The sequence below is a fragment of the Cygnus atratus genome, chromosome Z, assembly GCF_013377495.2.
Source record: "Cygnus atratus isolate AKBS03 ecotype Queensland, Australia chromosome Z, CAtr_DNAZoo_HiC_assembly, whole genome shotgun sequence".
Classification (NCBI taxonomy): domain Eukaryota; kingdom Metazoa; phylum Chordata; class Aves; order Anseriformes; family Anatidae; genus Cygnus; species Cygnus atratus.
In genome coordinates this window covers 47,282,897-47,427,075 of record NC_066396.1, presented here as the reverse complement: position 1 = coordinate 47,427,075, position 144,179 = coordinate 47,282,897, and the positions used below count along the sequence as shown (strand labels likewise).

Genomic DNA, 144,179 nt, shown 5'->3' with positions numbered 1-144,179 from the left:
TTTCTTTTCTTTTCTTTTCTTTTCTTTTCTTTTCTTTTCTTTTCTTTTCTTTTCTTTTCTTTTCTTTCAGCAAAATCTGTTTCTGTTATGCCTTTTTTTTCCATATACATTAATTACTATGTGAAATCAACCACTGAAAATGATAAACATTTTTTTCTATTTTGCTTTGAGACTTTATGATATCTATTACACCACTATTTTGTCAGGGGCATTCAAAGTTCCCTAGCAGATGAGTGCATGTGTGCGTCTTGCTCTCGGATATGAAGAGAGCTGTTTACACAGCTACGACCAGGTCCATTGTGTTCACAGCAAACTCTGTGAAGTTCCTTTCAGCTACATGTCACTTTCAGTTTATGTTATCTGAAGTTTTAACAGTGATAGATGGTACTAAGCCCTTTTCAAAAGTCTTGTTCAAGCAAGAGCTGATACCCAAACCTGGCTGCACATCATGTTTTAAGTGTGATGACTATTTCAATAAGTGTGAAATAGATTTGATGAGCACATTCAGACATTTATTGGACATTCAGAGTTTTTTAATCTACACTGTGTATTTGTCAGTACCTGCGGGGGTGGAGGGGGAGAGGGGGAGGCGAGGAAGATAATTAACTAGACTAATCTTCTGAATGAAGAAAACACAAATAAGAGTCGCTCAGTGCTTTGCTTACAGGAAATAATATTGTGCAGTTTCACATCATTGTCAACTTCAATTTCAGCTCCACTACTTTTTCCAAAAGCAGTTTCTTTACCAGAGAAGCTGGTCTAACAGTTCTACAATAACTCCCCCATGACGGCATTCCATTTTACTCTATAATTATTACTTTATTTTAAAAAATAAATAAATAAATAAAAGGGAAAATTATCTTGAACACTAGTCTTTCTTTCAAGCAGAGTAGGTGCAAACACATTTGTTTTTCTGGCAAATCTGCAACATACAGAAATCTTTATCTTCATTACTTTGCCTGTGTCAATAAAATTTAGAGCACGTCATCTACGCCAGTCCAAGTCTTAGCATGGACAGACTGTTTTGATTTCCCATAGACTAAGAAGGATGGTTCCAGTTAGATCAGAATGAGCTGAAATGTCCTTACTGGTAAAAGAAGGCCAAGTAATCTTCTCTTCTGATTTAGTTTGTTGAGTCTGACTGCACTGGAAGCTCATGTTCACCATCTTAACTTCACCTCAGTTTGTTTACTGAATTTAGGCAACGCCTGTCTGCCATCAAGGGCTTTGATTAAGCATAATCAGACTCATCTTTGAAGTACTGGTTAGAACTGACAGCAATCCCTTGTTAGTGCTGTCAACATTTCTTATACCTATGGAGATGAATGCAAACAATTTGGAGGGCACATATGGCCTGGAAGCTTAGCAGGATTAAAGACCCACCAAATTTTATATGGCTGTCACAGCTATGAAATTTCATATCAAAAGTCTACTGGTATTAATTAATAGGTTCTAAGAAGCCTAATTACACTAATTTTGTTTACCTCCCTGCTTTTTAACTACAGATAAAATTATAATCTAATTATCTGATGAACTTTGTGAAAATAAATAGTGATTTTTCTCTTCACTTTAGCAAAGTCAAAAATCTACATCACTACTTTAACTGTCAGATTACCAAAGTATGAAAAACTGTGTCTTGTTTCTGTTGACAGTAGATTGTATCACATGAGCATCCCACACAGGCCATTACCTATTGAATCTAAGTCAGTACAAAGAAGGAAAGGGATTCTCCATTTGGCTTCCCACTTTGAGCTGGTTGATTGAGCAATGGGCTACAAGTAGACAGAAAGGAGATCATTTTCAGGCTTAGTAAACAGCAATTTTTCACCCAGAAATCTCCCTAGTGGTAGCTGTTTGACCTACAGGGTCTTTTAGTCTTGTAGGGACCTACAAGTTTGACCTACTTGTTCTTTGCCTAATAGTGAAGAAAACTGTGAAATGGTTGTTCCTGGATTATTTTCTTTTCCTTAAGCTTACTTCATCTGGAAGCTAAGGTACCAAAGTACCACAGTAAAGGAAGTTTCTATCCTCTTTTCAAATGGACCAATCTCAAATCCAGTTTTGTAGGCCTGCACTTAGTCAAAGTACCCTAGAGGCTGATACTGGGTCCAGCCCTGTTTAACATCGTCATTAATGATTTGGCCAATCAGGCAGAATGCACCCTCAGACCAAACCAAACTTGTTTTGGTATTACCTAGTGACTGATGTTTAGCAAGTTAAATGCTGTGAATAATATTAACATTATGCTGTGAATAATATTGACCATATCTACATTTTCCTTATAGGCCCCCTTTCTCACAGCTCACATAAACAGCTGGAAATTGTTCAATGTATACCAACACAGGTATATCTTATTTGGTAAGCAAGAGTGTACTGATCTGGTGGGAGGACAGCTACAGAATTCCTTATCTTGTTGCCCTAGCTGAGGATTAATATGTGACTACCAGATAATCCTGTATTATACATCAGATTAGTCACCCTAGTGCTAACAAAAAACTCTAACAATTGTTTTGAAAGGCCTGTACATAGTCAAGCATCTGATGACATTTTTTTGAGTAGCTGGATTTTGATGTTCTAGGCCTGAAAGTCTAATGCTGCCATCTGTCTTGACAGGTGTTCCAAGCTTATAAAGTACACTACAATTTATATTTCTTCTTAAATGCAAAGACACCAACCAAAAACAGATCACAGAAACTGATACATCATCTGTAATGGGTTATTGTCCCCGTTGACAAGTCACAGACATCCTATTTCTTCAGAAAGTCTCACAGAAAATGTTACCAGTACTGTCCAACGTTATTATTAAGTTATTTTGTTTATGGTTTTTGTTTTGTTTTTTTTTTTTTTACATTTCCCCCACTCGCTTCATATAAAATCAGAATAGTATTGATTGTCATTTCTTAGTTATTTCCAAGGGATAAATAATCACACACATATAGTATACGTCAGGCTCAAATAAAGCTTTAGGGTTCCCTAGTCTGATATTGAGCAAGCTGTCTGTTGCTTGCTAATGAACTCAAGTGTCAAATAAGGCTTGTAGAGTTTATAATAATTTCAAGCTGGTAAATCATGTTCTAGGTTAGAAATAATGTCAGAAAAATATTTATTAAAATTATGCCAAAATCAAGTGTAACAAAAATAACTCTACTCCTACTTTCAGATACTTTTATACTTCAGTTACAATGATTCTGCCATGTCTACTTAGAAAAGATCTGATTACATTTTCTGAATATGTAAAGAGTTTATTTCTTTACTTTTCAAATCCACTTCTCTGCTGGGTCTTGTTTTAACCTGAAAGAAATAAATAAATTTCCTCGGCATCCCTATAGTCATCTCTTTGGAAGAATTCTAACAGCAGTCTCTCATGTGTCAATATCCAGCAGTCTTCAGTTTAATTGATTAAAGTGTTGTTGTGCTAGGAGAAAAGCAGAATCTCTCACTTTATTCTAGACGTTAATGGGTAGATGACAATCTAAACTTCTTCTACGGCCAATGGAGACTGACAAGAACCTTCAGAAGTCAATTACTCATCTAGCCTAGTCCTTTATTGTGGATAAGATAAACTGTGTTTCCAGGATAGCTGTCCCTCACAACAGAGAAAAAGACTGATATCTAACTTTCAGACTGCTTATGCTAATATGACAAAAAACACTTCCAAGATGGAATTTATTTATAGAAGTTTGCATTGGTTTATGAAATAATCTGAAAACAATTCAAAACTGATTTTAATCACTTACAATTACATTTCATTAATAATAACACTTTCTGTCAACATTGTGAAACACTAGTGGAAAAGCAAATCTGTTTTTCCATACGTGTTGGTATATTTCCTCTAAATACCACATTGATTTAATAAGAGAAATCGTAAGCTATGTGTAACATGATCCTACATTTTTAACGGCCTTGGCAGTGTTGTGAGAACATTATTTTTTTAAGCTAAGAAGTGTAGCAGAGACCATATATTATACGTACATTTTTTGCTTTTCCTCTCTGACCATGCCATTAAGATGTTTGAAACATTTGTTTTCATTGCTGGAAGCCTCTTGGATTCCCAGAATCTTTGCTCTCAACTTTCTGTTTTCCTGAAATAGCAGTCTGGATTTTATTAAAACATATAAATAACTGTGAAGATTATGGTATTTTAATGAATTTCAGAGTGTGGGATTTTAGGTACTTTCAGAAATAGTAAGAAAGGAAGTCAATCACTTATATTAAAGCTTCTAACAGATAAAATAGGCATGTTCAACATCTGATGGAGATATGTACACATCAGAGATATGTACATGACATTTTGTCCCCTTCTGTCTAAGTACAGTAACATTATGCTACAAGACCTTATTTACTTTTTGGTTCCAAGACTGAGCTCTTGGCAACACAACATTCCAGTGTCATCTGTAAGTATGGTTGGTGTACAGTCTGCTAAGCACAGCATTCATTTTCTTAAGTATTGAAAAAGATGCATGTAAATCCCTGTGACTGGGGAGATTTTGCAATCTAGGTGTCCTGCTGCTGAATGAATGTTCCTGCCATGAGGTTAGTGAATACAAGGTAAGAGTTACAAGCTCCATCTATGTTCCATTTAAAACCCCTCAGGTGCCTTTCCATCTGCTGCATTTCATTTCTTCTCTGCAGCTGACACATTTTTCATAATGTATTAACAATATGGAAACCTCTATTTTCCTTTTTTAAAATATACATTTTAATGTCTGGTGGCTGATACTACAGTTTTTCATAGTCTCCAAAATGTGCATAGGTGACACAGGTTTTTAAAATCACTATCTCTTTGTGAATTTCCAGGCTGCTAATCTCTTCTTCCTACACACTTACCTATATTCCTCAGAGACTGTAAATCACAGTCATTGTTAAGCTGTGTTAATAAAAACATTGCTTTTTGTTGTTGTGTTGTTTTCTTTTTGAACAATGGTGTGACTCACCTTTTTCTTTGGCATAAAAAATATTATATGGGTTACATAAAATAATTTTTTCTATCCTCATTAAAATGGTTTATTTTGTTCTTAGGACTAAATTCTAAAGACTGAACAACGTTGGATAGTTATACCTGCAAGAAAAAGACCTAACTGGCCAATTTTCCAAAGAGCTAATATCACTTCATAGTGACTTCCCCACTTTCAGATATGAAAGTCCAAGTGCTAATTTAAAAATTTAGTTTTTTATTTTTCAAATGCTTAGAATAAATACTATTTAAGTAATCTCAGTCAAATATCAGTGCAGAAAGCATTCTTATTTGCTTTCTCCAAGTCAAACTGTATAGCCATTATTCTTTTAAGTCTTGTCAGGCATCATACAAGAGCTGGCTGGTCTACTTCAAGTGTGATGGAGTTAAGACCTCTTGGGCCAAAAAAGTCTGTTACCAGTCTTACACTACAGGAAAACAGAGAGCAGTGGTGCAGCCCCAAGATACTCCGTGCTGAGCTACAAAGTCAGTGCCTACCATTGGATGGGCAGACTTAAAAAGATGCAGTCAACAGCTCAAAGTCCAGGTGGAGATCAGGGATGAGTGGTGTTCCTCAGGGACTGGTATTGGGACTGGTGTTGTTTTGCATCTTTGTCGGTGACATGGACAGTAAGGTTGAGTGCACCCTCAGCATGTTTGTCAATGACGCTAAGCTGTGTGGTGCAGTCAACACACAGAAGGGAAGGGATGCCATCCAGTTGGACCTGGACAGGCCTGAGAGGTGGGCCTGTGCGAACCTCATGCGGTAAAACAAGGCCAAGTGCAAGGTCCTGCATCTGGGCCGGGGCAATCCCAAGTGGTTGGGTGGAAAAGGGATCAGGAGCAACCCTGATGAAAAGGACCTGGGGGTGTTGATGAGAAGCACACCATGAGCCATAAATGTGTGCTTGCAGCCCAGAAAGCCAGCTGTATCCTGGGCTGCATTAAAAGAAGCATGACCAGCTGGTTGAGAAGGGGGATTCTCCACCTCTGTTCTGCTCCTATGAGACCCCACCTAGAGTACTGGAGCCCCCAGCACAAGAAGGAAACAGACATAATACAGAACAAGTCCAGAGGAGGGCCACAAAGATGGTCAAAGGGCTGGAGCACCTCTCCTATGAAGACAGGCTGAGGGAGTTGGGGTTGTTCAGCCTGGAGAAGAGAAGGCTTCGGGCAGACCTTATAGTGGCCTGCCAGTATCTAAAAGGGACCTATAGAAAAACTGGGGAGAGACTCTTTATCAGGGAATGCAGTGATAGGACATGGCTTGAAACTAAACATGTTTATGATGTGTGTTTAGATTAGATATAAGGAAGGAATTCTTTACTCAGAGGGTGGTGAGGCATTGGCACAGGTTGCCCAGAGAACCTGTTGATGCCCCATTCCTGCAAGTGTTCAAGGCCAGGCTGGATGGGGCCTTGGGCAACCTGATCTAGTGGGAGGTGTCCCTGCCCATAGCAAGGGGGTTGGAATGAGATGATCTTCAAAGTCCCTTCCAACCCAAACCATTCTAGGATTCTATGATCACGTTCTGGATAGCACCAGCATTTACAGTAATAACCTTCATGTTTACAATATTAACTTCTGAAACAAATAATTTTGAGAAATGCTTCATCTTTGACCTAGATGTTTTAGACAAAAGAACTCATAGGGAACTTACAGGGGAAGAAGTGATCTTTCTGATGGGATTAGAGATGTCTACACTGAAGATGTCTACATCTGATGTCTAGACCAGAGGTCCTCACTGCATGGAGTAGTACTGAAAAGTCATGCTCTGATTTCCTCCGACTGGCATGACTTCATATATTTCTGTATGGAGAATGTTTAAATTCGGGTGAGATGAAATCTAGCATCTGACCATGCAGATAAACCCTATGGGACTGTTCCACTGGCCACTGAAGTCCATGTGTAACTGTTTGTTGACCCCTCTGTATCAGAAATCATTCCTTTCTTAATGAAAGATACACTAATAAAGAATAAATGTTGGGTTTCTTAAGCTTAGCTGCCAATGCTTTCTCAATTATGGCACAGCTATGGGAATACATTAACAACATTAAAAAAAAATTGTCCCACATTAATTCTTGGATGTAAGTTTGGGTACTGGCCATTTTGCTTTCAACTGTTGATTTAGTAACAGAAGACCAATTAAATCAATACTTTTTATTTAGCAAGGAAAAACACTAAAACATTTTATTTATTTATTTATTTTAATACGTGGAAACTTTTGAAAAATTCCAGAAAAGACTGGACTGAAGTCAACTATGTACTGATTACCCCTCCAAAGTATGGGCTGGGAAGGGATGTGCCACTCAGACTTCTTGGAAAGTACGTATCAACCCATTAAAAAAAAAAAAAAAGCCTCACTCTTGTTATCAAGAGTGTTACAAACTACTTTCTGTAAGCAATGGCCATATGGTTGTTGGGTCACACAGTGCGCACAAGGTCAAGATTTTCATGGAGAGCAACAAATGTTCTCTATCCCCAAGAGAGTCCTCAGAACCTGGCTAAGTTAGGATTTCATGGAGGGGTAAAGCTAGTGCATGCAAGTACCAGCCAAAAGGAAATGATTTTTTCTTTTCCGAAACACCAAGTATTTTGGATAGTCAGATGCTCTTGCCATGAGGTGAGTTGTTTAGGGTTTCCACATGTCTACTGTAGAGTGTTGTAACAACTGCAAGAAATATTACGTAATTCCAGGCTGTTGGGGAAAAATGAATAAAGTAGGCCAAATCAAACATCCAGCTGCTGTTTCAGTGTTTAATTACCAAATCATCTGGATCTGGAGAAGTGAGAGAAAGTTTTTTATATAGAAATAAAATCATGTTCCATCTTGATATGCTACATCCTTCTGGGACTCTGACATTACATCATTAAAGAGGCTCTTCTACTGTTGCATGCAGAATTATTTTGTACCCAAGCCACAGATGACATTGCACTAATATTGCCTGGAAGAGATCCCTAAGGCCTTTAAAATGAGGTACAATGTATTCTGGGAAAGAACTCTGTTTTATTTTGTTAATTGAAGATCATATGTGACAGAAAAGCTATTAATAGCTATTAATCATTAAAAACAACAATAATAATTTTGCAATTCTCCATACTTGGTCATAGACTTCATCAAATGTGTTTCAATATTGTTACAACCAATATTTAGTAATGAAATTCTGTCTTTATTTTACTAATTATTGCTTATTACTGAATATCAAAGGTCAAATTTTCAGTTGCATGACTAGGAATTTTTAAGCACATGCTTGAATTTCAGTAAAAAATGATGGAAGCTACATATAAGTTCTGTTTGTCATGAAATGTTTTTATTAGCTAATGTTTTTGCAGTGTTGAAAGAATTTTAATGTGGAATGATATGACAAATGTCTCAAATTAGCTACAAATACAGACTAATGAGTCAAAATGTCTTAGCTGTGGGATCACTAACATAATAGGATCTTAATACAAAAAACAAATCTTACACAGTGAAAAAAAAAAAAAAAGTAATAATAGAAAACAAATTAGAAAATATTCCTACCAGGAATACTCTGTCATTGGTTGGGGTACATATGTAGCTTATAAGTTAAAACAAGTTAAATATTTCAGAGTAGTATGCTTTGTTTGCTTTGCTGTTTGAGAAAGACAGGGCCTACAAAATATAAGGTGTGAGATGAGCCTCTCATCTGAAAATCTTTTGACTTTCATGCAAAAATATTGACCTGGATACAAAGTCAACTTTAAAAAAAAAAAAAAAAAAAAAAAAAAGTGAGTTTTCCAAATAAACATAACTTTTGTAAAATTATAAGATTATAACCCAAGTTAGACCCTATGGCAACCAATTATGGTGTATTAAGCACTGTAATCACAATTAGACAAATAGTTTTACGTTATTTTTCCATCAGATTTCTTTTTCTGGACCATAAAAATTGTTTTGAAGCTCCCTTAAATACCTAATAAGGGTGTGATTTTACTATGTCAGCACAGTCTAACCGCAACCAGGCTAAACAGTAAGAAAGATAAGTTTACAGTGCCAAAGAAATGGTGTCAGAAAATGACAGTGACTGAATTTTAAAATACTGTTTTTACAAGTCCTTCAAAATAACAAAGGCTGAAAAGAACTAAAGCGCAAATAATAACTAGCGCTGCCCCTTTGGAGTGAGGCAAATTAGTTAAAATTTAGTATCTTGTGAATTTTTGGGGGTAGGAATGGAAAATAAGTATCTTAGATGAAAATCTGTCTGTATGGAAGAATGCACAAAATCTTATTTACCTGAGCACAGGAGACAGCAAAGCATCACAGACAGTTTCTCAGTTGCCTCCCCAGACCTCTCCCAGTTAACACTGAGCTCCAGAGGTAAAAATCCCAGCTGTATCAAGACCAACAGCAAAATGAAGAGCTGACTCCAGCACAACTGGGGTTTCACCTGAGGAAAATAGCCAGAGCGGTGCCAATACATTAGCCTCTCAATGGTTTTGATGGCTCAGAATCATTCCCTCTTCATTTATAAGTAAAAGAGAGTGAAGTGTACTTTGTAAAAAATCCATTAAAAGGAGGCAACAGATGGCCATTATCTCCCTAATAATGTTTAATTATTCATGCAAAATATGCCATCGGCATTATTTTAGTCACAGAAGGCCATGGTTTAAACAAGCAAGTGCAAGTTTGGAGAGCCTCCATTTCTGTGTGCACAGCCTGAGAAAAAGCACAGGACCTTGCTTTCACAGGTAACATGCTTGATCCTTTCTGGAACACTTGCGTAATGAAAAGCTCAGCTGCTGCTTCTCCCAGATGGGTTTTCTCTCCGTGAACAACAGTTTTGGCTGTGCCGGTCAGTAATGCCATCACTTCCAGAGAATCTGTTCTGGCGGTCTAGTCTCTCCACAGAAAATAAGCTTACTGCGGTGATGTGTTGAGCAGTATTCTTTAGCTTGTAATCTTTCCAGGCTGATTGTTTTTTTGTCTGGTAAGAAGAAAGAATGAAACTCACAATTTAACATTGTTTCGCCTTGTGAATTTATATTAGAAACACTGGAGAGCACTGGGAACCCCCATATAACACTTCTTGACATCCTGTTTGAATTTCTGTAGGTATTATTCTTCGTGAAACATGAACCTCCTAGGACAGTTACGGCCTTTTTTGGTCTCATACCAATAATGTCTCCAGCTGAGGCACAGGAAATCCAAATTGCTCTTTAAATTAAATCAGGGGAAACCTTGATTCCTTGCCCACCTCAGGAAGAGTTAATGGGAAACAGATGCACACTCCCATGAAAACATTACATTTTATATTTATCTACTCTTTGCTCATCTTTTGGCCTACTGGATTAAAATGTTAATATTCAGATTTTTTTCTTCTTTAATTAGTGTTGTGTTTGGTTTTACAAAATACTGATGATTTCATCAAAACTGAAATTCATGTCCTCTGGGAAAAACAGTAGCAAAAGTACCATTCGTGATCCAAACTTACACAAAAAAATGAAACACCTAATTGTCTTCTGTAATAAAATAGTCGATCTAGGCTCAAATAAAATACTTTTTTTTGACTCAACCCAACAACTGTCTGCTGAAGTAAATCTCCCCTTAACAGAAAATTAAGATCTATCTTAGTTTTTACACCCCACTCCCTTCTCTATGAAACTATGAAATCTATTCACTAGAAGCATACCTTCGGTGGTGACAAAAGTGGCTTCCAGGTATCCTTCATCAAAACTCCACAGATAACATTTTAAGATCATCAGTTAGGTAATTACATGCCAGAAAACAAGTGAGCAGTTGTCAGTGACAGAATCAGAAAAAAAAATTACCATTCCTGAGCTGGTTTAAATCCACGTGTACATTGATTCTTTTTCTTTGATGTATTTCTCAGGAGTATGAATGAACAAGGTTAGCATCCTTCTCCTCCCTCTGACTTGGGAAGTACACAAATATTCTTGAAAAGTAGAAGGCATTTTGTAAGAGTTTTTTTGATGACTGTGCTGCCTAGTATATACTAGTCAGCAATAGTGAGTCATATGTTGTAAAAATAATGCAAAAGGGAAAAAAATATTTCTTTGTGGAAAAAAAAAAAAAACTTTTAAAGTCCTTTTCAAAGCCTTTGTGTGGTTCAGAAATGTGGATAAAAATTGCTTTTAGCTGAAAATTGAGGAATCTGGCTGTCCAGGGTAACACTACATTTTATAAATACAGAATAAATAATTCGTGTCTCAACACCTGACACTATATGGCTAATGTTCTGAATTTGGTGACATTGCCCTCACCTGCAAGCAAGTAACTGAAAGGTTAATCAGGCTTATCCATATTTCATAAAAGCAAAGTCAGGAGCTCTTCATAACACTGAATGTCACAATCTCAGTCTGAAATTTACTTTCACTGTGACACGAAAAGCCAGTATTTAACATCTGTCATTTTTATAACCTGACACGTTCACCCAGCTGCATCAGCACACAACATTGTTAGTTGATGTTTCTCTCCACTTTGCTTTCCCATGTCCCTTGAACACTGGGAGTAGGCAAGTCCTCAATTTACTTGTCATTGACTGCTGAAAATCCCTTGCTTCAAAAGTTACTGATGAGGCCTCTTATCAAATGACCAACTCCATCTTCCAGCTTTGAAAGGGATATACCCTCTCTCTGGCCCCCACTGTTTTTCCAAAAATATATGACATCTTTGAAAAAAGGGGCTGGTCCAGAATAAATGTGCCCAGCTAAGTGGAGCCCAGACCCCAGTCACACTGATATAAAATCAGAAGGTCTCTTGTGTTTTAACAGAGGTTGAGTAACCTCATATTCATTTCCCTTCTTTTCGTTTCTTGAAAGCACTAGTTTTATCACCTCTGGAGAGTTTGCTCTTTGCATGGCGACAGGAGGATATTGGCTAAAGGAGCTGTGGCTCCCTTGCAAGCGTAGAATTTTCTCCACCTTCTGGTTTCTTTATCAGCATCTCAGTGAGGAAAGAATGCAAACAAAGCACAAGGCAAGTAATGCTTCTGCAGCGCTGCCTCCCACCCCTGCTGCTGACCCACATGTGCAGGCTCCCCAGGAAGACCTCTGTGTGGCTCCGCGGGCTCCCCAAGCTTGTTCTTTCCTCATGCTGCACCAGGGACCTCCAGGCAGTGTCAGATGTGCACACAGAGCATATTGCTGCGTTGTCTTTTATTTTGTTCTCACCCAGTCTTTTTACAGAAAGTATTTTTATAGTCTTCCATTGTAATAGACTGGCCTGACAAAAAAAGTGTTGGGTTTGTTTGTTGGTTTTGTTTGTTTGGCTGGTTTTGTTTGGTTGGTTTTGTTTGTTTTTAGTTTGTTTGCTTTGGTTTGTTTGTTTTGGGTGGGGGGGGGATTGGTGTTGTTTTTTGGGTTTGCTTTTTTTTTTTTTTTGGTTGGTTGGTTGGTTGTTGTTGTTATTTTTTTGTTTGTTGCTTTCAGACAGAAAAAGCAATTTTGTGCATAAGATAAGAAAGTAGAAGCTGCTAAGCTTTATGTGTTCATTGCCTCACTGGCAATAGGTCTAACCTAGCAAGCAAAATACATGTTATTAGGAAATGCCATGATGGAGGTTTTAGATAACCATTTAAAAATAATGTTGCTGGAGGTGGGAAGTGCACAGGAAAGGGCTGCAGTAGTCACCGTAATAAATGGGAGAGAAATAGCTACATAACAGCAGAGACGGTCTACCATCATTAAAATGCAGTAGTTCAAACCATGCAGGAAAGGAAGGTTGAAGGAGTTGATAGAGAGGCAGATGAGGTGGGCAAGGTGATTGCAAGAAATGGCAGAGGTCGTGACTTGACAAGGAGTCGAAGTGGTAGAGATGCACTGTGCTCAGGAGGGGAGTCTGAAGCTGTGGTAGAAAACTGAATATTACTTGTTTGAGGCGCAGGAGGAAGAGTGATGGTAGGTCTGATTTTATTTGAGTTCATGTCCTGTGCAGAACACCTGCAAATGCCTTAGGCTGATGGATGAGTTGTTTTTTTGTTTTGTTTTGTTTGCTTTTAATGGACATAGCTTGCCATAGGAATGTATCCAATACAACAAAGCAGACCAGGCTTGGGACTTTCCATGTAGTATGAAGTCATTCACAGGATGGCCTAATTTTCACTTGGACATGTTTTCTCAAGTATTTGAACATTTTGTAGGGGCAAATCTCTGGATTTTGGTCATTCTCCTTGCTGTGGCATCTGGGCATGTCATTCATTGATCACAAAGAAGAGAGGTAAAATAAGGAAATCCTGTTATCCTGTGAGGCATGGGCAGATGTGGCTTGCCCAGAGAGGGTCTGCCATGACCAGCTCCCAAGCAAGCATGCCAGCTACTGGCCTGTTGTGCTCTTGACTGCATCTCCCTTGCTGTTTCCCGCCACCACATAAAGCTGAGATCTGCACTGATAGACACCAAAAGAGGCAACCTCATGGTTAATTTATATTTGCTTAAACAACTGCTGCCCAATTTCGTTTAGCACCTGTAAGTCTGTGCATGGTAAGCTGAAGTGCTTCCTGTGCAGTCTTGCCCTGTGCTCATGAGTGGCATTTTGCAGTCTGTGGCTTGGGTCCAGGTCCTGCTCTCAGGTGCAGCTGGATAAGTCGGTTCTACCCAAAGACTTGTCAGGCTTTTCCTCCCTTAACTCAGCCTTAGTTACTTGCTCAGATGCTTATTTATTTTGTATGCTCTGTACAGTTTATCCTCTTTGTTTTACTTCAGAATTTACAAAATTATGTGTTTTTTCTTGTTGGTTGGTTGGTTTTGTTTGTTTGCTTGTTGGGGGGGGGGGGGGGCTTGTTTGCTTGTTTGTTTTAATAATATGTGTGTGTGTGTTAACCCTACCTGGATTTCTTCTTGACAACTTCTTGATGACATCAAGTTCAAAATAAATCTTTTCAAGTAGTGCATGTGTTACACACTGAGGCAAGTTTATGTATTTTTCATACTACAACAGTCTTTTAATATCTGGTACAAATGACTCATTGTAGGTTCAGCTGGTTGTTGTCTTCTTGTAAGAGTAGTAAACTCAGTCTCTTCCTCAGTTGCTGTGTTGTACTTTGCATTTCTGGTTATGTCCCATTAAGCATAGAAGAATGAAGGGAGCAATGCTCACTGCAGCAGGAGCGCTCTCAGTCGTATCAGCATCTCTCTCCTTTTTTGGTAATGTTTGGGTTAGGTTCTGGACCTGCAGCAGTCTGCCAGGCAGAAAAGCACCTCAGTGTTTGTAAGGGTGGAAAATTCGAACCTCCTCGTTGGTTTATTTACTATGTTTTACAGGGGACTAACTGCAGGTTTAAATGCTGTGACTGCTTTTAACAATCTCTGTCAGAAGCAGTCGTGGTGCTTGGAAGTGAGTGAATTTTTAGGGTGCTTAAAGAGCTGGCTGACATCATCGCTGGACCTCTCTCTATTGTTTTTCAATGATCTTGGGACTCTGGAAAGGTCCCAGTAGACTGGAAGCTGGCAAATGTTGTGCCAATTTTCAAGAAGGGTAAGAAAGAAGACCCTAGCAATTACAGGCCTGTCAGTCTCACATCAGTGCCTGGTAAAATTGTGGAGAAGATGATCCTTGAAGTTATTGAAGCACACCTGGGGGACAATGCAGTCACTGGTCTCAGACAATATAGGTTCATGAGGAGTAGGTCCTGCCTAACAAATTTGATTTCCTTTTATGATAAGATCACCCATCTAGTCGATCAAGGGAAACCAGCTGATGTGATCTTTTTGGACTTCAGCAAAGCTTTTGACACGGTTTCCCATAGGATCCTACTGGACAAAATGTCCAGCATACAACTTAGCAAAAACATCATGCGATGGGTGAGCAATTGGCTGACGGGCAGGGCTCAAAGGGTTGTGGTAAATGGGGCCACATCTGGCTGGCGGACGGTCACTAGTGGGGTCCCTCAAGGCTCCATTTTAGGGCCAGTCCTCTTCAATGTTTTTATAAATGATTTGGATGTGGGACTAGAAGGTGTTTTGAGCAAATTTGCTGACGACACCAAACTTGGAGGAGTTGTGGACTCGGATGAGGGTAGAAAGACCTTGCAGAGAGATCTGGACAGATTGGAGAGCTGGGCAATCACCAACCGCATGACGTTTAACAAGAGCAAGTGCCGGGTCCTGCACCTGGGAAGGGGCAACCCTGGCTATACATACAGACAGGGCGACGAGACGCTGGAGAGCAGCCCTGCAGAGAGGGATCTGGGGGCTGTGGTTGACAGCAAGTTGAATATGAGCCAGCAGTGTGCCCTAGCAGCCAGAAGGGCCAACCGTATCAATGCATCAAGCACGGCATCGCTGGTCGGTCGAGGGAAGTGATTGTCCCGCTCTACTCTGCACTGGTGTGGCCTCACCTCAAGTACTGTGTGCAGTTCTTGGCACCACAGTACAAGAAGGACATTAAACTGTTGGAGAGTGTCCAGAGGAGGGCGGCGAAGATGGTGAAGGGCCTAGAGGGGAAGACGTATGAGGAGCGGCTGAGGTCACTGGGTCTGTTCAGCCTGGAGAAGAGGAGGCTGAGGGGGGACCTCATCGCAGTCTACAACTTCCTCGTGAGGGGGAGTGGAGAGGCAGGTGACCTATTCTCCATTATCACCAGAGATAGGACCCGCGGGAATGGTGTTAAGCTGAGGTAGGGGAAGTTTAGGCTGGACATCAGGAAGAGGTTCTTCACCAAGAGGGTGGTCGCACACTGGAACAGGCTCCCCAGTGAAGTAGTCACTGCACCAAGCATGTCTGAATTTAAGAAGTGATTGGACTGTGCACTGAGTCACATGGTCTAAACTTTTGGGCAGACCTGTGCGGTGCCAGGAGTTGGACTTGATGATCCTTATGGGTCCCTTCCAGCTTGGGATATTCTATGATTCTATGATTCTATGATAATTTTCAGGGGTGTCAGCAGCCTACTGGGGCAGGACTGGGGGCGGGTAAGGAGGAGTGGTTTGGGACTGTGGGGTGGGCTTGGCTGGGTGGTGGTGCTGTGACCCCTCTGCGTGCTGGGCTCACCCCTTGTCCTGCCTAGGAGTGCACAAGAGGAACTGGAGAGGGGCTGATGTGCAGACAGGGAATTGGGAGCTCCTGATGGCAGAGATGCACTCTTAGTCTGAGCTGCCATGCTTGCTGACTGAAAGAAACTACAGTACAAGTAATAGGGGCAGAAGTTAAGGCTTTTCTTCTTATTTTTGCAGCAAGATTATCTGGAGCTGCATTATGCCTGGGGGAGCATACAGTGAAGTCAGTGCCATCCTGCCTTAGCTGCTCTGAACACAAGCTGGATGGATTCAAAATGCTCGCACATGGTGCAACTAGTCCTCCCACTCACAGTAGGGCATGCCCTGTATCCCTTTATTTTCCTTCCAGAGTATTGCTTCATTATTATGCTAAATTGCAGAAACATCACAAATGTTTCTTCACCATTCTTAATAGCTGATTAAGTAGTTTTACCCTTACGTACTCCACCAAGCCCTGTTTAGCAAGGCTATTTGTGTTAACTAATTCTGATGCACCCTCTTGGATTTGACTTCTCTAATGAGAGTGCAGCAAGTCTGTTGTATCTAGATAGTGAAGCACTTCAGAGGTTCCAGCAGAAGATTAGAAGATCCACCTACACTCTTGGCCTGTACCTGCCATGCACCCTTCGACTGCTGTGCAATCAGTTTTTGTCCAGCACTGAACTACTGGAAGCCTCATGGTAAAATACAAAATTGATCGTAGAGTTTACATTCCACAAATTATTCAAACAATTTAAAATGAACTTGAGTGGACTTTTTGACCTTTCTACCAAGTTATGCACACTGCTTTTACTGGCAGGAGGCTTTATGGTTGGGGTAAAAAAGTGAAACAAAGAGTCAATCATCTTATCTTAGCTGAGTCACCAACTCACTGTGTGAACGGTGCAAAGCCCTTAGTCTCTCCTGCCTTACTAACTAGTTTATTTTTCTAATTTATGAGTAAGCTGGGAGTCAAATACACCACTTGAAAGATTATTTTCTTGTTAAATCTATGTCTTCTTTTCGAAGGATTATCCAAGCATGGAACATATTGCACAATGCTGAGAAACAACACAGACATGCTGGGAATACCCTGACGATTTCTCTATTGTGAGTCTTCCAAAACATGAACTGGGCTGTTAGTACACACATACATCATACTTAGTACTGCCAGCAGTTCTTGAAAGTCCACTACAGCTTGCATGAGTTTGGTCATGAGTTTTGTTTTTCTCAGAATTCACACATTTCTCAAGGAGGGGAGACTTTCAGGTAATGATCTTATCTTTTCCTCAGGGTTGAATCATAACATTTTAGAGCATGCAAGTGGAACATGTAGCAAAGGCACTTTTGGCCCAGTGATGTCACTGGACTAGTCAGAACTTAAAACCAGATTCTGCACATAATTCTATTCATTATGGATCAATTCTGTAGCTATCCTGGCTCTTGCATTTCTGTCATTCCTGAGAGATCTCTGTCTCAAGAATCGTGGTATGAAGAATTGTGCCCTATATGGTTGAGTCAGTGATACTGACACGAAACTAAATATTTAACAAATTTATACTTCTGAAGACATCTACTCACTTCTGGGATTCCCCAGCTCTGATTATGATCATTCTACCACAATGAATAATCAGTCCATAATATTGAAGATACAGAAATATACTTGATTTTAGTTTACAGAACTCTATGACATTTTGTATGTTACTTTATGGCCAAAGTATAACTATTTACTGCTTTAACTATTGTGTTCTTTGTAATACATCATTATTTATTGCTTATCCTTAGATGGATATTGAGGTAATATCCATCCAAAATGAAAAGACTGTATTTAAGTCTCCTGACCCTGATTTTGACAAAAGCCTTGAACATTCCCACAGACTGTGGCTTGACTTATATGCAATATTCCTTTTAGTAAGAGTAACTTCTTTGTGAGCATGGCCCACATATTGCCAGCTGGCTGTGGAAAAGAGGCATGCTACAAAAAATATTAGCATTTGATTAAAAATGCTCTGACAAGAATAGAATGGTTGCAATATCAAGCATCACAATTGAAGTTATTATTTATCTCTTCCTTAATAAATAAATAAATAAAGGCAAGAAATAACATCTTACCCACTTTTGACCTCTTTGTTCATGTCAGCAGCACTTGGCGTCCAGTGGAGGTACGGAGATGGGCTGAAATCACACCCTTCAGTCAGGATGCTGCCTTTCCACATCAGGGACTTTGGAGGACAGACCGTCTGCATGTCCACAGCTCCACACTGTCTCCCACAGCACAGAGCAGGCTGCCTTGCCAGGGAGGGACTGGCTGGGGGAAGCCTGAGGGGGACATGGGAAAGGGAGGTGACAGCCTTGAAGGGAATTAGCTGCTCACACAGTCTTCAAGCAAGGGAAGACACCACTGTGTCCTTTGGTCAAGTAGAGAGAGAAAAAGAAATGTGTACATGCAGATTCCACACTTAATTTAGATGATAATTGGTGTACTCTCTTACCTTTGTTGAGATTCAGAAATGAACGAGCAAATAGTGTTGAATAAAAGTTATGTAAATAGCAGTGAAGACGTTGGCTCGGTGAATGTGCAGGGTGTCCTGCTGAACTGGTGAATAGACACAAGCCAGTTGGGCCCTAACCACGACCGAGGTATCTGTACAATCTTCCGTTACCCAGAGAAACCAGGCTCTTCTGTGCTGGTGTCCATTTAGTCCTTCAGTGTGAGCAGAACTGATTATCTGACTCTACTTTTTACTTTACATTAGCTGCCTCTATAGAATTTTACATGAGTTTGTGTGTTTAAGGGCCGTTAAAATGGTATGCCATGGGTCTATTTGGTGATTTTTATTTTTTTTCTGAAAAGCATTGATGCTAGAATTTTTTGTGAAAATGATAACTGAATAAATGTGGGAATCATTGTGGGAGTGGGGGCTGAGGGTGGAAAGAGAGTGGGTGGCAGAGGAGGAAAAGAAAAACACTGCGTTCAGATTTCAACAAGACAGGAAATACAGAGACAATAGGAATGCTGAAAGATATAGTTGCCATGTGTTCTCTATTTTGAAATTATCATGTCTTTGCATACTTATTCATTATGTATTTTACACCTTTTTGCAGATCATCCCTTTATCTCAAAGGTTACAACAACAAATACTAGCTACTGTCTGAAGCCTGGGAAATGTGTTTTTTTACTTAGCAGACTTGAAAAAGAGATGTTACACTAACAATTTTACTGCTGGGTATAGGAAAATAACTTATTTGTTTTGCATCTTTTAAAACTAAATATACGTTTACATGTGTGCTGTAATGCACTGGTGTAGGTATAAAAAATATTTGACAGTGTCATCTCTAGTTATAACAAACACTTTCCTGAAAGAGTGCCAAGTCCCAGGCAGCACTGCAGCCTTCCTTTCTCAGAGCCAGGCAGCATGTCCTTGTAGGACGGGTGGTCCCACAGCTGCCTCCCACAGGGTCCCTGTGATTTCTGGAGTCAGCACGGGGAGCATCACGCTAGATTGGATCAAAATCAGGAGTGACACCACTTGACGTGCCCTGTCTCCCTGTGGGGAGCACTGTGATGGGTGGCTCACCGAACTTTCCAGTCACAAAATGGGGTAAGAGCAATACAAGCTTTGTCATGGCTACCCAATGGACACTTCAGCCTGCTAGCAAACTCTGGGGACTTCAATTTACTTATCTCTACTGAGTCTGAGCATCTGGCAGATCATAAGACATCATGAGATCTACTGGGAATCTTTCCCATGGGATACTTCACAGACCCTTAAGAGCAGCTTTTGAAGTTTCAGATCTGCTGCAGGAGAAGGTCAGATCCCTTGTCACTTCTCTATGGAACAGATAAATCACTGGCTGGAGGAAGCTCTTCTTGCTGTGACCTGGGCCCACTGAAGTGGATGCCAAAAGAGGGTGTAACCCACCTCTTCGTCTGCACAGATGGGAGGAGAGGTGCCAGTGTCGCTCCTGCCATGAACCACCACCAGCACCATCCAGGGCTGTACCCCCTGTGGAAACCAAGGAACAGGAGGAGAGCTCAGACAGAGCCCTTTGTAATGGAGATGTCCCTTTTTACAAGGGTTGTTGCCACTGAGGGTGGTGGCAGCTGACAGGAGAATACTGCCCCAAGAAGTGCAGTTGCAGCACATCCAGGCCTCTCTGAGGAGTCTCACAGGAGCTTGCCTGCAGCCCAGAGTCCTTTCCTCCGTTATCACATGAGCTGGTGTTGCGGCCCTGCTGCAGCCACTGGTGGTACCAGCGTGTGCATTTGGAAAATGGTGACAGCGTAGGTTTTTCTGTAGATTTGCTGCTTTTTTAGGTGTGATGCTATGCAACTGTGATGACAGAAGATTCAAAAGGAGGTCTGAGGGATGAGAGGAAAAAAAAAAAAAAAAGGATCAAAATCTAGGAAACAAAAGGAAGAGAAGTCCTCAGAGAACTACAAAGTGTTACTAGCAATAAAACAAGGGAAAAGTGAAGGCCTATTTCTGCTGTAACCTTCCTGGGTACAACAGGTCACTTTTGATTTCTAAGACAAATTCTACAGTTTCTAGTGTCCTCTGATTTCAAAGCATTTTTTCAAGGTGGAAAAACATCATCCACATTTAATTCATGGGAAACAGCAGCTGGGAGATCTGCACAAGGTCACACAGCAAGTGAATTTCAGAAGCTGGAAAGAAAATAAACCAGTGTGATTTTCAGTATCTTTCCCTGATCACTGGCTCTCTCAGCTTTCCCCTGGGAGACTTCTGCTCTCATTGCCTCTTCAGTCACAGGACAGGCTCTTCCTACCTCTGCATTTAATGGGGGATGGAAACAGTCTCCTGTCTGCATCCCACTTCAATCACCGCTTTTAAGCCTGCACCAGCTCTTCCCAAGACTAATAGTGCTTTCCTGAGAGTGCCACTTGGTCTGAAGAATGCACAATAGGATGAGCCCGTTGTTTTCTGTAAAAACTCTTAGAGAAAGAAGGACTGCAGCTTATTGCTATAATAAAGGTCATAACACTGTTTTCTTATATTCACACTGTGTTTTTAGAAAGATCACGCATTCCTGATCACAAAAATAATAAATCTCCATGAGAATGTTGAGACTTCATCCTGCAAGCAGTTTACATTTTTAAGCTGTTCTCAGTCACACTAAGATTTCACAGTCTTAATCAACTCTTGATTTTAATTAGTAAGTATAATTCGTCTACTACAAAGTCCACAGGCTAATAATGAAATTAGGATGGTCCTTTTTATTGCATTGGCTGCTACAAGCTGTAAGCAGAGAGCTGGTCCTCAGCACACAAAACAAGCAATTAAAAAACATCTTCTCTTAGATACCAGCACTGCTCAAGAATCGTTCAACACCTTGCAGGATGGGGGACTCCAGGTGCACACTTGTGTGCTAATTCTTCTGCTTTATCTGTTAGAATGGGTCCAGAGGAGGTCCACAAATATGATCAGAGGGCTGAAGCACCTCTCCTATGAAGAAGGCTGAGAGAGCTGGGGCTGTTCAGCCTAAAGAAGACAAGGCTCTGAGGTGACCTCATTGCAAATTTTCAGGACTTAAAGGGGGCTTATAAAAAAAGATGGAGAGCAACTTTTTGATTGGGCAGACAATGATTGGACAAGGGGAATGGTTTTAAACTAAAAGAGGGGAAATTTAGATTAGAAGTTAAGAGGAAATTTTTCACTCAGAGGGTGGTTAGAGGGTTGTCCAGAGAAGCTGTGGATGCCCCATCCTTGGAGGTGTTCAAGACCAGGTTGGATGAGGCTCTGTGCAACCTGGTCTAGTGGGAGATATCCCTGCCTATGGCAGGGGGGTTAGTATTAGTTGATCTTTAAGGTCCCTTCTAACCCAAGCCATTGTATGATTCTGTGATTATAACAAAGATCCATGTCCTCACCAAAGCACCCCTGAAGCCCGAAGCTCCTTTACCACAGCTGGTGCTGCTGCGCCTTCCTTTCTCCAGAACACAGTCCCAGGGAACTGCTGCCTGCTGTCACCCATGGCTCTTCCAGGTCTGATGTCTCTACTCTGCTGCACTTTGCCAGGAGGAGATTTCACAAGGCAGGGAGCAAAAGAGGGACTGCCTGTGTCTGTGATACAGGCAAGCCTCCAGAAAATAGAAGAAACTGACAGAGACCAAGTCCCCAGAATGGAATATCTGCCGGCAAGTAGCAGAAGACAATACCTGGGGTGACGAAACAACTCCTTGTTACTGACAGTAGAACAAGTCCTTGGAAATTACTTTTTAATTTAGACTCATAGGCATTGTCTGTTGTGCTTAACCTACTTTTGTCTGGTAGTAGTGTCTGAGCATTAGAGGATCACAGCTTCCCCCCCTTCCATCTCGAACACCCAGAAGAGAAGGAATATTCTGACCCACACAGTCCCAACTCTAAGGTAAGTTGGAGCCCATTGCCATGACACTGCACATCTTCCACATCACTCCAGAAAAAGCATGCTGACCATGTGATCTAGTTGGTCAACGTTGACTGGTAGTAATGAGGGGAAATGGGTGGTGGGTGAGAAAAATGGGAACGTCAGCAGTGCTCTAGGAGCTGCATCAGGAAACAGGCAGGACTGGGAGCTAGCAGGGAACATACTTGTTTCTCTTACAAGTCATTATTTTTCTGTTTTTCATAATAGGAAGAAAATGAATAGAGCACTAGAATAAGGCTTTAATCCTTTAGTATGTTGGGTTTGGCCAATAACGCATGGCAGCATTTGCAGGGATCTCCACACCAGTAACAACAACCATCACGTTATCACTGCAGGTTGAATGATCTACTGTACAGACTTTTTGTCTTTTATTTTCTTTTAATTGCAAAGATGTTTAAGAAATAAAAACTCTACCATGCATAGGATTCTTCCTATGCATAGGATTTCTGTTCTATACCCTCAGACAAATACTGATGTAATTAAAAGACGTAGAAATAAGATTCTAAGGCATTGGGAACATGGAACCATAACAATAGTACTGCATTTGCAGATCTCTGTCAAATTCGTTTGACTTTTTGATGGGAAACCACTTGCTATTTTTATATATATACATTTTCCAATCTTTAATTTCAAGCCAGATATTTCCTTGGCCAGTATTGTGTTACATTCAAACAACAGAAAAGTATATGCGTTTGAACTCCTCTGCTGAAAGCCATGAAAGACAAAATGAAAATGTCAGCTCACAAAAGCTGAGCGCAAATAAGAGAGACTAAAACATTTATCTAGATTTCCTTCCTAGCTACAGAGAAGGTAATCATTACAGGATCCAATGGAAAACTAACAAACAAACAAAACAAAACAAACAAACAAAACTGTGATTTCAAACTCAATTATTTTCCAAAGTACTTTTTATTTATTTATTTATTTATTTATTTTAAAGAGTTTTGTTTAAGAACAGATCTGGGTAGTCTGCAATGATGATAGAGGCTTAAAAAATGTTCAGCAAAGAACAGTGTTTCTATTTGGAATAGTCAGAGGTCTTATTTAAATATTTTTACAATAGTGTGTCTTGTCAAATCTATCAGAGAGGTTTTCATATTTGTATGGCTCATGCTCTACAATATTGTGCCTGGCAATGCAATCTAGCATTTTGAAAACAAATCCTCTTAGAAGCAAAAGAAAATGTGTTCTTGACATCTCACACATCTCACATCTCTAAGCCAGGGTCCCAAAAACTACAGTACAAGCTCTAGAAAAACAATATCTTTCCATCCGCAGACGTGTTTTAAAGTTGAAGATCCCAGAATGTGAGGGAAAGTCAGATAAGCCATGTAAGAGACATGGTTTGTTTTAGCAGGACAGATAAAACTTGAAATAAACTTCCTATTCTTTCCCATCAAGCTTAGTTCATGTGCAAGAAAAGACCAGTGTATGTATGATGGTAACTCTCCAACAGGTAGCCTACCACTGCAAAGCCATGTGTAGGGCTTCCCCGGTCAGCCTACTTGTCAGATTATCTCGTTTCAAATTGGATGTAGTCTGTAAGTGCAGACAAGGTGCTAAGAGAATATTTTATCTCACATTTAGCTTCTTTAGTTGGAACAAGGCTCTTCATTGAACTGACAGGTGTTTTTTTTTTTTTTTTTTTTTTTTTTAAGGCTGTGTCTAGACAAGATATGAAGCTGACAAGCAACTAAGAGCTGCACTTTAAGTGTCTACACTTAACTGACTTTTGTGTATTTTAATAAGCACAACTATCCAACAAAAAGAAAAGAAGAAAAAAAAATCAAAAAAAAAAAAAGCTGAAGAACAAAAATTTTAAAATCGCAAGAAAAAGTGAGATTGGAGCTACAAAGCAATTGTAATTTGAAATGTATGGATGTTTATGGTCTGCATGTTTATGATTTGATCCTTATGCATCATTCGGGTAGCAGAAGAAGCTTTGGGTAGATGCTAAATGGCCTTTCAGGCAGTCAAAACCACAAAGCAGCCAAGAGAGACCACAGTGTATTGTTCACAGTAAGGCAACAAAGTTCCTTTCAGAGATCATCACTACCAGAACACATGAATAATCACACCATCCACTGAATTAATATTATCTACAATGGCAAACGGCTTCAAGGAATGCAGACAAAGGCATCTGCTGGGAACATTTTCAAATGTTGGGAAAGAAAACATCAGCAATTTGAACTTTGCTGGTTTTCAAATATTTGCATTACAAAATTCCAGAAAAATCTCAGAGAAATATAACTTATTCCAGTTTCAATATTCTTGTTTGTTTCAGGAAGCTTTTTGGATATTAAAAAAATAAATAAAAATAGAATAATTAGAATCCTGAACTCAAATAGGAATTATACATTTTTATTTTTTTTTCTCCTTGATGTTAGGGTTTTAAAATATGCAGCATGTCTGTTCCGAGTTAAGCAAACTGTTGTGGGAGCTTCACCAATTGTAAGACTAAATACTCCCCCCCAGAATGTGCCTACAGTTTGCTTTCCAAACAGCTGTGTCAAAACAAAAGGCCTGGAGCCAGGAAGCCCTGATGCCTAACCCTGGAGGTGACACAGACTGTCTTGGGTAAGCTGTGTAGGCTCGATCCTGGAAGATATTAAATGCCTCCTGTAAGACAGAGAGATGTGTGCCTGGCATGGATTTCTGCTGAGGCGTCTCTTCTGGAACACCCTTTATCTTCGCTGCTGCTGTGGTGAGGAGAGAATCATGAAGAGGAGCTGGATGTTGCAATACTGCGGTGATGTGCTGAAGTGTGAGGTGGCAAAATAAAATGGTAGCCCTGGCATGGATTCTGTTAGCTTGTCCTCTCTGCACGTAGAATCCTAGAATCACAGAATGGCTCTGGTTGGAAAGGATCTTAAAGACCATCTCATTCCAACCCCCCTGCCATGGGCAGGGGCACCTCCCACTAGGACCAGGTTGCTCAAAGCCCCATCCAGCCTGGACTGGAACAGGCTAAGAGTGAAATATAAGCTTATAATATAAGAGTGAAATAAAGGCTAAGAGAAGAAAAACTACCTGTAAAAACTTTAAAGAGGTGGGTATACATCATGGAAGGACTAGGCACTGGCTAACACGTCTTGGGATCAACTAGGCAAATACAGATTGCTAACTGTTAGGTGGGAAGATCTCTTATAGATTAAATAACCCAAGGTTAGTGTAAAGGGTAGCTTATGTAAGTGTGCATCAGTGCACTGATGCATGTTACCAGAACACTGAACAGTAATTATCACCTTCCCCTCCTCACCCTCTCCCACCCCACACTCTCCACCACTCACAGATACTCACAGAGATCATGTTCCTTTAACATGTTTGATAGTTATGTTACTTAAGGATAGCAGGCCAGCACTAGAGTCTGAAGATGCCTACCTGCCGAATATAAATTCAGAAAACACCTTACAAGATTCCAGGAGAGCACACGTTTGAGACTCAAGTAACAAAAAAGAACTTTGGGGTTTACATGACCCATTACCAGTGAATGGTCCCCTGGTTATTAATGTTTCAGCACCTTTGCCAACAAATAGCCTTCTGGTTATTGATGATTCTTAAGCATACTGTTAAGTAGATCTACTTAGGTAAGAGCAGCTCTGTGAACGGCGTATGATGATATCAGTGAAAGGGGTAACGTGCCGGATGGCAAGCACTGGAAGTTTTCTGCTACTCAGGAATTGAATGTAAGGATGACATTGCCCTCTCGTGGGTAATCGCTGAAATGGAAAACGGCAAGCTCCAGTCCTAATGCTGGCCTGGTCGAATTAATACTGGAAGTCTCACTACAGCCTCCGGAAAGCACATTTCATGTGCTCCGGTCATTGAGTTGAGAAATCCTCATGTGCTGCAGGATCAGGACTTGGTCGTGGCTAGAAAACTCAGTGTGCTGTCTAGGAGTAAACCTGTGAGGCTATGATCCAGGAACCAGATACCTGTAAGTGCCAGATACTTGAGCTCAAGACTCTCTTTGCTGGAGGAAGACAGGGAAAAACATCACGTTTTAGTGTTTTAGCCTAGGAACTAAGACACAGAACTAGGCCTGTGAGAGCCAAATCTGACTAGGACTGTTGTGCTTTCAGATCACCCTTTCTTTTCTTTTAACAAGTGTTTAGACTAAGTAGTTCAGATCACGTCTCCTGAGAGAGAAGTTCCCACAGTATAGTGTGGAGAGATGCAGGAGAGATGGGATTCATTTGAGATGTAAATTTTTCACAGACTGTACTGAAAGTCCATTGTATAGAGGTAGAGATTGGCCCACCATGGCTGCCATATTACTTATTAATATTATTAATTTAAAGTATTACTATATTATTCTCTTCTCAACTCAAGAATATTCCCAGCGCTGTTAACCACCGTGACAGCAGCAGTAAACCACCACAGCAAAAATACATAGGAATACACTAAACCAGCAATGTTTTGGTTTTAAAATTATTTATCTCCCATTCTGCTTTGATGTATATGTGTGTGTATTTATGTGTATTTATATATATGTGTGTGTGTGTATGTGTATATATAAATGAATGATGTATATATGAATGTTGGTAGGAACTGCAGCCACTAAGTAAAACCTTTACCTATGAAGTCCTTACTCAGACTGTCTCAATTTCAATGTACTTGGAATGGAGGCAAAATAGAGAATGAGCAAGCAATGTCTTGCTCAGAGAACAAGCGGTGCTTTGAAGATCCAGCTGGCTGCTGGAAAGGTAGATGGGAGATAAAAGGACTATCTAACAGACCAATGCACACAAAAAGAAGCCATGTTCATATAGCAAGTCTTTCAGACTAATACAATTGAGGAGACAGCAACCACTTCCAAATAATAGCTACTTTTATTGTGTTGGATATTGTGCCTCCCACTGGAGCTGTGCGTCCTTGGCCCCCTCGCTGCAGCATGGCACCGCAGGGCTTGTGGAGGCAGCCTGGCCTCATCCCCATCACTTCTGGGCCCTCCTGTAACACACAGCCCCCTGCCTCTTCAGCTCTGATCCCTTGTCCTGACACCAGTGGTGCATCCCAGATCAGAACCATATGGTTGCAAGACCAAAACTCAGTTTCTCCCATCGTGGATCATCTCATCCCTTTGTAGTGTCTCCCTAAGTTCTTCATCCTGAGCAGCCAGCCTTACGCTCTTTGCCCATCTCTCCCCAAGCCCTCTGTTCAGCAGCCAGGCCCCAGATGCTTGGTTCTTCCTGCTCTGCTGGATTTGCTCCTGCTGCTCCTGCTTCCACACAGCAGTGCTGGCTCCTGCTTTCACAGAGATAAAAACCACAGGCACGAGCTGCTTCTACCAAAAGTCTGCCTGGGCAAGACTGAGAGTATGCATCCTGGAAAAAAATGTGTGCCTGTCTCTTTGAAACAAAGTTAGAAGGTACCTGTGGGGTCTCTGCATCTTTCCTCCATTAACTCTGGTGTCATGTGTGTGCTTGGAACTGTATCAGTTTTCTTAGAGTAAATATTCTCTCCTTCCTCACTTTTTTTTTTTTTTCCCCTAAGGTAAGCATACCTTTGGTGCTGTGGGTTCATTTAAACGACATGTCTTGCTATCATGTTTTTTGTTCATACTTTTCACAAGAGAAAGACACAGATTCATGAAGACACAAACTTGTTTAGCAATTGCAGCTACAGGCATTTTGACTATGTTATATTTTTTCTTATCCACAGCAAAATGTGGTGTTTTCCAAATATTTTAACCCAGGAGAGCATAACTTTTCACACTCCCTTACTAACAACTTTGTAATGGAAAGCTTTATCAAAGCAATACAGTTTTGTGGATCACCTATAGATTATTTACCATAATTCTGCAGTGAGTCCACAGGCATAGTTTGGTAACTACTGGCTTAGGAAGTAAATCCCACCACAGTTTGTGTTCAGGTCCTGACATTGCCACAGATTTCATGGGGAACCTTTCCAGACAGTTTTATTATACTTTATTTTCCCCATCAGTAAAATGAATACAGATTGTATCAGCTGCTTCCCAGGACTGTTTGGATGACTGGTGTTTTGATGATGGTGAAATCTGGATGGATGTGACTAGACATGCACAAAATGTTGGCGCCATTTTACCATCAAATGAGACCTGTAGTTTAGGGTTAGTGTTTAGCAGACTTCAAGAAAAAGCAGATTTAGAAATAAAAATAGCCAAAGACTAAATGTCAAAAATCATTCATAATTTCTTGTTGAATTATGTGTTTGAGAAAACAAAGATCAAGGTTAACAGTCACAGAAAATAGGCAGATTTATCTACAAAAGAAGACAATGAAAACAAATTGAAAGAGCCACGCAGAAAAAAAATACAAATCAGCAGCCTTCGGCTGCTGCCTTGCATTCATTGGATCTGGCTAATGGAACAATTTGGCACAATGTTTAAAAAAAATAATGCTTTAGCCACTAAATAATGTTCATTATTTTGTTGCTAAGAACAACTTTTAAGCCATTATTTCCCTGGTTAGTTTACAGCTTTGCAGCTTCTAGTGTTTGGATGGAAAGATTTCTCTACTAAACAAAGCTAAAAAAAAAAAAAAAGTTGCATTTTTTCTCATGAAAAGATCTTTTTTTTCTTAGAGAACAAATCATGTTTAACTGAAGGCTAAGAACAGAACTGTAAAAATCTGCCCCAGAATCTGCTATTTTTCTTGTGCTTACTAGTTTCCATTTGTGAATCCATTTGCTAGTTTCATAGTTAGAACAATCCTCTACTATCCACTTCGCTATTACGAGTCCTAAGAGAAAAAAAAAAACATTCTGCTTTTCATCAATGTTCCTTCCATCGATTTGCTTTTGCTATTATTATGGTCTATAGCAGCCCAGCTGAATTTCCACTTAGTGCAAGTAATGCAAGAGCACACTGCTGGTCCACATTCAGAATATACAAGGACAGTAATCATTATTTCTGAGCATGCTGATAAAAATGCTTGAACTTGGACACTTTAAGTGGAGAATAATAGTTACTTTGTTATATAATGGGAGCTGCTACACATTTTATTTTTCTCTAAAATTATGGTTAATGTTTATGTAAATTCTGGAGATATTCATTGGGGGTAAAGAGAGAAAACAGTGTCACCACAAATCAGTGTCATAACTGTGGTGATGTCAGCGCAAGGAGGGAAAGATAAATATCATTGTTATGCTGAAGATAATCCTTACATTGTTTTAAACCCACTTAAATCTGCTTTTCAGCATTAAATTTAAGTTAAGGAGGCAATCGACTCTGCTCTTGCATACAGGAGAATTTCTCTTCAAGAATCTGGCTGGTTTCGCATGTGTGCCTTCCAAATAGTTGATGAATCTATCATTTAGCTGTTATTTTTATCGTAGTATACCTCAATACTCTCACCTAGCTGAGACAGCATGGTGCTGAGTTAACTTCCTCAGTGCTGTGAATAGTGCCAGACATGCACGCAACTAATAAGGTAATATCTCACTATCTGAACTAGGGAGAAAGAAGGTGAGAAAAAAAAAAAAAAAAAAGATTAACTGCTAAATTCATTTTAAATGGAAGCACTGTTTCACAGTTGCTTTTATTTTACACACAGCAACAGAGCTCCTGCTGTGATAAACTAGAAGGCTGAGAAGCCACTGGAAGTATTCTCCCATGGATCAGACCTTGGAGGGCATCTCAGTTCAGAAACTCTTAACTGTTATTCAGAGAAAGAAAGAAAGAATGACAACCAATTTTATTGGAGCAATTTGAAATCAGATTTAAGAGAATCAAAGAAATTTTGACCTTTATGCAATCACTCACAGAAAAATGTAAAACATTTCTTTCAATAAGTGATATTTTATCCTGGGCAATTTCTCATGAGTGAAAAAGGTTTTATGTTTCAAAGCTGTTAAAAATCCAGTGGTATAGTTTTATTGCCTTTTTAAAATCTCAGAAGGCCATAATGAGGTGCAAGTTTGATGAGTCCATATTCTCCATGACCTACAGTGACACTGTTTGTGATGATAGCCTTACCTTCTCAGGATCATTCTGCTTCAGAGGGCAGACTGAGGTTCATGTCTTAGAAAATTTTTGATGTGTCTTTTCAGTGCAATAGACTATCAAGAAACAGTTTAATTTTTCCAGACAAACAAGAAGATAGAGGGCTTTTTAATGTGGTGAAAGTTAGGAGTAAAAACCAGTAGTGATTAATTACTGATAAAAAAAAAAAAGTGTGAACATGAATATATCACTAAATCAGCATGACTGGCTGCTCATGTCTTGGACAGGCACATGCTTTGTTGGGTTAAAGGCTGGCTGGGTGGTGGGGCCCAAAGTGTTGTGGTGAATGGAGATAAATCCAGCTGGAGGCTGGTCACTAGTGGTATCCCCCAGGGCTCAGTGTTGGGGCCAGTTCTCTTCAATATCTTCATCAATTACCCGGACAAGTGGACTGTGTGCACCAAGAGTAAGTTTGCAGATGATACCAAGGTAGTTGCAAACATTGATCTGCTTGAGGGTAGGAGGGCTCTAGATAGGCTGAGGCCAACTGTCTGAGGTTCAGCAAGGCTCAGCGCTGGGTCCTGCACTTGGGACACAACAACCCCATGCAGCGCTACAGGCTGGGGGAAGAGTGGCTGGAGAGCTGTCCAGTGGAAAAGGACCTGGGGGTATTGGTGGACAGACGTTTGAATGTGATCCAGCAGTGTGCTCAGGTGGCCAAGGCCAACAGCACCCTGGCTTGTATCAGAAACAGCGTGGCCAGCAGGGCCAGGGAAGTGATTTTCCCCCTGTACTCAGCTCTGGTGAGGCCGCACCTCGAGTACTGTGTTCAGTTTTGGGCCTCTCATTACAAGAAGGACATTGAGGTGCTGGAGCCTGTCCAAAGAAGGGCAAGAAAACTGGTGAGGGATCTGGAGCACAAGTCTGATGAGGAGTGGCTGAGGGAGCTGGGGTTGTTTAGCCTGGAGAAAAGAAGGCTCAGGAGAGACTTTCATGTACTTTACACTTACCTTAAAGGAGGTTGTAGTGAGATGAGGCTCTTCTCCGAAGCACCAAGTGACAAGACGAGTAAATGGCCTTAAGTTGTGCCATGGGAGGTTTAAGTTGGATATTAGGAAAAAATTCTTCACTGAAAGGGTTGTGAAGAATTGGAACAGGATGCCCAGAAGTAGTTGAGTCACCATTACATTCTGTGATGTATTTTTTGGTGTTGTTGTAATTAAATGGTTTGTTACATACCCTCCTACTTTGGGTAACTAATACAAATGAGAAATGCCTTCTTGTCTGATTAAGAGTTCTCTGTAGTTTGCCCAGATAGGTGTCCAGATGGGTCTTGAATATCTCCAGACTCCACAACCTCCCTGGGCAGCCTGTTACAGTGTTCCGTCACCCTCACTGTGAAGAAGAAAATATATCAAATTATATATAAAAAGATATCAAATTATATAAACCACAATTCTGCATGCATAAAGCAGACACACACACATAGACCATCAATTTCAAATTTATTTTTCTGGCTTAAATTTCTGACCAACTCAAAACAAACAAACAAACTAAAAAATAACTGTTTTATTTATAACAAACGTGGTAAAATACACCTAATTTAAACAAAACAAGCAAGCCTGTTAGGTTTTCTATTACTAATGTATAGAAATGTGGGAGCTGGTGTAATTTAGTGTAAATGATAAATAGAAGAGTGATAAAAATGGATAATGAGAACTGGAGAAATACATGGAAAAGTGAAGGTTATGTGCTGAAAACCAGCAGGTAACCACTGTTCCAGGGATAACACCTGCATTAAGCTGAACTCTCCTTGTATTTAGTGTAGTGTGACACCTGGTGAGATTGAAATATCCATTCTCACAAGTCCTCAGGAACTGTGAATCTCTTTTTGAAGTAAACCATTAAGGATTTAGAAGCAGTCTGAACTCTGAAAGCAGGTCAAGAGATAGGACTTCACAACGTGGGCACAGAACAGGGCAGGGAGAGAAGGTTATAATGCAGTTTGCCACCTTTTCCTTCTCTCACCTTGCAAAGCAAAGGACCAAGCTTGTCTCCTGCTGTTGGATCTCCACATTGGTGACTGAAATTACTTGCTGACTACATTTTGTCAATGAGTACAGCTGGGATTATCCAGACTGCACACAATTGTCCCATCAAGTTCTTTCCTTTAAGCTCTAGCAGATCAAATACTTTCAACATAGCACCTAGTGCCCTCAGAGCTTCTGCTGCATTTTGTTTTGGCATGCAACAATTACATAAGAACATTCTAGGGTGGGATTGAAAACAAATAACTCAAACCCATTGTCTTCTTTCAAAGGATAAGTGTGCCAACTCTTTTCAAACAAATCTGTTAAACAAATTATAAAGGGTGGCTTGTTTGATGAGAAAGAAGCATCCTACCTGGATTTCCAGGCTGCAATTCTCTGGTTTTTCCAAAGGTGAACAGAGCAGACAATTGAAGAACAGAACACAAATTGTTAAGAAGTTAATTGTTAAGTCTAAGCTCTTATACTTTTGTGCATCACTACACAAAATAGGCTGTGAACAGTCTACTTTGCAGGTCCATGTCAGGCAGAAGCGGGTCTTTTCTTCAGCTGTACTAGAGAACAGAGAGCAACAGATTTTCAGCCCTCCATGAATACTAAGCAGTACTAGGGTTTATATAAATTTATAGCAGACAAAAACTGCTCTGCAAAGGGGCCTGACATGGCAGAGCAGCATCTGTGTGGAAAGAAACTTAGGTCCAGTTGGTGTACTGGTTCCACCCCAATAGCTCAGTTCCCACAGCCATACAACCTCCACCTACCTCCATGCAGCTCCTTCCAGCTCTTGCTCACAATGCTGCTGTGCCCTTGACCCAGTTTAAAGCATGTAGAGGCCTGCTCCCATGCCAGAAAATTGTTTGGTTTGGGGCATTTGCTAGGAGATGCAGTTTCTTTCATAACTGTAGTTAGAACTACTTGTACATCAAACAGTTCTTCTTTCTGTACGTGGGATGCTTGTGCCTTGGTCTCTGCATGTGCTCTCTCCTCCTTCTGCACCACACACAGTAAAATCCTCCACATATATTCAAATTCTTGTGTGAGCTTAAATGTGCAATTGTTTACACTTTAAAACAGTTACCACTTGGAAAAGGCAATGTCTGCTCTTCTAGATGAGTGTGACAATGTGTCAACTTCAAATCTAAACTGAGACACTATTAACATGAACACTAAGCAGGTGATAGTTGTTAATTAAGGGTTTTAGCAAAAGCAGTGCTCTTCATAAGCACAGACTAGCTGCATCGCTGAATAACTGAGTATGGAACCAGGGTTACAGAGGATGTGTGTGTTAGCATAGATAAGCAAACAAGGACTGGGACACCAGGATACAATCAAGAACTCAAATCATTCTCTTTGCCTGCCCTTCCAGTCTTTGTTCTGTTCACCATATAGGACTACATGTCATAGCTACCTTAGGAAGCCATAGGAAAAATACACCTAATTTTATATCATGGAATTCTGCTTTGGTGTAACTGACAATGATGCAGCTGCGCACCTTCAACGTACACATACTACACTGAGTCACAAAATGCACTGGCATTGTATCAACTTACCTGGAGTTCCACAGCAGCCTTCAAACATCTCAGTCTCTAGAGACAGCATTCATTGTTTTATTATATGTTATTCCAGGAGAAACTGTGAGCAGAGAGGCCTTGTTACTTGCACAACAGATTTAGAACCCCAAGTTACCTTTTGAGGCTCAGAAAATTGTTTTCAATCTCAAAATGAGAAATAAACATAATGAGTAGATGGCTGCAAAAATGAAATTTGACTCAAAATATTCTCTTTTATGTCCAGGCAGACAAGCTTATCTGTTAAATGAAAGACAGAACCTCAACCAGTCCTGCTAGTAACTTGGGTGCATTTCAAACCAAAATTCCCAAAGTACAGAACCTCACTAAACAGCCTCATTCAGATCCATTTATTTTTTTAAAATCACTTATTTTAATACCATTTTGATCCTAGAATAGTAATACTGGTAAATTCTATATTTACACAGGAATTGCACATTCACATTGTATGGATAAAAGTGTGAAAATTGTTTTCTTTGATGCCCTATACTTACATCTCAGATTATTAGTATGAGAAGATTAGCTACTGACTATGCAAAAAAATCCTTTATCAACCTATAGGATCTATTTACTTATCAACATCTTACAAATCTACGAAGGCACAATTGCAGTGTCAGCATGGCACAGATATTTTCAGGACAATACTTGTGTCTTGCTCACCACCTGCCTGTAGTACTTTATCTATTTGAATTGCCAGGACTCTTGTCTGGGACCCAGTGTTGCAGGAGTCTGAGAGCACTTTTGTGCTGAATTATTTCAACGTGTGGTTGAAGTATTTCTTTGGGATTGTACCACTGTGATTAATCATTATAACCACTGTTATTTGATAGAAACAGCATCTTCCATAGGAACTTCTTCAATGTACAGTGACAGACCTCAGAGAGTCATGAACTGTATTTAACTTGATTCAGGGAATGTTCAACGAAATTGATGAGGTAGAAGGCTTAAATACATCTCTGTTTGGGTTCGCTTATTTCTATGTCCATCTTCATAGAGCCTGACAGAACAAAATTTAGGGTTGCTCATTTATTACTATTACCAACACAAAGAACATGGAACTGCTAGAGCTGACTCTTATCAGCATCTGATCTTAATAAGCAAAATGAAAACATATATTAAAAAAGTATGTTTAATCTCTTAATATGTTCAAGAAATCATTGAAGTATTTGAAGAAATTCCCAAGGGGGCAGTAACTACTTTAAAATCATTATTCTTCAGCCCAAATTTCAAAATCCTGAAGATGTGACAAAAAACGTGTTAATTTCATTTTTCCTATTCCTAGAGAAAATGAAGGAGTTTTGATAACCATTACTATTTTCTTCCTAGGTATTTATCACGGTCCCATTGCATTCTGGCATAAGACTTGCAGTAGTTTTTGTTTTGTTTTTGCTTTTTTTAACCAGAGCTCCCAGAGGAACCATCTAGATAGGAGACCCAAAGGCTAAAATATGCAAGCCTGAATATTCCTTTCATTGCAAGTCATCCAAAAATTACAATCACATGAAAGAGTAAATGCATTTAAAACATGAAACGTACACATACACATATATTTCAGTGTGTTCCTTGGACACTGTCACTTTCACAGACCCTATCAGCATTATGTGAGGCAGCCTCCTACAAGCTGACAGAAGAGGGCAGAAAACTTTCTGCTGGCCTTGTCTTTGGAACTATCAGTGTGTTCTGTGTTCTATTGAACTATGCAAATTGTAAAAGTGACTAAGCTGTTCTATACTGTTTAATGTATCTTATTACAACTGTGCTCAGTAATAACAGTAGCCACAATATATGTTCTACCCAAGAGACAAAAACTAGAAGTGGGACATTGAATTTAGTACCATGTATCTGACTTCATGTGTATCAAAGACCTTTACTTTTGATTCCAAAACATAATTCCAGACCAATAAGAGATTGTTGGTGGACAAAGAATTTCAGAAGTCATTTGGAAGGAAGCACAACTGTCAGCCACAGGAAATCTCTCTACTAGGCAAAAATTGGCATACTGGTTATTTGGCAGACACACTGCAACCCTAGGTAAAGCACCATCAGCCAGAGCCAAAAAAATCCACTTCCTACTTAGTCAAAAACATGTGAACCTTGTTTTGGACATAAAATGTGAAAGAAAAATGCCAGGCTTCGTCCAAGTATTTTGTCAAAGTAATGTAAAATTAATGCACCCTTTGTAATGGTTACTTTGCTCTTATTCTTTTCCTAACAAAATATGCATTCAGGCTACTCCAGCTTTTAGCAGCTAGATCCAATGACAGACTATCAGAATTGCATTAACAGCTAAATAATATAGTATTTTAGCACAATTTAGAATGACCTGAATTTCTATAACTAGATAAATGAACTGCTTTTTGCTCTGTAATGCACAGAAAAATATTCTTGGCATTTTCTTCTTGGTTCAGTGTTCACTATTTTAACCACAAACTGATAGTGACTAGCTGTTGGAACTTAAGCGGACCATACTGCAATTAAATTTATTTAGTAATCATGAAGACAGAATTGAGTTATAACCTTCAGGTATGCCTGTGACACAGTTTTGAACTGAGAATAGATGTTAGACAAATGTGGTAGTTCTGTCTGGTTTCTATTCTTCCACAAGCCAGTTAGCAGCAGTAGTAGGGCAGGAGAGGTACTGCCAAACAGCATTCAAATGATAATACACTGTCAATGGCAACTATTTATTTTTTTAAAAAAGTTAGTGCCCTTTTCTGCAAACCACACAGACACATGGCTAAATTCCAGTGACCATTGCAGTGAGATGAATGCAGACTTAAATTGACCTAAAATCCCTTCATTAACTATTTCAGTTGCTGTTTTGAGGGTCCCTATGAAAGCTTAGGAAACTGTCCACAGACAGCATGATTTTGTGGTGTTTTTATTTTTTTTTTTTTTAACATCAGATGCTGATTTGATATTTTAACCGATAGTATTTACAGTTCAGGTTAATGTTGATACATTTAGTTCCAAATTGTCACATATCCAAAGTATTAGCAAACCTTTACTGTTATCCCACTGAGATCTGCCCCTCTAATTTCACATGGTGCTGCTAATAAGCAAGTATCCTCCACTACCCTATATTTTAATGTATATTTTTCTCAAATATACATTAATTTAGCACAAGGGAAAAAAATAATTCTGAGATTCCGAACACTGATGTGCAAACCCAGCCCTCAATGGGTGTCAAAACAGATATTTCATAATATATATTCTCACTTCATCATAAATTTCCTAGATGAATTTTAACTTATGTTACCGAATCAATGTGTCATAATTTAATGTGTCTTAATTATTCAAAGGACGTAATTCCATCTGAGCCTTAAAATCCTGCATTTTTCCATTTACATACATGCAGACAAACAATGAATTAATCTACCTTGGCCTAAGTGATGCCTTATATCTGTCAATAAGTTACAGTGGATGCTTTTGCCATGATTTTCCACATTCAGGCAACATTTGTAAAAGCTTTCAGAAATACTTTTACTATTCTTTTCTCAACTTTTGTTTGAAATGCATTTGCCATTAGCTAGTCCCAGAAGATCAGGTAGAGCCTGCATATTACTTTCACGGAAAATTCACTAGAGAGCTTGGCATTCATTAGAAGAGAACCTGAGAATTGTTTATACAGTTACACAGTGAAAATTAGAAGTTGCCTGCAGTATCCCCACAGTTGTCATTTAAAGAACAGTTATGAGATGCTCTGACTCACAACTCTCAAACATTTGCCACATCTAACATTTTTTATTTTAATAACTTCGTTTTTCTGGAGTACTTGCTTTTTGACTTCAGAGTACATGACCTCTTTTACATACATTTCCTTCCACACTGACACTCATCAGGGGAGAAATATTTTTCCTACATTGAAGGAAGATGACACAGTTACAGTAAAATCATCCACACAGCAATTTCAGGCCATCCTTGCTGAGATTCCTCATGGTCAGGCAAAAATTTCTCAGAAAAATAAAGAAACTTTATATATAAAATATATATATATATAAAAATCTATAAAAATAAAAAGAAACTGTATGAAACAGGCAAGCCACGGGCCTGGGCAATGGGAACAGAGAACATTGCAACAACAGAGAACATTGCAACAACACAGAGATGAAGTGGGAACACTTTAGGCATAGGCATGTAAAGAAGGAAGTATGCACAGAACACCTTTATGGGGAAAGGTATCAACCCCATTCTGGGGAATCAATAAATAGGTACATCTCTACTAATACATGCAGCATGGGAAACAAACAGGGCAAGTCAGAAGTCTGTGACGACATAGAGCTCTGACCTCCTTGGGATCGCAGGCGTGGTGGGACAGCTCACACAACTGGAGTGCTGCAATCAATGGATGCAGACTCTGGGAAGTGCAGGCTAGGACAGTGAGGAGGGGATACTGCACTTTGTGTGACAGCAGCTGGAGTTCACGGAGCTCTGCCTTGGTACTGTTCAGGAGCTAGTCAAGAGCTTACGGACCAAGACGAACAGGCAGACCAAAACAGGCACTCTAACAGTATATATCTGCTACACACCACCTGATCAGGAAGATGACGTTAACTTGAGAGATAACTTACCTTCCAGTGCCAAATTCAGAAATCCAGGGGTAAAGAGAACCCAGCAAGACTTATACAAATGCCCCCAAAAATAAAACCAGAGAAAGTATTTCATCAATACTGACAATTAACATGTCATTTTCAGATTAGGTTGTTAACAAAGATAAGGAGAACTTTAGATTTGTATACTTCACAAATGTTTATTAAAGCAAACAATTTAATTTGATTTTCTTGACAAAATGTGTTAATCCCCAGAAAAGATCACCAAGAAAAATAGGTTTGTGAATATAAGATTTTTACTGTACAGATTTTGCAAAATAAGTTATTTGCATAGATATTATAGTGCTTCTTTATTACTATCTAAATTACTATCTAAAATAGGCTATTCTCTTTAAGTTCTTCTGTATTATCAGGAATGCTTTGGTTCATACTGAATACAGTAGATAAAACAATACAAGTAATTGTAAAATAGGAATTGCGTTTTATAACTTAATGGAATAGCTAATCTTCAAGTTGAAAACAAATTTTGTTTTCAAACAAAGATAAATAATGCAGCCTCACCCTTCTTGTTCTGAAGATGACAATCATTTGAGAGCTCTACAAAGTTTTCCATGATTTCTTGCCTTGATTTCATCTCTCAACTTATATTTAGCTAGAAAAATTCTGAAAGATATCTGCACCCTCAAGCCAGTTCCGAAAACAGGATAGCCCTTTGTCTCTGATCTGTTTTCTTCCCTTGTCAGTAATGACTTCTCCGGTTTGTTTCACAATCACCAGTTTAGGAATTGCTGTTATGTTGTATTTCTTCTTCAGATCACTGAGAGAAAAAAAAGTTAAAAATAAAAGACATCATTAGGAGTCATTTTAGGAAAACTAGTCTCTCATGAAGGCTACTTGAGTTGGTACACATGGGAAAGCAGAAGGAACGAGAGTCTGGACTTTCTCAGAGCTTGAGGCACAGCACGGGGTAGTATGGAGAGGTGGACAAGGCTGCAATATCATTTACCCATCCAGAACTGTGAGTTTACATTGTGAGACTTAGCTGAGGGAGTTGCAGCAACCTTCCCATTACTGCTCTTCACTGCTGTTCATAGCCTCCAGAGGAGCAGAGACTGCCCCTCAGGGACCATAAAGAGGTCCAGGAAAGTGTGACATACCTTTCCACCTTGTTTTTGTTAGTCAGAATCAGGTGTCTTCCAGTCTCCTTTTGATGGATGGGAGGAAATACAAGAGAACAATCTCACTTAAATTAGAATTAGCTATTAGTCCAGTACAGATATGTTGAAGTGGGCCAACTCCATAAAGGTATTTCCTAAAGCCTTCATTAAAGCATGGTTTGTAATTTTTCACTGTAAAAAGAGATTATAGAAGTGTCTTAAATTCCTTCAGTGAAACAGGACTTCCATATAATGAAATATAAACAAAAGAAAAATTGGAAGAAGCGCACACAGAAGTTGTTCAAGAAAAAATAATTTCAACTCTTCCTCTCTCCATCACACAGACATTACTGATAGTGGCCATTTCTCAAAGTCAGGAGACAGAGAAATCCAGGTAAATTACAAGTAACTGCATTAAACAATTGTTTTCTAACAAAACAGTTAAAATACAGGTAAAAAGTTGAAAAGCCTAACAAATAGCAGTGTTCCATGGAAGAAATCAGGATCTATTCAAACAGTTGATGAGTAGGGAACCCAAGAAAAATCTGTGAGAAAAGACTTCTGAAGGATGGAAATTCAACAGGACAAAATTCAATACCGGAAGTAAAATAATACTTGGGAGGAAAAAGACAGAACACAAGACATCCGAAAAAAAAATACTTATGTCAGCAAGAATGACTATTAATCACACACCAGAGATGAAAATGCAGAAATAGCAGGCTATCAGCCACACGTCGTAAAACAGAATTCACTGACTGTTTATGTAGATGAGTTGAAAGAGATGAATAAGATGCAAACAAGAGGAACATGCAACAATAAGGGAGAATCGAGGAATACTACCTACTAAACCATTTCAGTTGATCATGACATATGTAACTGAAATGACAAGATGAAAGATTTTCAAGGAAAACAGTTTAACAGCAATGACAGCTTTTGTTTACTTCCCACAGGACAAAATAATGAGCAGAAAGAGAAAGACAATCTCTTCTACACAAGAAATTCACCTTAATGATGTTAATGGGATATGGAAGGAATGAATTTTGTCTACTTGTAAATTACTAGTTTCAGTAATAACAAAGGAAAATTTAGGACACAAGCCAGAAATAAAACAATATCGAGACTACAACTTAAAAAAAAAACACCACTAGCACTAATAATTTGTTGGCATTACTTTTATTTATTCATAACACAGCGAACTGAAAGAGGTTTGTGTTTATTGGCATCACAGGACAGAGCTCATGTTCTGTTTCACTGGACAACAAAAAAATCAGTTTGTTGTTGAGCGTGCTGCTGAAAGTAGGAGCCGTGAATGTTTTAAGGAACTCCAGAACCCATTCACAGCCCTGACTCCAAATCAGACAGAAAAGCAGAGATAGCATATTTGAAGTTTCTTCCCTTGCTTATGACAACACCGCAAAAACAAGTTATTTCCAAATACACAACACAGAAGAAACTACTACTTTCACACAGTGTCAAAATAAAAGGAAACTATTTGTTGGATACAAACAAACAGGCAGGGAAACATGTTCACACTGAAGGTCCTAAAGTCTGAACCACACCAGGGTGTTTTCCCATTGTTTTCAAATTAAGTGAGACAGTTTGAAGATTACCTGCTTCCTACCATAGCACACTCTCAACATGTGTATCCAGACGTTCAGATCAGAGACCCAGGAGTCAAACTATATAGATGCCATTGAATTTTTATTGTTCATTTTGGAAGGCACAAGTTCAAAAAAATGCCTTCCAGCACAACACCCTGAGAAGTGATATTTCACACTATTAGTGGTATGAATGCAAGAAAACATTTGTAGGCATTGTTAGAAATACTAGATGTTATGCATACAGACATTCTCTACATTTTCACTGAAACGAGGAGGAGTCTTAAAAATACAAAAAGCAAATCCTCAGTGAAATACAGGCCCAGACAAAACATTCCTGAAACACACATTTCCATCTTTATTTTTTCCAAGAGAAGGAAAATCCCCAGCAGGTGAAGGATACTGCTCTGCCAATAAGTTGGCAGAGCAATAATGCAAGAAATATTAAAGAAGAAACAATACTGTGGTCTAACAACAGGTTTGCTTGCTCAGACAGTTCTGAAATACAAGCAAACTACCAAGAATAACCACAGACTGTTCTGAAGTCTGCTAAAATGGGAGGAATAAACCAGTCTCAAGCAAGCTCATGTAGAAAGAATGTAAAAGGTCATCACCCCATACCACTGGTATGAGTAACAAGATGGAAGATGTGTCTTGTTGGTTCAGCAGACAATCAAATAGCTTGAGATGCCTAACATAATTGTAGCAGAGACAGAACAGTAGGAAACTGATGTTAATTTCCCATGGAGACTGGATGTAACTAATTATTTGCTTTGCTAATGGAATCAAATGCATATCCAGCTTACCCACCCCAGCACAGCCTCTTGTTTACACAGCTCTGGACTGAAGGCTGCTTGCATCAAACCAGACTGAAGCATGCACACAGATTTTGCTTATGTTTGTGCGCAGCTAGTTATAGGAATGGACCTGAAGAAGACCGAGGAACACATCTGCAGATAATACTTCTTCATCACCGTTAATATGGGTAGAGGTGTTTATGAAAGCTTCTTAAAACCTATTAAGATGACCCTCTCTCTCCTGTGGGGATCTCAGATGTTGTGACTCATCTGCACAGAGAACCATATGGGACATCCATGGGCTAACTCCAAAGACAATTTATGAAATCACTACCCGCAAGCAGAAACATCACGCACCAAAGGGAAACTCAATTTTCTTGCAGTAAAATAAAGCAATAATAACAACGTTTTCAAAGATCAGCTGCCAAGACATTCCCAGGTAAGCATAAAGGTATATACGGTGTATTTACTGACTAGGGAAACAAAACGACAATTCAGAGGAGGAAGCTATAAAAAAAGATAGCTAAGGAAGACTGAATGAGCAACCTTTGCTTAGTCACAGAGAATCTTTCAGTCAAATCCTTGAAAATGGCCCTGGCCACACAAGAGAGCAACCTTCATCTGCATATGAAATACAAGAAATGAGGACATGAAGATTATTCAGGCAAACTGGAAGCCACTTCAGTTGTTAGGCCTCTGATTCTTAGGAGAAGTGCCTACTGCTGGGCAGTGCTCACGTGGTCAAGGTCTTGTGTTTCTCACACTGCCCTGCCACTAAGGAGGCTGGTGGTGGGCAAGAGCATGGAAAAGGACACAGCTGACCCCAAATGACCGGACGGATGTCCTGTAGCATCATACTCAGCAATAACAGCTGGGAAAAAGAAGGAGGGACATTCAGATTTACAACATTTGTCATCTTCTTGGGTAAACGTTGTGTGTGATGGAGCCCTGCTTCCCTGGACATGGCTCAATATCCACCACAGGGAGTACTAAACGAATTCCTTATTATGAATTCCTTTGCTTGTGTATGTAGATGTGCTTCATCTTAAATTGCCTTTGTCCAAAACCACAAGTTTCCTCCACTCCCATTCTTTCTCCCAGCACACTGGGCTGAGTGACAAGGAGTGAGATTGAACATGCTGCCAGGAGTGAGACTGAACATGCTGCAACGTGATGCTTTGCTGATACCAAGCGTAACACAACATAGGTGAAATAATTTTATGTGACTGTTTAAGATCTACACATGAGGGTTTCTGAGAGATAGACAACATGGGGCAAAGTCATTATCAGGCTGTGAATATTAATAGTGTGTTCATACACTAGGGTAATGTGACATTTTGGCAACGTTTGAATTTTAACAGCTTTCACCTGGAACTGCTTTTGCTCAAAAGCGGTAGACATCTTGCTAATCTGCTTCTACAGTATACGCTGTAACCCACAGCTGTGTGTGTTCTCTTAGCAGCAAACTTTCTGCATTAAGTGCGATGTCACTGTTAAGTGACTAATAAGCATGCACATTGTAAGGATGTGATTCAGTTTTAGTGTCTGAAGAGATTTGGGATGACAGTCTGAATAGATAGATCAGGAAAAGGCTACAGCTCAGCTCCTCACAGATAGTTTCACCATCCTCAGCTACCTGCACAGCTGCCAATCCACACTCTCATCTAAAGCTTCTTAATATAAAACGTAAGCATACTTTTTCTTTTTTTTTTTTCTCCTGGAATCTTTCAGGATTCTAGTTTTCACTGAGGTATACAGCACCCATGTACCCAGTTAAATACCAGTCTACCTGACAGCCTGCAGATCTACCGGCATGCCACAGACACCTACCTACAGAGTATGACTGATTTCATAGCAGAGCTCAGTATAAACCCAGCAGTTTCCTCACATACCATCATGTAAACAGCAGTCCTCATTTACTAACATTAGTTGTTAACAAATGCTTCCTCCTTTTCCTCTTGCTCTCTACTGTTCCCATTCTCCTCCTATTGCTCATTTCTTTCAGATCATCTTTGTCCCCACTTCTGCAAGGATCAAAAGCTTGTGCCTGCAGCACCAGAAACAACATTAAAGCCACAAGCAGTCAAGACACCAAGAGCAGTATTTCCTGTTAGTCATGGCACAGATGATATGCAGCAGCAAAGATGCAGTCCCCACATCAGGGAAACTGGGGAAATTGTCAGAGCTGACAGCACAGGAGAGTCCTGAGATCCTGCTCTGAATTCAAATTTTTGCTTCTCTGCAGGTACATACACTTCATACACCACCTCACACTTCTAAGTAGGTATACACTTCATACACCACCTACTTCTAAGTAGGACAAAATTCATCCCCCATAAACTCCATGCCTCCAGGTATGAAATGTGTTTTAACCAAACTCAGGTTGGCTCTTTTGTCCCTACAAAGGACTTCAGTCTATGCTGCAGATGTATATCTTAAACACTGAAGTCACCAGCTAAACTATTTTAACTAATATACAAAGTGTTAAAATATCAAATTGTTACTAAGTTTAGAGTTGTGTTCTTAGAACCAAAGCATTTAGTCAGAATTGAAGTTTAACAAATATGCATCCATCTTGCCTAATGTCTGCAATGGTTCACTCTGCAGCCAGACTACCAACTAATTCAGACTAAGCTTCTTAAGCACCTCCATGTAGATCCGTATAGTAAAACACAATAAATCACTTCAAAATCATTGCTTTCTCATATCCCTCTATACTTTGTTCTTCCATGAGCCACTTCAAACACTATGATCGTGCGGCTGCCCTAACAGCACAAGCCACATTTCTGTAGATTAGTTTGGAGGTCATTACAGATTTCCACAGAAAAGCCGATTAGGTTACCACCATACCTGTGTTCCATGTGACCTGGGCAAGTCACAGCAGAGTCTGGAACAAAACCCTGATCCACAGAGCCTGAAGCTGTAATTGCATTCCCATGGCCTATGCCAAACAGCTCGCTGCATGCAACACTACAATGCCTTCAGGAAGTTTGCCTGAATTCTATTAGTATTAGTAGTTGCTAAATACAATTACTGCCTGGGGAGCATTTGGAGAACTATGAAAAAAAAGCTCTTTTTTAAAGTCTGTTTTTGAGTCAATGGAAATTGTCATTAAAAACAAAGACCTAGCACTAACTGGCTGCTGACATCCAGGAATGAGCCAAGGAAGGATGAAATAATTCCTGGCTTCAGGTTGTTTGCACTTGAGGTTCTCAAAGTGCACTGACCAAACAGTGTTAGTAAACTCACACCGATCTGAATGAGAAGCTAGGGAATATGATAGCTCTGTCCTGGGTAGCACGCAGATATGGGTCTGATGTTAAATGAACTCTTAGTTTACTGGAAGCACTAGAATTGTGTTCTTCATCAACTTTAACTACGTCTTCTAATTTTTTTTAATGCTTTAACAACCTAGTCCATGTTTAAAAGTGACCCTAACACCTTGACTTTGATGACAGCTGTAACAATGACTTCCACAGTCTACTCATACACTATTTAAAGGGGAAACATCCTTCAGCAGTATGGAATTCACTATTTCCTGATTTCACTGAAGAACACCTTGCTGTTCTTACATGACAAGATATGGACCACTTGTACCTTCTACTTCTATTACTCAATACATTCTTACAAACATAAAGCTATGATACATGGTTACACAAAAGCTACTGCTTTATATAGCCCAAAGCTAAAAACATGTATATTTTCAGCCTCCAATTACAGGCATTTCAGTGTCCCCAGATACCTTATCTGTGTCCCCACAGTGTGTCACAATCAATAAATACTTACTGAGAGGAACAAAATCGTATTTCTGACAAGAGTCGAAATGTATCTGTACCCTTGACTTTTATGATCAATTGGGCAATTCTTGGTGTTGTCCTCCACCCTGCTGCTCTAGCCCCTTCTCACCTCCACGTCCCAGGACCTCTCCACAGCATACTGCGCCCTCCCAGCTACGAGTTTTGTTTTTTTTTTAAGCTGGGTGGCTTTCCCAGCCGGCCACCGCCGGCTCTCCAGCTGGTTTCCGTTACCTACCACACGCCCGAGGCGGGCGGCGCCGCGGTACTCACTGCCTGTAGGGGTCGTGGAAGGGCAGCGCCAGCCAGTCGCCGTGCATGGCGCGCATGTAGCCCGCCATCTCCTCGGCGCTGTGGTCGGAGGAGACGAAGACGACCTCGAAGGGCGCAGGCGGCTGGCTCTCCTCCAGCAGCTCGGTGTAGAAGTCGCAGAGCACGGGGGTGAAGTCGCGGCAGGGCGCGCACCAGCCGGCCGAGAAGTACAAGCCCACCACCTTGTTCTGCAGCGCCTCCTCGGGGTCCACGCTGCGCCCGTCCCTGCCGACCAGCAGCCGCCCCGCGAACACGTCCACCATCTTAGACGACCCCCCAACCCCGCGGCCGCACCGCGCCGGGGAGCGGACCCCCTGCCGCCCCGCCGCTTTTATAGCTGCCCGCCGCTGACTGACAGAGAAGCTGGCCAATGGCCGCGCCGGGATGGGCGAAGCACCGCCCCGCCCCCCGCCGCGAGCCGCTGTTCGGGCGGTAACGGTCGGCGGGGCGGTGGGTGGCGCTGAGGTGGCGGAGGGTAGGTCACCGTGAGGGGCCCCAGGGCGAGGAGTTTGAACGAGGGCTGGCTTTTCACGTCTTTCTGTAAAGGCCAGGGCTTACAATTTACTGAAAATAATAAGTGTAAGCAATAATCCCTCCCGCACCAACGTCAGGGCTCATCAGCTTGCCCTGGGTTTCACTCTCTCTCCTGGGAAGGTCTCACCGGAAGGCTTTGGCAGCTTTTGTTGGATGTTTGACACTGGATTTTTCTCTAGCATGGAAAACGTTCTGAATTTTGCTTATGTAAGGAAGGGGCTGTCTGTTCTCTGTTCAAGCCGAGTAGAAAGTCACATTCTATTCCAGTGCATTTGACTTGTGTTTGGCTTGAATACTGCTTATCCACCAGATACTGTGATAGAAATTAATAAAAATAGCATTATATTGCAAGTGTGCAATCTCTCGTTTGCCTAAAGAAACTTGTAGGGAAAAAAAAAAAAAAGGTAATTAAGTCTTGGCTGTAGAAGACTTCTGAAGTTTAAAGGGATGTGACAGGGTGATATGATAAACACCTGGTATATTGTCTCATTTTCATTAATTACACATCTGATTAAAAGAGAGTATAACTTAAACTAGAAGTATAAATATTCCTCAAACCTCGTGCTGCTATTTACAATGGATACTTCAAGTATCTAAATATGGAGCCATCATATAAAATATTTCACGTTAAAACTGTGTATGTAAATGCTTTCTAGGCTGGTTGTTGCTCCTATTTTTCAGCTGCAGACCCTCAAAAATCTGTTGATTTTACTTTGGAAAAAGAGAGTTGTGACAGAAGTGTATTGTGATTTGAATACTGAATACTAGAATGGAACTAATGTTAATCATAACAAGTGTGTGGTTAGGTATATTGCAACTAAGTCCATGGTGAAACAATATCCCACTTCCACAGAAGTCTCCTGATCATCTACCATCTACTTACCGTATAGGATGCACTGTAAGAAGTGAAATACTGGAAGTCAAAATTCAAATCTAATTACAGGAATAAGCTGAGCACAGGTCCTCCCTGCCCCTTTTTTCCTGGATTTTCATGAAGTTTTGACTTCATCCGCCTTTTTGGTTAGCTACTCCCTCTTTCTGTCCTGAGTGAAAGAAACCAAGTATCTCTTTAAAAATTTGAGTTTGTCAGAGAAATCCTAAAGAAGCATCACAAAAATAACACAGCAATCTTATTTAAGGAGGCTTTATCAAAAGTCACTGCGTGGTTGGATCAATATGATTTAAGAGATGCATCCATCTGTCCTTTCTCTCACCTCTTTTTTATTAAAGGAGTCAAGGGTAATACCAATAAACTGCTAATGAAAAGGCTGCTTGCTTCTTATGCAAAAAAGTTCATGCATCTCTAAAAAGGCATAATCAGGAGTTTAGTTATTATTATTCTTTTACAAGAGACTTAAGTATATGCAAATTACTCCTTAGAATCAGGGCCTTTTAACTTATGACATAGTATCTGACTAATTTGTAGTCACTATTCTGGTATTTCACTGAAAAAAAAAAAAAGAATTGTGTGGGCATTTGGAAGGTGTTTTTGATTCATGTACAATATTTATCCATGTTCATGGATGGCTGAGTTATGCTGTTTTGTTTGGATTTGAAAACATATCCAAGTTTTGTTTTCAAAACAGAAGTGACATGTGAAACAAAGTAATCGTTGCACTTCTCCTATCTCCTATTGATTGTTTCTCCAAGTTTTGAACGCTGTTTTGTCCTGTTCTCCCTCAGACTTCCACCTGATGTCCAAAGTAGAAGAAAAAAGCCATTTTAAAAATTTGCCTCTGTTTTAAATAGCACAGAAGGGAAGTTCAGCTAACACAATCCTTCAGATTGCTCTACGGTCTGCCTTTGTGAGACTACCCATGAAAAAGGACGGAGTCAGAGCCTCTGGAGCCTGGAGAGTCACAGGAAAAACAAGTTCAGGCTTCCGTAGGTTTGTTGTTGGTATTCCTTCCAGTTTCTCCTTCAATCAGTGAGAACATTTTTCCTCAGTTAATTATGAACTGAAGCAATGACCCAAGGAACTTGCGACCATTCCACCTCCGCATGTTAGAAAGCCATTTAGCCAGAAACTGCACTGTTCCATGAGAAAAAGACTTATCAAGATTGCCTTCTAGGCCTCTGGGCAAGCAGGGAAAAGTTCCCAGGTACCTACAGTGCCATGGGAGAAAAAGCTGTATGCACAAGGCTTGAGCTGACAGCTGTCTGTACTGGGGTTTGTGACAGATGTAACAAGCAGACAAGGTAATCCAGGCTGACAGGGAATACAGCTATAAATAATATAGTGCTTTGCGGCTCCCTCTATTTGTAACTCGCTGAAAGGCTGCCTGCAAGCAAATCAGCCACCACTTATTTCCCTCTGGTTATTCTTCCAGCTGGTAAAAACAATGATCTTGTATATGAGAAGAAAATTGCACTGCCTTCTAAAATCACTTTAGACTGTTTCCCCATTCCATAAGCATAAAAGCAACAGAGGACAGGAAAAAATAAAAAAATAAAACTTGTGTGGAAGGCTGTATGGATAGAGCACCCTGTCTATACAGAAGATAGTCACATGCACTCATATTAGCATTTAAGGAGAATTATAAATTATTAGCTGATGTGCTCTAGGTTATAAGCCTCAATGACAGTCATAATAAAGTTCTTGAAACTATATAGTGAATAGCTGCAGAACATTTGAGAAACCAAATACCTTCACCAAGAAGCTTAGTGTGATCATCTTTGTCAGGATATCACAGGACATTCACAAAAAAAACACAGCATGATATCACAGAAAGTCTTATTTTGCACCTGCTTTTGATCTGACTGTAAAGAATCTGACTGAAAGATCTGAAAGATCTGACTGTAAAGTCAGATCTGTAATACCAGCATGGACCAATATAAAAAGTTTCACATTGTGATATATCCCAAGCAGAATAGAACCTGTTTTGGCTACTAATGTTTTCTGCTACTATTCTCATTAGAGGTGCTAAAGCTATTGTGATTATTTTACTCCCTGGTTTCCATCTCCTGATAATAATGGAGCTCTTTATTTGGAACATGCGAGCCTTTCTCAGGGGAACTGGTATTGGCTAAGAGATGACACTATCAGGAAGGTTGTAAACAATACTCGTCCAGAGGAAGCCTCCTGGTAAGTCCCAGGGTAAAATAACTGAGATGAAAATTCCCCACCACAGAATATTGCATTTCTGATTTTGCTAGAATACAAGCTTTTATATATTGTGTTCACTATATTAATGTGGCATTATTTAGTTCTGTCTTTTAATTTAAAAGCAAGACTTTTGGTTTATTTGTACTCATATTGCAGAGATGATCCTACTTTCCATGTGTGTTTTGCTTCAATTAACTTTGAAGTTAATTACAATCCCGTATTTTGACAAGCTCACGAGAATTAATAAGCATATCAAGAAAAAATCGCATCAATCAAATTATGTTTTCAATGGTAGAGGGCACCATTCCAAGAAAGAGACATTGAAGAAAAGAAATGCAAGCAAAAATACGTGTATATATATATACATATACATATATATATATATATATATACACACACACACACACACACACTCAAGCCAGTGTAATTCCATACCCCTCTGGCTGCAGAACCAATGCCTCTATAAACTACATGCAAGTTAAAACATGAAAAGGTTCTGAAAGCCTGTCCAGGTATCTTCTGAATACACCCTTCACCCTCTCCTTCCACCTCTTCCACAGCTGGCAATGCTCTGAGTAGTAAAGGATTTGATCCAATAAGCATTTCCAGTAAGTAGTCTCTTAAAAGTCCAGTTATCGCTTGCAGTATATATTGTTATATACTAGCATATACTGAAAAGGTGTTAAATTTCAGTTGGGTCATAATTCTTAAGCAGTCTGTAGGGAACGTGTACCTGTGTAACACAACTGGACAAGCCATATACACATAGAGTGAAGCCGTAAGGCAAGAGCTGACTAAATGTACCCAAATGGCAGTGTCAAGTGGGTGAGGGCTTGTTGGACTTGTGTTCAGTTTAATCATTAGCATACAGTATACACAATACATCTACTTAATTATACCCTAATTTAAAAACAGAAGTGACAGACCTAATCAAGGTGAACTCTGTTTTGGCAAAATTAAATGTAATCCCTGAAAAGTCAGATTAGAAACTGACCCTTGGGCATACCACTGTGTTTAAACTGCTAGTCAGAAAGGCAGACCACTAAGGAGACACTGACAGAAGGAATACACAGACTGAAGAAAAATGCAAGTGGATTAATTAATTGCATAAATAACAACAATTGATGCAACTACGTGAAGTAGTTATTTTTTAATTCACAGCCACAGCATGGACACTGAGGAGGTCCTTTATGTACTTCACAGTACATAGTAATAAGTTTTAGAGAAGAGAGTTGTTATAATTGAGTTATTGATGAGAAAACAGTTAAAATTACTCTCCAGGGTGTACACAGTGTCTTCCAAAAGAGAAGGAAGGAAACCATCTAGATTTCAACCCAATACATTAACCAGTGACCTGTATGACGAGACCAGTGCACAAATAAAATACTGAGCCAAAAAGATTCTGTTTTGTCAGGTACGGTCTGTCAGCTAAAATAGTTATAGGGTATTCATAGCACTCCTTACATTTGACACATTTGGTACACTGTTTTCTCAGCTGGGATCAGGAGACCCAAATACATGGGTCATTATTATATAATGCAGTAATATAAATACTTCGCGAATGTTCCTTCATTAATATTCTTGGATCTACTTCTCCCTATACAAATAGAAAAATTAACCAAATCAATAACATACAGGTTCTTTAAGTTAAAATTTTGTATAATCATAGAATCACAAAATGCTTTGGGATGGAAGGGACCTTAAAGACCACCCAGTTCCAACCTCCCCTGCCATGGGCAGGGACACCTCCCACCAGACCAGGTTGCTCAAAGCCCCATCCAGCCTGGCCCTGAACACTTCCAGGGATGGGGCATCCACAGCTTCTCTGTGAAACCTGTGCCAGTGCCTCACCACCCTCTTAGCAAGTATTTTTTTCTTAATGTCTAATCTAAATCAACTCTCTTTCAGTTCAAAACCATCAGTCCCTGTCTTATTACTATTATTCAAACTGTCATGTGCCTAATAACATACTGCAGCCATCAAAAGGTGCCTGGGTTCAAAACTAACATAGCTGAGCATCGATAATTTAGCAAAGATTTACTGATTTCTTCTCGCAATCTGAAAATCCTGATTCAATCATCCTTTGTATCTAACTTCATCCTGTGTATCAACCTGGCAAACAGCATTAGGCTGTCCCAGTCCGTGCTGCAGCACACCTGACTTCCAGACAGGTTCAGTGGGGGAGCAATTCAGGGGGATGTAACGCAGCAGCAGCACAGCAATAAGTGACAGCATTTGTGCCTGCAGCAATGGAAAAATACTGAAATGAAAATCTGATCATGTTCATTTGAATTTAAACACTTCCCTCTTCATTCTTTTGCTTTTTTATTTAGTGTAATTAGACATTTCTTCGTGATGAGACCTCTGACTGGTCCATCCCTTCTAGGGTCAGAATCATCCAGCATTAATTAGATCCTGTATTTTTGTGCTTTACTGGGTATGCAGGGCAGTTCGAGACTTCCTGCAGAATCCAGTTTAGTCCCCTAATGACGCTAGCAGCTACCATCTAATCCTATTTGTTCCCAGAGCCTTTGATGGAGAAAGGCAGCCTGGCTCTCACAAAGACTTGGGTGGGAGGGACTCCAGTGTTTTGCTGGTAGCTTCAGTTGCTTTGTTTCAGTAATTTGCTAAGCACATATAAAAGTAAATGGCATCACTCTATATAAACACAACTGCTTCTGGCAAAATTCAGATAACATGCTTAAGTCATGGAAAGGACAGCCAGCATCTACTTCTGTCAACCTTGTTAGCAGCCTCTCTCCAGGCTGACTTTGAATAATTTAATTAACACAAGGATTTCAGGTGACCATTCACAGTATTGTTTCTGATTAGTTGAAAGAGTTTAGGTAACAAAGAGCTTAGACCTCGAAAACAAATGACAGATTTTTAGAACGGGAGAGGAGTCCCTGGTACCACAGAGGCAGAGCCTTCCTTCCCTCTTGTGAACCATCTTGCAAAGAGAGCACTACAGCATGGGACAGGACCAGCCTTGACCTGGCCCAATGATTAAAGGAATATTGCTTCAGAACTGGGTATGTATCTCCTTACAGCTATGGCAAAGAGCCAGTAAAAAGCTGATTCAGTTACCATTGTATCTTGCTGGAGCCTGCTGTCTCACTGCCATCCCAATGTGAGGTTCAGAATTTCAGTCAGTTGGCCCGGTGACCTCTTCACTCCACAGCACCCTTTTCTCTAGCAGACATTTCTGCACCTTTACATTGCCACGCAGCCATTTAAAATTAATGATTGATCCAAGCATAAACTTAAAAAAAAAAAATCTCAAAATCGTATTAGTTATTTCTGAGGTGCTTGCCACCGATATAATCAGATAATTTATTGAAAAACAGAGATATGTCTGAAGGCAGAATCTACAGGATTCAAATCTCTCTCTTCAGCAGTACGGTGCATTCTTTCCCTTGCTCTTTCTTGACTCAAGTGGAAAAAGTCATCAGCATCACTTATCTCTGCAATTTACATCCTGTATTGAATGCTAAAAAGGTTTTTACTTCACAGAGGAGCATCTCAACACAAAGCAGTAAGTAAAACATGGCTTTGAGGGAGATGACTGCATGCATCACATTTTCAAAAGTGAGATTTTTTACACTCACCATGCATTTCCCTACCTTCCACAACCTACTGTAGTCTGTAAGTCTCAAGCAATTTAGATTTTCCTTTTCATACTTTCAGGTTATGTCCAAGTGTATTTGTTAGCAATAATGAGCAGTAATTTAAGTTAGATGTACTTTTGTAATATGAATGTTATTGGTTGAGTTGTAAAAACTCAGCATTAGGAGCACATATGACGTTAATTTAGGCCATTTGCCTAAGCAATTTGATTATGTTTTACATATGAGAATTTCCCCGTGTTAAATTAATTCTGTGGAAGCCAAAATGATTTGAATATTCCCTCATGTACATTCTTAGACTTTTAATATAAAGACCAGCTGAATTATATTTGGATTTACACCATTAGAGAACATTGCCCATCCCAGGCTATAGTCTTTTTTCTTTTCAGCAAAATTTAAAATATTGTTTATTATATATTTTCAGCATCTTTTTGGTTAGCCATACTTTCATGCTCCTGGAACGAGCTCTTATTTTTAGTTTGTGATTCAATAGATATATGGATCCATAGATTATATTTTTTTCCTTGCTGTCAGAAATTCACTGACTCAATAAGACTAGGTTTACTTTTTTGATTTTGAGAAAAAAAACACACACACAAAAAAGAAAAACACAAAACCCCTGTCCCATAATCCTATTTTTTCATTTTATCCCTTCTTTCTGCCAGTTTCTCAGTAAATAGCACTAGAAAAGAACTTTGAAAGGCAGAACAAATATTATTTGAAGGCAGGAAACAGAATGAGTGAACAAAACATGAGATTCACAACAAATTAGTTTCATCCTTTCACAAATGAAGTGTGGGGTAAACTAGGAAAAATGTTTTCTTATAGTGCTGTTGCTATCCTTTTTACACCTCTGAGCACAGGCTCTGATTTATATTATAGATTTCTTTTACATTACTTCTACTATTGATTTTTTTTTCCTTAAAGCTTAAAAGAAACATAGAATCATGGAAAAGCCTGGGTTCTAAAGGACCACCAAAGATCTTGAGGTCCTACCTCTCATTGGGGAAAGGGAGCCTGCATGAGGTTGTCTAGCACCCTGTCCAATTGAATCTTGAAAATCTCCAGTGATGGGGATTGGGTTCTACCACATCCCTGGGGAGGATGTTACAGTGATTGATTATATCATGATAAAACCCCTCCTGATGCAGTGTGTCCCCTTGTCTTCTCCATGTGGCTCGTTATGACATGAGAGCCTCTGTCCTAGTTGTAGCCACCCTTTAATTACTGGATTGCTCTAAGGTGCCCCCCCGCCTCTTCATGGTGACTTCATGGTGAAAGACCAAAATCCTTCATACTTTCCACAGGGCAGGCTCTCCAACCTCTTTGATCATCTTTGTGGCCCTCTCCTTTGGACCCTCTCCAGTCTGTTCACACCTTTATCGAATGGTGGGGACCAGAACTGGACACAGTACTCCATGTACGGCCTGAAAAGTGTTGAGTAGAATGGGATGATCACATCTCTTAATTCCACTAGTAGCATCCCCCCTGCAGATGCAGCGCAGGATCCAATTTCCCTTCATTGCTGCAGCAGCCCACTGCTGACTTATGTTCAGCTGGTTGCCCACCAGGACCCCAGGTCCCTTTCAGCAAGGCTGCCCCCCCGCTACAGAGGTCCAAAAAGGTTGCTTTGTTTTCTAATTCATCACATTCGTGAGTGTTCAATGGACATCTGCTTTTGTAAGTTAAAAATGTCTAGGAGTTACTGAACAGTGTTTTAAAACCCATTTATTTAGAACTTTTACAGAAAGCACAACAACCAGTATTCCCAGGGCATCTGACTCCAGTGGAAGACCAAAGTCTTCATGAAGATAGTTTAAGTCGTTGTCCAACAATCAAGCTCAAGGGTATGTAGCGCAGTTCTGCTACAGTTTAGTCCAACTAGTTAGTGCAGCAAGACTAAAAACAGCAAACCAAAACCTGGCTCCAGTGTGGCAAAAGGATATTACTTTTCCTTCCTTGTATTTAAAGGACTAAAAACTCTGTCACTGAGCCATCATCCACACAAACAGTGTAAGGGAGGAGGGAAAAAAAACACAACAAAAAAAACCTCTCTCCCCTCTCAACATAGTAGCTAGTTACATGAAACAGCATCAATTTAACTTGAATTTGCACTTAAAAGTAGCATCAAGTGTGCTTTAAGTTGTGGTGACTATTTCAAGGATAATTACAGAAGAGTATATTAGAATATAACATACATGGAAAAAATACATAATGAACCATGCAGGAATATAGATGTGATATTGTGGAAGCTGCTATTCCACGCTGAAAACAATTCTCTCAGCCTGATATAATTTAAATGCAGCATGGATGCTATACATTGGATAACGATGTATGGGGACATGGAACCCTGGGCAACCTGGTCTAGTGGAAAGTGTCCCTGCCCATGGCAGGGCCAGTGGAATGAGAAGGTCTTTTAGGTCCCTTCCAACCATTCTGTGATTCTGTGACAGTTTTATTATCAGAAACAAGACTCTTAAATGTCAAGTCAAGGTGGCAAATTCTTAAGAAAAAACAAAAGAAGCCTGCTCAAATCAGATGGAAAAAGTGCATCTAAGAAGCGTGCAAGAAGTTAAAATCTTTATTATCCAGCGCTTAAGGATGAAACAACATACCTACCATTTTCTCAACCCTGTTCTTATTTCTCCTTTGAGACCTTCATTATCATAAATTGCATCAGCCCAAGCTCCTCCAAAATACCCTTACTAAAGCTTATCGTTTCCTATAAGCAATGGAATCTGCTGAAGTCATCAGTGGATCAACTGCATACAGCATGAACACTGAAAAAAAAATTTTAGATTTCAAAGTAAATATCTCACTGAGCAAAGAGGAAAAAACTTTCTTTCTGAAAACAGCGTATTCAAGGAGGAACCTGGCAGATGCGTAAATGGAGCACAGTAGTATTGAAGATGTAGCTCCAGCTAGGACTCCCACCCCCAAATCAAAAGTCTGCTGGCATTACTGTCTTCAAGACATAGATATTTAAACTGCTTGTAAATGGTCTCTTAAGCAACCAGCTTTCAAGGGCACTTTCACATTACTACAGTAATAGAGAACTAAAATATCTTTGTTTTCATGATTACTTCTTTTAAGAAAAGATAAAAAATACTATAAAACTGATGTTTCAACAGTTGTAATACAGAATAGGTTCGGGCATTAGTTAAAATGCCTGTGTATCTATTTTTAACCTTAATTTAATGTAGGCAACTCATACAGATTAACATCTGTTTTTTGATGATGCTTTTGCTCAGCCAAGTCTTAGATTCTCCCTAACTGGCAGATATACACAATATGCACAGGGACCAGTCTCTCAGGCAACATGATACAATAAAAAGGACACTGAACTAAGGGAACTGAAGAAGCTTGCGTATTCATCCCAACTGCATACTGATATTTTTCATGATGTCAGCATACATCTAATGAGCTTTCTAAACTTGGTGCCAAAATATGTATTTTAGGGTATCTATACAATACTTTCCACTGTGCTATAAAGGAAGAGGGCAGAATAAAGAAAATCTCTTCAATATTGAAAGTCTGCATTGGTAATTTACGAACATAAAAGAACAAAGTCTTCACATGATAGTCTGAAAAACCTCCATGGCTTAAGAAAACTTGCAGCATGGTGATGTTAATTCTATTCATGACTCATCACCTCTAATTTGGATCTACTTTTTAATGGAAAAAGAATTAAGCACATTAATTCAAAGCAAACAAATGTATCACTTAAACATTGCCAAATGCTTCTATTGTTCACCACCACTGAAACACTTCTTGTGTGCTCTGGAAATAGATGCTCCCTCACAGAATAGTGTAATCCCTCAAACAGCAATTTTTCTGTTTGGTAAAATACAATTTAAGCAGTATGCTTTACCATAGTGAAATTCCATCTCATCAGCATTTATACTCACTTGGAAAAAAAGACAAAGATTTAGCTTTACAACCAACCTCATTTCATAGGGTATTATACCAGCATACATGGCTAAGCATTAGAATAATAAATCTTTTTTAATTAGAAAACTGAAGAAACTGATTCTTCACAATCTGAAATCACATCACTACATTCTGCTCATGAGAACAAAGTTTACAGTCGTAAGTTGCACATAAAGGGTTTATTTTAAATGTTTTAAGGATAGAGTTACATCATAATTATAAAAATTACTTACAGAATTAAGTAACAGATTTAAAGTGTTTATACTTCTAAATGCAGAGAACAGGGAACTGTCTACATTGTTCAAAATAAAATAAAAATAATGAAACCAAGCTCTAAAGATGAAGTCATTACCTAATTTTAAAATGTGAACACGAAGACCTTTGAACTATACACATACCAAGAACCATCCAAATTGCACTAATGATGTAAAATACAAAAAGCACAGCATTTTCAAGGAACCAGAAACTGTTTTTAATGTAATTCTTTCCCCAGAAGCAACTTATCAATTCTATCTGAAGATAACACCTCCATTTTAAAATGATTTATTTAATGAAGGCATCCACCTGTTGCAATAAAAAGGGGTATCCCCAAAGTCTATTCCTACCTAGTTTAGGGTTTGGCACTCAAAAGAAAAATAAAAAATGTAGTGTTTTACTGATCAGTTGTGGTCTTATTTGTTCTTTAACAGATTATGTGGTCCCTTCAAATGCTGTATGACACATACAACTGGAAAATTACCTTCCGTTGGCACTATGCTCGTCTCACCGGTGCATTTAATCCTACTAACAACCATTAAAACAGCACAATAAGCAAATTCACAAAAAACTGAACACAAAATAAAAACAGAACAAAACCAAAACCTAAACATTTTTAACATGCAACTTTAGTTTGTTACATTGAACGTTCTAACCCTCTAAGCATGCAAAAAAGGATGGTCTGCATTTAACTTTTTTTTTCCTTTTAAAAAGTTTTACATGGCAGCCTGACATCACGCACACGCACACACACAATATACAACAATACTACAGCAGGTAAATGTGAAAGGCCAATAACTTTTATACAAAGAACCATGGCCTGTGCCATCACAAGCCCTATGTAATTTTGGAAAGTAATGTTGAACCCCTAGAACAAGGAACCAACATTTAGTTACCAGGGTAACGCAAGCACTGCATGCAGATCTGAAACATGAGCCTAAAACAAAGCCCAAAGCAGATGGGCAGGGAGTGGAATTAGTCTCAAGCCTCAAAAAGGTGGTTTAAGCTAACAAAAACAAAAAAAAAAAAGAAAGGAAAAAAGATGAAAAGAAATACCTACACAACAGACAATGGGGACATCTAAAAACAACCATAAAATTTACAGTTTATAGATTATACTCTAATTGGCATAATATGTGGTGTATTAAAGCGGCTTGCAGAAAACCCACAAATGCAAGCCTAATGCTAAAAATGTTCCAGTAGACCTAAACGTCAGACATTTCAAACCAAACCTCATATTCCTCAGATGTATAGCCCCAAATTCAGTGTACTAGGTTATTTGTGTGTCTTGTGTATAATCAATACGCTCACTCATTCTTGTGCCACAAATATCAACTTGGGCTCATGGAGCCAGGCTCAGCTTTGAGATTTACATGCAGGACTCTTAAGAGTCAATAGAAAACACATAACAGATCTGCAGGATGAAAACACTGTATTGCAAATCTGCTCACTTTGTTCAAAACACAAGGAACATTTACGACTTGGGTACTTAGAATTAAGGACTGCATTGAGAAGCTATTCACTGAAATACAATAGCCTGCCTTTGGTTGCCCATGATGAAATACTGGACATAATGCAATATCGTAGCAATGGACAAAGAATTAAGGTATCATATTTATATGGTGAGTATTTATTACCATTCAACAGCATAATGAGGCACAAGCCTTAAGGCTAAAATATGAAATCAGGCAAAAAAATGGACAGAAAGGGGCTTAAACCACTGAGTCTTCGGTATCAAGAATACCCACAGTTGAGGTCATACAGACCTATGTTCTCTGATTAACAGCACCTCTCCTGCATCCTTCCACTAATGGCATAAGGGTGGATATCAGTGTATTCGTTCCTTCCATCAGCAGTGCTGATCTTCACAAACTGCATTTCTGTGAAGCAGTTCTTTGAAACTTGCAGAGCTCTGCCTTAATGTAACATGACAATTTTGTTGCTGTGCTGATCGTTGTTACCATTCTGATACTTTCAAAAGCTGCCACACTTAAACAAAAGAAACAAAACAAACAAACAAACAAAAACACACACACAAAAACCAACCTTAATCTTCATTTACAACTATCTTGCAAGATTAAAACCGTGAAAGGATTTTGCTGTTGTGGGCTGCTATTTACATCCACAATCTAATGCAGATGACTGAACCACTGAGACTGCCTATAGCTTCCATTAGATAGTACACCACTGGCATGCAGAACTCTAGTGTTCATAGAATGAAATTCACGTTAACAGCATACCTCAAAGCAAGTACAATGTACACCACAAAAGGCAACAGGTTTAAGCTGTAGATTTGTCCGGACACTCCTTATGTGGGAAAGCCAGAAAAAGAATAAGTTGGGAAGATGCCTTCTTAAAATAAAATGGTTAGAAACAAACAAAAAAAGAAATCAAACAAATGACAACCAAAAAAGGAATGCAACAGATTGAGCAGAAGGCAACAAATGCCTCTCCTTCTCTAAAGTTGTCTTCAACTAAAAAAAAATTACTCCCGCCTCCCCCCTTTGAGATTGTATTTACCATGTAAAATATTAGCTACTGTTAGGCATCTAAGTCCACACACAAACATTCAGGTTGCTAGGTTTTGATATTAAATGAGACTACTGATTGCCAATGAGTAGTCTGGAGTCTTCTGAAGTAGCATATATACTGCTAAACTTGTGGCACCAAGCACTTGGGTTTTGCTAAGAAGTGTATATAACAAACAAATACAGAAATACAACATTTAGGATTGAAGGCAGCCTTGTTGCATGTATTTTACTGGTTCCTACAACTTGTAAATATGGGCCATTAACCTGCATTGTCTAATTAACTGGTTATACAGATTAAATATACTTTTATACTTTAAAGACTTTTCACTGAAAGGTGCATAAGTCAAACACTTGATATCCTACTGCCCTGTGACTACTGAAAATGCACAAGTATTTCCACGTACTGCAATTCTTAAAAAGCTGAATTTGAAATAAAGTGTAGAAACACAGCAGATTGGTGTTACTTGGGTTAGGCACTCCTTAACGCTGCACAAACTGTTCAAACTCTTCAGAAAAGTCAACTCTGTCCCAACCCTGAAAACAAGGACTGCCAGAAGCCAAGAAATTAAATTTAATGTTACAAAAGAAGGCATATCAAAATATCAAACTACACTTGCATGTGGCAGTTGAACAGGTGAGTGCAAGGTTGAAGAAAGTTAAAATCTATGAAAAATTTAGATTAATGATTACAATACTAGATCAACTTTACACAGCTTGAATTTGCAGCTGTTCTTTGCTTTTAACTCCCTCCTGCCCAGATATATTGACTTCCTTCAAGAAAAGGAGTTCTCTTACACAAAATGTGTCACGTTCACATATTTTTTTTTGTATTATTCAGAACAAAACAGTTTTGCTGGCAGAGATTGTGGGTTCGCAGGGACATTTAAGCTTTCATTTAAACTGGAAAGCAGTCAAGTCTTTGTGTCTACAAATTTTACATTTAATAGTTCCACAAATTTGGCATAAGTTCACAATGATGTCTAGGATGTCTTCACCAAATCGTAGACATAAATATGGAAATCATCATCAAACTTGATGAAATAGACTGATGGTTTGGCTTCAACTTGATGAATGACCATGCCAGTCCTTTTTGAGCCATCTTCTTTGGCATATTCCACTTGTTTGCCTACCAGGCTGTCCACAACTTCACCTGGTTCCCGTTCTGCAGGAGGTGAATCATCTGTAACACAAAAATAGTGTAAGTTGGCAGGGACTGATGGTATTTCAGTATGGAAAACAATTGCAGAATCTTCTGCAAAACTGGTAAGAAACAATCAGAAGGCTTAAATACAGAGAATGCTGAAAATAAGCTTTGTTCAGACAAGCACTTAACTGTTAGGCTTCTGGAAACCATAGCGTTCCCCCTCCCCCCTTTCAATTTTATGAAGTCAAAAACAGCACTTTGATTAAAGGGGTAAATCTATCGACATGAAGATTTACACAGAAGTTACAGAAAATTTCTGTGGATGACTGAATTTAAGCCACCAGCAGAAGGCAACATGATATCTATCTCATTAGCTGCCATACTAAACCTCCCTTCTCATTATTCAAAATTTGAATATATGCATGCCATTGCAACAAAAACACCTCTAAGATGTCTAGTAAATATAACCTCCTTATTAAAAAGGGCTTTTGATCCCATGTTGGAATAGATGCCACTAGTAAAGTGTAACCATATTATTTGTCTAGCAAAACCTTCCCAGAAATATCGTTATATTTTCAGCAATGCCTATGCCAAATGTGGATGCAAAAAGGCATGAGTTATTATATGCCAACAGGGGTTTGGTTACAAGGCAATTACAGAACAAACATGATAAGCAGTAAAAGCACCATACTTGAGAATCGGAAGCTAACCACATCACAACACACTTATTTCTCAGTTTGTCTTTTTTTTTGAATACACTTAGAATACACTTAGCTCAACTTGTGTTTTGTGTTCCAGTGAGGAATTTTCTTAGTAATGGTCCAACCTGCTGTGGCTTTTATTCTGGAAATCCTAAGCCTCTAAAATAATCTTTGTTCGTGCTTGAGTTGAGAACCCCTTACAGATTTTATCTGTTTTCTTTTCAATTCTGTGAGTTGTGAAAGAACTCCCAAATGAGTGAATGGATTGGCTTGCTGCAGTTACACTTAGATTCTTCCCCAAACTTATGAAGTTTCTCTGCAAGTTTTTATTTCAGATTCTCTATAAATGCATCATCATACATAGTTATCATCCTCTTAATATCAGCTTTATGTAAAGAGTCTTTGTCAGCCTAAGTTCAAGCTTAACACATTTTAATTTAGAAGGAATTATGCAATTTTGATCAAGTTTTAGTGTAAGATCCAGAAATGCATTTTCCCCCCCAAAAAAAGTCTTGAAATGAATTACGCTGGAGGGGAAAAAAAAAATCCCCTGGAAGTTTTAGTTACAGTACTATGGAAAGTTCTACCAAACTAACATAAGTACTTCCAGGTAGATTAAAATCTGATTTGAAAAATACTACTGGTAATATTCAATCATTGATGTAAGGACACAAATCGATCTATCTGGAAAACATCCAGATTCACAGAAGGTAGCATATATTTGAAGGGTTTTGGAAAGAGTCAAGCAGTAGACAGGTGCTTGCCTTATTTATTTAGGAACAGGAAGGTCACTTTTTTCATTAATATATGTGGCTTACGCTTTACAAGCGGCAGATATATTGCTTTTGTTAGGGCTGGGGAACAACATCTAAATAAAAGATTACTACAGACAACGAACAAATAAATGCCACTTGTTTATTTAGTCAGCAGACTGCAAGTTATCAGTAGTATGTACATCTGAAGGATTCACCAGATCAGTTTTAACTAATACTTATATAGAGCACTATATAGCCTTCCACTAGTTCACAATTATTAATTTACTTTGAAACCCAAAATCATTTGTCAGGGAATTGTTTTAAGTACATGGGAGAAATAAGTCTCTTCTCGTTTTTATACTGGCTATCCAAATCTTTTGAACAATATTCATTCTGTGAAAATCCTTCTACATAACTAGGAAAAAAAAATTCACTTCAAAATACAAGGAAAAAATATCCCTCTAATCTACTGAACTACTTTTCTTGCTAGTGTATAGCAATGTGTTAGACAAAACAAGTTTTCAAAAGGTTAGTGCTTCTTTCTTTACTGAAAGTTTTCCCACACTGAAGACACCTATCACAACTAAATTAATCTGATTATACTGACAGGCCCCAAAATATTACTCCTATAAGAACTAGTTCAGAAATGCAAATCAAGAGCCATCTCTACGATCTGTGATACTTCTTACTATACAACAGTGAAAAGCTTCTTGCTTGCCAGTTTCTATCAAAAAATCCAGAGTAGATATTTTCAGCAGAATTAGGAATACATATGTAAATGGCTTTCTTTTACTACTACTTCTGCTGATTAAAGTAAAATATGCCAACAACTAACACAGATGATCTTGGTTATGCTGTTATCTTGGTTAGCTCTCATATTATATTTTTTTTTAAAAGGGATGAACAAACAAGATCGTGTCCAAAAACAAACTCTCATGTCCATAAATAAATCATAGCCAAACATTAATATAAAAAGGTGTCACTTTCTAATAGAAAAAATGTACGTAGCCTACTCACTGGAATCAGGCATAATACGAAGGTCACCTTCTTTATAATCATCTAAAAGTTGGTACATGTACAAGACAGGATCTTTCTCATAGGTAATATAAAACCACGTGTTCATAATAGGAGCTCGAGCCAAGACCATCCCCCTCCATTCATCTTTTGAGCCATCCTCTGTCTCAAACATATGTTCGACAGCTTTGCCAATCATTGTGTCTGCCAGGTGGGCATCACTAATTCGAGATGAAGCTGAAATGACAGCATTTCGTAAGTACACTTCAAAAAACAGTTTTTCAAGATTCATGAACAAGTTTGATTGGAAGCTATTCAATTCATATATAAAAAAATACTGTCCATTCCAGAGAGTTTACTATTGAAGAAATGCAGAAGAATGTACGGTTGTTAAAATAATAAAAACATTGTATTGCCCAAGAACAAGTAATTACAATAAAAGGTAAAGGAAGAACAACTGAGGATGCAGCAATCAAGACTCTTTGTATTTTAACTAGGTACTTGACAGGGAGAAGGGCAGCCAGCCGAGAAGAGTACGAAAGACCAAACAGAGCAGTTCTATTAAGTTTTTAATGAAAGTTTTGGGACTGGTTCTCCTCTAACACCACTCTAGAGACAACTTGCTTTGCAGTCCTAAGAAACATCAGCTTAGTCCTTTCATGGGTTAGGAATTAACTAGGTTAAATACTGAACTCTTTTGATTTTGTTTGAAAAAACTTGCAGTTTAATAATCCAATACTAACTGTGAAATTTAATAAGTAATGTTATTAATCAAGTTATTTTATTCTGAAAACGCTTCCTCCCATTATTAGAAATACTTAGGGGAAGTACATTAGAAAAAATATCACTATCATACACAGAGCAGACAATATAACCAAAATGTCTTACATTTCAAATTTTAACAGAAATACCGAAGTTAACTTTTCATGAACTTGCTAAGTGTAAGACTCTAAACAAAAACTATAGAATGTACTACATATTATTTAAAGACAAAAGATACCACTGTACTCGCTGGTATCATCAAATCTTTGTGAAACCAAGAAAATTTAAATAGAACATTTAGATTACCTGCCATGTGACAAAAATGCATTTGACTAATGTAATTTAAATAGTCAGATGTTATCTTGGAGATGTCATGAAAGATTAGTAGAAAACATTTAATAGTAAATGTCCATTTATATGTATCTAGGAAAAAAAATAACACTTACCAACTCTGTCTGGAAGGACTTCAAGTGCTGAAACTCTTTCATCCTTGTGCAGTTCTAGTCCATACACACAATCAAATCCATCATACTTTATAAGATAAAGAGAGGGATTTACAGGAACTTGATCGAGAACTGTGCCCTTCCATTGTGTTACAGGTCCACTCCCTTCTTTCCATCCATGCTGTATTCTGCAGCCTACAATGTTTCTTCGTGGCTGAGAAATAGGTTTGCTTGGTCCCACATTGTTTCTATGCTTTCTGTACACAGATACAAACATAATATTAAACAAGTACATATCCAAAATTCTATTCCAGACAACAAGTGTATACTTTGTTTTAGGAAGATATAAAGCATATCATACTATTGGAAAAAAATTGAAAAGTAGTGGAACACTTTTGACACGCTTTAGAAGGTCAGTTTCATAAGCGTCCTTTCTAAAACTAGTTTGCTTAAGAACTAAGTTGCAACACTGAATGTAAAACTCACCTGAACAGGTCTCAAAGCACAAAGTTACCTGACAGTATTACGACTTTACTAACTCGTTGCTTTCTCTGTGGAATAGTATTCCCTTATACTAGGGGAAGAAATTGGTGGAAATATAACTGCTGGTTGACTAAAATTCTTTCATGGCTTTTTCTTTCCTCCCATCACTTGTGGTTTCAATTTAGGTTCCTTTTGCACTTAAATATATTTTTAACTCCAAGACATGTCAGAAACAACATTCCTCTAGCACTCCTTTTTATTGTAACACAAGAAAAATGATATGAAATAGTAATAGCAATAGAGGCGATACTCTTTAACATAGCAGAATGATTCAATATATTTTTCTGTTTTTCCTTTGTATTTTCATGGAATTTGCATGGCAATTTCTTCTGTTGAGTATCACTTGTTCTGATCAGTGGGCATGTAAGCTGGCTTGAAATTTCAAATCACGGAAAGCTTTATACAAAGCTTTATTCTATACTGTTATTAAAAACATTAACTGACAGTTTGGAAAACAAATAGGAGAAGCATCTGAACAATGTAACGGCATACAGGTGATAAAAAAATAGTATTATTTCTATTTTAGCATGTTACAATACAGACTTTAATTCCTAAAATGATTATTTAGAGGGTTGCCTGATCAAAATTCTTGTGAATGTCAACTAGTTCTAAAACAAATTTTTGGATTAGTTACTACTAGTACAACACTTCATTTAAATGGCAGTCAAATATGCACACCACCAGCATTCTTAAAAGCAAATGTAAAGAATGAAAACCAATTGTGAAAAAAAAAATTAAAAAAATATTATTTCCTAGATTAGAGACAGTAACCAAACATAAAAGTCTCTGGAAATGACAAAAGCTCACAGAGCATCACACGTATGATATAAATCCAAAAAAGACCAGAAACAGTCATAACAGTGAAGTCTCACAGTCTCACAGAGTAACGCACTCACTATATGAAATTAGAATGCATATTTAGAATGCATAGAAATCATAACTTTATCAAAAACAAGACGTATCTTTTTTTTTTTTATCAGCTTGTCCCACCTCCAGATGAAGTTCTTAGCAGGAAGTTCCATAGTATTTGTCAAAAATTCCTCTTTGTGATAATTTGATTTTTTCAGCAGGATAACCGTGCTGTGTTTGTACTCCTGACTTTGAGAGCACAAATTATTATAAACCTCTGCCAGTTAACTGACAACTTTCCATGAAGTTGGTTATAATTTTACGCAGAAAGTAGAACACATTTTCAATTTTTTTTTGTGTCAGTAATACTTTACTATGACCAAACGAGAGAACTAGTTCTCGTCATAATAGAAATGAGTTTGTTTTACACGCAGCTAATTTACTTAGTTCTAATGAATCAGAGTTCTATTTTAAGACAGAATAAAACAAACTAAAGGTTAAAGAAACAGCTCATTGAAAACTGACAATAATGTCAGTTTTTGACAGTCTGTCTATGTTGCCAATTATCTGATTATTGAAAAGGGTAAATATACTGTTCAGGTTTGACCTCACAGTTGATTTTACTTTCTGCCTGTAAAGCGTAACCCTCTTTAATGCTTAAACTGTAACAATTAAATGAGAGGCTTCACAGACATTTTAAATAATATGATATAAAAACGCTACAGAAGTGAGTTCAAGCTGGTAACTACCTTTTAAAATACATCAGAGAGCAAAAAGCATGATGAACACGATTGCTAGTCAAGCACCAGCCAGGTATACCTGCAGTTCAAGTTGTTTTTGAGCGCTGTCCTACTAACTGAACAGCCATTCTCCTTCATTTGCAGTGGTTTTTAGTCTAACAAATGAGATCTTTAAACCAGTAAATTGACAAGGAAAATCTACTTTTTCTTGCATCTAAACATGTGGTAAGAAAGAGAGTATAGCTTCCTAACTGACAGTAAGTAAAAGTTACCAATGTATTTTCATACAAGAAAACAGTAGTCAACCCAAAACTTCTCAAGAGTACACTGTCTTGTTGATACACCAAGTAATACAAATGTGCTTAACCTTCTGAAATGCTATACCTGGAAGACCCAAAATGTTTTACTTCAATTTTATTAGAATTATCTTTAAAAATTCCACAAAGATTTCCTCAAAGTTTGAGATAACAGTTTTCCTAGATATGTGAAACCAGAAAACAGCAAGTCCTGGAAATAGCTCTTGACACATCAAATATGTCCTCATCGTAAATGGCCCTTCAATCCCCAAGGGTTTCAGATCCTCTTCCTTATCTTGAAGGCATTATGATGGTAAACAAAACCTAGTTATGTGAAAAGGTTTCATTATCAAAACCAGATAGTTTATAAAGTTACTAGAGACTGACTACACAGGTAGAAAGAAACCTTCATAGCTTTTGAAGCTGTGTTTAGATGGTCCTTATACAAACTTATTTGGCAGCTGCCACCAAGAAACCAATGTAGTGCAGAATTACTTAGGACTGGTAGCAGAAAATTATTACTCCAGGGTTGTACTTAGAAGACAAATAGGCATTTACAAAGGCAGCATGGCAATTCCCACTAATCTGAAGTTGTCCATTTAGGTATTTTATTTATTTATTTTTGTTGATGTTCATCTCAGAGAAACACCACAGGGTAGAACTAAGGAAAAAAACAGCAAAGGATGAAAGAAAGCCATAACTCAGAGTTTGCAAAAAAGGCACAACTGAAAAAAAAACTGGGAAGAAAACGCTAAAATAGTGTTGGAACAGCACAATAACAACAGTCAGCAAAATTTAAGTCTTTCATGGTGTAAAGTAGAAAAGCTATTAAAAATAGGACACAGACTTATTACAATTGTGACCTTACTACAGACTACCACCAAAAGCAGAATGGCAAGAACCGTTATTATTTACTTCTCACAATATTCAGACTATGAGGCACATAACTGAGGCAGAAGCCTTAAAGTATTTTCCACACTCCTTCAAAAGCCATAATTCAGTTGCAAAATTCATCTTCTGATGCTGCGGGAGCCATGACTGCAAGTTAAAGTGGGCTCAGAAATTCAAAAGGCTAGGTTCATCGCTAATTAAACAGTAGGTACAACCTGTGCATCGAGGTCCTTGAATTGTCAACTACAAGAAATCTGGGCAGCATACGAATAAAGGATTGTTTTTATATGTACTCTGGTACTCTTTCCTTACACAACAAAGGTGGAAAGATAAGATCTGAGAGACTACTGACTGATCTGACACCAATGAGGTCAGCTTCGCATTCAGAGATCATCACTACTCACTGACAGAACATTTGGAAGAACTGTCCTTTTGTAACTGACCTATAGCCATGGGAACCCTTTCCAGAAGGCTCAACAGTTAACTACCACTTAAGAGTTTGGAAGACTAACCTGTGCTGCTCATTTTATCACTTCCTTGATTACAGAATCATGCCCTCTTCCGTGCTCTCGGCTCCTCCCTCTGCCACAAACCTTCAGAAGCCTGTTAAAATCCGCCCCCCCCAAGGCCTTCAAGTGCCAGTAGGCTTGCTCCTCTTATTCTTTAAGTGAGGAATGTGAAAGTCACCTTAACTAAATCAACAACAAAGCATGCATTACTAACTCATGGTCTGCTCTAACAGCTCAGAGTAGTATCAACATACATTTTTACAGTCTTTTGTATCCCACTAGCTTAAGGTAAACTACACATACAAACAATTCTCTACTTGTCTCTCATTCTCGGAGGAATCAGTGAGCAGCACGTATCTCGGTTTGTTACACAAAACCTTTACTAAATGATCCACAAACAATAGAACTAGGCTAAATTAACAAAGCTAAACTGGATGGTTAAGTTAAATGCCTCAAGATCATGTCATATAGCCTTCACGCTAAGAAATATATAGCCTATTTAGGTATTTAAATAAGTGTATATCAACACAACAGTAAAGACAAATCTAGCCACCCTCAAGTACAAAAGGCAACCCACCTCTGATAGTCTTCCCATCATACACTCCTTTCTCTGAGCGGTTGAAAAAGAACAAGAGAAATTAAGTTTTAACCAACTCTACCTGCCTCTAGACAAATAAATGTTTCTGTTTGCCTTCTATGAAGATAGACAAGAATGGATAATGATGAGTTGGTGGAAGGGATTAGAGTAGTATTACATCAGGTGTTGTCTCTGGGAAACAATTAACAATCAATTAAGTTAATCATAGAAAATGCACCTGCCAGGCAAATCGATTTGGATTGATGCATGTTCTATACCATCATTATAAGACTTTACACTTCAAATGTAACCAGTAACATTTTAATAAAGTTTTTAATAAGTTTTACGCTTAACCAGCCCAGATTTCTCCCACCAGAGATGCAGCCAGATACACCTCACTGTTAAACACTAAGATCAGTCATGTCTAGAGTACTACCTCTGTTTTCTCACAGCTACACACCAACATTCAGCTGCTGCTGCTATTTAAAAATGTTGTACAGGAAAGAATGCATGCCGTGAACGTATAGTATAAGCAGGTATCCTTCACACACAAATAGCAGCCTTCTCACAGAATTACTTCAGTATGTTCTTTATTTTATAAAAGTGAAAAATGCCCAGTTTCTGGTTTGCAACTGCTTCTGATTTCCAAAGTAATTGTAAAATTCTATTCAAAAGACAATTTCAGAGTAACATTGAAAATGTTGTTTAGAGCTCCATTAGTGGATTATTCTTTCCTATGGCCCTAAACACACATACAGGCTGAATACTATTCCATAAGATCTTCAGGAAAAAAGTGGCTAGAACAATAGAGATACATTTCTAGAACAGACCTTCAAGTTACTGACAGCTATACTTTTGTAAAAATAATAACAACTTACTTGTGGGAAGTTCTTTTCTTCATCATGCTGGCAGAGACTCCTGCATGACCTACAACATAAATGATAATGAAATTATTGAAAAATAAAGCGTGTATACAATGTCAAAGAAAGTGAGCTTACATAAGAGCTTTCCTTTTAAGTGCCAGAATGTAAACTATCCAAACACTTCACGTTGTGATCGATCAATCAACTCCCACAATGGGAGAAAACTCTGCAGAAGCAGACAAGAACTACAAGCTCATTAAGTCTGGGGAAGGAGCTGACCACAACAGCTAGAAAGAAAGCTGAATTTAATACAACAGGGACCTGAATTGTGTTTGTTCCAGAAGAAAGGCCACAACAGTTGAGATCACCTCCCTACAACAGTTAAGAGAATCAATTGGCTGTGTAACTATTTGTCTTTGTGTTAATGCAAATGAATGTCTTTCTGAGTTAGCCAGACCAGCACGAGGAAAGTATACGTGTGGTTCAGCCTACAGAACATATAAAACAGCAATGAATGAAACATTATTAACAATTAAAAAGCCTTTCATACTAACTAAAACAGCAAAGATTCTGTTTGCGATTTTAGGCTGTTATGAGACTGAGTAATTAGAACGGCAATTAAAGTATGTTTATAAGAACTATTAATAAGAATTTTTAAAAAAGTAACAAAAGTTTGATTAGAAACTCAAGAGTAATTGAGACTTGACTACAACTAAACAAACTTTTTGACCATATCATTAGCTACCTCTTCTGTGTATGAGATGGATGTGAATGATTTATACTTAATATAACAAAACTTTTTATTAAAAATAAGGGGGTGTTTTATTAAAAACATAATTATTAAAAAATAAATCCGTTCTCACAATGGAGCTTCATCATCAGAACATGAATACACATTCATGTAGTACATTATCATAGAATCATACAATGTTTTGGGTTGAAAGGGACCTTAAAGACCATCCAGTTCCACCCCACCTGACATGGGCAAGAACACCTACCACTAGACCATGTTGCTGCTCAAAGGCCTATCCAACCTGGCCTGGAACACTTCCAGGGATGGGGCATCCACTACTCCGCAGTACTCCAGGTAGGGTCTCACAAGAGCAGAGCACAGGGGGAGAATCACCTCCCTCACCCTGCTGGCCACGCTGCTTTTGATGCAGACAGGATACAGGTGGCTTTCTGGGCTGTAAGTGCACATTCCTGGCTCATGTTGAGCATTTCAACAGCCAGCATCCCTGGGCCGTTCTCCTTAGGTCTGCTCCCAATCCATTTTCCACCCAGACTGTGTTTGCACTTGGGATTGCCCTGGCCCACATGCAGGACCTTGCACTTGGCCTTGTTGAACTTCAAGAGGTTTGCACATGCCAACTTCTTGATCCTGTCCAGGTCCCTCTGGATAGCATCCCTTCCCTCCAATATGTTGGCTGCACCACTCAGCATAGTGTTGCCTGCAAACTTTCTGAGGGCGCACTCAATCCCACTGTCCATGTTACTGACAAAGATGTTACATAAAACCATTCCTGATGCAGACCCCCAGGGGACACCACTCATCACTGGTCTCCACCTGGATACGGTGCTATCGACTGCAACTTTTTGGGTGCAGCAATCCAGACAATTTCTTATCCACAGAGTGGTCCAACCATCAAATTCATGTCTCTCCATCATTTCAAAAAAAAGGACACTGTGTGGGACAATATGAAATGCTTTGCACAAGTCCAGGTAGATGACATCAGTTGCCCTTCCCTTATCCAAGGTCATAACCACATTGTAGAAGGTCACCAAATTTGTCAGGCATGATTTGTCCTTAGAGAAGCCATGCTGGCTCTCACCAGTCACCTCTCTGTTCTCCATGTGCATTAGCATTGTTTCCAGGAGGATATGCTTCATAATCCTGTGGGTCACAGAGGTGAGACTGGCTGGCCTGTAGTTCCCCAGGTCTTCTTTTTTTTTCCCTTTTTAACAGTTTACATTTCCCTTTTTCCAGCCACTGGGAACTTCTCCGGGCTGCCATGACTACTCAAATATGATGGACAGTGACTTAGCAACTTTATCTGTCAGTTCCCTCACATGCCTCTCACTGGGATCGGGTCCAATGGACTTCTACACATTCAGGTTCTCTAGATGGCCTCAAACCTCATCTTCTATAGTGGGTGGGACTTTATTCCCCCAGTCCCTGCCTTTAGATTTTGGGACCAGGGAGGTATGGTAAGAGCACTTGCCAGTGAAGACTGAGGCAAAAAAAGTTGAGTGCCTCAGCCTTCTCCACATCAATTGTAGCCAGGTCTCCTGTTTTACTTTTCAGTGGGGTAGTTTCTTTTGTCTTCCTTTGTTATACTATGTTCTTGAAGAAACTCTTATTTTTCACTTGTCTAGCCAAATTCAGTGCCAACTATGCCTTGGCTTCCTGCACTCCCAAGCCATATATATGCCTATAATCTTCCCAGGATATCAACCCTATAATATTCCCAGGATATCTCTGCCTCCATTGCCAATGCATTTTCCTTTTGTGTTTCAGTTTGGCTAAGATGTCTTGACTTAGCCAAGCTGGTCTCCTGCCTTTCCTGCCCAACCTCCTGTATGTTAGAATTGACAGCTCTTGCGCCCTCCAAAAAATGTCTTTTTTAATTTCTTTATACACACAGCAGATGTCAAGGTGGTTGAACCTCATAGGACCAGGGCCTGCGAGTGTGTTGCTTCCTGTAGTTGAAAAAAGAACTCAACATCAACATCCTGCCCTTGATCAGGTGTCCTGTAGCAGACACTAACCACAAAGTTTCCATTGTTGACTTGTTCTGATTTTCACCCATAAGCTCTTGACCTGTGCATACACGTTCTTCAATGACAGTTCTTTGCCTGCTCAATCAATCCATTTTTTTTTTCATGGAGGGAAACTCCCCAGTCTTTCCTTCCTTGTCTGTCCCCTCTGAACAGTTTGTAGCCATTGACTGCAGCATACCAGTCATGTGATTCATCCCACCAGGTGTCCCTGATAGCAATCAAATCAATTTTCCAGCTGGACAGCAGCTACCAACCTCCTCCTCATGTTTGTTACTCATGCTGCATGCATTTCACAGAATCATAAAAAAATATCCCAAGTTGGAAGGGACCCACAGGGATCATTGAGTCCAACTCCTGGATCCCTAAAGGACCACCCAAAATCAGACCACATGTCTGAAAGCATTGTCCAATCACTTCCTGAACTCTGTCAGGCTTGGTGCCATGACCCTGGGGACCTGTGCCAGTGCCCAACCACCCTCTTGATGAAGAACCTTTACCTGATATCCAGCCTGCCCCTCCCCTGTTCGGGTCCTGTCGCAGTCCCCAGAAAGCAGAGCTCAGCGCCTGCCCCTCCGCTCCCCTCGTGAGGGAGCTGCAGGCCGCCATGAGGCCTCCCCTCAGCTTTGGGCTGAACAAACCAAGGGACCTCAACCGCTCCTCATACGTCTTGCCCTCTAGACCCTTCACCATCTTTGCAGACCTCCTTTAGAGGCTCTCTAATAGTTTTATGGCCTTCTTATACTGTGGCACCCCAAACCTCACTTGAGGTAAGGCCACAACGGCACAGAGCAGACTGGGACAATCCACTCCCTTGAGCAGCTAGCGACACCATGCTTGATGAACCCCATCATATGGTTGGCCCTTTTAGCTGCCAGGGCACACTGTCAACCCACGACCAACTTGCTGTCAACTAGAACTCCCCCAGATCCCTTTCTTCAGGGCTGGTCTCCAGACTCTCATCCCTCAACCTGTACGTATAGCCACGGTTGCCCTGTTCCAAGTGCAGAATCTGGCACTTCCTCCTGTTGAGCTTCACGCAGCTGGTGATTGTCCAGCACTCTAATTTGTCAAGATCTCTCTGCAAGGCATCTCCACCCTCAACGGTGTCAACATCTCCTCCTAATTTATTATAAAAACATTAAAGGTGACTGTCCCTATACCTGAGCTCTGGGGAATCCCACCAGTGACTGGACACCAGTGTGATTTAACCTTATTAACCCCTTTAAGTCCAACCCATCAGTCACAAAATACAATGCGTGAACAGGTATTTGTCTAGCTCTACGCTGAACATTTCGTCCAAAACGATACTGTGAGTTATCCTGCGTTGGGATTGAGTGTCATTCCTCAGTACTCTAGTAGGTGCACTCTTTGACCCCGTTACCTGCAAGTACCAAGTGTCATGGTTTAGGGGAGCACCTCCCAAGTTCGTTATCTTTTCATTAGTTATTCTGCAGAAAACTTGCTTTCTGCCCTCAGCTCAAGGACTCTTGAGAACCTATGCATTAGAAGGGAGGTCCAAAGCACTTCCCAAAGTGAAGAAAAAGAAATTTAGAGGTATACAAAAGTAAGACTTGTAACAGAAGCTGCAAGAACCTCAAGGGAGAAGGTATACAGACCACTGGGAACAAGCCTTTGCCATGCTCAGTAACTTCTTACATCGTGAACTTATTTTTGATATGATACATGCTCTACAGACAGATTTCTTCTCTCTTGATTTTGCTTCGGTCAAAATTTTTTTGACTATGCATACACAATCCCCATAAGTGAAAAGTATCAAACCAAAACGTATTTACAATAAAAGTCTACTGAAGTTTGAGAGGTGACTTTTACTGTTTTTGCTGTCAGGTGAAGACAAAAGCTTGACAGGTGCTGAAGGAACTTGTTTTTTCATGCAGTAAAAGCTCTAAACCAAAGCTAACTGACTGACCATTGCTCACGTCAGTACTTTGAGATAGCCCTCTTAAGATAAATATACAAATTACAACATTTATATGTAACAAACTTAGAAGAACGTAAGATGACACTTATTTGAAAATCCTAGAACAAACCCACGATGGTATTGATTACAAGCCTGTTGGCAATAAATCACCTTCGGATTTTGTGTTGGCTGAACTGATGTCTCAAAAAGACACAAGTTTATTTTAAGACCTCTCAAATTAAACTAGTGAATTGTGTAGCACTTCACTCAGGTGAATCCCAAATTGTAGCAAGAGTTCACTGAATCGTGAACATTTATCTCACCTACAGGACCTCTAGACAGGAGGATTGAACACCACAAAATCCTTACATTTAGCATATTCTAGCCAAAGGCAGAATTATCTGAGAAATCATTCTGCCCAAACCTTTCTTTGTTCAGGCAAATAGTTCAGCAATAGTTTTTGCATTGTGGCTAGAAAGTTCAACAGGTTCCACAGACAATCTGGAGTTGTAGCTAGACTTCAAGGTGAATGGAAAGGAAGTGCTCAAGATGTAAATAGTGCCACTTTATTATTTATCACTCTGGATAGCATCCGGGTTACTGCTAACAAGATATACTGAAGCAGTACATCGATAATTCGTGTAATTTTAGTGAGGATTCTGAAAGACAATGGGGAAAAACCTGCACAGTTCATGTAACAGAACAAAAACTCCATTTAACAACTGCACCATAAAGCACCTATATTGTCATCTGTTCCATAATGAATACTACCTGACCCATGTCAAGATTAAATATATATATAGTAAATATATATATATATATATATATATATATAATATATATACACACACGTTTTAAGCAGCTAAAACACAAGTCTTTGAATGGCCTTCAAATAGATGCAAACAACATTTCCCTTAAGTGGTAAAATCCATCAGGGCACATTTCCAGAAGAAATATTTAGAAATGTTGTTCCATTTTTCTTCTATTTACAGGAGTTTAAAAAAATGGAAGTAGTAAGATATCCTAAAATAATTGAAAGAATTTTAAGTCCTATGTATTTAATTTTTTTCCCCCAAGGTTAAAGGGAGAAATAAAACTTTCACCAAAAAAGACGCGCAAGAAACTTATTTTCCTGTGACAAGCGAGGCAAGGGATTCTTCTTTCCCAATTTAGAATTACAAAGGGCTTGTAGAGTCTCTCTACAGAGCTATTCACTTGTAAATGCATGTCATTTTAATGAATTACACCTATGAGATGTTCCATTGATATGTCTTTGATATAAAACATTTTGGAGAGCAAATTTAAAAAAGATTATCTTTTAACATATGCATATATTGCTGATTTTCTTCTTCACCTAATGATTGTGGAACATAAAGCAGTAACCCAACTTACGTAAGTTCTCCCCAGATATGTGGTATTATCACAACCACTTGATTAATCTAATTATGCTTCTATCACGTTCTCTGTCAAGTGCTCAATTCACAGCAGAAAGGTTTTTTTTTTTTTAATCCTTATTTAAAGGGCAATATCTTGACAAAAATCTTTCCAGAGTAAAAAAAAAGTCTGTGTACTAAGCATTTTAGGGTCAAGCAGTTTGGTCACAAGCAGTAATGTGACTTCAGAGATGTTTCCTTCTGTGATTCTTTCTGTGTTTCTTTCTGTGATTTCTGTGATGTTAACTATAACTAGAGGATATTAATTAACATGCTAACTAGAGGACATTCTATATACCACAAATGCCATTGACTGAATGGGTTTAAGCTTACATTCTTTATCTCGTCTGTACATGAATGACAGGTTCTAACTACAACACTCCATGATATACGCTATATTTTAGGTAATGTTGAAAATGTTCTGTACAACTAAATCGGCATGAACGTAAAAATAAAAGAATAAGTTAACACTTAAAAAAATTAAAAGTAAATGGATTAGTTTTATGCTTCTTCATAACAAGCAGCAAAGACTCAAACTGGTGGATCTGAGGAAGGGGAAAATACTTATGACTCAAGCTCTTACAAGCTTAGTAATATGTATTTTTCCTAACAGAAAATAACTACAACTTCAACTTCTAGTCAAGAGCAACAGAATTAAGCATTTAATTGTCACATGGTGTTGCATTAAAGGATACTTTGATCAGAGTCAAACATTTGCCTGTTTCAAAGCCCTGCCAAGGACTTTCATTGAGAAAGTTTTGCAAAGTTTAAAGCATTGAATAAGCTGACAGATAAAACAGGTTCAGAATTGCTGTTCATAAATACATTTACTGCACTAGCGCTAATATACGATGACAGTGCTAGCAAAATGCTATCCCAGCTATTCCCCATCCAATAGTGAAGGCACAAAGCTTACCAAGCAAGCATCCCTGCCTTGTTGGAAGAGAAGGAGCACAGATCGACTGCCTCTTCTAAGTCTCTTATCTCCCTCAATTCTTCTCCAGCTTTCTTCTCACTTTATCTAACAAATGCTAGCACTAACTCTTCTTCCCAATGCTAACACTTTTTCCACACTGTCCTGTTCTACTTCACATCCTAACCTTATCCATTCCTCCCAGCCAGAGTGACATTTAGCATGATTTACAGAATCAAAGAATCACAGAACCATCTAGGTTGGAAGAGACCTCCAAGATCACCTAGTACAACCTCTGCCCTAACACTAACAAGTCCTCCACTAAACCGTATCACTAAGCTCTACATCTAAACATCTCTTAAAGACCTCCAGGGATGGTGACTCCACCACTTCCCTGGGCAGCCCATTCCAATGCCTAACAACCCTTTCGGTAAAGAAGTTCTTCCTAATATCCAACCTAAACCTCCCCTGGTGCAACTTTAGCCCATTCCCCCTCGTCCTGTCACCAGGCACGTGGGAGAATAGACCAACCCCCACCTTGCCACAGCCTCCTTTAAGGTACCTATAGAGTACGCTAAGGTCACCACTGAATTTAGATGGAGATTTGAGTACTGTAGTCAAATATGTTTAGCATGTACTTCATTAAGTTAATTATCGCATTCAGGGGTGTTAACTTGAATATTCATTTTACAAATAATCAAGCAAAAAGTTTCACTTTGGGCACTATGGCCTTCAAGGTTCTGTTCTGAAGACGTTTATATGCCACAACAGGACAGTCCTGTTAGCACAAGACACCCTCCTTTGCCAGCTTCTTATACCAGGATTGCAAACATCCATCCACAAAGTTTGTACGTGAGATAAGTGGAAGCAAGCTTAATTCCCCCTTGCCCAAGGACAGCACTTATCAGTGACACTAGCAAGTCTGACTATTCTCCATACATTATCTGTGTGATTTTTTTTTGAGGTCAGGTTAATTTTGCTCAAAACAGGTTTTTAAAATACGTCTTTAAAAATTCAACAGCAGCACTAGAAACTGAGTACTTCTGCCTTACCGTAGGCAGACAGATAAAAACCAGCAAGATAAGACACACTAAACCATTCTTTCATGATGCTAACTCCAAGAGATGTATACACAGTATTTCAGCTGGGGAGTGTAGAAACGGAGACTAGGGAGAAGGATGGAAGAAGAAAGTTATTGGCAATATTTTTTACCATCATGACATCGATGATACTATCCATCCAAACCACCAAAACCAAATATGCTCTTTAAAGCACACCACAGCATCTTACTTGTCTCAATATCCCCTGTATTTACATTAAAGAGCAAAAGCTGGACTTTTTAAAGTCGTATTTCAGAATTTGCTGTGGGAACAGCAGTACTCCCAAGGGAACTATTCTTGATATGGTTGCTATTTTTGAATTACTTTCAGGGACCTAAGGGCACACTTATGCACACCTAGTACTGCCCAACCTCAACTTAAAAGGACTGGGGAAGGAAACGGGTTATTTTAATCAAAGCAGACCAAGGATACAGAGATAAAATAAATTCCTGACTCTGTTTAAGTATTTCACTGAAGTCCTAACCAAGTCACATCTTGGACTGATATCTCTTAGTTACTGCCCCTGTGAACTAAGGAAACAGTTGTTTTTAAGAAGGGAAAAATACATAAGCATGTGTGTCACTAAATGTGTCTTAGCTCTTTTCCTTACTAAAATAATCTACTTTGTTTTCCAACCATTCAGTAAAGACATTATGATTGTTCCTGACCATCACAGTTTGGTGGGATTCTGGGCCTCTAGGGGATATCTGACAAGAAAGACTGTAGAAGACCATACTTTATACTTCTACGGAATTAACAGGTGATCACAAAACTAAAGAAGTCCAAACATAACTGTAAACACAACAACAGTAATTTTCATTTTATTTTTTCTTACAATTGATTATATTAAATATTGTTAATAAAAAATCATCTATATTCCTCTATATTGGGGACAGCCATACACAGACACAAGCACACTGCCTAGCACAGAGCAGCTGGATGATCTACTGAAACTTCTTCCAGGAAAGCTAATCTGTATTTCTGAGAAAATCACAGATACAGTAGTCATGGCCTCTACTGTTGTGAAAAAAATAAAAAAACACGTCTAGCATTTTTTCTCTCCATCCTCAATCCTAACCATCATTTCTCAAGACAAAACTATGAAGTGTGCTCTTCAGTAGAGTTCAGATTTCAGAAGCCTAAGCATCAATCAAATGTATCTTTTACACCTATGATTTTAAAAAAGCCATTTTTTTCCCCAAAGATGCCACGACACCTGCAATGCCACTGATTGATAAGTTTCTACAACTGCATGAAATCAAAATCAATTGCAAAAAACATTGGTAATGTGTTCAAGTTTTTAAAAACGATAATCCTAATCACCCATATGAATAACCTGAGACATCCACTAGATTACCGATATCCTTAGATAGTCTTTTGCAGCTTGTACTTGATCCCAATGTCTCCTGGAATCCCATGATTATTTCACATGATTTAAAAATGAAATGAAGTTTAAGCAATTTACATAATTTCACTATTTGTCTTAATTAGGGAGAAAAATCAATAAATAGAATATTTAATTCGAACTTTATATTACCTACTCCCAGATTATGGCATTTTTTTAAGTAAGACTTCAATAACTTATTTTCCACTGGAAGTATCTAGTTGGAAAAGAGTTATTTGTTCATGTTTCTTGGAAGTAGCAACTGTCTTTAAAAAAGGAAGGCAATGAACGTCAAAATGGCAAAGATACTTCCACAAATACTGTAAAAACACAGCAAGTGCAGTTTAAAAGTTACTTGTTAATGTACAAGATTCTCTTTCATGGTTGTCCTAACAATATTAAGTATGTAGCAAATATCGTATTTCCCCCTACATTGTTAATGTCATTACCCTTTACTTTAAACAAATTAATTGTCAAGTCTAGTAATCAACTAAGCATTCTCTTTCTTCTGAAAAGCTCTAATAAAATAAATCCTAGTAGGATTAGCAGGATCACTACTATCACTAATAGGATAAATCCTTAACACTTCCAAATGAGAAAAAAATACATGACCACTTTAAAAGTGTATAAAAGGTCATAAGGATCAACGTAGCTAATCCTAACACATAGAACAGGTGTGATTTTGTGACAACTACAGGGCTAAGTCATTCTTCCCTGGCAAATAAAGCTTCTTAATATACAACTGAGGATGAACCTCTCTTAACCTATTTGCAGCCTAAAATCTCCTCCTTAAAAAGGAGAGGCAGTCGTAATTTAGCAACTGTCACTTGACCTGTACTTGACAGCTTTCTTTGCCAGAGACACTTAAAAAAAGAAACAAAAAAATACACAAAAAAACAATAAAAACAACTATCCTACTACAATCTTAATGTATATCACTTCCTGCCTTCAAAATCATTTTATAAATTCTGACAAACTCAATTTTTGCTATTTTTTTCCCAAAGGAAAATTTAATCAGTCTCAGTAAAATTTCTGCTGTAATAAACCAGTGTTCTCTCTCCTGCCTTTAAAATAAACTATCTGCCTTTACATTAAAATCTCATGCCTGATCGTTGTTGTAGAGTGGGCTATGCAGTCCTTCTAATGACAGCTGCCTGCTGTCCTACCTATCCATAATCAAGTAATAAACAACAAATAATTCCATCCCCGCATTTTTATTTCCCCAAAAGAAACACAGTCCACCAAATATCGTAAAAACCAAAAGCAACAACATGAAAAAGGTCAGCAGCTGTCTAACTCAAGAAAACAAAAGCCAGAGGCAATACCCAAGCCTAGGTAGCAACTACGCTAAGAGTTGAGGCTGACCAAATGTGTATGACTTACGGGTTATATTTAAATGACAGTTCATCAAGTTAATATAAATTTAAGGACTTCTCAGTTAAGATTAGAAAATTTGATAATGAAAAAGATTTAAATAGTAAGCGTTGTATGGGGATATTATAAAGCAAAAGGAGCATCTAAAGAAACAAGTGTAAATTTATTGATGGTTTTGCATAAGGTAAACCACCATGAAATAATAATGGAAAGTGCAACCCTTCAAAAAAAGTTGAAAAATAAAAAAGAATTCATGAACAGTTGAAAGGATAAGAAGGAAGCAATGTTTTCTACAATATATTTAAATAAAATTTCCTATTTTTTAAATAGATACCATCTAGCCATGCAATCATCCTCTAAATAAGTTTTATGACATTTCAAATCTGTACTGTAGTTTCACTGATAATTGTATATCGCAATTAAGTTATAGATAAAAATTCTAACATTTCCCTTAAAAACTTTGTGTCTGAATTTTCTGAACTTGGATGCATTGATTCGCTAATACTTACAAAGTCATCAGTACTGAAGTCAACCTTCAGTACAGAGATTTTCCTTTTTTTTTCCTCCCACAAATACAATTCTCCTCTCACTGGTATTCTGCTAATGTCAAGAAGAAGGATGACTTATCAGCTGGCTGGATGAAAACTCACTGAAACAAGTGACTATGACTCTGCAATGGATCATTCCTTTGAAACTATTCATTAAAAAATATTTTCATTTGAAACATTAATGGAAGCTAATCACATGTAAAAACAGTAAGTTACCAAAACATTTCAGAGAAATTTTCCATCATCAGTTGCTTCAGCTCCAAATGAATTGGGAAAGTATCTGACACCACCATAATGGGCTACTGCTTGTGTATTTTAAAAAGTTAACTGACCTTTCCCAGTTTGAAATGATATTCATTTGGTTTATTGAGATTTTTAGAAAAGCACCGATTCACAATGGTTAGTGTTAGATAATGTGCTGCACCATGCATCTACAGTTCTTCCCTGTGTAGGTCATTAGTGAGTTTCATTTCAGTATAAAATACGGAGATATTTTTCAGCATGAAATAAAAACTATTAAGTCACTTCATAGCAGAAAACTGACTATATATACAAAACAATTTACATTACTTAAATAAGTACTAATAAAAAGCAGGTAATTGAACAGAAGAATGAACGACATTCGTCTATAACATTTTCATCCTCAAATGCTGGTCTGTAGAATTCCTAACTTGCAAATGGTAACTTCTAGGCCCTGTCCTGCACACTAGTCCAGACAGAATGCACTGCTGAAGTAGATAAGAGACTAGCTTAGTTTCTACAGGACAAAGTAGAAAAATCTTGAACAATTCTTGTTTACTCACTTGATGCTTTTGTTGCATCATTGCTGATAATCCTTACTTACCATCACTGGTAATCCTGATAATCCTGTACAGAACCCAAGACTGACTGAGATTTGTCAAGCTGCAAAACTTTAAATAAGCCCAACTGGTCATACGAGTCTGACTGCTTGCTTGTATTTTGCATTCCTCTGAATTTCTTTTAAATACTTCTGACTTATCTTCAATTTAGATAACACACATCCTAGCAATAGTCTGTACATCTAGACAAACCTTTTAGTAGTGTTTAAGACATGTTCTTCTACAATTACTAGATGAAGTTTTACAGCAAGTTGCAAGTATACGATGAATACACTTCTGTTTTTTCCAGCATTTTTGAGATAAGCAAGAGAGGAATTTGCCCCTTAAAATGTCAATGTAATCCTATAAAAAGCTCATTTTGCTCCACTTCAGAATTTTATTTAACATACAGTTCTACTAAGACTTTGATATTATGAACTACTAAACACTTTTTATATGTTGGTCTGTAATGCTTACATTTAATTATGTCTTTTTAATTTAGCAGCTTCTGTAACAAGAGCTCTTTTAAGATGGTAATAACAACACCTTTATAAAGTCAATAATACATTAAAAAAATCTACAAAGTAAGAACAATTTTACCTCCTGAAAGCAAACAAACCAAAAAAGCAAACCAAAAAACAAGCTTACCTGCATCAGCTCTGGACCGTTGACCTGGTGATTTTCCAAATGGGGTCTTCATTCATCTGTGTTTAAGTGAGCAGCAAAGCTGCTGGACTAGGGTGAAAATCCAGTTCTTCCCAGATCCCAGGGTATCTTCTTTTTATGAAATAAAACAGCTACTTATTAATCCACTATTCAATCACAAATTTGTTCTTCAAAAGTAGAAGACGCACTTTCAGTTATATCACTCTGAAAAACAAAACAGGTGAAATATAAATAGTTTGATTTGAAGCTTAGTTAAAATAAGCATTAAAATAAAACAGTATTTTTTGCTTTCATACTCAATTGGAATTTCCTTCATATTCTGTTATTCTGAACACACTGAGCAAACAGGGGGCATATAGGCCAGTAGACAGCAAAACAAACAGTAAGGATGCTGCTTTTCCATCATATTCACAGTCAAGTTCCATGTCAGATCAACGTCAGCTACACACACCTGTACATAGGAAAGCTTCTTTAAAACCACTTAGCTTAGCACAGGGAAGAACGTCTACTAACTTAGTGCAAGTTCTTGTTTCAGGGTTTCTACCTTCAGCAAGAGGTAAAGCACAAACCTACTATTTCCATTTATTATAAATAAAACACTTCACACCCACATAGGAAAGTAACCTTTCCACATAAAGTTTAAAAAAAAGTCTGTAGAAAAAAACTCTTTAAAGGTATCAAAACCAGACTCCACTGCTACAACTACTCAAGATCAACTAGCTGAAGAAGTCGTTGGTTCACAGAAGACCTACAGAATTCTTGGTGATTCTCCACTTCTAAAGTCACCTGATTCCTAGAATATTTAGTCATTACTTTCCTCTAGATGAAGGAGATAATTGAGGACAACTTTTTAAAGTCCTACTGAAGATTTAAATTACAACAACTAGTAAACTCAAGTCACTTGAAGTGACATGTGATAACACAATCATTAGGCATAGACAACATGGATTCACAAAAGGAAAGGCTTTTCTCACTAATTTGATAACCTATGATAAGATCATCTGTTTAGCAGATGAAGCAAAGATGGTAGATGTAGTTTTTCCTGGATTTTACCAAGGCATCTGATACTGTCCATCATGGAATTCTTCTGGACAAACTGTCCAACTGAAATGGGACAGGTACACGCTACACTTGGTGATGAACTGGCTTGACAGCAGAGCTCAAAGGCTTGTAAGTGAATGGGGCTACATCCTGCTGGTGGCCAGTCACTAACAGCGTCCCCGAGGGCTCTGTTTTGGGGCCAGTCCTGTTCAGCATTTCTGCTGGTGATCTGGATGGAGGAGTGGAATGCATCCTCAGTAAATTTGCTGATGATATGAAACTGGGAGGTGCTGTTGACTCCTGGGAGGGATGAGATGCCTTGCAGAGGGATCTAGATTGCTCTGGGATCTAGAACACTGGCATGAAGTTCTACAGGTACCTTAAAGGAGGCTGTAGCGAGGTGGGGGTTGGTCTATTCTCCCACGTGCCTGGTGACAGGACAAGGGGGAATGGGCTAAAGTTGCACCAGGGGAGGTTTAGGTTGGATATTAGGAGGAACTTCTTTACCGAAAGGGTTGTTAGGCATTGGAATGGGCTGCCCAGGGAAGGGAAGTGGTTGAGTCACCATCCCTGGAGGTCTTTAAGAGACGTTTAGATGTAGAGCTTAGTGATACGGTTTAGTGGAGGACTTGTTAGTGTTAGGTCAGAGGTTGTACTAGGTGATCTTGGAGGTCTCTTCCAACCTAGATGATTCTGTGATTCAACAAATGTCAGGAAAACACTGGGTGCTGCACCTGGGATGGAGTGATGCCAGACACAGGCACAAACTGGGAGGCGAGTGGCTGCAGCAGCTTAGCAGAAAAGGACCTGGGAGTGCTGGTGACAGCAGGCTCAGCAGGAGCCACATGCCCTGCCAGCCAAGCAGGGAAACCACATTCTGGGGTGCATTAAATGCAGCAGAGTCAGCTGGTGAAAAGGGGTGATTTTCCTGCTACATTTAGCATTGATACAGCCTCATGTTGAACGCTGCATGCGGTTCTAGGCTCCACAACATAAAAGCATGTTAAGGTACATGAAAGATCTCAGAGGAGGCAACAAAGCTGGTAAAAGGGATGGAAGGCATACCCTGTAAAGGGAGGCTGAGGACACTGGTTATCTGGTCTCAAGAAGGACGCCAAGAAGCAACCTCCTGGCTCTCTGCAACTCCCTTAGGAGGGGAAGGGCAGAGGGAGGTGCTGGCCTCTGCTCCCTGGGAGCCCATGGCCGGATGCACAGGAATGGCACAAAGCTGTGCCAGGGGAGGTTCAGACTGGACAGCAGGAAAAAATTCTGTACCGTAAGGGTGGTCAAACACTGGAACAGGCTTCCTAGGGAGATGGCTGATTCCTCAAGCCTGTCAGTGTTCAAGAGGCATCTAGATATACAGCAGATACATAACATATATATGCCCCATGCCTGTCCACATTTAAGAGGCACTTAGATAATACTCTCAATGATGTGTTTTAATTTTGGGTTGTACACAGTTAAGACAGCAGGTTAGGTCAGACCATCCTTTTTAGCCCCTTTTCCTGAAGAAATGTCATTGCTGTAATCATGTTTGCTGTCATCCGTTAAATGGAAGATGACTTTCTCTCTTTTATTTCAGTTTTGCAACCAGCTGTCAGTTTTGATACACAGGTTAAAAACAAAAGAATGCCCCTAACCAGTGACCAAGCTGAGAGAAAAGGTGTATCTTATGCTTGTGCCTTACTGAATAAGGGAATAGACAAGGACATGCCTTGAGGTATGGTGCAAGCGTTACACAGAATAAGCAAATTTACATCTAGCAGCATTTGCCAGTTCTTCCATGAATAATATTCATTAACTTCTAGGCACATGAGAGTACTACAGCAGAATACTCCTAGGAGGAAAGAGCAATAGGGAGACAAAACTACTTACTAATTTCTCATTTTTCTATTTTAAGCAAGCATTTGGTAACTTGTAGTTTTTGGAAAGATCAGTGTTTAGAAGAATTAACTTAAACATTCAGTCAGGAACTTGTACAAATTTGTGAAATGGAAGTTTTCAACATTCTGTTAAAGGAGCATATTATTTTTTCCACATTTCACCTCCTCTCGAAATCTACCACTGTATAAACAACAATGCTGAAGGATACCCAGGCAACAACACTGGAAGTTTAAACAGCACTTGAAGACGCAAGAGGATGCAATTGATTTAACCACTTTACTAGAACACAGCATGAGGATAATTTTTCCTTACCAAACTCAAAAATACTTTATTCTAGATCAAACTACTTTAATACAGAAATATTCCTGATTATGAAAACAAACGAATTCACAGCAGTGCTCTCATATACTGCCATACTGAGTCTCACAGGCTCTGTGTACCCATATAAGAGAAATCCATTCTTCCTACAGTCCAGAGAGAAGAACTGTAATCTAGTATACTTCTCTATTTTTAATAAAAATGAAATAAAACATGCTTTTCTAAAGCTTGCGTTATGAATTCAATTTCTGTCTTAGTTTCACTCGGACAGTTGTGAAGACCAACTAAGAATAAGAAGGCTATTCAAAATAAGGAGTGCTAAGACCAGGTTAGAATAGTACAATCATACTAACAGAATAGGGAGGAAGTGGAGGAAGTTGCATTAAGACTGAAGAAATAGAGCTACATAAAGCTGTATTTTTTCCACCATAAAGGTAAAAAGAGAGAAAGAACAGCATGCATACAGACTACACAGCTTTTCCTGTAAGGCAGTTTAACCACCCTCTATAACCTCTCCATTATTTCGAAAAATTAAAATATATATATGAGCTTTTAACTCTCCAGAATAAATATAAACACTTAAAATAATACTCTACCTTAACTTAAATTACATGCATTTCACTGCAACACATAGCAAAAAAGATGTTTGCTGCACTCTAGTGAAAGCTTCAGGACCCTACTATTGCCGTGCAAGAGGAATGTTAGGTAGCACAACAACATAGCTGTGATAATTAATGCTAATGGCACTGAAAACACAGCCTTAAATGCTTCTAACCTTTAACCACCATGAACACGGACAGAAACTTTGTGTTCAAGTATTGGCAGACTTGCTGAGGCACTGCTTCAGTCAAGAAGAAAGTGTTTGGAAGGAGGAAGAGGGTAGTAGCACATGTTGCTAGTATAACTTAGATACACAACTGTAAATTCAAAATACACACCTCTGATATTAACTACAGGCTTCTGCCTTCTAAGGTCTGTTCCAGCTTCGAGAGCTACCAGTGAGCAGGCCTTCTGGCACCACCTAGCGGGCTCTTAGCATTTCCAGTTTGGTATTCATTTCTGTTGCTCGCAGCTCCCTGTAAACCTGCACTGACAGTCTGTTCAGCGCAGGATCAGCCCAGCATGTCCCAAGACCACTTCGTGAAAAGAGACGTTCTGAAATGAAGTGTGTCAGCTGAAGAGATGTCTTGCTAAGTAACATTTTGATCTGTGCAACTCGGCTCAGAACTGCTGGTATACATTTTAGCTGGAGTAGAACCATGGTTTCAGCACAAGCTACTGGGATAAGGCAGGCATCTTAACACAGACTCCTTACATTTTACCATAGGAATAGAAAGGATGATTGCATTCAAGCCTTCTGCACACACACCCTCCCCTAAGAAGGACCTTAACATTAGAATATCTCCTAAATAACTGTGAGGATAAAAATACGTGACTACTTTCAGTTAGTGTTACTTAAAAACAAACAGAAAACAGAAAAACAAAAACTTTTCTGTGCTGTGAGAATTCAACCATTCAAATTCCAAGTCTGCTTTGAAGTAGAAGTACCCTACAGACTCATCAGCAAATTAGTTATTAAAAACTTTACTCCCTATCACTAAGGCTTCATAAAAGTATTAGCATCTGAGAAGAAAGATAACAGTATATAAACCCATGAACACAAAGGTGATTTACAACTGACAACGATGAAGAGCAATACATTTCAACTCTGGACAGACTCCAAATCAAGGACTTTCCCTTCCCTCAATATCCTCTACAGTTTTTCTTCTACCCATAGGTGTGTTATTTGTCTAGAATTGTACACAAACAAGTAGCACTGGCATGCGGCTCTGTGTGTACATATACAAACAAAAATAAACACATACTTAAGAAATAAAATTATTTTCTATCTACAATGCTATATTGATGCAACTGCAGATTATTCAACAGAAGACCGACAACCCGAAACTTGTGCAAATTACTTCTTGTTGATAGCGTGCCTCTGCATGTGACTTCTAGTGAGAACGGGACTGTAAACAATATAACCTTTCTGCTAAAGCGGAAAGAAACACTACCTTTTTTGTTTGTTTTCTTAAGTACCTTCACATTCATAAAGCAAAGAAAAAAGGTACTGTGATGATTTTTTATAGGCTGGCATAATAAAATATTACACTAACACCTCAGATAAAAAAATATACAATTATTTTGGACTTGAAAAAAGTGTTTTAACCTTTCAGCAAACTCCTGTACTTTGTGTCCACAATTCTATGTCCACTGCAAGAGACAGCACACTGCAGTTTTTGTTTATATTTTTTTTAGCATAAACAAATGGACAGATTAGATAAAGATTTTAACATAACGAAGAAAAAGGGGTCTGCTTGTAAATTCTGGAGACAAAAACTTCCCATTATATCACAGAACCAGAGAAATTGAGATCATTTAGGAATTGTAGACAAACAAATGAACAAAAAAAAAGTAGAAAAACTATAAGCAGTATATTAATTTGACAATTATCCCAATACTTCCCCCATAGGTATTACTGACAACTCCAAATGATTCAAAACTACACAGGTAGACTTCTAAGATTAGTATGCTTTGTAAAGCTATTTCAGGCAACTATTTGAACAAGTTTTGTCTAAGCCAGCTTTCAAGCAAGCACAGGTCTTTACTGTAACTTTACTGAAGTTAGAAACAATATTTCGAGTGAAACCTGGACTTATTTGTTTTGAAGTACAGCAGGGAACTTAAGTATTAGTATAGTTTTGCAACAACACATACAAATGGTAGCTCTCAAAGACTGCATTTAAAGGTCTTACACAAAAAATAAAAAAGCACAGCCAGAGGAAAATCCTCCAAGTACCATTTCCAATGTTTCCTGTCTGTCTACCTGTTTTTTCTCCTTGAATTACCAAGATATAGCTGTTACTGCAGTAACAGTATAATTTTTTCTCCATTTCCACTCAATTTTCATCATAACGTATACTATTAAAGCACTTGGTCTCCCTTACTTCATCCAACTTAGCATTTAAGAGCTCTTGTTTTTGCAACAGATTTAGTTTAAAACAAACTCTGATGGGATATGTAATTCAGCCACTCTGTGGCTGAATTTCATTAGATCCAGTACTACAAACTGGTATTTTAAATAAATTTGATTGGTATTTTTAATTTGAGGGGCTCAGTGACCACCCTTCTAACATCAAAATATCATCTCACAAGACTAACTTTAAGAACTTTCATACTACAGGTCAAAACTGTAATAAATGCATTGGTAGAGAAAGCATGAGAGCATAGGATTCTTATCCTGCGTCATACAGTGCACCTATTTCTGACTTTAAAGGATTGTTACAGGTTAAATGCTAAAAATATGTTATTTCCTCTGAAACCTTATAGAATAATTTTTAGCCTAGTTCGCATTACCCTTACGCTTACAGAAATAGCTGCTGCAGGAGATGAAAGGTACAGAATTTGTTAAGTGTGTTCCTGTCCGCATTACAGCACTCATCTCTTAATACTCTGCAACACAAGAAAACAAGTAGGATTTTTCAGTTTCTATGGAAAAACACCAAACAAACCAACAAACCAGCCAATCCAGGGTGATCGTATCCAACACTTCCATCCTGGACAACTGCTGTAAATTACAGGAAGAATATACTATATGCAATTCAAGGACCAAGACTTTGGCTGTATCTTGCTGGCATCTGCCCCTTGAAAAGCTGTGTGTTACTTGGAGAGAGAATGGTTCAGGAAGTTACTTCTAAGCACCCTACAAGAAAGGGCAGGGTATTTAAGACATTCACAGGAGTATACATCACAGTTGTAAAATAAAACATCCGTATATGAAAAGCAAATATAAAATGCAAGACCTTCAAATGTTTTCCCAAGAACACAGGGGATGAATCTGACTAGTGCCACACCAGTGAAATTGCTTCATTCAGTGCTGTTTCCAGAAAGCTATAACAGTTCTATAACAGTTAAAGTCTCTCCAGATACTAAAAACTACTGTTTTGAAAGCTTAGGTATCTGGAACTGAACTCTTGCTTTTTAGGAGTTCAAGTTCAGGAGTTCAAACATAGCAAGGTGGCAATTTTTAGAGCTTATCTAAATCCTACCACAATCAGGAGTATTTCAGACTTTCCTGTCATTTACAAATTACAGCAATATCATCTCATCCTCATGTGACTGGCTTGATATGGTATGTTAACCTTAATAAAAAAATCTACATCCAACAAGAATGTAGGATTCTGGCTTAAAAATGAAAGAGCCTCTAGAAGTGACATACAATTGTTGTAGTTCCACAGGGTTTGCATGAAATGCACTGCATTTATATGTATCAAAGATTTCACTGAGTGGGTCACAAGCAAAACCACTGAATATTAAACCTGTCAAACAATTTGTCCTGAGATGACTCAAATAGCAGGTGAGCTGTCTGTCACAGCCTTATAGCTACATGCAAATCTGTCCAGTGAAAGCACACAGGTACCTCAGATACATTTCAATTTAGCTTTTCTTTTTTTAACCCCAGTCCAGATAGCTAGTTAAAATTAGTCAACAATTAGGCACGCGCACCCAGCATGCACTGTAGTACTGCACGTGAACTTCACGTTATTTCTTTCCCTTTTTCTCTCTGCTCTGGAGGAGGGTAACAAAGTTGGTAAAAGGGATGGAAGGCATGTCCCGTGAGGAGAGGCTGAGGATACTCAGGATGTCCAGTCTGGAAAAGAAGAGGCCAAGAAGTGACCTCATGGCTTTCTGCAACTCCCTGGGGAGGGAAAGGGCAGAGGGAGGTGCTGGCCTCTGCTCCCTGGGAGCCCATGGCCGGATGCACAGGAATGGCACAAAGCTGTGCCAGGAGAGGTTCAGACTGGACGGCAGGAAAAAATTCTGTACCGTAAGGGTGGTCAACCACTGGAACAGGCTTCCTAGGGAGGTGGTTGATTCCTCAAGCCTCTCAGTGTTCAAGAAGCATTTGGATACTATAACAGGTATGAGTAACATGCTTTAACTTCTGGTTAGCTCTGAAGAGGTCAGACTGTTGGACTACACGGTCTTCAAAGGTCCCTTCCAAATGAAGGATTTTATTCCTTTGCACACACTTTCATGTGGATGACTGAATATTTTAAGCCTACTCAAACACATGACTGAATGTTTTATGTATGTTTGAACACATCACAAGAGAACTGGTATTTACCTTTCATGTTACCAAGTTCTAGGTTGTACCAGCTTGGTTTTTCTATCTTCAATGGGGAGTAAAAAGTCTTTAGAAAAAATTGTCCAAAGATTCTTAGCAAACAAAAGCAGAAATTGAAGCTTGATCCATCAAAGAAATGCCTGGAAACATCTGAAAATCACAAAATGGTTTGTGTTGGGAACAACCTGAAAGATCATCTAGATATTTTTGATGTGGCCCCGGGTACAATTGGCCTCCTGGGCTACACGCACACATTGCCAGCTCATATGCAATTTTTCATCCACCAGTATCTCCCAAAAGCCAACTCTGCAAGGCTGCTTGCAATCTATTCATCACACAGTCTGTATGGACACTGGGGATTGCGCTGGCTCAGGTGCAGGACCCTGTACTTGGCCGTGTTGAACTGCTTGAGTATTGCACAGGCCTACCTCACAAGCCTGCCAAGGTTCCTCTGGATGACATCATCTTAAGTTTCCTATATATAAAGTTAAGTAAGAATCTCAATGTAATGTGAAAGAAGTCCTATTTATTAAACCTCCAATCTCTGTTCAAAGTAGTTCAAGATACCACTGTGCAGGAAGCTTTAGTGTGCAGTTACAAAAATGAAACCCTACTTCATATGTCTACAGAACTAGGAGGTCAAAGCTTAACAAGCCTTTCCATTATGAGTTTCCTATTCTAGCATGAAGTTAACAACAGAGGATAAAGGATTAAGCATAGAATTTATTAAAATTTATTATAATTTTGAAAGGTAACTTGTTAACAGGGCAGTTCAGAAAACCGCCTCTATTTTCATGCTGACTTCATAATGGTCGAAGGACTACTTTTAGAAAGCACTATAACTGGACATTCAGAACAAAGCAGCGTCAGAATTAGCAGTTACCCTACACTGCTACCCTACACTATAATCCCTACACTAATTAGCAGTTACCCTACACTGCTACCTGTCCTACTTCTGCCACACAGAAGTTACGGAATAGAATTGGATGTCTCTGCTACTTAACATAGAAAGATTCATAATTCATCATGTTCTCAAGCAGAACCTTGATGTTTATGTCATCAACACATTATGCAGCAGCAAAATGTAATTACAAAATAATTATGAGTGAAAATTTTGACACCAATATCATTGGACATAAGTTTAAACCTAAAACTTATGACTTGGGTCACATATCAGAGTCATTTTATGCATATAATTGCCTGATACTACTACAGATTCTCTTAAAAGAGTAAGATCTGTTAAATTGAAGTGAAAGTGGAAAGTAGAACCCCAAGACATTTTCAAAGAAAACCGATAAAGCAATTTGCTTTACAACATATAGATCAAGTTACATAATAAATGCAACATGAATTGTAGCCTACACTACTAAAACTCCAAGATAACAATTGTTTATATTTTACTTACTTTCATATTTCACAGTAATGAAAAAAATGCTCAAATAACATCCAAGCTAAACACACAGACAAGAAACAGCACAAAATATTTGTGTACTTGTGAAATATTTGTGAAAGTATTTGAACCTCATCTAAAAATTTATTTTCTTAAAAGTGCAGTTCAAAAAAAAAAAAAAAAAGAAAACAAGCCTGGACACACCAACTTTAAATTCAACTTTTCTTTGGCATACAAAAACATTGTTTGATAAATTTATAAAGCGAGATTTTTATTCTACAGAAGATTATGGAAAAATTTCCCATTAGTCTACATTGCTAAATCAATACAATTTTTTTTCCCCACAGTAGGATTCCTGGTACTTGCTACAACATATTGCTTTTAATATTTGCTTAATTCTTACTTAATAGCAAAGTCTTGCACCCATTTTATTTGCTTCACTCTAGCATCATATAATCATATAGTATCCTGAGCTGGAAAGAATGCACAAGGGTCTTTGAGTTCAACTCCTGGCTCCACACAGGACCACACAAAAACCAAACCATGCATCTGAGAGCGGTGTCCAAACATTTCCTGAACTCCAGCAGGCTCGGTGCCATGACCGCTGCCCTGGGGAGCCTGTCCCAGTGCCCGACCCCCCTCTCGGTGCAAGACCTTTCCCTCACACCCAGCCTGACCCTCCCCTCTCCCAGCTCCATGCCGTTCCCTCGGGTCCTGTTGCTGTCCCCAGAGAGCAGAGCTCAGTGCCTGCCCCTCCGCTCCCCTCGTGAGGGAGCTGCAGGCCGCCATGAGGCCTCCCCTCAGCCTGCTCTGCGCTGAGCAAACCAAGGGACCTCAGCTGCTACTTGTATGTCTTGCCCTGTACACCCTTCACCATCTTCGTAGGCCTCCTTTAGATACTCTCTAATAGTTTTATGTCCTTCTCATACTGTGGCACCCCAAACTTCACACAGTACTTGAGGTAAGCGCAGAGTGGAACAGACACCACTCATTATAATGTTATAAAAAGATTAAAGGGGACTGGCCCTAAAATGGAGCTCCCTGTGGAACCCCAGTAGTGACTGGCCACCAGACTGATGTAATCCCGTTTATAGTAACTCTGTCTAACCATCAGCCAACTGTGCACTCTAGTTCTGTACTGCTCTGAATATAAAAATAGAGCTAATTTTTGCCATGTTCTCTAGAGCTCTGCTCCTCTCACAGTTCACAGTATTTTCAGTACATGGATAATGCTGTTTGAGATGTGAGATAAGCCCTAATGAGTGCACAACAGAAATGCCTGTTAATACTGTATAGGTACAATGAAGCACTTCTATTAAAAGTATCCAGTTAAGAAGTCTCTGCCAGGGTCAGCACCTAGCTTGTCTGGCTCTCCACACTCATTACCCATCAGTTATCCTTCTAGATTGCCTAGGTCTCTTTATCTGTCAAAAAGATGTTGTTGCACCATAGTTTCTAAAGCTACCACTCCAAGCATGTTCAGTGCAAGCAAAACAAGTTTTTCACTCCTTTTTAAACATGGTTTAAAGACCTTACTTCCCGAGCACTGCCTTACACCCTCTTTCTGTATTATCCTTCTCCCCCCCTACAGCTTCCAATCTTCCCTGCATACACTGATATATTATATTTTTATATATATACACTTTTTTTTTTTTTTTTTTACACATAGTTCATCATACCAATACTCTCAGAATCACTGCAGCACTTTTTCTGTCTAACCCTATTTGTAAAGCTAGCTATAATACATGCTTGCCTGGGGGTTCCATTTTCTCAATGAAGGCTACTTGTCACAAATAACTTTTAGCCATCACCTCTGAGAAAACCTGCATTCCAGTCAAAAACAAATCTATTAAAAGAAAAACACACAAAGCAGAACAGAGAATACAAACAGACAAAGCCTCTCTGGTCTTCAGCTGCACAACAAATGCCACACTCCCAAATTATGGTCACAACCCTACCCGGCCCACACAATGCTGGATAGAAAGAAAACATATGTAAGAACTTAGAGAGCTCTGTTGCCAAACCCCAGTAGGCCACGGCTAAATATGCATGAACAGGAATTGCTCACTGTTTAATTGTTCAGAGTTGATGTTCTTCATTAGTAGTTCACTATTTTTTCATTAGTAAAAACACTACGTCCTTATCAAAGACATATATATACATACACACACACTCTTGTATAATCCTCAGTTACACCTCTCTTATTTAAAAGGTATAAGAGGATCTTATATTAAGATCCAGAAGGCTACAGTTTCACCAGGAAAAAAAATATTTTTCTTTGTTATATCATCATGAAGACAATTAAGCAATTTTGGTTGAAATTTTCTTAGAAGTTCAATTAGTTTAAAGTTTGCTTCTGTTAATGCTGGATGTATGCTTCAATGGTCCATCCTGGGCAAGCAAAAGCAATTGCAAACGAGCACTTCGAAATTTAAACACAAAGCAGCTTCCAGCACAAACAGAATCACTGTACTACAGTTCCCCAGCAGCACAAAATTTTATATAGCTTCTGTAGCATCATTTACCAACCATAGTATCATCCTGCCAGCATACCATATTAATTCCGAAATGCAGTAAAAGGAAACAATTTTAAATCTCTAATCTTACACCAACCAGTTCTGACCAGCTGCTACATACTGGTCTTTCCATCATTTTGTTAGAGAAAACATATTTCTCCAAACTTTTCAAATCAGTGTTCCCCTCCCTCTTTCCGCCCATTGAAGTATCATTTACAATTCACAAAGTCATCCACATTCACAAATAGTCTGTATAACAGAAGTTCTGTTCATTCAGCTCTTAATTCACACTCATTGCAGTGTATCTTAATAACGAACCTTAAGTGAATCTTAATAATGAACCACATTTGACCAAAAACTTAACCTGATACTTGACAAGTCATATATCACTTTCAGTTAAATATTCAAGAGTTTTAAGCCGTGCTACAGCACGATGCAGGACACACACAAGCAGTTACACACTCTCTTAATATTATACAAAAATAAGTATATAAGCTTTCAAAATAGTATTTGAAAAAAATAGTTAAGTAATCCCAGCAAAATGTTTCATTACAATACATAAAACTCAATGGCTCATAGTTTTGATTTTAAATTACTAGTCACAACTTTAAGGACAAACAAAATGATTTTGGAAGTGCTTTTCATATCTCCTTCCTGTTCAAAAGGTGTAATTTTACCAAATTCTGCAAAATGGACCAAAATGAGTTAATATCGTTAAGAAGCAAAGTCCTGTCAAATAACACTTTATTAATCACATCAGCCTTTCTCTCTCGATGAATAAATGTGACTGAAAAGAAGTTGCTATGAACAGTTAGGAAAATCAAACACTTAGGAAAAGAGCTAATGAAAATCACTGATAAGAATGAATTTTAAGCACAGGTGTCCATGCGTACATTACTGTTCACAGCAAAAGAAATATACTAGTAACTCAGATGACATCTTTAGCTTACTGTTCTGAAAGGTGGAACAACACTATAACCAGAAAAATTTTAACTAGAACAGATGAAAACAAGTTAAAATCTGATTATCGCATAAGCACTTCACATACCAAGGAACAGTTCTTAGGTATAGAGAATTAGTAAGATCATCAACATTTCTAGTGAAAGAGATAAAAGTTTTCCTATTTTATAAAGTCAGTGAATTAAGACTGTCAGTTGCAGATCAACAGGAAATCTGTTCTTGTTCCCACCTTGGGAAGGAAGGGCAGGGGACAATCTCTCTTCTATAGGAGGCAGTCACCTAACATTGTTCTTTCTGACCAAGTACCTAAAGACGGATGGAGAAGAACTCTTTATCAGAGAGTGCAGTGTTAGGACACATTGCAATGGCTTTAACCTAGAAGGTGGTAAATTTAGGTTAGATGATAGGAGGGAATTCTTTACTCTGAGGGTGGTGAGGCAGTGGAACAGGTTGCCCTGATAAGCTGTGGATGCCTGGAGGTGTTGAAGGCCAGGCTGGGTGGGGCTTTGAGCAACCTGGTCTAGTGAGGCATGTCTCTGCCTATGGCAGGGGGGTTGGAACCAGGTGGTCTTTAAGGTCCTTTCCAACCCAAACCTTTCTGGGACTCTATGACTTGCTTATTGTTCTTGCTTTCTTGAAACAGTGCATACAGGCACACAATTTGTGACAAGAAAAATTACTTTTTATATTTAATTAAATGGTATGAAGAAATGCTTTAGGCATCGTCAATATAATTCTAAAAGCCAAACTTTCCAGCTGTGAACAACACACTAAATGCTTGGCCCAATTTTCCAGCAACTCAGCTTCTACCTCTCATGATGCACTTAGTAGGATCTTAGCATTCCAAAATCATTCTTGATCTTCTCTACTAATACAGTTATTTCTAGAAGATCTTCAGAAACACAATTCCTCATGCTAACTAGTTCCATTAGCAATGTATCGGATTGTTGATTTTTTTTTTTTTTAAATGAAAGATTACTGTAATGTAATTCAGCCTTGGTCATGTGAGCTACAACTCCTTACAAAAGGGTCATAAAGTTGGATCTTGCTAGTTCTCTAAAACAGAAGCTAACTTTTCTAGGTAAAAGTATTGAGGCTGAAAGGTTCCTCAGACCATCAGCTTTAACATTCAGCTTGTGCAATCATATCTTTTAATACTCTCCGTTTCCATTGCATTTAAGATCTGTTCACACACACAGCTGGCTGGAATCAAGTTCCATGACCAATACTGCTGAGGTGTCCTACCAACCCAGTATAATGAAAGCGTTTTGATTTAACATAGTCTTATTTCTGCAAGAATCTTTTTTTTTTTTTGTCATACTAGTAGAGTTGGAGCATATGCATCTGCTGTAGTAACACAAAAAAAACTGTAATATTTGTTAGAAAATAAGTCTCTTCTATTCCCTTAATTTCCCAGGACACCAGCAGTTTGGTTATGACTACACTAACAAGTTGGTAAATTTTATTTCTTCCATTAGAAGCCTTAACACTTAATTCTACTAATACGCAGGTAGTCCAGTCCTAACAGAGTATGATGATCCTGGCCATCTAAGACTAATTTATCACATTGTTCAATTCTCTTCATATGGTTTAAGAAAAACACTCTTCTTTATTTTGTTTTAAAAACAGGGGAAGGAGGACATTTTCCTCTACAGTAAACATGATCCAGATCACCAAATTAAAAAAATTGTTTTGAAACAAACACCGTAACGAAAAAACAAATAATTGATCGAACTCTTGAGTTTTACTTTAGTTATCAGCATTTTCTTTTGTTTCTAAAAACAATGATTACCAGCTCATATAAAAACAAGGCAACAGTTTTCCTAAAAATGTCTACATTACCAGTCTATAGTTTTTCCAGATGTTTCTGAATTATTGTGTATGCTGAAGGCTTTAGCGATAGGTAAGTGCTTTCCCCCTCCCTGTGATATATATTGAAACAGCATCTTAGAGAAGTAGGCCCGGAAGACTTCTCGAAATGGTCATCTATTTTAATCTCTTTACTTGACAGAACGTTGATCATAGCTTAATCCATACTTTCCAAGTTTTGTGTTTCTGTTTACTGTTCCTATACATTTTCCATCTTTATTTTTAAGGAAGTATGCTGCCTAAAAATCTTCTGTCAAAATTTGTAAGCATGCTTCCATTTTACCTTTTGTATCACTAATGGAACATGAATGAAAATGAATCCCAGGAGATGTGCTAAGCATGGTTTGTTTATCAGAACTCCCCGGGAGACCGTGGTACATTTTATATCTACAAGAATAATCAACAGCTGAAGAAACCAACCTTCCTAATGAAAACTACCTCTCAGTACACAACCATAATTTATTTTTTGTACTTACACAGCAGGTTAAAGCAAGCAATGTTTTTCATTTAAAGAAGACTAGGTGATTGATGAAATAAAGCAACTTTGTTCTTTTTCAAATCAACCTAAGAGCTGCATTGCTTTTTCATTCATATGGTACAGGGCTACTGAATAAGATGTCTTTACTGCAGATCGTATGAGAAATTGATTTACTGCATTTTCCCATATATTCAGCACCTACCATCCACCAAAAAGTTCCACAAGCTTTACTGTCATATCCCAGCCATGCTAATTACTTCTAAGTAAAAGCTTTACTGCTATAACAAACCAGATATTTTTAAGAATCTGAACATTTACATATTTGGATTTTCTATGGAACACCTATAAAGACACGTTAGCAGATTACGCATGGAACTTCTGAAGGCTTACAGATATCCACTGATGTAAATTGCAATAGCCAGCCACTTATTTCAATACAAATTCCCCACTATATCTCACTATATTTAAGAAAAATACTTCTAGTAGGCTTCACATTTACTTTCCCAAAAGAACTTGCAACCATTACAACAGATCCTTATGGAGCAGAAGTAAGTTTTGTAGTAAAAAGTAAGTAAGTTTTTCAAAATACTGACAGTAAATAATGATGAGTTCATGAAAAACTGCCAGTCCAGAAATCTGGTGCACACAAACACCTGAAATATCATCACATACAGCTTCTGTCCCCCCCCCCCCCCTTTTTTTTTTTTTTAAAGTATATCTCAGTACCTGCACAAACACAGTCAAGGAAAATTATCCCAATGAACTTCAGCAATGAAATTCCTTTTTTGCCCTCACAAGTTTTAAATGATATTAATTGATGGGAAAGATACCTCTCAGCCCTCGAACTGGCAGCAGTGAAATGTAGCTTACTAACTCTAAGTAGCAAAACAATTCAAGACATAGGACAACTCACTATCAGTTATTGAGATCTGTTTCCTAAAGAATGTTAAACACTGGATAACTTATAGCTAATATAAGCTCAACAGAAGCAAGAAATCCATACAGATAATTGTAAACAGACTTGCACCATTTCCAAACCACTAGCAGCTGATACTGCTGTTGAAACTGTTCAGGGAAGAACACTGAACTAATAAAAGGAAGAATCATCTGTTGGCAGAGCAGATATTAGTAGAAATCTTCAGAAATATTAAGCTTCCATAAAATTTGTGAACATTAAAGTGTCTGTAAAATATTCTAGCACAGTTCTTTTCAAGTTGCAGCCTTATTTATGTATTAGGGATAGCAATTACTGAAGTCAGGGTAATACAAAAAACTTACATACTCAGTTTTGTCTTGTGTACAGCCAGCAAATTAAAGCATTCCTTTGAACTTTAGGAACTTGCACACCATGCAGACTCTGCCACATGCGGATATACCCACGTATACTAAAACTGAGTGATCTTCACAACAGCACTGTAAGTGCAGATACACAAACAACACTGACTCCTCCACTCCCTAGCACCTTCTGCTACCAAATGAGCTAGCCAGAGGCCAGCTAATTTTTCTTTTTGTGGACTTAAAAATATGGACAAAGGACAGAAAGGGGATGACTAACTTAGCTTTCATTGAAAGAAAAGTGTATTTTTAATATGCTTGATCTGTTTTTCAACATTTTTTCATGTAGAAGTCAGAGAAGATACATTATTCAGACCAGTACTGCTATGTAGAAATTGGCTCATCTCTGTTTACAGCTTTCCAAAGTTCTTGATCTTCCCTTGACAGGTGCACCTGCAAGAGATGTTCACCGTGGCTGATGCAGCTCAGTAGTTCATAGATCAAGACTCTTCCCACTGTTTTGGGCTGGAGATAAACTGGAAACACTTAGGGAACCTCTGATCAAATCTTTCCTCATTATGGTAATTACGTGCTGCTCTACACATCCCTGGAGTTCTTCAGAGGACGGAAAAAGGCCAAGAAAGACTTACAGCCTTTCTTCGTATCTCTTTCACTGTAACTGGTGAAGGAATGGTACATCAGTGGGTTTTATATCCAAAAGGCACTAATCTTTAAATACCAATCCTCAAGTCACATTTGCTGATTGTAAGAAACTGACCACAGCAAACAACGTTCACTAAACCAGACAAGCTGTCAGTATGTCCACTGATGGTTACCATTCATCATAGGCTTAGGATTTTTCTTCAAAGACAGACATCAACACACACATGTAAAAATAAATAAATAAAAACACTGACAAAACTAAATACAAAGTCATTATACAAATGATAATGATACAAAAATAATTAAAGAATGAAATTCCTGAGGTAAAAGGTGTGGGAATGGGTAGTTACATATTCAAAAAGTAACGAGAAAAAAAAAGAAACTGTTTGAACTATAGGTTTGAAGTTTTGTCTCATAGTAAATAAAATTAGTTTTCTGCAGTTCCCTCCAGGTATCAGGGGAAAGGACAAATATATGACTACCACTTAAAGAATACATTCATAAATAACTTTCTTTTGTTCTCTGGGTTAAGTTCTCCAGGGGAACATATTGCAGAGCTTTAGAGTTTTAGTCTGCTTTTAGGGCTTATCCACAGTAAAGCCAGCTATCACACATTTGTCTAAAATCAAACTGATTTAAACATAATGCTTTCTTATTTGACCTGCCTCCCACATCAGCAACATCATACCAATATTTGGCTAAGGCACTGAATGACATATTGCCATATGGTTGCCCTTTGAAGAATTCCTCGTTTACAATATTAATCCAAATAACACATACCAAAACAGAACACAAAAATCCAAAAAATTGGATTTGAACTTTGGTATTAAAAACACACACTGGCTGTTCCACACTCAACAGGAATCAAGCTAAAAAGGGCGAAGAGAATAGGCTAATGTCCAATGTGCTTACAAAAGCTTAATTAAAGAAAATCAACAGAATATACTCATCAACATAAACTTTGAATTTCCACCTGAAACTACGTAGAGGATTTTAAATTAAAAAACTAACTACTGGTCTGTTCCCTTTCAAAATGTGGAAAAAACAAGCATAACACATTTCTATAAACAGAACTTTCAGTTATTCTTTGGCACAACTAGTTTTCCAAAAAATATTTTGCCCATTACTGCAATATTATGCATGCCTTCAGTACCAGAACACTGAAGACACAATCGTAGAGCATTTTTAGAGTTCTTTTAAATCCGTACTCTACTCTCCTCAAGCAGTTTGGCTAAGCAAAAACTTTTGTTTGTTCTGGAATGATTTGTCTATGCCAACAGAAGAATTAGGAGAGTAGGAATTTAACAGTTTGATTTCAGTATCCTTCTATTCTAGTACGGAACCAACATAAACAGCTAGTTTAGCCAGCTAGCTTTAAAAGTGGTAAAATTTATCACTTGGTAATATTAAAGATATGACATTCTTTTCACCCCATTGCTTCAGTTCTTCTTGTGACTTCTTCTTGTGACTTTGCACAATATGCCAGGACTCTGAAGCACAGTGGACCTTTTAGGGTATCCACATAGCTACTCTTCATGGCAATGCAAAACTACTCGCTAAGCCTTGTGTATGTTCCAACTCTGACTGATCATTTAATAAATGCACAGTCTTTAATAATTAAAAAAAATCTTACAAGACAACACTTCTATCAACAATTCGAAAAGATCGCGTATTTTTTCAAATCCATGAGAACCTTCCCTGCATCCCTTTACCCAAAGGTAATCTTAAATTACTCCTAATTGTTCAGCCTACTTCAAATTACCTTGCATTTAACCACAGGGCAAAAACATGTACAGGCATCAGGGTAACAAGCTGTAACACGTCCGTGTAATTGCCTTAAGTTGCACACTTTAACATCATGGTAAATACAAAATATTGTAGGTTCTGATCACCGATAGGCAGCCATCCTCCTCCTCCTCCAAACCCAACAGCATACGCACAGAAACAACCCCTGCCCAGGGTACGTGTACTGTAATAAGGTGCTGCCAATCATCATGCACTTGCACTGGTAAATGCAACTTCAAGTAGTATAATGCAAATTTTGTCCTTACTCATTCTTTTACAGATGGAGTTGACCTAACTAATTTTTTATAGTTGTAAGCAACTTTACTTGAGTTGGTTTGGTTAACAGTTACAATGACAAATCTCTGCAAATCAAAGAGGGAAATTTCTGTCTGAAAAGACATTTCCCTGTTCTCTGTTTAAGTGTCTCCTCAAAGGTGCTACTTAAGTCATTAGCTTCTATTTGAAGGGTAGGTTTAACTGCTATTGTCTAAGTCTAAAATGTGCTCTAGTCAAAAGGATATCCCAGACATTCTAAAGAGCAAGCCCAGGGCAAACATAGCTAACCCTGCTGTTAGAAGATAATGGACTGTAAGTTGCCACACTTAGTCTTATGTTAATTAATCACTGTAAATCAAACTCCTGGGTTCACATTTCTTCAGGAGACTGTTTGATCTTTCACTGACATTTCAAGTGTACAACAGTTAGTTCTCAACAATCCAGACTAGTAGATGCTGCTACACATAGCTGCCAACACTGAAGGAATACAAGTTTGATACCATATTATAAAGGAAAGGAAAAAACAGACTCGCTGTACCACAGACCACTTTCAAGCTTTTTGATTTACCAGCAGTCTGTGGACCATAAGTAAAAAATTTGTCCTGAACATGTGTTCTGAGAACTTTTAAGTCCAACGCATTTGGATTCTACAGCGTACTGGACTAAGCCACTGTGACACTGAATTTAAAATAAGTGTAATTGAAGTATTTTCCTAAGTCAGCCTTAAAATTTGTGGCATCAGTTTTTTAGAGCAAATATTTTGGTGACATAGTTGAAACTTTTCCTAAGCCTTCTACAACTTTATTCACCAAGGTCCACAACCTAGAACGTATTTTGTTCCCTTCTTTCAGGGATGACAGTCCAAGGTTTAGAAGTTGTTGATTCTTAGGGTCTACATTCAATTTCTGCAGCTGTTTTATAATTTACTCACAGCATAATCACTTTATCCAAGATGAGCAGTGGTAGATTACCAGTCTGGAGAGAGCTAGAATTCAATGTCAGAAGACATCAGCAGTGTCGGATAGTAAATCAAGTATTTATATAACATTATTTAATATCTTCGCTACAGCAACTAATCCACCAATTTTAAAAGTAGACAAAACCAATGCATGTTTGAAATTTTTATCATGACAAGCTATTACTCACAGCATTAATTAAAAAAGTCAAAATTTAATTGCTACAAACCTCAAACTAAATAACCAATGAGGATAGACAAACAGTAATTTGGCACTTAAAAAAAAGATACAGCTGCAAAATAATTGGTAAGATGGACAAAGCATTTACAATGCATTATCTCTACATACAACCCAAAAGATGACAAGTTGTTCTTTGAGCCCATTTATTCTTGGATTTGAGACATGCATGCCTATACTTCTCCCATAATCAATGTCATTGTAACTACAATCATATCAGACCAATGAACGCATTAGGGGCATTAACTTGAATATCTGTCCTACCCAAATATTGACTGCCTCTACACTATTAAAAGGCTGGTTCTTTTAAAATTATTTGGGGAAAGGGGAGGAATTAATGAATTAGAGACCGTGGGTAAATTAAGACTCAAAAAGCCTCCTCTAGTCACATGAAAAATGAACAAATAATTTCATTAAAAGTTACTGTAAATATTAACATTTTGCAAGCTGCTGCATGACACCAATACAGAGATCCTAAGCCACTAGTCAAAGTGCAGGAAAAAACAGAAAAAAATGTCTCCTTACACGCCTGATTCAAAGAAAAACTTACAGACATGGTTAGACAATTTAAATCAGCAGCAGTCAGTTTTACCTTATCTTTGAAATGGAGAAAAAAGAAATGGGACTCACGGAAAGTGATCTCTTGTCTTTTATTTGCATCTTGAAAAAAAAAAAAGCAACTAGTCATGAACTGAATTTATCTTACCTATTTCTCTTCACCTCCAGCCATTTTAACTTAGCCAAAAGCAGTTCTCATGCAAATACATTAAAGTAATTGTTTACATTGGAACAGTAAGTCACTTAAGTGAAAGCATTTGCAGGTAAGAATGCCAAGACTCTTGCCACAGCAACCAATGATATGTTATTTTTCAGACCAACTGCAGAATATTCACTTTGTTTCTATGGTGTTATTATAAATATCAACCTAAACAGATTATCAGCTCTAAAAGGTGAATAGCTGCAATGACTGTCAAACAATGATTGTCAAAATTGTCATGTGTAGTAATGGCAAGGCACTGAAAACAAAATTCAGCATTATATTAGCAGCTGCAGCTAAATACATTAGTTTTTGTGCACGTTCTTCCCCCCCACCCTGATAAAATTGGAGGGTCAGGGAAAGAACAGCACTTTAAAATAAAAACTGTTACTTGTAGAAGAGTAGTAAAGCTGTAGAAAAAGAATCTCCAATACTGATCACTTAAATACTTCAATCAACACTGGATAAATGAGCAAGGGAATGATAAGAACTTATTAAATTGTTGATCATACTGTTTTATTTATTTTCTTTGTACGAAAGATGAGAACCCTCAGCACTAGAACATTACACGGTATTTTCTTTGTTTATATACAGATCTTTCAGGTTTTTGGCGGAAAACACACCACATCCTGCAATGCTAGAAGCTGATAGGGAAGACAGCTTGGAAAGAGGAAGGTGGGAAACGATTCTGAAACTAATGGCTTTCCCCAAAAGCAGTGAGGAACTCAAAACAGATTGATCTGTCTCAAGTGATTGAACTGTGATCCTCATACAGACCAATTCTCATACTTTTTAACAGGCAGATAAATACACAAAGAGAAAGAGCTAGTTCTGAAACTGCTATCTGCACACTCATTAAGCTAATTAGATCTTGAAGTATTTAAAAGGCTGTAGAACTGTTTCAAGTTGCTCTGTGAAAAGTTATTTACTGAACTGTGGAAGAAATGTATTTTAAGAGAACACCTGCAAGAATTTGCGTATATGACAGCTTTGCTCAGAAATTCGAAAAACTAATCTAAAAATCAAGGTATCTGCTTAAACTCAGCTGTCAAAAACAGCCTGTACCTCAGTCTACACCGACTACTCATCCCCCTTTCTAAACGTGTCTCCCTCCACTCCCAAAACAAGGTATCTATTATGTTGGGAATCAACACTCCCTTTGCAAAATTTGTTAGTATTAGGTGTTTGTAAATGCTATCAAAAAGTTATTCACAAATGCAAGACACTATTCAATATAGAAGCAAGTTAATTTTATTTGGGAATTGTACTTCAAAACATTTTTAAAACCGGAAGCACTGCCTGTGAATAGGCTTGTTTGGCTTTAAGGAACTGCCTTTACAGACAAGCAAAAACAGCTACCTCCAAAATTTAATTCTTGCCCTGTCATAGTAGAAAGGTGAAAAATGAGGGTAAGAAAGAAGCCAAGCTCTTAAGAACAAAGTGACTCCGAAGTACTCTTCATTCCCTACCATACCTTATTTGTCTCACAGAAAACACGCATTCCTTTCTTAGACTCGGATAATAAGCTCTCGTCAAAAATCCTGTGTTGAAATTACTTTATTGTGTATGTAATTTATTGCACAAATGGAAAAGAAATGAGAAATCACATTCGTCATGATAGGACTTCAGAGTATGAACTTGCAGCAGCAGCAACAGGTAGATGTAGATCTTTCTCTTCTTGTTAGCTTGGTAGTCTCTGCAGAAAGCTTTATCTTTGACCTGAAATAGATTAACTAACAAACATATGCCTTTTTTCCTTAGATTTTACACCTGTCTAGGCAGTGATAATAACAAAAAACCACCCTTTTTGTGCAATTTTTTGACCTTTTGTGCTTGAAACCAGATTGAGTCTATACAACTATCAGACATGGGGAGAAAGAAATCCAGAAAAGGAAAAAGACAGGCATCTTCCAATGAAAACACAAAAGGCAGGGTATCCATCCTCATAAAACCATGACAGGCTTTCTAGAAATCTGTCCTATAGATAAATAGGGTGCACACAAAAATAGGCAATTACTCCTCTGCCTTTTGTGCTGATCCCTGCTATGTGCCCACTCCACTCAAACATGGTCTCCGAGCAATGTAGTTAGAGGCCTAAGTATGACTAAATACTAGGATGTTCACACACAAAGAATCTCACCCCACTACTTTTTCTCCTTCAGTTAACTTTTATACACCCAGGGAACCAAGATAAAAGAAACATCTCAAATGAATACATATCATAGAATCACAGAATATCCCAAGTTGGAAGGGACCCGTAAGAATCATCGAGTCCAACTCCTGGCTCCACACAGGTCTAACCCAAAAATTCAGACCATGTGGCTAAGTTCACAGTCCAAATGCCTCTTAAGCTCTGACAGGCTTGGTGCAGTGACTACTTCCCTGGGGAGCCTGTTCCAGTGCATGACCACCCTCTCAGTGAAGAGACTCTTCGTGATATCCAGCCTGAACCTCCCCTGTTGTAGCTTGACGTCATTCCCTCAGGTCCTATTGCTTGCCACTAAAGACAACAGATCAGTTCCTGCCCCTCCACTCCCCTTGTGAGGAAGCTGGAGGCCGCAACGAGGCCTCCCGCTCAGCCTCCTCCTTTCCAGGCTGAACAGGCCAAGTGACCTCAGCTGCTCCTCATACGTCTTCCCCTCTAGGCCTTTCACCATCTTTGGATCCCTTCTCTGGACACTCTCCAATAGTTTCACGTCCTTTTTGTATTGTGGTGCCCAGAACTGCACACAGTACTCGAGGTGAGGCCGCACCAGCGCAGAGTAGAGCAGGACAATCACTTCCCTCCCATATAAATTCTTCATGCATCTACCCTAAAACTTTTATCTGTAATGCAGTGAGTTTCATTCACCATCCCGTCTCCATCATGTTTGCAGCAAGGTATTACTATTTTAAAGTGTACTAATAATGGATGCAAAGTAAAAGTCACGTGTCCCTAGCGATATGAAAAAAATTTGTCTCATGATCCTCTCTATACAAGCCAATACAGGTAAAACAGAGTAGGAGTGAATCCCACCCCCAAAACTTAAATTATTAGGCCAGCATATGATCTGGGAGGTTGCTTTCCCTCTCTGCCTTATAGCTAGCAACTAACAATACTCTTTTGTTTTAAAAAAAATGGAGGTGCAGAATACTGACAGGCAGAATTCACCCCAAGATATATTCCTGCAGTCAAGGGACTAAAAGAGACTTCTGTCCTTATTCACCCCTAGAAGTCTTTTTCTCCTTCCTTCAGCAGCACACAGAGACTATGACCCTGAGGACAGCCCCTGTGAAAGCTCCATCTACCCTACATGACATCAGGCGTGAGCACCCAGTACTCTGGTTCCTTGTTATATCAAACACTTGCATATTCCTTAACTCTAAAAGAACTTATGATACAGATTTTTTTTTGAACTATTTGAATCACAGGAATGACAGACTTTTCTGATAAGCTATTTTTTGAATATACTCGTCATAGCATTCAGCTTAACTGATTAAATCTCTCAAAGCTGCAGCTCCACTGATGGCAAAACAACCATTAACAAATTCGTGTGTCATCTTTCAAGATGAAGACAAAGATCTTCCAAAAGCAATTAATGAACAAAAAGTTATTATGCCCATTAATAAAGCTCTCTGCAACTGAAGGATTTTGAAAAGGAAGTAGTAAATTAATCTCTAATGTATTTGCTCCCATTTCAATTTCACTTTGCTATTCATATAACTGCTTAAAACACTATTATAGAACACAATGGGCAAGCAACTGTCCAGAATTAGAGACATAGCCAACTACCTTGTGAGCAGAAGATATAAATTACATGACCTACACCCTCCAAGCTTTATTTCAATTGTTTGTTTATATCATTCCTACAAAAAAAAAAAAAAAGACTGTCTACTCTCCAAAGATTTTTACAACGAAAACTGGAGCATATAAATTGAAGACCAGTGACTGTAAGTTACAGACACACAGAAGAACAGGCACAATGCTCATCAGTATCTGACAGGTACATATTATTGCTTACTGGAGACCTGAGCACTGTGCTGAACTTAAGCAGATGTTATGTTTTTCAAGGTGTTTTTCAATTTGAAAAAGTTGCCAAGAGAACTTAACAGAAATGTCACCATGGAAGTATTCCAGAGCATGCTCTCTTCTATACTACTTAAATCACAATACCTAAATTAAATCTAGAATGTTAGAAACTTATGTACTTAAAAACCTCAAGTGCAAATGTAAGATTATACACCGCATTTAAGCTAATTTTTTCAACACACTGGTGAAGAATTTTGCATGGGAAATATAGATACAAATGTAGTAAAATGGGTTTTGCAACACACATAATTGTTTGATTTTAATAAATACCAGTCAAGAAGTCAAACAAATCTTCCAGTTTTCACTCACTGAGGGTAAGGGAACATGATCTAGTAAAATTAATTTTTAGATTTAAAATGGATTAATTCAAGGAAAAAAAAATCTGATTTTTTTTTTTTTTAGAAGTGTCAAAGTATATATAGGTAAAATTTTACAGCCTTCAGCATGATCACCATAGATCATTTAGAACAGCTTTCTATGCTTCAGAGCAAGTCAATGAACATTACCATAAAGAAGTATTAAACCACTACTTTTTTTCATTTAACAAATGACTGACCACATCTGTGCAGAGCAGTATCACATAGCAGCAGCACCAATGCCAGACATGAAATTGCCAAGTAATGTTATACTTTACAACTCAGAGTAATCTTAAAACAGGTGAAAGTCACAATCATTCTGTGTTCATTAATTGCTTTACTGTAACAGGTATCTAGGAAGGAAAAAAAAAAAGACAAGCAGCATAATGCATAGAAAAAAACCACTGGAGGTGCACATTCCCAGGGAACTGTCATCTTAACAGGCTACTCCCAAAGTTACATGGTTACTGTGTCAGGGTTGGGAACTCATGGTACAAGACTACCTCTGAACAACTAGGAAAGCTCTTAAACCAAAAGGATGAAAGATCCACCTCTGACCTTAAATGCAGCAACACATTTTACAGGTACGCTTTAATTCTCTAGCATTTTCAAACTTGCAGACATGTGGTCAGAGACTTCACCAAATTGGCTCCTCAACAGTTTAACACTAAAACAAAGGAAAAAAAAACTTGGAAGAAGGATCAAGAATTGTTTTGTTACTGCACACTACTAATCACTAGTGATTGAACCCAAGGCTTTTCAACTGGGGTAGCTGGCACAGCCATATGGGGACTACCAGCTGCAAGATGATCAGAAAGTAGCATACATGTACGGCTATGCAAGAAGAAGTGGAAAAGAGAGATGCCTTCAAACATGGCAAGAGGGCTCAGCAACTGGTTACCATGATAAAAAATATTCTCTCTGTACAAGGCTACTGTAAGTCAGCAATAGCAGAATAAACGCAAAATTAATAGAGAACACAATAACGGAGTACGTAAAATGATAAGTCTGTTTTGCTCAAACTACCATCTGAAATGAAAAATCTAAAGCTCAACTGTCATTCTGTATAGGTTAATTATTTACTAGATCATTGAAATCCATACAGCTACTGTTAAAATACTTATCATATCTGACCACTATTTGTAGGTCAAGAACTTGAATATATTATTAGAGCATTCAACGGTAACCAGAACAAATGAACAGCAAAAACAACAAAATGCAATAACCAAGCAATCAAAAAACCCCTAAGAACTTGACCTTAACAAAAAGGCTATAATAACCTATCTATCTACCTGTGCCTGCAGCATATTATCAGTAACTGTTACTCTGCAGACAGAACTCAAAAAACTTAAAAAAAAAAAAAAAGTCACAAAGAAGATAGTCCAACATCTCAAACACCTTCCAATAATGGCAAATATCGGAATATAATTAGCTAGTATTTAGTCACCACAGTTACTGACTACAACTTATAACTCAGCAGTTTGTGGAAGCATTACAATAACATTTCCAAGTAAGCATGTCAAACGAGACCTCAAGTAGCATGTATTTACAGCAGTTTTACAACATAGTAATAAACAAAAAAAAGAGTGCTTCTGCATCTGCAGAAACATATACAGCAACCCAACAGCCAAATTAATACATCTCCTAAATTCTATTTGCCTTCAGCAAATTCACATTTTACGCTATAATAGGAAGTAAAATCCAACCGCTACCACACCCTGAAAGAACTGTTTGAATTAAATGTTTTCACCATCACTTGAAAACTGCTTTAATGATGTGGCCTCTTTGTCACTAGAATCAACTGTTCATACATAACTACAAGTTAGTTAACTACACTGTGTTTCAAGGAACTCAACACTTATCCATGTCATAGAGATATGGATGGAAGTGGTCTGCACATTTATACCAAATTACAAATTCCTTTAAGTCATGTGGTATGCTGACATCTAAGTAGCATCTGCATAGCAAATGGGACACATCTTGATATACAGAAAGTACTTACAAGGAAAACCAGTATTAAGAAACATCAGCATCTGACTTCCAATCATAAAACTAAAAAACCTGGCAGAGTAGTCAGGCAAGGAAAACGAGAAAAACAAACTATATAAATATATATATTAGTTTTATATATATATAAATTCTCTCACACTGGATATGAGAAACAAGCTATCTGATCATGTTAGAAAAGATAAGTCTTCCATAACAATAATTTTCTCCTTTGGTTCAGCTTCAGTTAACAGCTTCTAAAGATTTTTATTTTTTAATAATTCATCAAATGAGTTTTAGAGTCATTAAAAAAAAAAAAAAAAAAAGAAAAACACATTCTCATGCCTTACCAGCAGGAAGTCAAGTTTTACCTAATACCTGGGGGAAAAAGAGGGAAATAAGCAAGGAAAAACAAAATTAAAGCACAAGAAGTTCACAGCAACAGGCCTTAAAGTCTACAAAAACTGGCCTTTTCTTTTCGCTTCCTCAGAAATATACTTAGTGAGATTCCTTCATTTGCTAAACACTAAGCAAATAAAGTGTTACATTAAGAAAAACACTTTAAAGCAGTTATTGCATCAGCTGGATGTTTACAGATCTCAACATGTCAAAAAGTGAATCTTGGCAATGGACGACACGGGCTAAGAAGTCAATGGAAGAACACATGGATCAAAATAATACAGAGGAATTACTGAAGTATGAGATCAACTAGAAGTACTTGTTACCTTCAAGACTTTACATTTTAATTGGTAATTTCACAGACATGTAGAACTGCGTCACGACTTATTTGATTTACTGAAAAATATTTCTTGTAAAAAAAAAATAGAAAACTATTCATTTCTACAGTAGCCAACAAACTATCAAAGTTAGCTGACTTTTTCCTAAGGCTTATTTCCCAATATGAACAACTGAACAGTTTTGGAAAAGAAGGTTTTACTAATACTTAGTTTTTAATTTGGCTAGAAATAGCCCAGCATTACCCACGGTTACAAAAACACTGGAGTGTCCTCACTTAGAAGCACCAAACGCACGAAGGTTTGGCAAGTTATTGAACTAGACTGGCTCATCATGGGACACTTATTAAAGCAACAATATTGATTTCTGACCAGTTCATCAACACAAACAAGACAGACGAAAAATCTTCCAGGTATCATACAAAAGAACAATTCCAACTTAGAGCAAAGATGCTATAAACAACATATAACTTCATTAAGGCTAACAAAGCATAGCTGGATTTTACAGAATAAAACTCATTTCCAGCAACAAAATTAGAATATACTAGAGTAAGAAATGTGACTAAGTGGTTCTTTTCAGTCCATATCCATCCTTAAATGGGTGGGTTGTGGACAGTGTATTTTTACTTTGTTCATTTTGTTCAGTAGCCTAAAGACCAGGCTTAAGTATCCAAAGGTCTATTCAGATAGAAGAGCTGCATACCTCAGTTTCCTTTTGGTGCCATTTCACACTACTACCAGAAGAGCGGTGACTGCAAAATTTGGTGGCTATTGTAATGAACGACAGATTATTTACTACTAGTAAACTATTCTAGTGACTTTACCAAAATTGTTTTCTTGAACAGGTTGTCATATGTAAAAAAGAGTAACTGACTGCTGCAGGAAACTAATGATATATCAAGTTACAGACTTTTGCTCAGACTTTTCCATTTGAGTATTACAGTTGGCTCAGGAGCCATGACGTAGATACACATTCCAAAATGATCTTGTAACTTGGATGACTCCACTCAAGTTTTACGTTGTTGTAAACTCATTACTACAATTTATTTTCTACTCATGCCCATTAATCAACGCTTGTTAATATGGATAGAAAAAGCAGGTGAAAGGAGTCACAAAATTGAGAAGTATTTATATACGATATTACACTGTAATGCTAGAATTAAGTAACTATTTATGTATCAGTTAAAAGCGGTATGACTATGCCATCCCAGTGCTTCTCTACTAGAAGCTTCCAAAGCCAAGTAGACAAAGATGACAGAGCTAGCTAGGACGTTCGTTACTTTAGGGCACCGCTAAGGTATTAAGAGAAGCCAGGGCAATCCACACGCATATGCTTTGAATAAATCCTGTCTTCAATCTTCGAAGAATGAAACGTTTACTACGAGTGACAATAACACATCTTGAAAGCATAGGAGGCATCTATCTCTGCATCGTCACCATTCTCCCCTAGAGTTACAACCTAGATATAAATCTGTTCACAGTAGGTCATTTCAGACGTGCCCAGCGAACTACCTTATTTTGGTTTTAGGCCGTAAGAAAGCAATAAAATAAACAATTTCCATCGAAGCCAGAAGGGGGTGCTCTGAATAACTGAGGTTGGGAGGGGTATCGAACTGAACGTTTGCCTTGCGTTAGGAGAGGTCAGAAGCATGCTATCTTGTTTCAGCTCAGGAGCTCAGTTAAGTCACGATGCCGTGCGTTTTGAACAAAAAAGGAAGCTGGAAGGCAGGAGTGCTCCTTTTAACAAAAAGGAAATGCTTCAGTTTGCTATCGTCATCACAAGGGCAAATTAAACTGTGATAGAAAACTAACAACATAAAGATGTGGCAAGCGTTAATTCCAGTTTTGTACCCCATGATCTGCCAGCTATTTGAGATACTGACAAGATGATACAGGGAATGCAACAGAACACAAAAAGCCTATGCTGCGTTTTTTTTTTTTTTTTTTTTTTTTTTAAATCTGCACAATGCCTGTTCTGACCCAACTAGTTCAGGTCTTTTAAATGTGACTGTGCTGAGTTGATACCTTACACTGAACTACACCCTGAAATGAAAGAAACGGCCCTAGATCATTCTGCAAGTGTAATACAGTATTTCGTCTGTGCCAGCACTTTGGTGCATCGGCCTCCCCCCACCCAAAAAGAGAAAATGATACGCACATTCCAATCGAGCCTCTCTCAGCAGGGCTCATCCAACTCTCCCCCTCCCCTCCTGCCCTCCCCCCGGCCTTGCCAGGCTCCCAAACCCCTTATGATTTTTAGGTTTCATTTTGTGGTAAACAGCAAAACGAAAGGAGAAAGCTCCCAAAGCGAGGATCCTTACCCTTGAAATCCCGCCATGCGCGCAATAAGGAGGGTGAATTGTTTTTCCTCCTTTTTTTGGATGGGAGATGAGGGGGGAGGGGGAAGAAACAAAAGCCTAATCGGAGATGAGGCTAAGCGGCGGAGACAGAGGGAGAAGGCGGAGAGCCTGGTGGAGGAGCAGGGCGAGCGTCAGCCATGTTGTGTGTGTGTGTGTGTGTGTGCGTGTGTTGGTCCAGTATTTACAAACCTGCAGCTGCAGCAGCGCTCGGAGCCTGGGAGCGAGGGGAAGGAAGGGAGGGAGCGAGCAGGGCGAGGAGGGAGGGAGGGAGGAGAGAGCGAGAGGCACCGGGAGAGCAAGGGCAGGGAGGGAGGGAGGGAGGAGGGGAAAGCGGCGACAGACAAAGGATCCCCGCACCGCCCGGGCGCAGCGCAGCGCACTCACACACACACACACGCTCGGGGCGCCTCGCCCCCGCTACCCCGGGGGCCGCTGCCGTGCGGTCGGCCCCTGGGCGGGCCCCAGCCCGGCGGTGCAATGCAATGGCTCGGCAGCGGAGGGGAAGGGGGGAACCGGGGGGGGGGGGGGGCGGTGTGCTGAGGGGGGGGGGGGCGGGGGCCGGGCGCCGAGCGGGGCCGCGGAGCGCGGAAGGGTGGCGGTGGTGGTGGTGGGGCCGGGGGCGGAGCGGGGAGGGACGGAGGGAGGAGGGCAGGGTGCGGGCCGCCGCGGGCGCACACATCGCGGCGGCCTCGGGGGACGGGAAGGGGAGGGAGGGGAGGCGAGGCCGGGCCGGGAGCGGCGGCGGCGGCTCCCTCCCCGCACAGCGACTCCCTCCGGCCCTGCCCGGTACTGGGCCGGGCCCGGCCAAGGGCGGCGCGACGGGCTGCGCTAACCCCCCGCCTCCCCTCCGCCGCCTCCCCGCTCGCTCACCTGCCGCCGGGGCGGACGCCCGGGGGTGCCAGGCGGGCGGCCCGGGGGTGCCAGCGCTGCAGCCGCCGCCGCTGCTGCTGCTGCTGCCCCCCCGCCTCGCCTCGCCTCGCCGCGCCGTGCCTTGCCGTGCCGCTCAGCTCCTCCGCGGCGGCAGCGGGGACGGCCGCTCCCCTTGTCTCGCTTGCCCCCCGCCGCCGTCGTCGCCGCCGCCTCCTGCTCGCCTCTGCCACATTTGGAGCCCCCTCTGCCTACGCCAGCTCAGCCGCCAGGATAGAGGCCCTCTCACCTTCCTGCCAAATAATGAGCCAACCGCAGCCAGCCGTTCAAAACACAGGGCCGGGCCCCGCCCTCCGCCGCCGCCCGCCCCCCCCCCCCCCACTCGCCCGCCTCGCCGCCGCGCAGGCGCACTGCGCCGCCACAACTGCGACAGGAGCGCAGGGAGCGCGCCCCGCCCCGCTGCTGACGGGAGCAGCGCGCATGCGGGGCCGCTTGCACATCGCCCCCTCCCCCCCGTCCTCGGCCGTTACTCGGCGCCTCCGCCCGGAGCCCGCCCGTCAGTGAGCCGACAGCCGCCCCACGGGCTCGTCACCGGCCGCCCGTCGCTGCCCCTTCGGTCCCTCCGGCCGTCCCACTGGTTTCAGAGCCACCGGCGGCGTCCCTGCGACCCGTGAAAGTGCGGCTGGCTGTGCCGCTGCGGGCGGAGGGAGCGCACGGCTGCCTGAGGGCAGGTAGCTCCTCGCGGGGCGCAGGGGATGGCGGCTGTCAGGTGCTGGCTGTGGGAGTTGGGAGGTGGGACGGTGCCAGGATGAGAGCAGGGAGACCTCGGAAGGAGAAAGGCTGCGCTTGGTGTGAAGCTGTCTTCATGTTGGAGGAGCGGCGGCATTGCTTTGTGGGATGGCGGAGCAGTTCCTTCAGCAGGGTTCAAGACCGTCCTCCTTTGGTTCCACGTAACAGGGAAGAAACAAGAGTCTCTGTGTGCGGAGCAGGGGTGCACCTCAAAAATCCCAGACAAACAATAGCAAGAGCCTTAGGGACAGCTTTCTTAGAGTCTTCATGACTCCTAGCCTAACGTGGTGCTCCCTCCTTCTGTCTTTCATTACATTGAAGGACAATTCCTGAGATGGCAGCTGAGAGAAGTCAAAAGATGTTTAGAAATTGCCAGGAAAGTCTCATCTACTGAACCATTAGTGTTAAATCCAGGGACATCTAGAATAGGGGCAGCAAGCTTCTTAACTCTTGCAGTGGCCACCATTTTCTAATTAAGGAAATGTGCACAGTCTTGAGTGAGTTAAATACAAGGAAGAAATTCAGTGAGACATACCAGAGGTTGTCACAGAATCACAGAATGGTTTAGGTTGAAAGGGACCTTAAGGATCATCCAGTTCCAATCCCCTGCCATGGGCAGGGATGCCATCCACTAGACCAGATTGATCGAAGCCCCATCCAGCCTGGCCTTGAACACCTCCAGGGATGGGGCATCCACAACTTCTCTGGGCAACCTATGCCAGTGCCTCACTACCTTCTGAGTGAAGAATTTCTTCCTAATGTCTAATCTTAATCTAAATCTACAGTCGTTTAGTTTACAGCCATTATTCCTTGTCCTACCACTACACTTGGTGACAAAGAGTCCCTCCTCAGCTTTTCTGTGGGCCCCCTTTAGGTACTGGAAGGCCGCTAGAAGATCTCCCTGAAGCCTTCTCTTCTCCAGGCTGAAAAACCTCAATTCCCTCAGACCCTCTTCATAAAAGAGGTGCTCTAGCCCTCTGATCGCCTTCATGGCCCTCCTCTGGACTCATTCTGATACTTCAGTGTTCTTGTGTTGGAGGCCCCAGAGATGAGTGCTGTTCTCCAGGTGGAGTATCAAAAGAGAAGAGTAGAGGGGGAGAATCACCTCCTTCACCCTGCTGGCCGTACTTCTTTTGATGCAACCCAGGGTACAGTTGGCTTTCTAGGCAGCAAGCACACATTGCCAGCTTTTGTTGAGCTTCTCATCCACCAACACCTTCAGGTTCTTCTCCTTAGAGCTGCTTTCAATCCATTCTCCACCCAGCCTCTATTTGTGCTTGGGATTGCCTTGGCCAAGATGCAGGACCTTGCACTTGGCCCTGTTGAACTTCAAGAGGTTTGCGCAGGCCCACCTCTCAAACCTGTCCAGGTCCCTCTGGATGGCATGCCTTCACTCCAGTGTGTTGACCACACCACACAGTGTGGTGTCATCAGCACAGAAAAGAGAATAACAGTTTAGATAGATGAAAATGAATTGTGGTGTCATCAAGTCATAGTCCTTCATGGTTTGCTACATTGTTCAAGTGTGGAAGTCCATGAGCCATTCATAGCTTCAGACTGACAAAGAACAGGATGGGAAGCATCGATGAGTAGGATGGTGTTCTCTGACAGATTAAATAATTGTTCCAACACTGAAAGCGAGTGAGCAGCTGAGGCATGGTCTGCCTCAACAAATGCAATGGGTACTTTTTTCAGAGTAGGCCTTGGCACGCATATCAGACACAATACGATTTTTCCTTTAAAATGTTGTAAGGCAAAGAAAGGTTAATGCATCAACAGAACCATAAAGTATTGTTAGGTGTAGGTATGTGACTAGGAGAGACATGCAGTCAATGTACAAAAATGGAAAATGATTTCTGGAAATTAGTTCAAGCAAGTATACACATTTGGGATCTGTATAGTCAATGGTAGCAACTGTGCAGGGAAAGGTCCAAATTCCCAATTGTAGTCTTTTTTTGAGATAGAAAATAAAATATCAGACCAGAAGTGTACAAGCATGTATATTTTGCTTAAAACACGAGAATAAAGAATTACAACTTTAGAGAGCTCTATGTTAATTTCACAATTCTCAATTTCTTCAGAGATGGTCTGTAATGGTTGGAATTCTTCTGACAAAGGGTTCCCCCAGAATCTGGGAGATTTTTCATTTACACCTTAAGGAAACTTTTAGCAAAGATGACTAAAGATACAGTTCTCCAAGACCATTAGAAAAAAGTATGAGTGTGTGTGTGGAAGAAAAGGGTTCATTCTCTTAGAACAGTGAGGTAAGGAAAATTACATACCTGTCTTGAAGTTTTGTGTGGGATGGAGTGCAATTCTCTGCTGTCTGGTTTGAACCTTCTTGCTTTCCTCCCATGCTTCCACTTACGCTTCCGTGCTTCTGTCTTTCCTATACATAGACCCTATAGTTAAGTGAAACACCATCTTTTTAGATTTTCTTGTATTAGGTGAGTCCTTAGCTTTAAAACTCTTGAGGCAGTACAGGCACAGAATAGTAAAAATTTTCTGCTAATCCTGTACCGAGTCTGGGCAGTTGTAGTGGTCTTCTCCTGGGAAAAAAAGGGAGGTTCCAGAGAGCCATTACTTTGGGAAGCCACCTAGAGCAGGATCATCAGGAGCCAGTAGCTCTTCTTCTCTCTTCTTGGGTACTGGGCATTGTCTACAGAAGACTCTGTGTTCTTGCCTGGAGGGAGAATTCATGGGCATGCATTCCCGTGGCAGACCTATCAGTGGTCCTGTGACCCCTGAGCTGGCCAGAAAGTCTGTCCAATTGATTGAGAAGGTTTGAGATAGATGGGCCATCAAGGCCATTTACCCATTCTTTTGTATTGCTAACAGCTGCTGCCTGACTCATCCTTATGCAGGGCAGGGCAAACCTGACTGTTTAACCCTTGCAGCTTTGGATGTGACCTTCTGCTTCAGCCAGACCCAAACTGTGTGAGACGGGATTGCTTGAGCGCAAGCCTGGAGCCTGCATTACGCTCCCCGCTCAGTCTTCTCAGTCTTTGCTGGGCACCTTCCAGGGTGTTTTTGTAGAAGAAGAACTGTGAGTGATGGCAAGTCAGTGTCTCAAGCTGTACAAGTTTTCATTTGGTCCAACAAACCATCCAAAATTTTGTGAGAACTGTGAGTATTTGAATTTGTTATTATGGGGTGGAACATGATTGAGAACATCTCTTATGGGAGAGTGACCAATTGAGCAAAGTCTAACACTACTCATAATGCCTTGCCCCTGCCTACCTTAGCATTGATGCTAGAAATATATTGTTATGGAAATGAAGGGTGCTGTTTTTCAAATTGCTTTAACTGCTCTAATAGTTGATGTAAGATGGACTGAGTGAATAAGGTTCACTTTGAGAACCTCTCTCTATATTGAGACCTATACCAAATAAAATATGGGATAACAATTGGTAAATTTGAAATTGGAGCTTAATAATGACATACTGTTTAAATGGGGTTGTCAAATCGGAAATCCCATGTGAATGTCAGAGTTATTACAGGAACAGCTATTGAGAAATGCAACTATTTGTTTAATTTTCCTAGATTTAAATGACAGTAATTGCCAGGAGCTCTGACACACAAAACTTTACCTACCTAGACAACAGAGCAGTTATTCTTTACTAAATCAAATGTACCTGAAGTAAGTTAGTGGGGTGTGGCAACAAACAGGGATTGTGTTTCTCTAACCTTTGGAGATCACAAACAACACCAGGACTCATATTCATGACAACCTTCTGCATTCATAGTTTTAGAGATTTTATTTGTTTGTATAGTGGTTCATCTCTCTAGAAAACATTACTAAGTCCTACTTTGATTGCAAACAGAAGTGGATTACAGGATAGACATTAAATACGTCAGCATCTGAAATTAAGATTGTGAAAAATCAGTTGTGTATCTGGATGTTAAGTAGCATTTATCAATGGACTGTATTCAGAGATATATCTGTCATGGTTATTTGTTATTTGATCAATTATACAACCTCTGTAAATATTTGATCTATTCTAGCTGTTCCAGTCATGAAAATGATTATAATCTTTAATACATTCTGAGTTTGCATACTTACTATAACATTATTTTCCAAATATTGAGTACTTGAAAGCAAAAACAATTCATGATTTTCTAGAATATTTTCCCGTTTCAGAAGTCTTCTACCAATATCCCACTGTCTGGTGTCTAGCTGGTTTTACAGCATCACTAGCAAACAAATCTGCTCCATTAGGACCTATAAAGTTCTGCAAACCTCTTTTAAACTTGAATTTGTATGTTTCTAAATGCCCTGGTTTGTTCTGTTTTAGAGATACCTTTCATTGATGATGAAAGGATTAAGCCCATGCATAGTTTGATTTTTTTCTTCCCAATGCCAAAGTGTAATTCCCTTTCAGACTTTCCCTAAAGATAATTTACAGTTTCACAAAGTGTTTGAAGGAGATAACTGACATATCTTTACGGGATGTGGTTCCATTCAGTGGAATGAGCCAATGTGAGACTTTTCTTATTCAAATCTCTATCTTTAATGGCCCAGTTGAAGGACTTTGTCACCCAGTGTTATAGGGACAGGCAGATTCTTTTAGGGATCCTCTGTAGAATGAGGACCGGCCACAGGGTTGCAGGTACGTGTAGAGCATTATTACAGGTACACTCTTTGCTGTGTTAAAATGGACGGCCACGCGCAGAGAGTAGCGGTGAATGGAGTGAAGTCCAGCTGGCAACTGGTCACCAGCAGTGTTTCCCAGGGGTCGGTGTTGGGGCCCATCCTCTTTAATATCTTTATTGATGATTTGGATGAGGGAATTGAGTGCACCCTCAGTAAGTTTGCAGACAACACCAAGTTAGGGGGAAGTGTTGATCTGCTGGAGGGTAGGAAGGCCCTGCAGAGGAACTTGGAGAGGTTGGGTTGATGGGCAGAGGCCAATGGGATGAGGTTCAACATGGCTGAGTGCTGGGTCCTGCACTTTGGTCACAACAACCTCATGTAACGCTACAGGCTTGGGGCAGAGTGGCTGGAAAGCTGTACAGAGGAAAAGGATCTGTGGGTGTTGGTCTACGCTTCCCCTGAACATGAGCCAGCAGTGTGCCCAGGTGGCCAAGAAGGTCAACGGCATCCTGGCTAGCATCAGGAATAGTGTAGCCAGCAGGACCAGGGAGGTGGTCGTCCCCCTGTACTCTGCTCTGGTGAAGCCACACCTCGAGTACTGTGTTCAGCTTTGGGCCCCTCAGTACAAGAAGGACATCGAGGCCCTGGAGCACATCCAGAGAAGGGCTACGAAGCTGGTGAAGGGCCTGGAACACAAGTTCTAAGAGCAGCTGAGGGAACCGGGGTTGTTTAATCTGGAGAAGAGGAGGCTATTTATGTAGAGAGCCTTATTGCTCTCTACAACTACCTGAAAGAAAGGTGTGGGGAACTGGGGGTCAGCCTCTTCTTGCAGATAACCAGCAATAGGACTAGAGGGAATGGCCTCAAGTTGCGCCAGGGGAGGTTTAGGCTGGCGATTAGGAGACATTTCTTCTCAGAAAGAACAGTCAGGCATTGGAACAATTTGCCCAGGGAGGTGGTGGAGTCACCGTCCCTGGAGGTGTTTAAGGAAAGGTTGGACATGGTGCTTAGGGACATGGTTTAGAGGGAGACATAGATGGTAGGGGATGTTTGGACCAGATGATTTTGGAGGTCTTTTCCAGCCTTAATGATTCTATGATTACATTAAAATTTTAGCAATCAGCATAGAGTATTATCTATGATTTCTAGGAGTTAGCATAGTTTATTTTTAAACAGAATTTCTAATAATTGCCATAGCTTACCATTATACAGAATTGCTAGCAACTAGCATAATTCTCTTATCTAGAATTCTGAGTTACCTGAGTTACTCTTCAGTCACCTGGACCCTCTGAAGATTGGGTCAAATTCTTAATGATCAGTGCGTGATACAATAATCGTAATTTTCATCTAAAAGAACATGAGTCACTCAGTTGATCCTTGAAGGAAGATGGCAATGGTGGAGGCATTCCTGACCACCAGGGAAACAACGGTTTTGCTGTCCAGCAGCAGTTCTGGTCCAAGTCCCTCTTAGGATGTGCTGCTTCTTGATTTTGTGTCTCAAATGCTGTTACACTTCCCTGTTCCATAACGGGTGTCATCACAGACTGGTGACCCAGTGCTTGGGCTTTGATATCACTGGCAGGCTGATGTTCTTATCACAGTGCCAAAAACAGGGAGAGAAAAGGGAGGTTAATTGTGATCAACCCCCTTACATGTTATGACAGTTTGCCTTACAAAATGGTGTTGGTTATGTTAACCATATTACCAGAGGTCAGAAGAGGGTACCAGGCACGGGAGCCCATTCTGCAACAACTCTGTTGGTTTTAAGACAGGTGAGAGTGATTAACCAAGGTACAGTTCGTCTCTTTTAAGAGACAGCCTGTCTCTTTTAAGACTTTAGGCCCTGTAACAAAAGCAAAACTAAAAGGAGAACTTGCAGCTCAAGCAGTAGGTGACGGTGCTGCTTCATGGGTCTCAGTATAAACATCATGGGTGATGCTGACATCTGGGATTTTCCCTGCATAATTCCACAGTGGTTTACAAGACACAATAATTCCTTTCTGATCATCTATGAAAGCGTGTGTGCTATAACAAAAGCATAGCAAATCACCAGAGGCACACAGGACTATCAGGTCATCTGAGAGTATGGAAACTATGAGAGGTGTATTCATTTGTTTCACTCATGCTGTTGCCTTCGAACCATTGCATAGAGGAGTCCAATCCAGCATACTACTTTGTATAGCAACTCCAAACTGGTAGAGGCACATGTCTTAGCTCTTCATCAGTTGTTTGGATGTTTTTGGCTGTTACCACTCTCATTGTATATATCAACAAAATGAGTAAATATCACTGCGCTTTTTTTTTTTTTTTGTGTGTGTGTGTTAAGAGTAGAACTAGAGAAAGGTGTTTTGGCCAAACCCACACCCCCATGCCCCAGTAAAGGACAAATTGTAGCAGAAGTGTTTGAAACTATTTACATTCTAATAGCTATTACCACTCTGTGCAAAGATGAAATTTATGTTAATCAAATCTGCTCAGGGAACTCACCTATGGGTGCTTATCTTTGGCAGATGAAGGTTCAGTTTTCTATTTGTTCGACTGAGAAGAATGGAATAATTTCCTCCATGGCCTGCCACGCTTACCCTGTGAAATTTCAGCCTGATAAACATCAGGACTAACCTCATCCACAAAGTAGACTGGTCCATCCCACTTATGTGTCAGAGAATGTTTGTTCACAGGGTATTATTTCCCGTACACTATTGCCTGATTTACACCCCACATAACTGGTTTTCAGTCACATGCTAACCTTTCATCCATATCCATTTGGGCTTTCACTAGTTGTCTTCCTATGTGTTGGTGAGCCCTGGTTATTTCTATGACTACCTACTCTTCTATAGTTACTTTGTGCTTGGGTCAGGTTCCAAACCTATTCCAAAATCCTGACCTATTCCAAACCTTGAGGACTTAGGCATTCTCATTTGCTGCCCCGTCATAAATTGGGACTATAACCATGAGTTGCTTTAGATTCTCTCAGCTCCATGAAAATGATGGGGAGTTTCTCATCCTAATTCTTGCATTGCAGTTGGCTTTGCACTGTTTTTCTAAAGCTTCCTGAATTGTGTGGTTTACCTAAATGTGAAGATGTGGAGTGCCTGGCAGTGTAGAACCTCTGCTTTATTCCTAGGGCTTTGCACAGTTTGTACATAACTTTTCTGGCAAAGGGGGTGCAGAGATCAAAATCTACTGTATGGGGCAGACTCGATTATAAAAAGATGTTAAAGAACAACTTTGCGATCATGGCTGCAGTATTGGTTACTTAAAGGTTCTACAACAACCAAAATATATATGTTGTTTTGAACTGTCACTGGCAGAGGTACCACAAAGTCAATCAGCTGACCACGGCCATTTAATATATCGGTGCTGGATTGGAGCTTTTACTTCTGTGTAATCTGCATTGGCCATGGACAAGAAAGTCAGTTCTCATACTAGCAGTCTACATTTGTTTTTATAGTAGGCCTCCACCTAGTGTCGTTCACTCTTCTTGCGGTGTAATAATTATTTCTCTCCTTTATTGTGGTGAGTTGATCTGATTTATCTTTTCCTTCTTCAGCCAGTTCTTTAAACTCAGGGTCCTCTTCAAAGAGGATGCTAAATTCCAAAATTGACTCTCCCAGTTCTGCCCTGAACACAAGTTGTGACAGCTGCAAGCAGGATAGTGCTCTGTGCTGTGCTCAGACTTGTATACAGCTTACTTGGACATATTACTGACCCTATTTCTTATTTCCAGTGTGCTGTTTCAGTTTGCTCTTCACTATGGTCACAAGTGTGTGTGGTTCTGATAACTCCTTTTCTCATCTGGAAAAGATTAGCTATTTGTTGCCATTCAGCTCTGTGCTACTGGCGTGCCATCTGAAGTCTCCAGATTCCTAGTTAATTGAACAGGAAGCCTAGACTGTTGCCAAACTTGATCTAGGCTGAGTCCATAAAAACTGCCAGAAGAACATTTGACAATTCAAATTCTCAAAATCTCCAGCACTACCTGTGGCTCTATGATGGTTTTACCCTGCTTGGCAGCTAAACTCCACCAAAACCACTCTTTCACTCCTCCTCCTCAAAAGGAGAGGGAAGAAGAAAGTATGATGGAAAGAAAAAAAGGCTCACGGGTTGAGATAAAGGTGATTTAATGAAAGAGTAAAGGAAGAGGGGGAAAAATAAAAGGCCATGTGGAAGCAAAGAGGGAAGAAAAAACTAATTATTCTCTACTTTCCATCAACAAGCAATGCTTGGCCATGTCCTGGGAAGCAGGGCTTCAATACATGTGTCATTTTTTTGTGAGGACAGACATCTTCATAACAAGAGCCCCCCCGCCCTCTTTTCCCCTTTCCTACCTTTTATTGCTGCGTGTGACCTCATACGGTATAGAATATCGCTTTGGTCAGCTGCCCTGGTGATGTCCCCTCTTGCCCACCCCCTAGCAAATGGCTTTGGGGGATTTGTAGAGGGAGCCTTGGTTCTGTGCCAGCACTGCTCAGCAATAGACAAAACACTGGTGTGATAACAGTGCTGTTCTAGTTACAAGTGCAAAGCACAGCACTGCATGGGCTGCTGCGGGGAAAGTTAACTCCATCTCAGCCGGACCCAATACAGTAGTTCATGCAGACTGAGGACACGCTAAACCAGATGGTACTCTACCATCTAGGATATAACTTCTCCAATTCTTGTTTCTGTAATATTTTTGTGAAAGGAAGACCTTTCCATTTTACCAGATGGTAAAACCCTTTTGTACAGTTTGCTCATGTGATTTACTCCATTTTGCAGGCCAAGAGACTTTCTTTACTTTGGGGAGGGGAAAAATGTACAGTTCGCCCTCCACTAACAACCCATATAGGGCTGCAGATTCCTGGGATGGAGTTTTGACTACAGCATTGATTTTGCTGACACTATGATGAACTAAAGCTACTGTCTGTTGTACAGTTCTGATGTTGCTAACCAGACTCTCCTTGTTTTTACCTGAAATTACTTACTTTAAAGGAAGTTTACTTACAGTTTTCATCATCACTTTGGACATTCCAATTACATAACTCCAATGTTTCATACTCCATACTAGGGCAAGGCAAACCTTTTCACATGAGCTGAACTTCTATTCATTTACATCCAAAGTCTGGATGCATAAGCCTTGACTTGCCTGTTTGAATTTGAGAATTGGTGGCTCCAGTGCTTTCAAAGGAACCAGGTAACTGATGTAAAAGGGGAGAGATGGGTCTGGGTGGGCTAATACAGTAGCTCTTTGTAAATATATAAGTGCTTAACTCTGTTCCTTTCCCACATCCTTTTCATCCTTTTACAGTTTCTCTTGAGTTGCCACTATGGAGCCTTGGCTTTTTTTTCTTTTTTTTTTTTTTTTCAAAGGACCTAGTAATGTCTTGGGAAAAAGTAATTAGGCCTAAAAATGACCTTAATGAGTGAGTATTGGTTAGTGCAGGATTTTTGTAGTGTTTCCAACTTCTGAACATCCAGGGATCAACCATTTTTCACCCAAGAACATCTCTAAGTATTTGACTTAGTTTTGAACTAACTGAGCCTTTTGCCTACAGACTTTTAAGTCATATTTTAATTGCAACAGGAAGTACTTCTTCCCTGAGTTCTTTTGTTCTCTCCTTGGTGGGTGAGTGGATTAAAATGTCATTGACATATGACATTACAAACTGTTTGGATTTTGATCACAATTTTTCTGACATATGTGATTACATGTGTATAGAAGATACTGAGGGAAGGCTAGTAACCTTGGGGGTTTGAGTGAATGCAAATAGAAGTCATGAAGCGCAAAACTCACATTTGTAACAGAAAGCTTGCTGCAAGGGCACAAGGGTTTCTGTTACAGTGATAATTACTTACAAAGACCCTGCTGCAATTGCTGTCACAACTTCCTTTTATTTGGCAACCACAAGAGTTTCCAGAGTGCACAGGCAGTCAAAGCTCTTTAGACCGAGCTTCAAAGTCTGATCTCCTTTGCACACAGGCTGCATAGGAACATTACAGATTGTCAGCATCTCTATGAGAACACCTTGAAGTACAAAATTTTCTATTACCTTAATTACTACCTCAGTCTCAACTCAGTATTTATTTTTCAAGTTGCATGATCAGGTCCTTCAGTCATTGTATCAGCTTTAATCCTGCCACACTCAGTCTTGTTTTGTGTCCAGGTTTTCATGAATTTACCTGCCTAAGCATCATCAGTTGTGGTTGCAATGGGTCCAACAATGGTAGTGTTCTTCCTTTGCTTATGTTATCAATTCTGGTGAAAAACAACGTTTTTATTTCCACAACAGGACGTGATAAGATGCATCTGAAGGTCCTGAGAGAACTGGCGGATGAAGTTGCTAAGCTACTGTCCATCACATTTATGAAGTTGTGGCAGTCCAGTGAAGTTCCCACTGAGTGGAAGAGGGAAACATGACTCCCAGTTTTAAAAAGGGAAAGAAGGAAGACCCATGGAACTACAGGCCAGTCAGTCTCAGCTCTGTGCCTGGTAAGATCATGGAGCAGATCCTCCTGGAAACTATGCTAATTCACATGGAAAATGAGGTGACTGGGGACAGCCAACATGGCTTTGCTAAGGGCAGATCATGCCTGACAAATCTATGGTGACCTTCCAAGATGGAATTACAGAGTTAGTGGATAAGGGAAGAGCAACTGACATAATCTACCTGGACTTGTGCAAAGCATTTGACATTGTCCCCCATGATATCCTTGTCTCAAAATTGGAGAGACGTGGATTTGATGGATGGTCTACTTGGAGGTTAAGGAATTGGCTGGACGTCTGTGTTGTCCGATAAAAAGTTATGATTCATTGCCTGATGTGCAATAAGTCAATCCACACACTAGATCTAGAAATTATTTATTTCAGAATTGTGCAAGACTGGGTACCAGGTGGTTTCCCACAAAGTTGCTACACATTTGGACTTTCGATGCCATTCTTTATACAGTACCTTTTCACTACAAATACATGTTTGTATGAACCCCTAGCCTCCAATTGGTTACATAATTCGCACACTGCTGACATGACAGAATCATTCTGTGCATCGTCAGAGAAGGGTCCCTTGCTGGGAAGGGGTCTCCCAGCCTAGGGGCATAAATTCTACTGTAAGATGAGAGTAGTTCACAGGTAATTTACAGTAAGATACTTCTAATCTTTGTTTTTCAGCCAACTATTCATGTTATGTTGTTTGGTGACTGTTCAAAGGCATAGTCAGGATGTCTCCCTCAAGAATGTCAACATAATGGTCTTCCTGATTAGCAGTTCCTCACTTAATCATCCTTTACACATTGCCAAGGCCTGGGTCATCTTGCCCTTCCCTTAAAATATGTATTTTTATCTCTTTCGTACAAAACAGAATTAAATATCTACTGCTATCAGTTGCACTCAAAGAGTTGCAGACAATGGTTCAATGTCCAAAGTAAAGTTCAGCAACATGTGGTGTTCCTCAGGGGTCAGTATTGGGTCTGGCGCTGTTTAACATCTTTGTCGGTGGCATGGACAAGGAGATTGAGTGCAACCTCAGCAAGTTTGCCAATGACACTGAGCTGCGTTGTGCAGGCAACACGCTGGAGGGAACAGATGGCATCTAAGGGAACCTTGGCAGGCTTGACAGGTGAGCCTGTGCAAACTTCATGAGGTTCAGCAATGCCAAGTGCAAGGTGCTGCATCTGGGCTAAGTCAATCCCAGGCACTAATGCAGGAGGAGCAGAGAACAGAGTGAGAGGAGCTCTGATAAGAAGAACATGTGGGTGTTGCTTGATGAGAATCTCACAATGAGCTGGCAATGTGCACTTGCAGCCCAGAAGGCCAATCATGTCCTGGGCTGCACCAAAAGAAATGTGGCCAGCAGGTCGAGGGAGGTGATTCTCCCCCTCTACTCTGCTCTTGTCAGACCCAACCTGGAGTACTATGTTCAGTAAGAAGAACATAGAATGAGTCCAGAGTGGGGCCACATGGATGATCAAAGAGCTGCTGGAGCACTTCTCCTATGAAGACAGACTGAGGGAGCTGAGTTTGTTAAGCCTCGAGAAGAGAAAGCTCCAGGGAGACCTTACAGTGGCCCTCCAGTACGTAAAGGGAGCCTGCAAAAGAGCAGGAGACGGACTCTTCGTCAGGGAGTGTGTTGAGAGGACAAGGGGTAATGGTTTTAAACTAAAAGCGTGTAGATTTAGATTAGACATTAGGAAGAAGTTCTTTACTCAGAGGATGGTGAGGCACTGGCACAGGTTTCCCAGAGAAGCTGTGGATGCCCCATTCCTGGAGGTGTTCAAGGCCAGGGTGGATGGGGCTTTGTTCAATCTGGTCTAGTGGATGGCATCCCTGCCCATGGCAGGGGGTTGGAATTAGATGATCCTTAAGGTCCCTTCCAACCCAAACCATTCTATGATTCTACAATTCCATGAATATCTTCGGTTGTAGTTGTAGTTGTAGATGTAGTTTTATATTGTAGCATGAGTGAGGAATATGATCCTTGAAGTTTTCTGTCTGTGGTTCCAGAGAATTCAAAGATATTTTCTCCATCAGGTCAGTGGAAAATAAATATTTTATTTTTATTTTATTTTATTTTATTTTATTTTATTTTATTTTATTTTATTTTATTTCAATGTTTTCAGGCTACTAATGAATCAGAGGAAACAAGTAACGTGGACTGGCCAATTAGCAACATCAGCTTGCACCCTGAGTGTAAGGAGAAAGCAGTCAGCGTACTTAGAGATGTGAAACAAGGATTGAGGTTGTGGCTGCATTTTCCTCACTGTCAGGACAGTAAGCTATTCCTACCTCCCTCTTTGCAGCTTGTTCTCTTCATCTCACCGCCTCCTGCACTGTATTGACACAGGTGCTTGAGTAGTATTAGGAAAATTGTAGGTTACACACAGGCAGACATATGTACATATGGGAGAAGTTTGGGGGCAGCACCACCGGCTTAAAACTCTTGACAAATGACTGTCTAGATGGAGGTAGTGTATTAGAAAGGTTTAGATTGTTTTTAACAAGACGGTCTGAGTGTGGATGATCCAAGGGAATCAAAAGTACCAGAAGAGATGTGTATATGGAATGAGTTAATGGCACGTATTTTAGCAGATTGGCAAGATCCTTTCAAGTCTATGTGCATATTTAGACCATCCTTTGGGAGACAAAGGGCGGTCAGTAAGTACCAGTGATTCACAGAGACAGGACAGCTTGAAGGGTCTATCAGATCTTAACAAGAACAAAAATGTACATCCAACTCAGCACTTCATCAACAATGTTAAAAGGGACCCAGAAGAAGTACTGAGGAATAATAGCCTGTGTACCTCTGCATCATCTAGAAGTCTGAATGCTTGGAAAGACACCTAGCTGCACACTTGGCAGCACCTGATTTTTGATATATGATTTGGACACACATCTTGGTGCTTGGTGGGTATGAAAGTATAGGTGATTTTTTTTTTGTATTTATTTTTTTTCGTTCCTGCAAGGTCTAATTTTGAGCTTTGTTACCAGTGTTGCAATATTCTTAGCTACATAAAGATTTATGTAGTAAAAGTAATGTTGAAAACTGGAAGAATGTTTGAGGAAACTTGAGGCTATAAGTAAATAAACTAAGAGTTTCTTCTTAGTTTAGAAGATCTTTAGTCTCCTTCATTACAGAATCACAGAATGGTTGAGGCTGAAAGGACCTCTGAAGATCAACTAGTCCAACCCCACCCTGCCAAGCAGAGTCACCTATAACACTCCATAGGATCACATCCAGGTGGGTTTTGAATATCTCTGGAGAACGAGATTCTACAGCCTCTCTAGGCAACCTGTTCCAGTGCTCTGTCAATGGGCACAACTGAGAAGAGTCTGGCCCCGTACTCTTTACACTCTTCCTTCAGATATTTATACATGTTGATGAGATTCCCTCTCAGTCTTCTCCAAGCTCAACAGGCAAGCTCTCTCAGCCTCTCCTAATACAAGAGTTGCTCCAGTCCCCTAATCATCATCGCAGCCCTTCACTGGGCTCACTCCAGTAGTTCCTTGTCTGTCATGTACTGGGGAGCCCAGAGCTGGACACAGTATTTCAGGTGTGGCCACACCAGGGCTGAGTAGAGGGGGAGGATCACCTCCCTTGACCTGCTGGCAACACTACTCCGAATGCAGCCCAGGGTACCATTGGTCTTCTTGGCCACAAGGGCACGTTACTGGCTCATGGTCAGCCTGCTGTCCACCAGGACATCATTTTACTTACATGATACCTAAACTTGTGCATTACACTCCAACAGTGATCTCCAAGGTGAATGGACATGTGGTAGCACTAACCAGCCAGACACTTCCCAGAGGTGCACAGCAAAACAACATGAGTCATAAATCACTGGTGTAAAACCTAGCTAGTTACAAAGAACAATTTGCTTCCAGTGCAAGGGGACAGATCCTGGAAAGAGGTGCCCAAAGACAGTGTGGAATCTTCAGAGCGTTTCAAAACTCATCCAAACAATTCCCAAGGTAATGACCTCTAGAGGTCCTTTCTACTTTTTTTTTTTTTTTTCCCAAGATGATATATCAAGGAAATAGTAAGAAAATGTCACTTTACCATTTTCAGTCAAAAAAAAAAAAAAGTGCTTAGAAAGCTGTTATCTACAGTGGAATTTGATAACATGTACCAAGTAGCTTGTCCAGAAATATTTCAAAGTATCAAACTAGACTCTTCCGTTAATACAATAAAGACTAACATGTATTTTCTTCTGTAGAGATCTGTTCCTTTCTTCTGCATTTTCCTAGGAAAGCGTTCACCCCAGTAGGCTCTAGGAGCAAGCAGGATTAAGTATCCCACTATGGACAACCATTTTAGTTGGTGAGATGAGAGGTCTTCCCTTGTGTTCCACAGCAGCCACATTCCTCTCCCTTGTGTTCCACAGCAGCCACATTCCTCTGCCTTGAGTTGCATAAAATTAAGGGCATGGATTCATCTCAACTGGTAAAATAGCACAAGATACAAACAGAGGAAAATATGAACTAATGAAATTAATTATAAAGACTTTTTTTTTTTAATACAGTATTAATGCAGTTGATCTGCATATGTTAAAGTAACTAATTTCTTATTTTTTATTTTTTACTAGTAATTTTTACTTTTTAAACTATAATTTCAGTCATAGCACAAGCTCACTGAAAATGCAATATCTAAAATTACTCACATTTTTTATGAATTTCATTCAGAACTTTTTATTAATGGTTTACTATATTAGGAATTTTATTCTATGAACTCCTTGACTTTGAAATCGTAATAAGCCTGGGATGAGCAGGGTCAGTAAATACACAAAGTGAGACAATTTTCCTGCGAGTTTAAATTGTTTCAGATTTTCATGACATACATATTCCCAGCAGTGCAGTAAAGTTCATATTTTTATGGTGTTAGTATATTGCTTAAGATTCAGTAAAAGATGTGAATTGGCTATACATCTCTACAGTGGAAGAATCAACAAACAGCTGGTCATCTGACAATTCAATCTCTATTTGTATAATATTAAATTATTTGATTAATGTGGCTAAATTGTGAGCATGGAATGGAAAAAAGTGACAAAGCTGAAACTTGAAACTATTTATAGCAGGGAATTGAGAGCACATCTGATTTTAAAACATCTTTGTTATGCTCCATATAACATGATATACCTATTATCTTCCAGAAAAGAAGGGCATATGTTGATAGTAAAACTGGGTCATAGTGAATGAGTATCAATCTGAAGATAAACACTTTCTACATACAGATACATACACACACATGCACAGAGTTAACGGATAAAAATCTTGCAAGCATTAAATAAGCAGCTGTGAATGATACTGCAGACAGATTTGATATAGATGACTTGACCGAATAAGTATGAAGGGCACTGAACATGTCTTTATTAGGAAACCTTAAAAACATTTCACTGTGTCCAGATTACATCCCAACTGCAAGAGACCTGAGGGGATCTTTATGCATACCCTGGATTCTTTTGTAGTGCAAAATCTGTGGGAGGAAGCTAGCTATGACTTTGTAGTTCCTGCAGTCTGGATCACTAGTGAACCAGAACTGTGGAATGGCCTACAAAGCACATCTGTTATGTATTTAAATTCATGAAGCAGATTTAGGATAGCAGGATACAATGCCTTCCCAGTCTTCTCAAGTGGCTAGCCTAGGAGTACTCCTACTCTACCAAATCTCATGTGGAGGCGGGCAGGAGTGTTAATGCTTTAGGGATATTTAGTGGAAAAATAACCTCTGAGATGTGGTAGTCTCTACATATTTCCATACTTTGATGTTCAGAACTGCTGATTTTTTTCTGTTAAATGTCTGACAGTCTGAGGACAAGACCAAACCAGCTGCCTCTTATCTACCTTCTCATGTTCTATGTACAGAGAACCAATTTAAGTTCATTAATTATATGGATAAGTGCCTTACTGGGTCCAGAACAGTTCTCAGATGGAGAACTGTGTGTTTCTTCCTATTATCAAGAGCAAAAACAGCAAATAAATTAACTTTTATGGTTAGATACTAATGTTTAAAAAATTGATTTTTAAATGAATGATTTTATGGTATTAGTTTAGATATAGTACAGTTTTAGGTATCTTTGCCATAGAAGAAACAAGATAGATCTTTTTTTTTTAATTTATTTATTTTTTTCTCTTTAAAGTCTTTGCCGACAAAATTTTGCCTCTGCAGTACCTTGACTTTGATGCTTGCAGTGCGTCATTGTTTTGGCTGGGATAAAGTTAATTTTATTTGTAGAGACTTGTATGATGCTGTGTTTTGGATTTTTGATGAAAATAGTGGTGCTAAGACGCCAATGTTTAGTTGTTCCAGAGTGTGCTTACACTCAGTCAAGGACTTTTAATTTTCTCGTACTGCCCTGCCAGAGAGAAGGCTGGGGATGCACAAGGAGCTGGGAGGGGACAGAACCAGGACAGATGACTTGAACTGGCCAGAGAAATGTCCTACACCATATGGAACCATTCTCAGAAATAAAACTGTGGTAAAGAAGGAGGAATTGAGGACATTCAGAGTGATGGCATTTGTTTTCCCAATAAACTTTTATGTGTGATAAGACCTGCTTTTCTGAAGTGGCTGATACCAGCCTGCTGATGTGAAGTGGTGAATGAATTCTTTGTTTTGCTCTGCTTGTGTGCACAGCTTTTGCTTTGCCTAGTGATCTGTCTTTATCTCAAGCCATGAGATCTCTCTCTTTCACCTCTCTGATTCTCTCTCTCATGCTACCTCGTGAGAGTGAGCGAGCGGCTGGGTGGCACTCATCTTCCTGCTGAGCAGCCCTTGTTCTATATGGCTATGTGACTTTTGTAAAGCTTTCTATCAATAATTATCTAGGATCTGACTGAACCTATAATTGTTTATTCTGTTGATAAAATGAGGTGAATAAAAAAAAAAAAAAAGAGTGGGAGGAGGGGTTGTGTACCAATATAGACAATGGCCTGTATAACTAAGCAGAATAGCACTGATAGATAAAAACTGACTCTACTGCTTTCTCCTAATACCTTCCCACCCCCTTTTGCTGTTTCTTCTGACATGAACAGTGTAATGAGGAAATGAGTTCAGGGGTATAATAAACACTTAGAAATTGTTCATAATTATGTCTACTTGGAAAAACCATGTGTTTTTCTGCGTAAGAAAGGCAAGGTGAAGAGAACAGTCAAAGAAGCACCTTTGTGTCGAGAGGATGGAGCCGGTCTCTTTTCAGTTGTACCCAACAACAAGACAAGAGGCAATAGGCCCAAACTGAAGCATAGGAAGTTCTGGGTGAATACGAGAGGACACTTCTTTACTGTGAGGGTGACAGAGCACTGGGACAGGTTGCCCTGAGAGTTTGTGGAGTCTCCTTCTCTGGAGATATTCAAAACCTGCCCGGATGCCATCCTGTGCAATGTGCTCCAGGTGATCCTGCTTGGAGGGGGTGGGGGGTGGGGTTTGGACTAAATGATCTTTGGGGGTCCCTTCCAACCTTGGCCATTCTGTCATTCTGTGTAAAGGAAGAACTACTCTGATTACCATATTACTACAATGAGAAGATGGAAAGAGAAACAAGAACTAACCAAAGTAAAATGTGTTAGAGATGCAAGGCAATCAAGGAATTAACTTAATCAAGGAATTCACTGATCAGGAGCAAAAAGTGCGCAACACAGTCTTTGAGTTGTCTACCCATCACCAGTTTTGAAAGCTCTAGAGAGTGAATGGATGAGTCTGAGTTTGCACTCCTCACCGCTTTTTTTTTGTTTTGTTTGTTTGTGTTTGTTTCTTTTGGTTATACAAACAGAATATGTAGGCATTAAAAATGTAGTTTAGCCAACACCATTAAACAAGTATCATGTTGTTAAATATGTGTTACAGACATTGGTGTGTGTTACAGAAAATGGGTTTGTCATACTGCAAGAGAAATAGTTTGGAATCACTTAATCTTATGAAATAAATATGATGTTAATAAAAAGAGGAAGGTGGGAAACTAATGGTGGAGGCTTGGGATGAACAGTCATGAAAGTGACAGAGGTCTGTACATTTAATTTCAAGAGCAAAATCTTGAATTTAAATCTACAGAAATTTTCAATCTTCCTTAGACTCAAAAGTGTAATGACGCATACAATAAATGTATTTAAGTGACACTGCAGTTGAAAGCAGAACTAAGAACATAATCTACTACATATTTAAAAAGATACGTATTAATATGTTTTACACATGGCTAATAAATAGAAATTCAGAGACAACAGAGACCCACAGGAAGATAAGAACTACTTAGCAGGGCAATATATAGCATAATTTTCCTAATTTAGCAGATAGCTAGTACTTCACCAGAGATCCACTTTTACTTCAGTTTTCTATCTGAAAATTTACATTTCTGTAGACAAATTATTTGTGCATTATGCTTCACAACTAACAGTGGGAGGAAGCATTCCTGCCTTGCAAACCCTACTGTTCTCTGAGGAATGGAGAACTTACTTCAACACAGCAGGTATGAGTTGTGAAACAAAGATACCTCTTCCTTTCGCACTTTTGCTCAGCCAGCCATTTCAAACCAGCTGCCCAAAATAGCTCAATTCTGAAAACACACTTTCAAATCATTTTATGACTGTGTTTTGTCTCTATATTGTGTCTGTATACATGTCTCTATATATGTCTATATTAGGGAGTTCTAGCAATCATTTTGTAGGGGGTAAATTTGTCTTCAATGAAAAGTTTAGTTTTTCCTGTGTTTGCGGTGAGAGACTTCTGTGACTCATGATGCAGGTATTATTTTTAAGGGTTTGAAGCTAACACCTCAAATGTTTGTAACTTGCAACAACAGTGGAAAATAGTAGCTTTGTGGGTCTGAGAAATTTGGATCAAGAATGAAGGAAGTCCTGTCTGATTAGGAACAGCTGAAGTTTTATTGCTGTTTTCACATAGACATTTGTTACAAAGAGAACCTGAGAGAATCATATTCCCCTTGTGTGAAACAAAATAGCACTATGTTGTCACAGCTGTAATATTGAAAACCACAGTGGTTTTTCCTTTTTTTTTTTTCTTTTTCTTTTTTTCACCTCACACAATTGTAACACCATAGAAATCAACAATCATGTGAATGTATTTGGATGATTTCCAAGCAGAGCACAAAATATCCCTGATACTACTGTGTTAAAAAAGATTCTGTGGATAAAAGTCCAGGCAGAAAGTGTGCAGAGGATCTACGTGGCCCCTTAAGCAGCCCAAAGAACAAGAAGTGAGGGAAAACAAAAACAAAAACAAAAAACATAAACAATAAATTGATTTCTCAAACTTTATCTATCACAAATGTTTTTGTAAAAAAAGTATTTTCACCCAAGCAAGTTTTGTTTTTAGACCACAGACCTTTGTTTTAGACCTTTGTTTTTAGACCACAATTCTTCCACAGTGTGGTTTCACAGCTCTGAGGTGTTACTAGAGCATGAGGAAGCAAAGCAGGTTAGTCTCAGTTCAGTTTTCAAGAATGCATGAAGCAGCATAGATGAATAAAAAAAATAATGAATGACCTGAATTTCATAATGAACTACTTTCATTGCCTCTTAGGAAAGTAACATTTTAAGGGACATAAATATGGCTACAGACACATTGCCTTTACAGTGACTGCAGGTCTGTAGTCAAAAACACAAAAACAAAATCCAAAACAAAAAACTCACCAAACAACAACAACAAAAACAACAATCATTCCTTAGCTTTTTATTCTTTTAACTGAATCCCAGACCTGGTGACTAGCATGTGGTTTGCTCGTTGTAGAGTTTTTTTAACACTGAGGGGCTGGTTTGATGCCAACCCTCAGGACTAAAAGACAATGTACAAATGGACTCAATATAGCTTTTTTCCATTTCTTCAATTATGAAAATTCTACTGAAGTATGTGCCAATCTAATTTACATGTGTAGTGAGTAAGTTCCAGGAATATCTGTATGAGTCACTGTATTACAATAGTGTGTTGCCATTTACAACCAGCAGTCCATTTTGAAAACTGGAGGCAAAATTCATTTTCCTTTGAATCTGCAGCTAAATGTGTCAGGTGATCTGACAATGGGTTGCATCCATCTCTATGGAGACAATGCATTTGTATTGTTTTGACACTTGAGATATAAACCACATCATCTTACCCTTGAATTAAGTCTTGGCGAAAACAACAGTAAAGGTTTCTGATGACTGACATTGAAATACGGTACCACTGCTGATATAAATGTAGGGCAGGTCTCACATTTTTACTGTCTTTATGCCAAAAAACAGAAAAAGAATTTTCCATAAATGCTTACTTATGATGGATTCTGTGCTGGATTAATTGAGTTTAAGCATGAAATGTTCACTGGTAGGTGGTGTAATGAGAAAGTATTGGTGGCTAGTTGAAAGGGTGATTCCATTAATGAAAATAATAGCAGATTTTGTCTGTAGAGTTACTGAAGTCTGATTTATGAGCAAAAATATTAAATATAATCTTTAAAAGTCCCTATGCATTATCTGAGAGGAAGAAAAACAGGTGACCTAAAAACAGGGATTATTAATCTAAATTTAGCAATCTGAATTCCTGCTAAATTAGCTTTTGTGCAGATTATAGACAGTTTCAGTTGCTTTAAAGATATAGTCCAAAATATTTGGGATTAAATTTCAGATGCAATTCAGCCTCAAATCCAATGTACCAGACATGATCCAGACTGAGAAAATATTTTCTGTGTACACAGAGAAAAACGTAAGACCTAGGGAACTACAGGCTAGTCAGTCTCACCTCTGTGCCTGGCAAGATTATGGGGTAGATTCTCCTGAAAACTGTGCTAAGGCACATGGAAAACAAGGAGGTGACTGGGGACAGCCAACATGGCTTCACTAAGGACAGACTGTGCTTGACAAATATGGTGGCCTTCTACAATGGCATTACAGCATTGGGGGTAAGGGAGAATCCACTGATAACGTCTATCTGGACTTGTTCCAAGCATTTGACACTGTGCCACATGACATCCTTGTCTCTAAATTGGAGACACATGGATTTGATGAATGGACCACTTGGAGGTTAAGGAATTGTCTGGATGGTCGTACTCAAAGAGTTGTGGTCGACAGTTTAATGTCCAGGTGTGGTCAGTGGTGCTCCTCAGGGGCCAGTATTGGGACTGGTGCTGTTTAACATCTTTGTCAGTGACATGGACAGTGGGATTGAGTGCACCCTCAGGAAGCTTGCCAATGACACCAAGCTGTGTGGTGCAGTTGACATGCTGGAGGGAAGGGATGCCATCCAGAGGGACCTGGACAAGCTTGAGAGGTGGGCCTGTGTGAAACTCATGAGGTTCAACAAGGCCAGGTACAAAGTCCTGCCTCTGGGTCAGGGCAATCCGAAGCACAAATACAGGCAGGACAGAGAATTGATTGAGAGCAGCTCTAATGAGAAGAACCTGAGAGTGCTGGCAAACTCAACATGAGCCAGCGATGTGTGTTTGCAGCCCAGAAAGCCAAACATATCCTGTTGTTGCAATCAGTTTTGTTTTGTTTTGTTTTAATAAAAATCACCTTTACCTTTTCTACTGCCTCACAATGAATTTGTTGCATTAGTTGGTACAGAAAAATAATATTGCTGAACTGGTTGGCCAGTATGTCAGTCTCCCTGACAGAAATGTATCTCTTAAGGGGGCATGCCAGACTCTTCAAGTTATGGCCTAATGACATAGAAAGGCTGATCTTCACCCAGCAATGTGTTTTATATTGTATGTTGCTATGGTGCTGTCTCACATTTGAATTGCAGCCCATCTCTGAAATGGATCCATAGATTTTTATTCCATATGTGTTGACCTTGGGATATTCTTGCATTCTTGACTGTGAAAGTGATGTGATACAAGAGATCGTAGACCTGGTAATTATTTAGATTCTCTTCCTTTTTGACATCACAAACTCACTTTTTTTTTCTTTCTTTATTTTTTTTCCTGATAGTATCAGAGTCCTTGTAGGAAGATTAAAAAAAGAAATATTTTGTGGCTTGTATTCAGTGGATTTGCCTGTAAAGTGACATGCTGAAAATATTTAACAAAGAGTTAGTAATTAAATATCTGTGCTGACAAAATTTGAATGATAGGGTGGGTTGAAACATGTCTGAAGTGATCTCAGGTGAAATAGTGCAAATATCTGGTCTCCGTTCATTTGAAATTCATATTATTTGATGGTCAGAAGTGAGTCCATAGCCATTAATTTAATTGACAGATGATAAGAAATATGTTAACTGTTCAATACAATTTATCTGACTGTTCAGTAAAATTTACCAGCTAAACAGTCACATGGCACTTGGAAATATCATATGTTTGTGCATCAGAAAAAAAAAAAAGAAAAAAGAAAAAAAAAGAAATGTTAATCTTTCTTGGTGTGGAATAATTGCTGGAGGTGAGTTACTGAGGTTAACCATATGTCCACATCTTAAGAGAAGGTTCAGCACTGAGGAAACTTCCAGGGTGATATGCAGCAGGTATGCAAGGAATCCATGACAGTCCCCTTGGCAATATAACCTGCAACCTTAGGTATTGGTGACACCAAGGGAGCTTGGTGTGATGACTCTAAGAGATATACCACAGAGTTTGGAGTGGAGTGAAGACACCATGGCCAGGCTCTGTGCTATCACTGCAGGGATGGGAAACCTGATGATAGATCAGGTACTATCATCAGTACTATCGAACTGATAGATTGCCTGGACAGCCCTGAGTCTAACTGATAACCAAAATCATGTCTTCTGGGTGAACTTTAGACACAGACACAGACACAGATTTCTAGGTTGGAAGAGACCTCAAGATCATCGAGTCCAACCTCCGACCTAACACTAAGTACTCCACTAAACCATATCGCTAAGCTCTACATCTAAACGTCTTTTAAAGACCTCCAGGGATGGTGACTCCACCACCTCCCTGGGCAGCCCGTTCCAATGCTTAATAACCCTTTCGGTAAAGAAGTACTTCCTAACATCCAACCTAAAACTCCCCTGTCGCAACTTTCGCCCATTCCCCCTCGTCCTGTCACCAGGCACGTGGGAGAACAGACCAACCCCCACCTCGCTACAGCCTCCTTTAAGGTAACTGTAGAGAGCGATAAGGTCGCCCCTGAGCCTCCTCTTCTCCAGGCTGAACAAGCCCAGCTCCCTCAGCCGCTCCTCGTAAGACTTGTTCTCCAGACCCCTCACCAGCTTGGTCGCCCTTCTCTGGACTCGCTCGAGCACGTCCATGGCCTTCCTGTAGCGAGGGGCCCAAAACTGAACACCGTACTCATGGTGCGGCCTCACCAGAGCCGAGTACAGGGGCACAATCACTTCCCTAGACCTGCTGGCCACACTGCTTCTTATACAGGCCAGGATGCTGTTGGCCTTCTTGGCCACCTGAGCACACTGCTGGCTCATATTCAGCCGACTATCAACCAATACTCCCAGGTCCTTCTCGGCCAGGCAGCTTTCCAACCACTCATCTCCCAGCCTGTAGCTCTGCTTGGGGTTGTTGCGCCCCAGGTGCAGGACCCGGCACTTGGCCTTGTTGAACTTCATACAGTTGACCTCAGCCCATCGCTCCAGCCTATCCAGATCCTCCTGCAGAGCCTCCCTGCCCTCGAGCAGATCGACACACGCACTTAGCTTGGTGTCATCTGCAAACTTACTGAGGGTGCACTGGATGCCCTCATCCAGATCATCGATAAAGATATTAAAGAGGACCGGCCCCAGTACCGAGCCCTGGGGGACACCACTTGTGACCAGCCTCCAACCAGATTTGACTCCATTCACCACAACTCTCTGGGCCTGGCTATCCAGCCAGTTTCTAACCCAGCGAAGCGTACGCCAGTCCAAGCCCCGAGCAGCCAGTTTCTTGAGGAGAATGTTGTGGGGAACGGTGTCAAAAGCCTTACTGAGGTCAAGGTAAACCACATCCACAGCCCTTCCCTCATCCACCAAGCGTGTCACTTTGTCATAGAAGGAGATCAGGTTCGTCAAGCAGGACCTGCCTTTCATAAACCCATGCTGACTGGGCCTGATCGCCTGCTTGCCCTGCAAGTGCCGCGTGATGACCCTCAAGATAATCTGCTCCATGAGCTTTCCTGGCACTGAGGTCAAACTGACAGGCCTATAGTTCCCCGGGTCTGCCCTCCGGCCCTTCTTATAGATGGGCGTCACATTGGCTAGCTGCCAGTCAACTGGGACCTCTCCCGATAGCCAGGACTGCCGATAAATGATGGAAAGCGGCTCGGCCAGCTCCTCCGCCAGTTCTTTCAGTACCCTCGGGTGCATCCCATCCGGCCCCATCGACTTGCGCACATCCAAGCTCCTTAGCAGGTCGCCAACCATTTCCTCATGAATAGCGAAGGCCACATCCTGCTCCCCATCCCCTTCCACCAGCTCAGGGCACTGGGTATCCAGAGAACAACCGGTATTGCCGCTAAAGACTGAGGCAAAGGCGGCATTAAGCACCTCAGCCTTTTCCTCATCCTTAGTAACTAGGTTTCCCCTCGCATCCAGTAAAGGATGGAGATTCTCCTTAGTCCTCCGTTTCGCGTTGATATATTTGTAAAAGGATTTTTTGTTGTCTTTAACGGCAGTAGCCAGGTTGAGCTCCAGATAAGCTTTGGCCTTTCTAATTTTCTCCCTGCACAGCCTCGCTACATCCTTGTAGTCCTCCTCAGTGGCCCGCCCTTTTTTCCAAAGATTATAAACCCTCTTTTTTCTGCTAAGCACAAGCCGCAACTCTCTGTTGGGCCAGGCCAGTCTTCTTCCACGCTGGCTCGTCTTTGGGCACGTGGGGACGGACCGCTCCTGTGCCGTTAAGATTTCCTTCTTGAGGAGCGCCCAGCCTTCCTGGACTCCTCTGCCCTTCAGAACCGCCTCCCAAGGGACTCGGCCAACCAGCGTCCTGAGCAGCTCAAAGTCAGCCCTCCGGAAGTCCAATACAGCAGTTTTACTGGTCCCCTTCCTGGCCTCGCCAAGAATAGAGAACTCTACCATTTCGTGGTCACTCTGTCCAAGACAGCTTCCGACCACCACATCTCCCACCAGTCCTTCTCTGTTTGTGAAGAGAAGGTCTAGCGGGGCACCACCCCTGGTAGGTTCACTGACCAGCTGCGTCAGGAAGCTATCTCCCACGCTCTCCAGAAACCTCCTAGACTGCTTTCTCTGTGCCGTGTTGTGTTTCCAGGATATATCCGGGAAGTTGAAGTCCCCCACGAGGACAAGCGCCGACGATTTTGCAACTTCTGTCAGTTGCCTATAAAACTCCTCATCCGTCTCCTCATCCTGGTTCGGCGGTCTATAACAGACCCCGACCAGGACGCTAGCCTTGCCGGCCTTCCCGTGGATCCTAACCCACAGGGATTCAACCTTATCATTCCCAGCCTGGAGTTCCACAACATCAAAAGATTCTCTAATGTAGAGAGCCACGCCACCACCCCCTCTGTGCTGCCTGTCCCTCCTGAAGAGCCGATAGCCAGGCATTGCAGCACTCCAGTCGTGGGAGCGGTCCCACCACGTCTCCATGATGGCAACCAAGTCGTAGCCTGCCTGCTGCACAATGGCTTCCAGCTCCTCCTGTTTGTTACCCATGCTGCGTGCATTAGTGTAGATGCACTTCAGCTGGGCCATCACCTTCTTCCCCAGCCTAGCCATTGTTTCCCCCGGCACGGCTCCAACAAGCCTTGTTTGAGCCCCATCCCCCTTCTTGCCTAGTTTAAAGCTCTCTCTATGAGCCCCGCCAGCTCCTGGCCTAGGATCCGTTTTCCCCTTGGAGATAGGGACCCGTCTGGGGCCATCAGGCCGGGTGCCGAGTAAAGCTCCCCATGGTGAAAAAACCCAAAATTTCTGTGCTGGCACCAGCCTCTGAGCCACCTATTAACCACGTGAGCTTTCCACGTCCTCTCCGTGCCTCTCCCTTCCCCCGTAGGGATAGACGAAAACACCACCTGCACTCCCGCTCCCTCCACCAATCGTCCCAGCCCCCTATAGTCCTGTTTGATAGCCTTCAGGCTTCTCTTTTCAAGATCATCACTGCCAGCCTGGACTATCAAAAGCGGGTAATAGTCAGAGGGGCGAACCAGGTTTGGAAGCTTCCTGGTAACGTCTCTGACCCTGGCCCCAGGGAGGCAGCAGACTTCCCTATGTGTGGGGTCAGGCCGACAAATAGGGCCCTCCGTTCCCCTGAGGAGGGAGTCGCTCACAACAATCACCCTTCTTTCTTTCTTGGTGGAGGCAGTCCTGAGGCGTGGAGTCAACTTCCTCACCTCAGGCATCCTCCTGGGTAGGCTTCCTACCTCGTCCTCACCCACCGGTCTCTCAAGCTCCAGGGCCTCAAACCTATTGTTCAAGGGCACCTGGGAAGGCAGCGCCGGAAGGGGAGGGCATCTCCTGTGAGGTCGAGAAGGGACCTGTCTCCATTCCTCCTCAACTCGCAGGTCCCCTCCCTCTGCCCGATGGCAACAGGACAGGGGGTCCACCCCCCTTTGGGGCGTCTCACCCTGGTCCCTCTCCCTCCGGTCCTGCAGGGAGTCACTCCACCAGTCTATCTCCCGCTTGCACTCCCTGATATCCCTCAACCTCTGCACCTCCTCCTTGAGTTCCGCCACCATGCGGACCAGGTCGTCCACCTGCTCGCACCTCACGCAAGCAGTCCCTCTGCCTCCCGCCGATGGCAGCAAGAGGCTCAGACACTCCCCGCATCCGGAGACCTGAACTGCCGCATGTTTGGACGGGCAGTCGGTCTGAAAAAATGAACTTTGCTCATTATAATCTCATTATAATGCCAAGACACATCTCCATCCCAAAGTCTACCTTCCTTCAAGGTATGACTACCCCTCATTGAACATGTGCTCTGAATTTCTTTGAGCCTATACCTTTAAAACAAAAGTGAAAAAAATTATACCAATCACATCGAAGATGCACATGACTAGAGTCACTTAAGCTCCACCTAAAAGTAATAAGATAGTATTAAAATGGCTTAAGGCAGGAAAATGTTAGGGAAGACACCATCGCAGACAAGTTGAAGGACATTGCTGACTTCTGGGATCAGTCAACTGGCTGAACCTCTCTTCCCACCCATAGGGATGCCTATTGGTTGAGATCTGAACTCAGTTATATCGAGATCTTCCCCAGGAAAACTAACATTCTCTACAGAGTTGTTTCATAAGTTAGCACATGTGTAGTTGGTTGTGTTTGTCATATTCTTGTTATTTGCAAGTGCTTTGCAGACAGTATATTTACCACCGGCAATCCACAAGAACCTGTACTCCTGTTGCTTCAATAAACTACACCAGTCATTTACTAGACTGAAAGTGTATTGTG

At 39.9% G+C, this 144,179-nt stretch overlaps 3 protein-coding genes across 8 annotated transcripts; 1 reads left to right on the top strand and 2 right to left on the bottom strand.

The window, feature by feature from the left end:
- Nucleotides 1-38,608: 38,608 nt before the first annotated feature.
- Nucleotides 38,609-46,418, bottom strand: NXNL2 (nucleoredoxin like 2). The gene is made up of 2 exons (XM_035569217.2): nucleotides 46,048-46,418; nucleotides 38,609-39,245 (listed from the first exon to the last, which is right to left on the bottom strand). Exons 1-2 carry the CDS (start codon nucleotides 46,347-46,349, stop codon nucleotides 39,077-39,079), a joined length of 471 nt encoding a protein of 156 aa, XP_035425110.1. The 5' UTR covers nucleotides 46,350-46,418; the 3' UTR covers nucleotides 38,609-39,076.
- Nucleotides 46,419-57,446: 11,028 nt separating this feature from the next.
- On the bottom strand, nucleotides 57,447-115,425 carry SPIN1 (spindlin 1). 6 transcript variants are annotated; one of them, XM_035569221.2, is made up of 6 exons: nucleotides 115,348-115,425; nucleotides 83,094-83,315; nucleotides 70,171-70,219; nucleotides 64,891-65,144; nucleotides 63,686-63,919; nucleotides 57,447-61,248 (listed from the first exon to the last, which is right to left on the bottom strand). In XM_035569221.2, the coding sequence occupies exons 2-6, from the start codon at nucleotides 83,143-83,145 to the stop codon at nucleotides 61,049-61,051; spliced, it is 789 nt and encodes a 262-aa protein (XP_035425114.1). In that variant the 5' UTR covers nucleotides 83,146-83,315; nucleotides 115,348-115,425; the 3' UTR covers nucleotides 57,447-61,048. The 6 variants fall into 6 exon arrangements, with proteins under 6 accessions (XP_035425114.1, XP_035425112.1, XP_035425113.1 ...); XM_035569219.2 differs by having other exon boundaries at nucleotides 115,062-115,413; XM_035569220.2 differs by lacking the exon at nucleotides 115,348-115,425 and adding an exon at nucleotides 114,153-114,756.
- LOC118259578 (uncharacterized) lies at nucleotides 106,301-127,811 on the top strand. Its single transcript, XM_050716538.1, has 3 exons — nucleotides 106,301-106,342; nucleotides 115,534-115,789; nucleotides 126,711-127,811. Exons 1-3 carry the CDS (start codon nucleotides 106,301-106,303, stop codon nucleotides 126,836-126,838), a joined length of 426 nt encoding a protein of 141 aa, XP_050572495.1. The 3' UTR covers nucleotides 126,839-127,811.
- The last annotated feature ends 16,368 nt before the right edge of the window (nucleotides 127,812-144,179 follow it).

Excerpts from the sequence above, each read along its gene's own strand:
- LOC118259578 (XM_050716538.1), top strand. The coding sequence starts at position 106,301 with ATGATAGGACTTCAGAGTATGAACTTGCAGCAGCAGCAACAG. Across the intron at positions 106,343-115,533 it reads ACTTGCAGCAGCAGCAACAG|CGCGCATGCGGGGCCGCTTG; the intron begins GTAGATGTAGAT and ends TGACGGGAGCAG. Across the intron at positions 115,790-126,710 it reads GCACGGCTGCCTGAGGGCAG|GACGTGATAAGATGCATCTG; the intron begins GTAGCTCCTCGC and ends TTTCCACAACAG.
- NXNL2 (XM_035569217.2), bottom strand. The coding sequence starts at position 46,349 with ATGGTGGACGTGTTCGCGGGGCGGCTGCTGGTCGGCAGGGACGGGCGC. Across the intron at positions 39,246-46,047 it reads TTCCACGACCCCTACAGGCA|TGATCTGAAGAAGAAATACA; the intron begins GTGAGTACCGCG and ends TTTTTCTCTCAG.
- SPIN1 (XM_035569221.2), bottom strand. The coding sequence starts at position 83,145 with ATGAAGACCCCATTTGGAAAATCACCAGGTCAACGGTCCAGAGCTGAT. Across the intron at positions 70,220-83,093 it reads ACGGTCCAGAGCTGATGCAG|GTCATGCAGGAGTCTCTGCC; the intron begins GTAAGCTTGTTT and ends TTTATGTTGTAG. Across the intron at positions 61,249-63,685 it reads TCGTATTATGCCTGATTCCA|ATGATTCACCTCCTGCAGAA; the intron begins GTGAGTAGGCTA and ends TTTGTGTTACAG.